Source organism: Castanea sativa, chromosome 11, assembly GCF_040712315.1.
Source record: "Castanea sativa cultivar Marrone di Chiusa Pesio chromosome 11, ASM4071231v1".
In the NCBI taxonomy this organism is placed as follows: Eukaryota; Viridiplantae; Streptophyta; class Magnoliopsida; order Fagales; family Fagaceae; genus Castanea; species Castanea sativa.
The window spans coordinates 3,208,744-3,352,922 of NC_134023.1; the positions used below are offsets into that span (position 1 = coordinate 3,208,744).

General features: G+C 34.1%; 7 protein-coding genes, 1 long non-coding RNA gene and 1 pseudogene across 10 annotated transcripts; 1 reads left to right on the forward strand and 8 right to left on the reverse strand.

Annotated features, from left to right (window-relative positions):
- Nucleotides 1-6,765: 6,765 nt before the first annotated feature.
- Nucleotides 6,766-15,314, reverse strand: LOC142617455 (metal tolerance protein 9-like; annotated as a pseudogene).
- A 12,755-nt stretch (nt 15,315-28,069) lies between these two features.
- Nucleotides 28,070-32,675, reverse strand: LOC142615862 (metal tolerance protein 10-like). The gene is made up of 6 exons (XM_075788772.1): nt 32,354-32,675; nt 30,838-30,950; nt 30,302-30,547; nt 29,474-29,554; nt 28,913-29,143; nt 28,070-28,605 (listed from the first exon to the last, which is right to left on the reverse strand). Exons 1-6 carry the CDS (start codon nt 32,538-32,540, stop codon nt 28,261-28,263), a joined length of 1,203 nt encoding a protein of 400 aa, XP_075644887.1. The 5' UTR covers nt 32,541-32,675; the 3' UTR covers nt 28,070-28,260.
- A 10,301-nt stretch (nt 32,676-42,976) lies between these two features.
- On the reverse strand, nt 42,977-48,102 carry LOC142617707 (metal tolerance protein 9-like). Its single transcript, XM_075790662.1, has 6 exons — nt 47,898-48,102; nt 45,737-45,849; nt 45,173-45,418; nt 44,321-44,401; nt 43,727-43,957; nt 42,977-43,387 (listed from the first exon to the last, which is right to left on the reverse strand). Exons 1-6 carry the CDS (start codon nt 48,100-48,102, stop codon nt 43,043-43,045), a joined length of 1,221 nt encoding a protein of 406 aa, XP_075646777.1. The 3' UTR covers nt 42,977-43,042.
- Nucleotides 48,103-52,529: 4,427 nt separating this feature from the next.
- Nucleotides 52,530-59,959, reverse strand: LOC142615863 (metal tolerance protein 9-like). Its single transcript, XM_075788773.1, has 6 exons — nt 59,445-59,959; nt 57,647-57,759; nt 57,058-57,303; nt 54,091-54,171; nt 53,501-53,731; nt 52,530-53,199 (listed from the first exon to the last, which is right to left on the reverse strand). The coding sequence occupies exons 1-6, from the start codon at nt 59,647-59,649 to the stop codon at nt 52,855-52,857; spliced, it is 1,221 nt and encodes a 406-aa protein (XP_075644888.1). The 5' UTR covers nt 59,650-59,959; the 3' UTR covers nt 52,530-52,854.
- A 7,798-nt stretch (nt 59,960-67,757) lies between these two features.
- LOC142614575 (uncharacterized) lies at nt 67,758-69,258 on the reverse strand. Its single transcript, XM_075787130.1, has 2 exons — nt 68,658-69,258; nt 67,758-68,567 (listed from the first exon to the last, which is right to left on the reverse strand). Exons 1-2 carry the CDS (start codon nt 68,822-68,824, stop codon nt 67,907-67,909), a joined length of 828 nt encoding a protein of 275 aa, XP_075643245.1. The 5' UTR covers nt 68,825-69,258; the 3' UTR covers nt 67,758-67,906.
- Nucleotides 69,259-72,399: 3,141 nt separating this feature from the next.
- On the reverse strand, nt 72,400-77,136 carry LOC142614641 (metal tolerance protein 9-like). Its single transcript, XM_075787200.1, has 6 exons — nt 76,795-77,136; nt 75,396-75,508; nt 74,915-75,160; nt 74,055-74,135; nt 73,465-73,695; nt 72,400-73,130 (listed from the first exon to the last, which is right to left on the reverse strand). The coding sequence occupies exons 1-6, from the start codon at nt 76,997-76,999 to the stop codon at nt 72,792-72,794; spliced, it is 1,215 nt and encodes a 404-aa protein (XP_075643315.1). The 5' UTR covers nt 77,000-77,136; the 3' UTR covers nt 72,400-72,791.
- Nucleotides 77,137-90,928: 13,792 nt separating this feature from the next.
- On the reverse strand, nt 90,929-99,475 carry LOC142617392 (metal tolerance protein 10-like). Of its 2 annotated transcripts, none has more exons than XM_075790218.1 (6): nt 99,074-99,475; nt 94,607-94,719; nt 93,755-94,000; nt 92,624-92,704; nt 92,050-92,280; nt 90,929-91,595 (listed from the first exon to the last, which is right to left on the reverse strand). In XM_075790218.1, exons 1-6 carry the CDS (start codon nt 99,267-99,269, stop codon nt 91,251-91,253), a joined length of 1,212 nt encoding a protein of 403 aa, XP_075646333.1. In that variant the 5' UTR covers nt 99,270-99,475; the 3' UTR covers nt 90,929-91,250. The 2 variants fall into 2 exon arrangements, with proteins under 2 accessions (XP_075646333.1, XP_075646334.1); XM_075790219.1 differs by having other exon boundaries at nt 99,049-99,169.
- A 29,395-nt stretch (nt 99,476-128,870) lies between these two features.
- Nucleotides 128,871-133,125, reverse strand: LOC142615404 (uncharacterized). Of its 2 annotated transcripts, none has more exons than XR_012840738.1 (3): nt 132,728-133,125; nt 131,133-132,495; nt 128,871-129,542 (listed from the first exon to the last, which is right to left on the reverse strand). It is a non-coding gene; the product is annotated as an uncharacterized LOC142615404 (long non-coding RNA). The 2 variants fall into 2 exon arrangements; XR_012840739.1 differs by having other exon boundaries at nt 131,133-132,532.
- A 3,907-nt stretch (nt 133,126-137,032) lies between these two features.
- Nucleotides 137,033-144,108, forward strand: LOC142615107 (metal tolerance protein 4-like). Its single transcript, XM_075787801.1, has 7 exons — nt 137,033-137,310; nt 138,451-138,626; nt 139,840-140,038; nt 142,092-142,270; nt 142,369-142,519; nt 143,231-143,361; nt 143,663-144,108. Exons 1-7 carry the CDS (start codon nt 137,109-137,111, stop codon nt 143,840-143,842), a joined length of 1,218 nt encoding a protein of 405 aa, XP_075643916.1. The 5' UTR covers nt 137,033-137,108; the 3' UTR covers nt 143,843-144,108.
- Nucleotides 144,109-144,179: the final 71 nt, after the last annotated feature.

The following is a 144,179-nucleotide window of genomic DNA, read 5'->3' on the forward strand; positions in this document are numbered from 1 at the left end:
AGAATATAGATGCATCCTCTCATTTTTTTTTTTTTTTGAAATGAAAACATAAGATAGAGAATTTATTTTATTCAATGTTACGATTCACAAAAAGAAAGAGACAGGATGGACCATTCCTCAAATGAAACATTGGTAAAGTTTCTAATAGTTGAATAAGAAATTTGGAGTTCGATCCCCGCTTACACCAAAAACTGATTGATGTCTTTGTCTCATAGTAAAGATCAATCATTAGGAGTGGATACTATAGACTTTCTAAAAAAAAAAGTCCTAATTTCTTCTCAATCAAAAAAAAAAAAAAAAAAAGCTGTAATACATTTACCAGCTAGGAACACTAACAAAATAAATAAGTAGGGACAAAGTTTAGCTAAAGTTTACTAGCTGTAATACATTTATATTTGTTTTGCGTAAGTGGTTGATTCCAGATTTTGTTGCAACATATTTTAAGCATCTTTGAATTTGTATGCTATTAATGTGAAGCTTCCCGCCTCCTTTCTTGCAACTTACATTCCTTTTACTATTGTTTATTTTATGCTTCCTCCGATTGTGTCGATTTTTCATTAGATTTAGTAATGGGTGAAAGTGAAACCTTTGTCTAGGGACCAACATAAGATATTAAAGATTAAAGAAAAGCATCTTTGTATATCATACTCAATTTTGTAGAAGTTTGATTCTGTCATAAAATAATAGCTATAGTTCTTGTATTGTTGGCATCTCACGATCATTTTTATGCAAAATGACCAGGACGTCGGTCAAATGGTGATGAAACCAACAATTACCTAAATAACTTCTGATAAATATTCAAAAACAGGAAAGGTTGATTATATATGTTTGTAATTTCCAATGGGAACAGAGTTCTCACGACTCCAACAATGGCATTATTAGGTTGTTTCTCACAAGTTTCCAATGGCAACCAAATTGCCTTGACTCAAGGATGATGGCATTATTAGCTAGGCTCCTAATCCAGAGCCTGTGTTAATGTAATATTTTAGTGTCATGACTCATGAACCTTAACTCTAATACCATTAATCGTGATTGGAGGATGTGCTACTCACATTTGCGCTTTATTCTAGAAAGGCAAAACAAATATAATTAGATTTCCTCGTAGTCATCTATATAGCTAAGATTGAGCTCAATTTAGACTCAATTCATGTCGATGCAACATCTTCACATCTCCAAATGATTCACAAAATCTAGGCACAATCCGGAGAATTATTGAAGTATTGAATAAGAAAAAACTTCAACAATAGCTAATTATTAGGCATGGTATATGGCACACCTTGTGGTTCAGATGAAGCATAAAATTTACTGTATAAGTTGGAGGCATTTAGATGTGATACAATATAAGCATACATCAAATATACCAATTTTAAGACATAATAGTGAATGGAGCTTTAGTTTTTCTGAGGTATATTCTTACTTCTTAGGCATGCTAACTTTGAATGTTGACTCCATCTCCATTGGAGACGCATGGTTCTTGATCTGAGTCTGAGTGTACAATTTCCTTTTACCAATTCCGCATCTCTGAGGCATGTTTTTATATATAATTTAAGAGCCCAATAGTCTTTTATTTATCGTTTAAAAGTGAAGCGATTAGGTATTAAATGACTTAATGGTCCTAAACCTAAATGAAAGAAACATAGAGAAGATTTCAAGTTTTCAACAGTAAAAACTGGGTCATATGAGAGAGCCAAGTCCTGGAAAATTTTGTTTATTATACGATAATAATTCAAACTTATGGTGTCTATTACATAATAATTGCATTTTGTCGTCAGGACAAACAAAAGATTTTTCCAATTGAACTACTGGAAGTCTGGAACCCACATGACATGGATGAAACTTTAATACCGATAAAGATAGACGTCTAAGCAAAAATGGAAATATCATACAACAGATATTCATAAACAAAGAAATCTTCCACCTTAGGGAAAAGTAGGGATATTTAGTAAAGTGTAGCTAATATACTATACCTTGATCCTTATCTCACCTACACCACTAGACAGGAAAAGCTACTTTTAATCATTCAAACAAGACTAAATTATTGAAATATCAGTTTGTTCACTTATACTTGCTCAAATATGGTCAACCCACAAGTCACCTTGGAGGATATAATAATGTAAATAAGATTCGATGGGGTATGTATTGTGGCATGCAAGGCATCTCTAACCAAATCAAATGTTTTACTCTTTCAGAAACATCCTACAATTAGCTAAACTTTTTAGGAACTTTCCACAATATAAAGTCTTTAAGTCTTATTCATGAAGAAAACTGAGGACGACAAAGGTCCTATCCAGTCAAGGATGGTAGCTTAAGGCAGTCAATTAGGTATCCAAGTAATAAGAAATAAGAAAATAAGTGTTTTGGTGCAAAGGGAAATAAAATATATCAGAAAAGTTACATAATTAAGTAGCTTTTACAAAGGCAACTACGATTTGAATTTAAGCCACTATCTCTAACAAGATATTTGCAAGTGCTTGGGATTAATAAGCTCAAGATATAAGTTCCTAATCACTGCATATGAACCACTATTTCTAATACAATATATGCAAGTGTTTGGGATTAGTAAGCTCAAGATATAAGTTCCTAATCACTACATTAATAGAAAAGAGAATGGAACCCCGGGTTGTAGGGGTTTGAGGGATGCATCAATATATATAAGAAGGAAAAAAAAAAAGAGATTAAAAATATGTCCAGAAATTACCTGATTAGAAATAGTCTTTTTAGTGATACAACAAACATTCACAATAATTCTAAATTAGCCTATTATCTCACACATGAACTATGAAAATATTTTAAATTACAGATTATAGTAACTTCATTATGTGTAAAGTGATAGGCTAATTTAAAAATATTGTGAAATTATTGTTATGTCGAGAATTTTATCGTTAATATAATAATCAGCTATGCAAATATTAATTGCCACACTCAATACACCACCATACCATTTGGATGAGTTGGTACTTCTCCAAGCCTTAGTATTTTGGGGAGCTGGGAAGGGTGTGTGTGTGTGTTTTTTTTAAGGTATTGGAGTTGGAATCCAACTAATTGTGTAAAAATTGATAACAAATCATTATTGTATGAAGGAACAACAAATATTTCCACTCTAAAAAAAAAAAAAAAAAAGCAAAAGCAAAAGCAAAAAACAAAAAACAAATATTGAGGTGTCAATAACATCCCATAGCACCTCAATAATTGTTGAGTTATCACATAAGTACCTTCATCATCATGCCTTTTGCATGTTCCTCAAAAATAGAAAATCATGCCTTTTGCTTTGCTGACGAATTTTAATAGGGAAGACACAAAAAGTCTGCAATTCAACATCTTATTGCGTATCTGAGTCACTATTGATAGAGAAAGCATGCAGCACCAGCTCGATTAGATCATTTGAGGCTTAAGACAACAGCTTTAAAGCAAGTTATTTTTTGTATTTAAGTTTGGCTAACATCTTCCTTTCAATACATAACATTATTAATTCGCTTAATATTTCTTATAGCATACTTTATTTTAATTAGGATTTTATCAATTTTAATTAGATCTTTGTCTCTCTCTCTCTCTCTCTCTCTCTCTCTCTCTCTCTCTTTTATTTTTTTTTATTTTTTATTTTTTTTTATAGAAACAATTGATTGATTGATTTTTTTTTTCATAAAACTTCTTTTAAACTTTTTGATTTTAAAATTAAATGATCAATATTAAAATATAAGAAAAAACCCTTTATGTCTAGGGGTTAATTTATAAAATATCAATCATTTAGCAAAAATCATATGTATATCATGTGATTATATCCATTAAACCCTTTGTTTTTAATCTAATAGAATGGTTAATTTATCACAAACCTTATATCTGAAGGTTCATTTTTTTTTATAAATGAAATAAAGTCACGTCCAAGTTAACTTAGTTAAATGCTTGTATATTTAATTATTGATGGTTCTTCCTGAAGAAATCCAGATTCCAGAGTAAGCAAGTAGTGAGGAGCTTAATTCATGATCACAATGGACGTTGGTAGTAGGTTCTCTAGACTCAATTACTTGGGCAATCAGTGTTTTAGTTGCATTATGGACTTATGAGCAGTTATAGATGATCTTCAATTAGCTTTCTCGCTCATTTGTTTGTTGAACCTATGCTAAACTCGTTATACACTTTTTAACTAATAGTATCAGTCTATTAGGATCCTCTCCGTTTGAAATGGATCCATTTTGTAGTTCAGATTAACTATTGTAAATAGGATGGTGTATTTTGTGTCATATCATTTAAGATTAACATCATTTAAAATTTTAAATGATGTGACATTCGGTATGGTTTCTAATCATTAAAAAAAAAGACTATTTCCATTTCAATTGAAATGGAAAAGGCAACTTGTCTGCTCATGATTTGTATGCTTCTATTGTTATTAGGGGTGTCCAAGTCAACCCGCCAACCGACCCACCTGGCCAATCCGGCCGATCCGATCCAAGAACCAGTCGATCCGACGCCGGTGACGGGTCGGTGGCGGGTCGCTGTCCCCAGAACCCGAGATCGGCAGGTCGGTTGACGGGTCTGTTCATGAAAAATCGAGAAAAACCGATCCGACCACATTACACCGGAAAAAGTCGTCCTTTTCCTTCGATGGGAGCATTTCACCGGTGATTTTAGTCAAGAAATGGCCTGATCTCTGCAAGATTTGTCTAGATCCGGCGAGATCTCGTCGAGATTCAACCAGATCTCGTCGAGATCCGGCCTGATCTCTTCGAGATCCGGTGAGATCTCGTCGAGATTCGGCCATATCTCAGCATTTCCGTCCCGATTTGGTACAGATCCAAGGGATTTCAGTGGAGTTTGGTGTAATTTTGTAAATTTCAACTCCGACCGAGAATCGACCCCTTTCACCGGTCGGCGGCGGGTGCAGAAATTATTGACCCGAAGTAATCTGGTCGGTTCCAAGTTGGGCACAAACCCGATCCGGACCAACCCGTGAACAGGCCTAATTGTTATAGACTGCAAATCTCTCATAAGCTTGATATATTATCTAGAGCTACTTCATTCCTACCATGAAGGAAATCAAACAACTGATTTCCTAGCAAAACTTGGTTACTAATAAGACTTATCTTTTGTTGTTCATAGCACTCCCCCAATACACAATTAAGAACGTAATTTTTGTAACTACAACAAGTCTTTTGTTTAGTTTTTGGTTAAAATTTGATTCACTCCCTTGACTTTTACTTTAATTCTCAAATTAGTTTCAAAATTTTAATTTTTATCAATTTAGCCTCAGTCAAAATGAATTCAATCTGGTTCTTCCATGGAAATCTTGTTATTTGATGAATATTATTTCTATTAAAAAAAAAAGTTGAAACAATTGTACTTGCTAAATGATTTGAAGAACTATATCTACTTAATTTTACAAAGTGAAGGACTAAATTAGCAAAAATCAAACACGAAGGATTAATTTGATAATTGACGTGAAAGTTCAGGGACTAAAGAATAATTCTAAGACGAAATAATTCTAGATATAAAGGTTCAACCACTAGTACTCATAATACACAACACCTACATTTGTTTGAAATGTAGGTAGTAAAGGAACATAATTTGACTTATGCAATCGTGAGTTCTAATTAGCTTAACTAATAAAATCTTAACATTAAAAGAAAAAAAAAGAATAGCGTTTACTTGAATATTTATAGAACAATAGGATTTGATTTGTAACATTTGTTACACCCCCTCATCTGTAGGGTTTCAAATGTAATTCTTCCTTTTTATAACTCTGAATAATTTGCTGGTTATTTTATCAATTTAGATCAGTAGTTGAAATCAAAATGCAATAAAGTTATCCACACGTAGAGCCACAGAGAAAGAGAGTTGGGCAAGTACGCATCCCCTCTATTCATTCATATTTTGTGAGTGAATATTAAGAGTACTCTAGTACTCGAGTATTCATTCATAGTTACAAATATATTAATGGATTTTCAATGAAAATTTGTCAACTTGACTTGTTAAAAGGAAAATACCATGAAATCTATCTTACTTTGAACCTGTTAACTAATACATGGTCAATTGCATGACTCCAGCATATTATAAACACTGCCGTGGCTTTTAAGTTTTAATGGTCCAAGTGTACAATATGGAAGACAATTTAACCTAGTAAAAAAATAACATCATGCTCTTTTTATTTATTATTTACTTAATTAACAACGGAAAAAAAGGAAGTGTTTTGAGACTTTTTATCGTTGTTTTCAACAACACTCTGCTTATTATAACACACAAAACAAGAAGCTCTTTTTTTTTTCCCCCTAGGTTTGGTCACTGGTGGCATGTCTTTGTGGCCTTTGAAGTATATCTTACTTGATTCTCATGTAATCTTTGTGCACTACACGCTCACGGCCCTTTCATTTTCAAACAGAAGGTAGACCCCTTCCAAATTGCATTGATGACTCCTAACCATTTCATTGAAATATCTTTAAGTTAAATGTTAACGGATGCCCTTAGGACAATGGTTAACAATTCATTTCAAGAAAATTTTTATGGGAAAAGTAAAAAAACAATTAATGTTTTGACAGTTTTTTTTTTTCATTTCCTATAAAAGTGGTGTCAAAATTTTCTTAAAATAGATTGTTAACCATTGCCTTAAGGGCACTCGTTATCATAACCTATGTTTTGCAAGTATGCACCACTAGTACTCGTCATACACAACACCTACATATGTAGGAACAAAGAAATGTAAGTAGTAAAGGAACATAATTTGACTTATACAATCGTGAGTTCAAATCAGCTCAATTATTAAAATATTAACGTTGAAAGAAAAAAGAAGAAATAGCGTTTACTTGAATATTTATAGAAAAAGATCACCGTTCACTTGAATTGCCCTTTTGCTCTAGCATGGCTGAGCTCTAATCATTACAATTGTCATCATCATCTTTGTCATCAAACTGTGGTCTTGTGTTCAGGCTTGTGAGTATCTCATAATCTATATGCACAAAAGCTCTCTCAACTTCAGGCAGTTGCTCCAGCTTCACTTGCAGTGTCTCACCAATATCATGCGTTTCTCTGAGAACCATGTCTTGTGGCAAAACTATGTCAACCTCCACAATATAATGATCAGAACCATGTGTGTATGCTTTTACTGTGTCAATGTGCTTGATATCTTTATGGTGGTTCAATATCAGATATGTTAGCTTTGCCAAAAATTCAGGTGGTGCTGTCCTTCCAATTAGTGCAGATAAATTCTCAAAGAACGTCTTCTTCCATGTATTCATTGTATATAATAGTATCTGCATCACAGGTTCAAGAAATCATTGTAATAAGATAACAGTAAGGTTCAATTCCAAGGAGCCAAGAAAAATTCCATCCTCATGCCACTTATAGATCCATGTCAAGGCACAGAGTGGAAGTGGAATATCACTTGAGAGAGAGAGAGAGAGAGTGGAAATACCAAATTTTTTTTATACAAAACACAGTAAGTGGTAATTGAGATGGTTTTAAGAAAGAAAAGATATTAAGAACCAGTAAAGTAGTTGAACCCAATTATCTACAGTACAGTAAAAAGGGGAGGGAAAAAAAAAGTATGTTGCATTTGAACTCACTATAATAGCTCCAGTAGGATCAATCCACCAATAATATCGAATAGCCAGGACAGCTGCTGCCAAACTAATTAAATTAGTTTTAACGTTGGAAGAATGATGTTCTGCGTAGGCTCTAACAATTTTATTTTCAAATCTTCGACAATAGAATGCGAGCATAAACTGCACCATAGTTACAAAGGTCATTACTCCAATCATCCATTTCTCCTTCTGAGGATCCTTTTCAGGTTTGGACTGTAATCAACACATGAAATGAAGATTATATTAATCACTGATATTGTAAACGACTACAATATAGAACTTTAGAACAATCATGCTCAAGTGTATCCACTAACTCAGACTGTGATAGTGTGATCTAACTCCGACCTCATACATTTGGGTAGTAACTCTAAACCTATGCCAACCTTTTTGTAAAGTACCAATGACTAAGGAAACATTGGAGCTCTGAGTTCTGACAAGACATCAAGAAGGGTGCTTTAAAACCTTCTCAAATCAACTTTGGTTATGATGTATCCTAGTCCTTTGCTCACCACCATCTATATCCTTAAATTAGGTTGAAGCCAGGGCCGGACCCAGGTGGGGGCCTAAAGGCCCAGGCCCAAAAACAAAAAATTAGCAGCTTAAATTTTTCTAAAAAAAAAAAAAAAAAACTTGGGCCCCCTCCCAAAATTCATGAGTTCCAACTTCCAAGCCCAGCCGGCCTGAGCCCATGACCCATACCACATAAATCCAAAAAAAAAAAAAAAAAAAAGAAGAAAACTCAGCAGTAAACTCAGCCGAAGGAAAAAAAAGAAAAGAAAGAAAGGAAACAGTACAGAGAGATAGTGAGGCTGAGGTGAGACAGAGAGATAGAGACAAGTGACAGACAAAAATAAAAAATAAAGTTAAGAAAAGTTTTTGTTAGTAGTGCTGTGTAGAATAAATTTAGAGTGTCGGTAGTTAATAAATTTAGAATAAAGTTAATGATTTTTTGACGGACTCTTTGATGTTATACATTGAAAATGATATAGTTTCGACATTTAGTTTGGATTCAATCGTAGATGATTTTGAAGATTTAAAAGAGCGCCGAGTTTTCTTTTCATAGATGATTGTATTAAGAAACAATAGTGTTTCATGTCTTTTGTTTTTGTTGGTAGATGATTGTATCTTAATATATTAAGAAATAATGATTTTTGGATATTTGTCTTGGTTGATAGTTTATTAATACTATATGGATGCGTATTTGAATTATTTTTTTTCGCTTATCTTCGGCCCCCAGCTTGAAATTCTGGGTCCGTCCCTGATTGAAGCTAATATGATCAAAGTTGCATACCTTTGTAATGAATTGTTTAGCTGCCTGAAACAGTAATTGTAATCCAAATGATCCAAAAACAATCATTCCCTGCAAGTTCAATATAAATTAGTAAAATATTTGATGCATTCAAGCAAAAGTGTTGTAAAAAAAGTGTTCAAACAGAGTCTGGGCATATATGATGCGATTATTAGCTTGCCTTGGGTCCACGTCCCAGTGTGGCCGATACCGTATCGGTACCGGCCGGTACATACCGTACCGGCCAGTGCACTGGTACCGGTACACTTTTATATTGTACCGGAAAAAATACCGGCCGTACCGGCCGCGTACCGTCCATACCGGCCAATTTCGGGCAATACCGGCCGGTATAGAAAAAAGCTTTTTTTTTTTTTTTTTTTTTAGTTTTGTAATTTTTGAATTTTTGTAAAGGCATAATGGTAACTTATTTACATTAACTTCTTAGTATTATTTGTTTTCTTAGTATGCAATGAACAACTAAGCTTTCTCTTTTTTATATTGTGTTTTTTTTTTTTCTCTTTTATTTGATACTAAAGTCTAAAACTATAAATAATTTGTTCTGAATTGAGGTAATGTTTTATAATAAACTTTTATATTTACTATAATATAAGTGAAATATTATATGTTTATAAACATGATTCTAGAGATTTTGGTGTGTGTGTGTATATATATATATATATAAAATAGCGGTAAACCCGAAACGGTGCACCGGTATTGACCGGTATCCGAAATATATCGTACCGGTGGCCAAACCGGTACAGCCTCCGGTACGGTATTGACTTCCTTGCCACGTCCCCATAAGTATTTTATTCCAAAGTGTCTAAGCCCAAAACCAATGCGATTTATTACCAAGTGTAGATTGTTTGACCACTTTTCCATTTAATCACAAAAACAAAACAAAAATTTTATTCCAAAGTGTCTATTCCTAGGTTGATATGCAGAAGCAAAAAGCCAATGGTCCCCTGCATTTTCTCAATTAACAAGTTCTGCCAAAAACCTTTATTTTATTTTATTTTTTAGCAAACTCAGACTCTAAGCTCAATATTTCGATCACAAATGAGAGTCTAAAGCATAATCTGATGAATTAGGCATGCATTTATATTAATTTCAACCTTCTTGTAATAAAATAAAAGTATAACTGTACCTTAACGCCATTAATATGTTTCTTTGTTGCTTTTTCCTCTAGCATTTGTGGAATAAGATACAGTTGAGGCAACAACAGTAATGGTGGAAATATTTATTTCCCTCATTGATCACATTAACGATCCGTTTGGTTGGAGGAGTGGAGAAGTGGGAAGATGGAAAATTGTGGGAGAATGAAAAATATTTAATTTTCCCTCTTGTGTGTTCGGTTGGAGGGGTGGAAAAGTGGAAGAGTGGAAAACTCTTTTGTTTGGTTGGAGAGAAAAAGGAAAGGATAAAAAAATGTAATTTATATAAATTAACTATTATATCCTTGTTACATAATATGTAAGAAATAGATTTATTTATACTCATTACATAATATAAAATTTATCACATCATATATACAAATTTATCACGTTGAAAAAAAATAGATCAGGTCACTTTGAAAAAAAAAATGTTGAAATTCAAGTCACGATGAAAAAAAAAAAAAAGACGAGAACGTTTCAGGTCACAATGAAAAAAAAAAAGAAGATGAGAACGTTTCAAGTCACAATGAAAAAAAAAAAAAAAAAGAGTGAGAGAGGAGAACATTGAAAAAAAATAGGTGGAAATAGGATATTTTTGTAAAAGTGCTACCATAACCCTTTTCTCTTCAAATTTTCCTTCCCATATGGAAGGAAAAAAAAAAAAAGTGGACTTGAAGAGAAAACTTTCTTCCGGATCTTCTCTCCTTCCTATTTTCTTTCTCCAAACAAACAGTGAAAAACAATATTTTTCATCCTATTTTTCTTCCTCTATTTTCACCTCAAACGGACAGACCCTAAGGATTGCCGAAATGACAAAAGGAAAGCATGCAACCTTCAGCTACAGTAATGGCCTGACAGAAAAGAGAACGCTACTTTTTACTATGGCAGTAAAACTTATTAAACTGATTGCAGGAAGGGAGAGTCTTAAATTCAAATATACATTAACGTATTTCCAAATGCACCCTCACAATTGTTGGGTTGAATGACTTACCACTGGCTGCAACCGTTTCATTCCAATTGGATACCTATGCTGGTTTGGGTTTTGCATAGCATGAGACGTAAGCCACAATATAAATCCCCACAAGAGATCAAAGAATGGATCCAAGATTGAGGCAATAATTGACAATGATTTGCTCTCAATAGAAGCAAAAACCATTAATGCAAAGAGCACGATGCTAGCTATGTTTGTCACAAGGATAGCCATCCTCTCACGCTTTGGCTTCATCTCATCCTGATAAAGTTTAAATAGATTAACCCAAAAAAAAAATTCAGTTTCTGTTTTCTGTGAAACGAGACAGATTTTACTTGAAAATAGATTTTTTTTTTCTTTTTTTTAGCCGCCCTCCAAAAAATTATTAAGAGGGAAAGACATAGAAAGATTAACAGAGAAGGAAATGAACAAAGCAACAATTTGGTTTATTCATTTAGAGTCTTATTTGTAATTGCAATCATGTATTTATAGGAAACTAACTCTGATCTAATTGGCTTATGTGGCTCAAGATGATTAGCTAACTATTTTAGCATGTGTTTTAAGAACTAGTCATGTGTTAAGTGTGTTACTTGTGCTTAATCCTTAACTAACTAACTAAATAATTGAAAAGATGAAATTACAACAATTATTAGAAGATTACAAGAATCATATCAGTATGCCTATAACATAATTTGGGGTTTCTAAGGTTTCTCTCCCCTTCAAAACACTTTGCCCACAATGTGGTGTTATTGAGTGGCATCTTCATGAGGGGTGGTCGGGATATGGGCACATGTATGAGTACGTATATGACACAGTGACAAGATAATTTTTGAAAAATTAAGACACGGGTACAGCGGGGATATATATATATATATATATATTAATTAATTATTTAATATATTATTATGTTTATTTTTAAATATTGTTAAGCATTTATTTTTTCATATAATGTTAAATATATCAATTCAAGAACAGTAAAGGATAATAAAGTGAATTCATGACTAATATATGATGTTTAGAAATTAGAATACAAACCAAAGAATAAGATCTAAAAGTGTAAATAAAAGATAACTAGATAAATGTTCAAGATCAAAACTAAAAAGAAGTAAAAAATAAGTGTCACTCTTGTGTCCCTCCATGTCCCGCAATTTTTCAAAAAAAAAAAAAAAGGACAAAGCTAAGACACAAGTGCAAAAGTGTCCTAAGTGTGTCCCATGTCCAACTCGAGTATGACACAGGTACAACACCCAAAATGAAGTGTTCGTGGTTTCTAGCTGGCCACTAAATTAATATTCCAATGACATCTTGACATGTAGCCTTTTTTTTTAATAAAATTTGTTGGGTTCTCATATGTTTCTTTTCTCATCAATTTTGGTTGGTTTTTTTTTTCTTTTTTCTTGTTTATTGTAATAAAAAATTGGGTAATTTCTTGTGCTCTTTATTATATTTTTTTTAATGAAGTATCCATCTATACACTTTAATTTTTTTAAAGTATAATGTTTTACTTTTTATTTTATTTAATCGGGACATGATGGTAAATTTATATAAATTCTATTTTCAATCTTCTCATTTTTCTTCTCAACCAAACAAAAAAGTTTTTCATCCTTACACTTTTCCACCCTCCTAACTAAACACAAACAAAAGAAACTAAAATATTTCCTATTCTCCTACTTTTCTATCCTCCCAACAAAATCGACCCTTAGATTAGGCGGTTATGCTTTGTTGTATGTATAAATAGCAGTGTCAATGTATTTATCATGCATGCTCTCATTTTTTGTTAATTAATAACATTGAGCAATTCTATTTTGTTCTTCTTGTGAGAGAGAGAGAGAGATAGATAGAGAGAGAAATTTGTTAGAAACCAATCTTGTAGGCTACATAAAACTCCATCCAATTTGTACAGAATCCCGATACCTCTGCTTCTTGAATTCATTTCTTCGCCTCTCCTTCCATGTGATAAGAAGGACGGCTTGAAATGTGGTTAAGTGTTGTCAAGAGTAAAGAATTCATAGACTTTGAGAAGACAGGTAAAAGGATCCCAACCTTTGATTTTGGTAAATCCATGGAACTTTGATGCAATGCAACAGATTTGGTCATCTCAAGATCAATGGATTTGATCTCACTTGTTAGGAAATCAGTGGTTCCTAATAAGGGGAGCTGGAAACTTTTATCAAACAGGTTCTCGAGGAGACAAATGTGTCATAGAGGAAAAAAATATGATCACAAATAGTAGTCCGTCAATTTATTTTATACAATCAAACTCAGAAATTTCCTTCTTGTTTTATTCCAAAATTTTCCATTTGACACCACTATAATGAACATGCATTTAAAATCATCAAGCTAGGGGGGAATGCAACTAAATCAAAAGAAAGGAGTTGGGCATGATGCCATGACCCCATCTTGGATGAAACTTTATGAATATGTACTATAAACGCAATAATGTTTGACTTTAGAAACCAGCATTAAAAGAATTTTCAATTCCTACAAAATATAAAATATCACAAGAAATATATGAAAGTTTTGGGGGCTAGGGGTGCAGAATAACCAACCTCTGCTGGATTTCCAGGAGCACAACCTGTTTCAATCATGGTATCTATCTCAGTATACCCTTCAAGTTGCCTTTCTTGTTTCTTGTAGTAATCATCAACCTCGCATCGTTTCCATACTGCCAAAGAGTACAACTTTCACACATTCATCACTAATAATGGACAAGGAGGTGAATGGAAGCATCCAAAGTCATCAACTATTGATGTTTCAGTTTCCAAAAGAACTAAACATCAGGTATATTAAAGAATAAGAAAACATTGATACATTATGATTATAACTCCATAACAACTGAAAACAAGAGTAAATATGTGAAGTGCGGCAAGTGCATTGCCAAAACTCCAACAGGAACTTCAAAGCTATCACGTTATCTAAAGTTATTCCCTAAAGCCTTCTGACTCCATCGTTCAGAAATTTTAAGTGCAAGAAGTATGGAATGCCCTCTCTGTTAAATGAAATATCCCAATAGACATCTCATAATCTCATATTTGCGGATGTAATTAATTCATGATCACTTTCCAATAAACTTATATCAATTTCAGCAGTGTTGATTTTTCAAAAATTGGCATATTGATTTTATGGATTTATCCTAGTATCCTACATAACAATTCAATCAGTCTCTTCTCTTGACTTGTATAGTTATGATACTTTATCTTTTATATATATATATATATAAATTAATATTTCAATTTTCCTTCTGATATTTATTTCTTTAATTTAAGATGTTTCAAATTTTTCATATTCTATAGTTCTATTCTGCCAAAAGTTAGTTAAAAAAAACAGTGATCACTTACTTTTAATTTTATTGTATTAAGAAAATTTATCTCCAAATACAATCTACCAAGTGGTTCATTATTCATTATTCAATGCATCTAAGGAATTATATTAAGTTGCGTCCTAAAGCGCAAAAATCAAATAACATCCATAAAAAATTATAAAAAAAAATCAGTAATTGGGCTTAGTGTGGTGAATGTGGGGCTTGAATTTTGCCAAGAAAGAAGCCGAAAAAGGAATAAATAACACAACTTTCATTCTAAAAAAATGACGTACCTTGACTATTATAAAGCACGAGTGCATAATTCTATGCATATGCACATATATAATAAAAAACAATCACATCTATATTTCTGCTTTTCAATTCTCAAACGGAAATCCATCCGATTTTTTTTAATAAAAAAAGAAAAAGAAAGAAGAAGCTGTTTTTGTTCAGGGCGTATCTGACACAATTGTACCCGTATCCGACATGTACACATGACGTGTCGGACACGGTTACGTTGCCAATTTTGTTGTATCCATGCATCATATTACATACATAAGGATTTGTGAAGAGGGCTTACTTGGGGTACGAAGAAGCCGTTGCAGAGTGAAGGAGCCATGTTCAGCATCCCTTCTTTCAGGCAATGGAGGGAACTTTCCCAGATTTATCTTCCATGACTGATCAGACGGCATGTCGTTTTTCTCCACTTCCGGGGGCAATAGAGCCTCCGATTCGCAACAGGACTTAGACGGCATGTCGTTTTTCTCCACTTCTGGTGGCACTAGAGGCTCAAGGTCTCTTAAATGCTTCAATCCCAAATTCCCCACATCTAGTAACCTTAAATTCTTCAGCTTAGAAATGGAATTAGGGAGATTTCGAAAACCATTTCCTATGGCATAGGCCGCCATCTCCATGTTCTTTGAGGTGGAAGAAGGGAGGAGTTACGGTTGCTTGTGACTTTGTTCAATGAGAATGTTGGTCTTACAGTAGTGATACTGGTGTGAAGTACGAACAAATGTTCTTGCAAAAGAAAACTTAAGACGAACAGAGACAATTAATAAGGGAGACGAAAGTGCAACGTTACTTCTTCGCTGTTTTTTTTTTTTTTTTCGGTCAACATCCGCATAATTGATTTTTCCCATTTGCGCTGGTCAACTTTTTATATTTTATTTATAATAAGATTTAACCTTTCCATAAAACATGTTATTTAATTTGTATATTTAAAGATTTAACATTTCCATTGCCTCACTTATATCTCATTGTCTCCAAAACGCGTAAGTATTTTTTTATTAAAGCTTGAAGAGAAAAGATTGAAACGATAATTTATTACAACTTTTTATCATTCTTTTCTCTAAGTCTTCAATCACACTCGTTTTTACATCTATATCTATTATCATATTACATTAATTTAAACAAAACTTATCGTATTTTCTATAGCGTTTACTACTTTACACATTCTTTATACCTACTACCTACTATCACGGGGTTCGATGTTTCCCATTTGTGTTGGTTAATTTTTTTATATTTTATTTATAATAAGATGGAACCTTTCCATCGTTTCTTTTTTAAATATGTTATTTAATTTGTATATTTTTGGATAATTAATACTTTTTACATCCGCATTAATAAGTTTTTTTCAAAATTAAAATTAATAAATATTTTATTTAATATCAACTATATTATAAGAAAGATTCAGTATGTTAGTTATATTCTCAACTAGTCGTTAACCTGTGCAATGTATAGAAAAGTTATTAACACTAGAAAAAAAAATCCAACAATAAGTAAATAGATATTTTGCTAGTATTTAAAAAAAAAAATTGATAAAGGTTCAACAATAAGAGAGAGAGAGAGAGAGGAAAGTGCAACGTTAGAGCATTCATCTCAGTCCGGCCAAATTTTTTTATCTATTTTATACTAAAAACTTACTTTTTCTATTTTACCCTACCACATTTCCAAAACACATATATCAGTTTATCTATTTTACAAATCTATTGTACTTAAATGATATTATTTATTGTTTTTATTATTATTATTATTTATTAATACCCATTCTCTCTTTCCCTCATCCGATGCTCTCTTTCCCTCAAAATCTATTTTACTTTTTTAGCTCTCTCACCCTTTTCTCTCTTTCCCTCGCTCTCTCCCTCACAGCCACCTCACCCAGCTCGCTATCGCCACCGCTCCAGCTTGTCGTTGCCTCAGCCCTCTACCGATTCGGCCTCCCTCTCGCTTTCGCCTTCCCTCTCTCCTTCGTCCCTCCCTCTCTCCTCCACCACCTACCCTTTGCCTCCTACCCCCAACCAACGATAGCAATAGAAGATCTGGCAGTAGCAATGGAAGACCCGACGACAGCAGATCGGGCAGCAGATCCAGCTCCGTTGGGCATTTCACATGAGTTTTCCGTTGAGTATGATTTGGGCTGGGTTTTCTGGTGGGTTTGGACTGTTTTTAGGTTGGGTTTCCTGGTGAGTTTTGATTGATTTTGAGTTGGGTTTTCTAGTGGGTTTGTCTTGATTTTGAGTTGGATTTTCTAATTGCTTTTCCGTTGATTTTGGGATAATTTTATGTTAATTTTGGCTTAATTTTCTATGTTAGGTTGCGGTGTTTGGTGGTGGCGCTAGGTTTGGTAGTTATTTTCTTCTTCCTTCTTCTTATTCTGTCACGCTGGGTTATTGTAGACGTTGGGGAAGATAAGTAGGTTGATAGAGGAGAGAGAAAATAAAAGAATAAAAAAGTTATTTGCACATGAACAGTAACCATGCATATATGCACGGTTACTGTTCATTTGCAAGGCCGTTGTATATATTTAGACATTTTTATGAAGACTGATGTGGGTATTTTTTGGGTTAAAACGTGCAAAATTGAGCACTTTTTGTATTTTGCACATTTTTGCAACAACTGATGTGGTTGATCTTACATCTTTGCTGTTTCCTTTATTTTTTTATTTTTTTTTTCTAGTCAACATCAATGCTTCAAAATTTGATAAAGGTGGGCCCTTTTCTTGTTTGCTTTTTTCCTTTCGATCATAAGGTTGGCCCTTTTCTTGTTTGCTTCTTTAAAAATGATGCCCAAATGAAATTCAAAAGCCTATTAAATTCGTTTAAAAGGCATAACAATTAAGATATTGTAAGTGCACAATTTGTACTCGGACCCAAAACGAGTGATGGGCTTAGGCCCAAAGAGCCTTATACAATGAAATTTGTAGAGTATGGGTTTGAAACCTAGGTTAGGGATATTGGAAAGTTGATAAACAGGCTAGAATGTCGCAGTCTATGCAAGTAACAGATAAATGTGACAAAAACCCTTCCTCGAACGTAAACCGAGGACAATTTGTATAATCTTTCTTTCTCTAAGTAAGAGATTACAATTTTTGGTTTTCAAAAGAGAATCAACACCCCCCCTTTCTTTCCTCTTTCGTCTCCTTATATCCTTCTTCTTCCTCTCTGTTTCATCCACGTGTAACACAGACCTTCCTCTTAGATACTTGTCTCATCCACCACCTTCTTAAAGTCTTCAAATAATAGCTGGAAGGTTGAATACTACTGTTCAGATGTTATTTCCCCATTAATGCGGCCAGGGAGGTAGATGCAGGGCCTTTAATGCAGTGGTAGCAGCTTTTTCCTCAGATATTTCTCTCACGTTCCTGCTTCTAACAGGTGCTTGGATCACGCCTTTACCCAACAGACCTTCCAGAATTCAGTCTCTAAGCCCTTTAGCAAGTCTCATGGCCTTTACTGGGCCTGTCCGAGGAGATACTCCACCTCGGACTACTCCTCGAACCATTATAGTGCGGACTAACCTGTGGGCCTAGAAGACTCTGATTGAATAGACTTATACCAACTAACCAGGCCCAAGGCCCAAACGTGCCTTTAAGCATTTTTACCCCCCACAGATATGTTGTAAAAATTTTATGAATGTAATACTTCTCCTATTTATATAAGTTTTTTTTAATAAAACATTAAGAGAAAATATTGAAGCCGTAATTTATCCCTCTTTTTAATTTTTATCATTCTTTTCTCTAAGTCTTCAATCACACTTGTTTTCATATCTACAACTATTATCATATCACATTATTTTAAACAAAACTATGATCTTCTCCAATTGCATTTAATACTTTACACATTCTTTGTACCTACTATCACAGTTTAGTTTTTTTTTGGGGTGGGGGGGTTTAAAAGAGGAAATTGTATTAAAATTAACTAGACATAAAAAGACGAAATAGTGGTTAAGAGCCTTAAGAACTACATGCCAAAAGCATCAGAGGTTAAAATAATACATAGATTATTAGTAGGAGGAGAATCTAAAACATCAACATTCCCTAACAAGGTGCTGCCTCCTTTAGCAGGGTGATCAGTGCACCTATTCGTCTCTCGAAACACATGACTAATCTTTATTTGGTGGAATTGGCATAGGAGGTACCTGCAATCATTAAGCAACGAGGAATATGAATTGTTAGAGGGTTTTGTAGATAGAACCAGGTCAACAATAACTTTTGCATCCAACTCCACAAGGAGTTGAGTTATACCAAGCTAGGAAGCTAACATCAAACCATTCCTTAAAGCCCAAAATTTTGCAATGATACTGATTGCTACACCAATGTGTCTTATATAGCCCTTGATCCATTTCCCCTGATGATCACAAATTAGGCCTCCCAACACCTGCCTTCCCTGGATTCCCAACTATCACGGGGTTTGATGTTTCCCATTCATGCTGGTCAACTTAATTTTATATTTTATTTATAATAAGATTTAACCTTTCCATTGCTTTTTTAAGGTATGTTATTTAATTTGTATATTTTTGGGTAACTAATACTTCTTACATCCCCCTAAATAAGTTTTTTTTAAAAATAAAATTAATAAATATCATATTTAAGATGAACTATATTTAAAAAAAGATTAAGTGGGATAGTTGTATTATTAATTAAAAAAAGAAATATTTTATGAAAAAACTATGTAGCAAGTTGTTATTTTCCGTTACTAGTGAGTAAGAAAGTAATTTCAGTGATAAATTCAAAGTAAAAACCAGGTAACAACCTGCTAATTTTATTGTAAAAATATAGTGAAAATGTTATGAACGTAATACTTATTCTACCTAAAAGGCCTCACTATATATATATATATATCTCATTGTACCCAAAAGGGCCAAAACGTGTAAGTATTTTTTTTTTTATTAAAACATGAAGTGAAAAGATTAAAGCCGTAATTTATCACACTTTTTATCTTTCTTTTCTCTAAAGGTATGTTTGGTTGGGTGAAAGCAGGGTGGATATAAAATAAGTAGAGAAAAATATGGTGAAAAATGACATTTTCTATTGTTTGGTTGATGAGAGAAAATAGGAGAGAGAAAATAGGGAAGAAAATTTTCCCTCTGAACCTACTTTTTTTTATCCTTCCAAATTGAAAGGAAAACTGAGAGAAAAAAGTGCTAAAAGATGCACTTCACATAAATACTCTCGTTATTGATCTCACCTACCCACTTTTTTCATCTCATCCTTATCATCCTTATATCACTTCTTTTTTTCTTTTTTTTTTTGACTGAAAGGTTAGACATCCTTATATCACTTTACCTTCACAGCACAATTGCTGGCCACGTTGCTGACCACTCTACCTTCACAGCACAGTCATACACTATTGTAACGTTTCCCAGCTGCTGACCACGTTTTTTTTTTTTACATATAATTTTTAATGCAAGTACACTATTGTAATTTTATAATAATAAAAATATAAATATAAATTTATATGCATATTATGATAAATTTTATATTATTTAATGAGTATAAATAAATCTATTTCTTATCTATTATGTAACAAGAGTATAATAGTCCATTTATATAAATTACATTTTCTATCCTCTCATTTTTCTTTTCAACCAAACAAAAAAGTTTTTCACCCTCCCACTTTTTCACCCTTCCAACTAAACACATATGAGGGAAAACTAAATATTTTCTATCCTTTCACTTTTCTATTCTCTCACTAATTTTCCATTCTTTCACTTTTCTACTCTTTCAACCAAACGAATCCCAAAAGTCTTCAATAACACTTTTTCACAATTATATCTATTATCATATCACATTTTTTTAAACAAAACTTATCAACTTTTGTACACTTGTTTATTACTTCACACATTCTTTGTACCTACTGTCACGGGGTTTGATGTTTCCCATTTGTGTTGGTTAATTTTTATATTTTGTTTATAATATGATGGAACCTTTCCTTTATTTTTTTAAAAGATACGTTATTTAGTTCCTCAAAAAAGAAGAAGATATGTTATTTAATTTTTATATTTTTGGGTAACTAATACTTTTTACATCCGCATAAATAAGTTTTTTTCAAAATTAAAATTAATAAATATTTTATTTAATATCAACTATGTATATTATAAGAAAGATTAAGTGTGTTAGTCATATTATCAATTAAAAAAATAAAATCTTATGAAATTTTTCAAAATTAAATTTAGAGATAATTTTAATTGATAATGTTTGTTCTTGATGATTACTTTTTATAATTGAAATAAAACACTAATTGATATTTTAGTGTTTAATAAAAAATTTTAATATATTATTTATTTAATATTTAAATATAAGAAAAAGGTGCTGGCCCTATCCCAAGTATCATTACAAAAGCAAATCTTCTCAAAAAAAAAGTATCATTACAAAACGCGGTCAATGAAATTGAGCAAAGCCGAAGAAATATACTTCGAAGCTTCGTTGCAAAATGGCTGAAAAAAGTTTTGTTTTTCAGCTTTGTATATACACTTTGGACCATCTCCAACACACGTTTTTTGATAAAAATGCAAAGAGTTTGTTGAAAAGAAAACAGAACAACTACGTGATGATCAATTTCCATTTGCTAAGCTCAAAAGAAACCAAAAAGTCTATTCTGAAGCTACCACTTGGCGAACGTATGAGCTGCCAAATGTCATCCCATCATTGTCTGATAACAAAATAGAGATTTTGTGGATTAACACTACACTCCCTTGACTTTCACTAAATTTTTTGTATGAAATAGAACAATGGATTAACAATTGCGAAAAAGATAAGAGTTAATATCTTGAACTTATGAATCTGGCAGGTTATTGCTTTCATAACTTTCATAATTAAATTGACAAGAAGAATAAATGTAGGCTTCTTGCATTAGCATGACTAGAATAATGTTTGTCCTAAAGGGTAAACTAATTACAGATATTTTGAAAGAGGAGACTACTCAAAATATTCAAGTAAAGAAAGACTGACGGCATACTTAAGGTAAGAGCCAAAGAAATCTTATCTTTCGTCAAATCTAAGCTTTATATGAAATTAGAATATTTATTTTGTGGGTATTTTTGGTCAATAGTGAGACTATCTAAATATCCAATAAATTTTATAATATGAACAAAGAAGGGATTAAATTATATTTTTGATACGGGATGTTAAGTCGCTTTTTGTTGATATATATATTACGTGATTGAGTGATTCACGTTTGCTACTTGGCTTTCTTTATTTTTATTTTTTTTCTTTTTGATAGTTTGCAACTTGATTTTGAAGAAGAACTTGTGCCAAGATTTATATTGAGTCCGTTTGGATAGAACTTATTGCTGAAAACTGAAAACTGAAAACTGAAAATACTGTACAAAAATAATTTTTTAATGGGTAAAAATTACTGTTCATCCCAAAAAGTACTGTTCATTGGCCTAAAATCACTGTTCATGGCCAATGAACAGTGACACATGCGCGTGGAAAAAAAAAAAAAAAAAATTGGCCAGACGTGGACGCAGCCTCCTATCCAAACGCATTCATTATATTATAATATAACATACTTTAATAATAATGTGTCGTTTTAAACTTCCATTTTTTAAACCATTTAATGACCAACTCAGTCTCCTCTTTCACTCTTTAAACCATTTAATGAACTTATGCTTGGCTTTTTTTAGTTTTTAACCCATTTTTTAAACTATGTTATTTTAGACTTTTTATTTATTTATTTTTTTAACACTCAACTCAGTCTCCTCCTTCAAGGGAAACGGAGCCGTTCTACTGTGTAAGATATATATTTTTCTCTTTAAAGCACACTACACAATACCAAACTAATCGCACCGAATCGATGGAATGCACCGCATCTTGTGTAGACCGGTTTTTTCCTTCTATAGGAGAGGTGTGGTCAATTATGGGAGGAAACTGAACTTTATAAGTGTGATGCAAAAAACCCTTCAAAACTGATAGAACCAAACTGTGTACATGCCTAGTTTAAACTACCACAGTAAAATAAATCCATGAGTTTTAAAAAATACATGACAAAAGTCAATTTCATAATTAATATGGTCTCTTAAATTACATGGCAAATGTAAGCTTGTCCTTTCTACCCAACTCATACCATAGAGAAAAAGAAAAAAGAAAAAAATGAGGCTTTAGTCATTTTGTACAATGCAGTATTCAAAGCCGGTCTCAACTCATAATTGCGCATTTGGGCTTGGGCTTGGGCAAATACATTGTTCTGAGCCGGTCTCAACTCAAACATCCCACCAGCTAGAGCAGTGAGCTTTTGGGCTTAGGGAGCTGTTGTAATTTTCTTCAACTTCTATGTTTTCAGAAACTTTAAGGGATTGTGGGCTAGACCCAACTATGTGGCCTTTTCTTCACACGGTCCAAGGACATTACGGGTCCAAGCTGGTGGGATCTCTGGATAGTGACGACCACTGTCCATTGGCTTCATGCCCCACAGCTCCTGGAATTGAGGTTGAGGGGTGCCCTGTTCTTTGAGATGCTTAAGGAAATTGCCATGACTAAGGGGTATCTCTTGCACACATATGACATTTCAGGTCCTCCAATGCTTATGAAGATGGCAGATGAAGCTTAAGAGTTCATTAATTTGAATTATTCTGCCTCATTTTGGGATAAACCGTACATCTTAAAGGTAAGTCTTGCACACCAAAAAAATACTATTTTTGACATATCAAAAAGTTAATTAATTTATTTTAATACACCACTTTACAATACACCATATATCACATCTTCTATTTTTTTTTTTTACCATTTTATTTAAATATTCTTTCTTTATTCTTTTTTATTTCTTTATTAATAAAGGAGAGAGAAAGTAATAAAATAATACCTAAATTTTTAGTATATCAGTCTTGCTCTTCTAAAGTAGAACATCACTATAGCATATGCCATTTCTTTTTTGACATTTGGCACATCTCATGAGATATGATTTTGGTGTTTGGTGTGCTCAATGCAAATTCTTTACCTAATTAAATGTTTTTTTTATTTTTTTTAAATTTCGAAGGTTGAAGTGTTAAATTTGCATTAGGTTGAAGCGGCATGGTATGTGACAAAATAATCTGTTTGATATAAAATGATTGAAATCACATTAAGTTCACCAAGTGAAACCACTACCAAAAGAGAGAGAGAATTCAATGAAAACGGTTCCTGTCACACACAATTATCTCTCTATTAAGTATTAACAATCCCTGAGATAAGTTTCAAAGTAGCATGATAGTCTCTACAAACATGAAGAATCTTCATGATCCTGATTAGTAATTGGCATTCCAGGTGGTATTTTCATCAACCCAAAAGCCAATGCTAATTTTTCACTATAGTGATATAGAAATTTCTCCTCCTTGTTTTCTTCTACATCCAGAAGTACAATTGAAGTGTTTGGGACATATCCTTTTAGCTTTAATATTTGAAGTAATTTTCCCCACATCTAAAATATTTCCTCTGCTTGAGGGTGGGACTCATCCCCAGCAACAAACTCATGAACCACTCCATCTACTGTGATTAAACTCCACCCCAGGTTCTTTCTTCACACCTTGATCTCTCATCAACCTTCTCATCTTTGCTGTGTCTTCCCACCGTTCTGCTTCTGCATAATTGTTTGATAAAAACCACGTTGCATCCACCTTATAATGGATCCAGTTCCAAAAGGTGCTGGGTTGCTTCTTCAGCTAGTTCAACATTTTTGTGAACTCCGCATCCACCAAGAAAACTCCCCACACAACCCCATTGGGTTTGATATAATTCAAAGGCCTCTTGGAGAAGGCTTGCCCAACTAAATAGATCAACCATACAACCAAAATGATTGAACAATCCCATAAACTCGAGTAACGTTAGGACCGCAATTTTTACTACAATTTTTGCCACAACTTGCTCACGTGACAAGTCGTGAGTGATGGAATAAAAGTGGTGGGTTCATATAGGTTCACAACTCCACCACTCACAATTCAAAAGCTTCTTGGAGAAGGCCTCCCAACTAAATAGATCAACCATACAACCAAAATGATTGAGCAATCCCATAATCTCAAATAATGTTAGGATCATAACTTTTGCTACAACTTTTCCCACAACTTGCTCACGTGACAAGTCATGAGTAATGGAGTAAAAGTAGTGGGTCCATATGGGTTCACAACTCCACCACTCATGACTTATCACGTGAGTAAATTGTAGCAAAAGTTGTGTTCCTAGAATTATTATTCCATAATGACTATTGAAAAATTGACACCCCTTATCTATCATTCCCATGTGGCAAGGTAACAAGCATGCAATAGTCCAATTAAGTTTACATCATTCGACTTCATGCCTAACTGAACCATCTTAGGAAAGAGTCTCAAAGCTTCCTCGGCTTGTCCAAGTATTGTAAGAAATCATGGCTGACCATGATACAATTGTCCGTTCTTTCATCTCATCAAAAACTCTACAAGCATCCTTCAAGCATCCACATTTGAGGTTTGTATGAAAATAAAGAGAATTGGAGATGCCTTAGTTTTTTATATCTTAGCAATTTTTAGGTTTGTATCAAAATAAAGAGAATTAGCACAATTGTATTAGGAAAATATTGTTACTTTCAATTGGGTTTTCTGCATTAGCATGACTAGAATGAAGTTTATCCTGCATTATCCAAATTTTATCATCTTGCATTAAAAGAAAAATGGTTGCATATCAAAGATTGCTACAAAATCAATCGTCTAATGAAGCATCATCAACTAAATAATAAGAGGGATACTTATGATTAGCGGCGTTAAGCTACCACATGGTAAATTCTATAATCTGACATCAATATAATATTAAAAAAATGAAAGCGAAATATTTAGTGTTGCTAAGTGCTAACATCATCTTTTTTTTATTCTTTTTTTTTTATTTATTCTTTTTGCCTTTTCCAATTAATTCAACCCTTCTCTTATTGTATCACAAAAAAAAAAAAAAAAACCCCTTCTCTTATTCTATTTCTTTCTTTCTTTCTTTCTTTCTTCCTTCTTCTCCTTTTTTTTTTTTTTTTTTTTTTCCTCTCCCAGAAATTAAAACCAACTAATTGAATTCAACCATGAACCATCCTCACGTTTTCTTTTTCTTCTTAGCAACGTTTAACTCTTTCCCATTTCTTCCTTCCCCATTCTTATCTCAAGAGCAACAAGCTCTTTTACCTTCTTCAATTTTCTGAGCTAAGCTTGTAAGGTGTTTGTCAAAATGTCTGATTATAACTATCTCGTGACATGAGGGCTCTGAAAGTGTATTTCTGGGATTAAACTTGCAATATCTTTTCTGGTTTAGTTGGAGAGGCTTATTAAGTTTTCGCTTTTGTACCTCTTAGTTGAGTAACATGAAGGAAAAATTCTGGTTTTGTATCTCATACAAAACCCACAGCGGAAGCGACGAATTAGGGTCTATTTCATTCATGATTGATAACATGCACTACATAAATTTCAGAATTTAAGAACAAGATGGCGTACCTTGGTGTGGAGAAATCCAAAACAAAGATTAGAAGCACTTGGGAACACTTTTAATCTTCACTCCAATTCCACTTTACGCCCAAGATGTGTGGTCTCTCAATCAGTTTTTCAAAGGGAGAATGAAAGTGTGTCTCACACTCTCTCACACACCGTTTTTTTTTTATTTCTAATCTCTTCTAATAAAAATTTTGTATGTTTCTCCCTTTATAAATAACTGATTATCTAATTGGGTTGGCCTATTGGGCCTTTCCAATTGGGCTTTAGTGTGTGGCTTGAAGTGGGACCAAAAGGGATCAATAAGACACTAGCTCCAATGGGCTTTGGGCTTTTCCGTCAACTCTTGACAAGTCCAAAGTTACCATTAACTATATTTAATACCACTATATAAATATAATTGCACTCTAGGTCTTATTAATAAATTATATCCCAAGACTTTATTAAACACGTAACCCCTTCATAAAATATTCGTAGTAACACAAAGTCTTAAACGTAGACTGCCACTTTGTAAATTACTACATCTTATCCTTGAGTACCCGGTTTAATTCTTTAAAATTATTCATTATATATTTATGAAATCCAATTTCATAAATATATACTTTAGTAATTTCTTACTAAAGTGGTTAGGCCTAACTCTCTGAATAACTGAAACCATTAAACTTATCTCAAGGGAATATTTTATATCTCCATCAAGAGACTATGAATTCCATATTGAGAATATATGTTCCATTAACACTAAATATGGCTGCCCAACATACTGAGGTTTTGACCGTCACTTCAGGTCTCACTCCTGATATATCAAAGCAACCTACACTTCATGATCAGGTCCATTATTCTCTCAGGATTAAGAGTTCATGCAAATAGAAGTCGTGAGATTTATTATTCATTTGACAGTCGTTAGGAGAATAATAAACCTCACAGCGGTCCAGTTCAATATGTTTTAACTCTTAAAACATATCAACATATCAACTAGAAGTTTCCACTTCCATGATCAAGACAAATCATCTTAGTTGACACGTTATAGTCTTTGCAGATGAAATGCCCAATTTCATCACCGACTATGAACTATATATTCTGAGTTTACAAAGAACTTGTAATTTACCTCTTCTGTGACTTTTCACATAAATCACATACAATGCCTCCCATGGACTATATGATAATGTCCCATATTCATGTTACCATTATTTTAGATAATAATAAAATAACTTTATCAAACACAATATTAAGTCATACATCATGTCATACAATACACAATGTCATACATAATATCATACATAGCATCATACAATAGGATTTAAGGGCACTAATCCTAACATAACATTCTTCAATGGTGTCATCGTTCACGTTATTCTTCCTCTATCCTCACACTATCTACTTCAGAAGCCTCATGCTTTCCCGCTGCTTCCATCACCCTTGAATTGAATTGATATATATATATATATATATATATATATATATATGTATGTATGTATGTATATTGAATTGTCAACCTTGAGAATTTGTTCTTGATGCTCAAGGATATGTTCTTGATTCTCTGGAAAAAGAAGATAATCATGATTTGATTCTCAATGTTTCGAACTTGAAGTTACCTATAAATAATAAATAAATAAATGTTTCGAAACTTGAAGTTTCTTTATCTAGGGGGTTCTATTGCATCATCAAGTTTTAGTCTGTTGATACGTCGAATATAATGTCAGCATTGTGACCTTGAACATACTTTGATGCTTATTCAGGTCACAAATACCCATTAGATATTGGATTCAAACCAATTGCATATAGTAAGAAGAGCATCCACTCGAATGGTACTTAACAAGAAGAGGATAGAATAATTAGTTACGAAGTTATGTATCTGCCGATTCTTGAAATTTCTTTTAGAAAGAAGAAACCAATAATGATACTTGTAGGCATGTTTCATCTAAAAACAGCAAGGAGTGTTTTTGGAAGTGAATTTTGGGAAATATTCACTTATTGGTTGAATGTGCTTATGTCATCACAATTGAACATGTATTTGATGAAATGTCTCATTTGTAAAACTTGAGAGTAAAAAGATTACCTTTTGTTTTTGTTTTAATACAGGAGTCTCACTAACACAACTGGTAAGATAATGAAAACTTCAAAAGATAAAATTTGTTAAAATATATTGTATAAGTTGGAACATACTCGCACATTGCGCAGGTTCGCAACTGGTTACAATAGAATCACATCACATATTAACTAAATCAGCAACGCACTTTTACTCTGGAAAGGCTTAGCTCTGATCATTACTACTATCATCATCATCAATGTCATCAAACCCCAATCTTGTGTTCAGGCCTATGAGAATACTCAAAATCTATATGTACAAAAGCTCGCTCAATTTCAGGGAGTTGCTCAAGTTTTTCTTGCAGTGACTCACCAATATCATGAGCTTTGTTCAAAAGCATGTCTTGTGGCAAAACTATATCAACCTCTACAAAATAATTTGAACCAAAAGTGTATGCTCTTACTGTGTCAATTTGCTTGATATCTTCATGGTGGTTCCATATCAAATATGTTAGCTTTGCCAAAAATTCAGGCGGTGCTGTCCTTCCAATCAGTGCCCAGACATTCTCAATGACTATCTTCGTCCATGTATTCATTGTATATAGTGCTATCTGCATCACAGGTTCAACAAATCATTATGAAAAGATAGATTAAGATCAACTCCAAGAAGTCAATCACAAATAGTGGGCATTTCACTTAAAACATGAGAGATATAGAGTGAATGCCAATATTTGGACACGCAAAACATGGCTGCTAGTTATTTTGATAATTTTAGGAAAAGAAAGGAAACTAATGACTTGCAAAGTAGCTGAATTCAATTATCATTATTACTTTTGGATGAATAAAAACAACAAATGAACCCAATTATCGTCAGTATAGTAAACAAGAAGAAGAAAAAAGAGCTGCATATGAACTCACCATAACAGCTCCAGTAGGATCAATCCACCAATAATATCGAATGGCCAAGATGGCTGCTGCCAAACCAATTGAATTAGTAATAACGTCGAAAAAATGATCTTGAGCATAGGCTCTAATAATATCATTTTTAAACCTTCGACAATAGACCACAAGCATAAACTTCACAATGGTTACAGAGACCATTATCCCAATCATCCATTTCTCCTTCTCAGGATCCTTTTCAGGCTGGGTCTGTAATCAGCACAAAAAACGAAAAACAATATTAAAGGACTCACTGATACAGTAAATGACTACAGAAAATGAAAATTTAGAATAGTCATGTTCAAATTTTGCATCCACCAACTCAGAATGTGATCTAACAAGGATGTCATACATTTAGGCAGTAGCTTTTCATTAAGTACCAAGAACCAAGGTCACACTGAACCTCAGACATTAAGAAGGGAGCTGATTTCAAATCCTTCTCAAAGCCAACTTTGATTAGCATATGTCTGTGTCTAGCCATGCTCACTGCCATCTACATCCTTAACTTAGATTGGAGCATGTGAAATAAAAGCTGCATACCTTTTCCATGAATTGTCGACCAGACTCAAGCAGAATTTGTAATCCAAGAGTTGCCATTACTGAAGCAAAAACAATGATTCCCTGCAATCTCAAGCTAAATTAGTAAAACATTTGTTGCATTAAAGCATAAGTTGGGTCCACATCCCTGTAAGTCATAATCACTCTTGAAACTACACTCAAAATTCTATGCTCAAGAGTCAAAACCAACACTATTTATTCCCAAGAGTAGATTGTTTGACTACTTTTCCATTTGATCCCTGGAGTTTTTTATTCCTAAGACTAGATTGTGTCTATTCAATGCAGTTTCTAATTAAACAAATTTTCCCAAAACCAATGCTATTTGTTTATAAACTCAGTAGACCCTAAGCTCAACATTTCAATAACAAAATGAGAGCCTAAAGCATGGACCTGATGAAATATTTAGTCTTGTATTGCATTAATCTCAAACTTCTTGTAATCGAATAAACTGTGGCATGACATCATGAAATGTCTATCTATTGCCTTTGCCTCTAGCATTTGTGGAGTAAGACATAGCTGAGCCAATAGTAGCAATGATGAATAGCATTTCAGCTTATTTCTCTCATTGATTGCAGAAAGGATAGATGAAATCATGAAATGGAAAATAAAAACATAAAATCTTGACTTCTTTGGGGTTAACTTTTTTAATTAGTATAAGATGAATAATTTTCACTCCACCAACTTCTGAGCAACCAAATGATCCACAGATGCAACACAAACCAAGTGTACATGAATGTTGATTATCAGCTTCAATAACTTCAATCCATCAGAATCAGAGTTTTCAAAGAATTATTTGATTAGATGACTTACCACTGGCTGCATCCGGTTTTTTCCAATTGGATAACGATACTGGTTTGGGTTTCTCATGGCATGGGCCGTGAACCACAATATAAACCCTGACAAGAGATCTAAAAGTGAATCCAATGTTGAGGCAATAACTGCCAATGATCTGCTCTGAATAGAAACAAAGAGTTTTGCCGCAAAGAGCACAATGTTAGCCATGTTTGACAAATAGATAGCCATCCTCTCACTCTTCGCAAGCTGCTGCATCTCATCCTGAGAATAATAATTTGCAAAACGATTAACAATGAAAAAATATTGGTTTTTGATTTCTAGGAAACAAGAAAGATTTTAAACTGACATGAGATAGTATGGGTTTTTCTTTTTCTTTTTGGTTTGTGTGTATGTTGGGGGGGAGGGGGGGGGGGGGGTGTTGTTCACTAGGTGGTATATAATGGAAGTTTGAACTTTTCATTAACTATTTCATATGGTCAAAAATGAGAAATTATTCTCCTACTTTGTTCCACAAGTTGTCATTCAAAATCATCAAGTTGAACACAACCAACCTCTGTTAGACTTCCCGGCATACCACCATTTTCAGCCATGGTCTCCATCTCAGTAAACCCTTCAAGGAGTCTTTCTTGTTTCTCATAATAATCAGAAACCTTACTTCGTCTCCCTACAGTCAAAAGTACCAAGTTTCGCATTATGTTCATCACTACTAATGAATAAGGTGGCAATTGAAAGCATTCAAAGTCATCAAATATTGATGTTTCATTTTCCAAAAGAACCTAACATCATTCAAGTATGTTAAAGAGTAACAATCCATTGAATAATTATGCTATTAGAATTCCAAGCATAACATCAAAGGCATATGTGAAGTCTATAGTTACACTCTTTATGTATCATCTCCAAAGAATGTGAAAGGAGTTATTCCCTAAAGCCCTATGACTCCATCATTCACAAATTTTAAGTGCAAGAATTATAGAATGTCCCTTGCTGGTAAATGAAAGTTTCCAAAAAGCATCTAACAAGAATAAATTCTCTTCAAAATTCAAGGCCAAACGATCAATGTTTTATATTTTTTTCTCCATCTATTTATTTTCTTGTGTGGTTGTCGTGGTAACAAAATTGGGATGTCAAAATTCAACAATCAATTTATATGCATCAATAATTTCTGAAAATTTTCCTAGTGCAAGTTTTGTATTTGATGGCAATCATGCCCCACTTCACCTATTGTAAAAGTCCATAGATTGTTCACCTTAAAGATCCCCTCCCAATATGATCATTGAATCCTGATCACTCTCTAGAAGGGATGCAAAACTTACCATCGGATCAATAAACCCAATTGCCCCCCTTTTTTTCACAAAACAAAGTAACAAACCATTGGATCAAGAACTCGGTTGAGTCAACTTAGTTGTTAAGCCCAAAATCATTATAAGCTTGAAAAAATAAAAATAATTAAAAAAAGCTTTGAAATTTGTAGAAAGAAATCAGTAACTTGGCCATGTCAACTCAGTTACCAAGCTAAAAATCAATTTATACACCGAAAATAAAAGCACATCTTTGAAGTTTGTACTTTGTACAAAGAAATTAGTAACTCGTCTTGAGTCAACTCAGTTATCAAGCCAACATCTGTGAGTGACTCGGCTGAGTGAGTCAACTCAGATATGAAACGCAAAATCAGATTACATATTTTACATTAACAAAGAACATCTGTGTCCTTTTTATTTTTATGGTAAATAGTTCTTGAATCTTGCTAAGAAAAGAAAGATTTATGGTTAAAAAAAAAAAACAGAACAAAAAAAATAACTGTCATTCTAGTATTGGCATGTCCTGGTCATAACTTTAACATAATATCATCTTATATAATATAATTCATGCTAACATCCGTACATACATATATATTGATAGATAAGGTTTTATCTTATCTTTATCTTCTTCTTTTTTTTCTTTTTTTTTTCAAGTGCATTTAAATTCAATTATATGGCTAATTGCTCAAAACAACCACATGATTGAGCCAAATTATGAGTAAAGAATTGTGTATATGCAATATATGTATGTTCATGAAAGAATACTTACTTGGGGCAGGAAGAAAGCTGCTGAGAGTGAAGAAACCATGCTGATGATCACCACCTCTACTTTCACCAAGTGCTGGAAACTCTTGCACACTTAGCCTCCAAGACCCAGATGACATTTCACTTCTCGATGCTGATTCAACATCTTGTGGCACCAAATTCTCTCTTCTGCTCTCATGGGTCACTTCCATGATGAGCTTTCTCTCTCTCTCTCTCTCTCACAAACAAGACTGTGTGGCCTTCTATGTTGAGCTTGAGCTTTTGTTAATGCAAAACAGTGTACCCTTGAGCTTGAGCTTCTGCTAATGAAAAGTTGAAAACATAAACATGGCAAAGTCTTTGATAAATAATATATTATATATAACAAGTCTAGTACTTTTCTGTACCACTAATAAGTCTTCGCTGCGAAGACTAAGAATTTCTAAAGAAATGGACTGGATGGATCATTATAAAAGAAAAGAATAGCATAAAAGAGAGAGGAATAAGACTATAAAGTTAAAGTTATCAGTGTTTATCAAAAAAAGTTAAAGTTATCACAGTTGTTTGTTGACATCTTCGAACTTGCAAAGAAATTTCCTAAAACAATTAATGCAAAGCTAAAAGCAACTTCCAGGAATAAAGGTTTGGGTGCATAACAAAGTTTTTTCTTTCGGTAGGTCGAGTTCATATCTTGACTCGTGTACATATTAATACTGCTATCATAGCTTCCTAGGGGCGAAGAAAATCCGGATCCTTAGGGGTGATGGAAGTTTATACGAAGCATAGCGGGAAAGGTGGATCAATGAAAACGTGTATTTTATTTTTCAACAAATTTACTGACATCTTCCATCAGTTTCAATTTGTTTATCCTATTTAAAAAATCATACATTTTAAAAGAACATTATTTAGTATTTTGTCTGTCTTATCAAAATGTATAAGTTTATAAAACTACTTTTAAATAAGTTTATCAACTTTTTTTTAAAAAGAGTTATTCTTAATGAAGCAACTAAGAAGGTGGCCCAATTAGATTGATTTTTAAAATATTTATTAGTTTTCTTTTCAAATAGTTTTGAAAATAAAATAAGAGTATAATAGAAATATTAGTAAATTAATTAATTTTATTTTTAGAAACTGAACAATATTTTGGGACATCCTAAAATGGAATAGAGGACAAACAAATTGGGACTAAGGTAGTACTTTTTAATATACTTCGATAATTTTATACATTTGATATACCATTTTTTTTATAAAAATAAAAACAAAAATTAACTTTAAGAACCATAAAAAAAAATGAGAAATTAATAATATGACTATAAGAAAAAAAAAAACTAACTTTTGAGAAGATGAAAAAAAAAGACGATTTACAAAACATAATATGTTCTTTATTCTCTTTGTTATATCAACACCCATAATGTATAAACATGATTAGTCTTTTTTTTAAGTCCTAAAGTTTAAGCGTTTTCAATCAAATCAAGAAAACTAAGGTTGATCCAAAAATATTCTTCATTCTTTTAAAAAACTAATTTCAAAAAGAGAGAGAGGAGGAGGAACCAATATTATTGATAACATTAAGAATCTCGAGGTATAGTGGTTTAAGAATGAGTTGACTATACTTCTTGAGATGCTTAACACTAAGGGTGTCCACAGGTTAAGTTTGTGCCCAACCTATAACCAACCTGACCAAATAGGGGTGGAGAACTTCAAACCTATCATTGACCGGTGAGAGAATCAAATCAGATTGGTCGAAACCATCAACAACGAAAAAACAACTAAAAATATCTTCAGATCCAGTAGACGTTTCACTTAATCTTGTGAAATCTCGTCAAATCTGGTGAAATCTCTACCAAATTTTTAACATACCTACTTAAACTTTAAAGTTTAATTAGGTAGGCTAAAAATAATTATTTCAGTTTCTATTTTAAAATAATAATAATAATAATTAATTAAAAAAAAACCTTTCTAGTATATGTATTATTAAGGAAAAAAAAAATTGGTGGGGGTGTCTCATAGTGGCTTTGTCTTTACATGTTGGCACAATAAATAAATAAATATATATATATATATATATATATATATATATATATATATATTTTAAGTTTACAAATTGATATGATGTGGGGACGAGAGAATCCTAAAAGTACCTTCAATTTTATTTTATTAGTAAAAGTTAATATTAATTAAGTTTTATATGACAATTGTTTTTTTTTGTTATGACAATTGTTGGCCTTTGCAGGAGGAACCAACCGCAACCTACCTCGTCAAGCCTAGCTGACCAACAGTAGATACTAACTCATGACGTGGTTGACCGTTGATGTCGTTTGTTAAACTTAAAGACCAACTCAAAAGGCATCAATTCCCTCCTTAAAACATAAATAAATAAATAAATAACCCTCAAAAGGCATCAATGCTTTTTTTTTTTAAGAGTAATTGTAGGCCTACATTAATAGTCTATTTTAATAAATTGTTAATGAAAAACTGAAAAAATTATTTAAAAAGTTATTTTTTCTTTTTTCATAATAAATTTCTTAAAATTTTTACTAACATATTTTCCAAGACATACATTAATAAAATCTTTTTTTAAATGCCAATATATACCAAACAAAGAGGCCGATTATTTTACGATTTATTTTATATATTTACAATATAAAATTAAAAAAAAATAAAAAGAATGAAAAGTTAACTACGCCTTTTCACTCAAAAAGTAACTGATTCTATGCCCAAATTGGCCTAACCCACTCGCAAGATTGATCTCGGTAAAAACAGCATATTGAACGGCTTTTATAGCTCTAATTGTTGGAGTGAATATCATGTCAATAACTAAATAAGTAAATTTGATATATATATATATATATATATATATATATATATATATATATATATGTGTGTGTGTGTGTGTGTGTGTGTGTGTGTGACTGTGTGTATATCTTTTAACTATATAAAAAGCGGCAATGCCGCTACAGTGCACGTTTGGTTTGGTTGTCACTTTTTTTTTTCCAAAGTTTTGAACAGTTGCTACAGTGTCACTTTGGTTTGATCAAGTGGCACTGTAGTTACTGTAACTAGAGCGTTTTTTTTCTCAGTCTTCCATTTGTACTTTTTTTCCCTTTTAAATATTTATAAGAACCCGCATATATATTATTATATTTGTAAGTGCACAATTGCGCCTGGCCCCAAAAACACACGTGGGCTCAGGCCCAATGAGCCTTAAACAATGAAATTTGTAGAGTGTGGGCTCGCAATTTAGTTCAAGGATACTCGAAGCTTGACGAACAGGCTAGCTTGTAACAGTATTTGCGAACAACGGATGAATAAGGCAAATGAGCCTCCTCGGACGTAAACCGATGACGATTTATGTATTATTTCTCTTTGTTTTCTCTCAAAGGTTACAGTTCTTAGGATTTGTTTTTCCACCCTCTTTCTTTGCTCTCTTCCCTCCTTAAATACCTCTCCTTCCTCCCTCTTTTTCCACGTGTAATGCAAATCACCCTCTTAGACACCTGTCCCATCCACCACCCTCTGGAAGTCTTCAAATGATAGCAAGAATGCTGACTTCTACTATTCAGGGGTCACTTCCCCATTAATGCGGCCAGGGAGGTAGGTGCAGGGCCTTTAATGTGGAGGTAGCAGCATTTTTCTAAGATATTTCCCTCACACTGTTGCGTATGGAGGGTGCTTAAATCCCTCTCTTAACCAACAGTTTTTCCAAAACTTTGCCTTGATCTTTTTGGCGAATCCCAGGGTCATCGTGGGCCTTTCCGAGGAGGTATTCGTCCTCGGACGAATCCTCGGACTCTCAGCTCATGGGCCGAGCTACAGTTCTAAAAGGCTTTTAGTCTAAAACAAACTAGTGCCCATCAACAAAGCCCAAGACCCAAATACTTACTTAGGTCCTTTTAGTCCCCACAATAGCCCCTCAAAACTTTATTTTTCCTCATCCAAGGAGAAAAATAGGGTTTTGATCCGACCAGAGCTCCCTCCACACGTTTCATACATCACCATGCGTGTGGGGGTCGTTACATTCCTAAAAAAAAAATGTCGTTTGGCGTTTCGATTTCTAGAACGCGCGCATTTATGACTGCAAGTTACACCATGTTCCTCACGTTAAACGGTGAGATGAACATCCAACGGTCCTCATCACCTCCTGAAAATTTGGGCGGGAAAAATCCAACTTCGAGGCCGCCTCCCGCACGTCATGACGTTTGGAAAACTACGCCCTCATTCATTTCTTCAGAATTCAATCACATCAAAGCATCAATCATCATCTTTTCTCTTCAGAAACCCGTGGAAACTCGCATAACTGCAAACTCGTAAGTCCTTACTTTTCTCTACCTTTTTCTCCTCGGATTCTTTCCTCGGCTTCCTTCTTAACCATATTTCTTCTTGAAACTTGCCTTTTCATTTCTTTTAGATGGGTAGATCTAAGTGTTTAGTTGATACCGCCGCTGGGATGGAAGGCTTTAGGGCCAAATACCACATTCCCAGCGACGTGGGTTTGAAATATTGTCCGGCAGAAGCCGTAGGTGACTCTAGGAAAATGGGAGAGGTCATTATCCCCATGATTGCCTTCATAGAAGGTGGGATGACTCTCCCTATGAGAAGTGTAACTAGGGAATACCTTCGCAATCACAGGTTGTGCCCAGATCAGTGCGCACCCAATGTATTTAGGGTTTTAGGAAGTGTCGACGCTCTAAATAAGCAGATGGGCTTAAACCTCACCTAGCATGACGTCGTCTTCATGTATGAGTGTCACAAACTTACAAAAGTAGGTTACTACATTAAATCACGATCTAGTGTAGTTAGGCTGATTTCCTGTCTGCCCAAGTCTAATAAAGGCATGAAGGACGACTACCTCATCGCCTTAGGCAACTGGCATGATGGCCCTCACTACCCGGTCGTATGGGGAGATCCAGGTGTGACTCTTTAGGAGTTAATTTCTCTACCCCGTACTTCAATCTCAAAATTTTCTATTTGTTCATTTCTTTTTACCCATCATCCAATTCGATTTCTCATATGCATTGCAGATCTAACCATTCTTGGCTTTGTTGGTATTTTTTCTTACAGATAAACAACTCATGCGCCCTAGTTTGAGCCACTGCAACGTTGCTGATCTGAATCGCGTCCTGCGCTCAGAAGTATTTGTGAGTGAAGACTTGCAACTTAGAGCGGCCCACTTAATACTCGGCTACGACCCAATATCCTCGGATTTCCAGGAGATAGAGAACGCGATTATCGCGGGGGATAGGAGGCGTAAGAGGATAAACGTAGCAAGACCGCACTTTCTTTCCGACCACGACATCCCCGACGATCCCAACACCATCCTCTACACGCGACCTATCGCTGCGATCCCTCTCTCTACGCACTCTCAAGCAACTACAGTTCCGGAGGAGCAAGTATCCTCTTCGCACACGTTGGACGACGAGATAGACCGGTTTCAACTCGAGGACATTGATAGACCCCGAGGGAACCAGTTTGTCGTGCTATCTGACGAGGAAGAAGAGCCTGCCGAGGCGTCCGGAGTTGCAGGCTTAATAGTTGCCCATCCCGAAGACGATTCCGAGGAGGAAGAGATGGACGTGCTCAGCGGCCTTCTAACCAAGAGGGGCGAGAGAGTCGCCCAAAAAAGAGCGGGGAGGTCCCAAGCTCTTCCGACCTTGCCACCTCCCCCTCCTCCAGCCGATCCTAAACCTCTAGTTGAGGAGCCAAAGAAGAAAAGGAAGGGGGAGGCCGAGGGGGCTGGCGGCAAAAAATAGAAGAAGCCCAAACAGCAGCCACAACAAGCCCCGTAGCAGAAACTGGACAAGGGCAAAGGACGTGCCCGTTTAGTTGAGAGTGGGGAGATCAGGGATATGGCCGAGGTGCGCCGAGCACCGGCTACCTGGTCTCCTAACTTGAGACTGGACGGAGCACCAATCTCTTGCCAGTCCAGCATTAGGGCACTCCAGCAAGGCCACACCCACCATCTAGCCGAGGCGTTGGAGCGTTCCCTTTTGCTACCCAAGGATATGGATGCCTTGGAGAAGATGAGCCAGCCTCAGCTGTTCCTTTCTTTGAAAAGGGACTTAGCCCTGGTATGTTTCTCTCCGTGCACATACTCTATTCTTTATAATATCTGGCTATTTGTAAATATTTTACTACTCCTAACCCTCTGACACTTTGTCACAGGCCGTTCAAGAGGTCTTTGCTGCTGAGAAGTTCGTGGAGGATTCTCAGAAGAGGGCCAGAATGGAGCAGGAAATTTTTCTGGAGACGGAGAAGTCTTTAGGCCAGGCCCTAGCTGAAAACGAGAGACTCTCCTCTCAGTTGGCCAACTTAAAAAGAGAAATAGACGGCGCCGATGCCAATCTGAGAACGATGAGGACCCAAGTAGAAGGGCAGCGCAACCTTCTTCATCAAAAGGATGATGAGCTCTCCCAAGCCTAGAAGGAACGCTCGGACTTAGAGAAGGAGCTTGCGCGACTAAAGGAGGAAGCTAGCACCTTCAAGCATTCTCTAGAGGCTGCAAAGCAGGTAAGTTACAAGGAAGGGGTAGCTGCAACGGAAGAACAGCTGACAGAGGCTTTCGCGGCTGTATGCCGAGAATACTGTCAGCAAGTCTAGGGGGAAGCCCTAAACGTAGCAGGAGTTCCTTCAGCCTCCGAGCTGAGGAAGTCCGAGAACATTTGGCTTCCCCTAGACATACAGGAGATAGAAGAGGCTCCTGCTGCTGCTTCTACCCCTGAGAAAATTCCTCCTGCTCTTCCTCCTATGATTCCAGAGCTCATTCCGGTTCCTACAGAACCTTCAGGTTCCAACAAAGAGAAGGAAGGGAGTGGCGGTGCCGAGAAGGGCTTAAGCCAAAGTGTAGAACCTGTGATCCCTCCAACCAATACAACAGACAAGGGAAAACAAGTTCTGTCTTCATTTGAGCTGGAATTAAAAGACACGGAGGCTACCAGCACTTCTCAGCAAGACCCTCCTCTAAAAGCTTAGGGTCATGCATAGGACTTCTTTTTTCTTCCTGTACTTAGAATTTTCCATGCAGTGATATATGTATCAACACAATTAATAAAAGACAGTTTTATTTTATTTTGATCTGTATTGTGTTTATTTCATCTTTTCCTCTTTATGCTTACCACAAAAGTTCTCATTAGCACACAGCAAAAGAAAGAATGAGATAAATAAGTCCACTTTCAGCAGTTGAACCATTAAAACTTTAAACAGCAATACACATATTCGCCTTGTAAAGTAAAGCGTTCAAGAACCTAACAAAGACTAACCTGGTTTAGTTAGTAAGCTGTACCTCGTTTTGCAAACCCATGTGATACTTAGGACTTGTAATCTGAAATGCTAATTCTAGTAAAGTGTGGGGTCCGAGGATCCTACCTTATCAAATTTCCGCCTGACACTTAAAGATATATAACTTAAGACTCCATTTAACCACGATTTTATTCAACAAACAATCAGACATCAATTTTAACAAGGTATGGGGTCCAAGGACCATACCTAACCAAGTTTATGTTTGGTATTTAGAACAGTAACTTAAGATGTTAATTTCTCCAAAGTAGAAGGCCCGATGACCGGGCATAACTAAGGTTCTGTTTAACAAATAATAAGATATCAATTTCCACTAGGTATGTAGTCCGAGGACCATGCATGACCAAGTTTCTGTTTGACATTTAGAACAGTAACTTAAGATGTTAATTTCCCCAAAGTAGAAGGCTCGAGGACTCGGCATAACTAAGGTTCTGTTTAACAAATAATAAGATATCAATTTCCACTAGGTATGTAGTCCGAGGACCATACATGACCAAGTTCCTGTTTGACATTTAGAACAGTAACTTAAGATGTTAATTTCTCCAAAGTAGAAGGCCCGAGGATCCGGCATAACTAAGGTTCTGTTTAACAAACAATAAGATATCAATTTTCACTAGGTATGTAGTCCGAGGACCATACATGACCAAGTTTCTGTTTGACATTTCAAGAGTTGTAATTGATAAGTCCAAATACATTTATAATTTAAACCACAAATGACAAAAGTGCATTTTATTAATAATAATACATTTGAAGGTTGTTTACATTTCACGGACGTTGTACAACTCTTTCATCTCGATCAGCTAGTCGATATGACCCTACACCTGCTACAGAAATAATCCGATATGGTCCTTCCCAGTTTGGTCCTAATTTACCCCAGGCTAGGTTTCTAGCAGTACCTACAACCTTTCTCAGGACCAGATCCCCAGGCGCGAGTGGTCTAAGCTTCACATGGGCATCATACCTTCGTTTAAGTTTTTGCTGATAATAAGCCATTTGAACCATAGCTGTCTCTCTCCGTTCCTCAACTAAATCTAGGCTCTTCTCCAGGAGGCTGTTGTTATTTTCTGGGCTAAAAGTACTCGTCCTCAACGTGGGGAAGCCAAACTCTAAAGGTATCACTGCCTCTGCCCCATATGTCATAGAAAATGGCGTTTCTACTGTGGATCTACGCGGCGTAGTTCGATACGTCCATAGAACGTGTGGTAGTTCCTCTACCCATTTGCCCTTTGCATCGTCCAGCCTTTTCTTGAGTCCGCTAACTATCACTTTGTTAACGGCCTCGGCCTGCCCGTTTCCTTGAGGATAAGCTGGAGTGGAGTATCTATTTATGATGCCCATGTCACCACAGTATTTCCTAAAAGCTCTACTATCAAATTGAACGCCATTGTTCGAAATGAGTGTATGTGGTACCCCAAATCTGGTGATGATGTTTTTCTAGACGAACTTCTTGGAACCGACATCCCTAATATTTGCCAAGGGCTCAGCCTCTACCCATTTGGTGAAGTAATTGGTCCCCACAAGCAACCACCTTTTGTTTCCCACAGCCCTCGGGAATGGTCCTACTATGTCTAATCCCCATTGGGCAAAAGGCCAAGGACTAGAGAGAGGGTTAAGTACTCCTTCAGGTTGATGGATGTTAGGAGCGAACCTCTGGCATTGGTCACACTTCCTTGCATAGTCCTGAGATTCCCTTTGCATATTGGGCCACCAATATCCTTGTGTCAGTGCCCTATGAGCTAGGGGCCTTCCCCCAGTATGGCTCCCACAAATTCCCTCATGCAGTTCTTCCAAAAGCGCCTCTGTTGATTCAGGGTGCACGCATAACAAATATGGTTCGGAGAAGGACCGTTTATACAATTTCTGATCCTCGGACAACTAGAAACGCGGGGCCTTTCGATGGATCTTGTTTGCTTCAGACTTGTCATCGGGAAGAATGTCGTTTTTCAGAAAAGATATCATATAATTGACCCAATTAGGTCCAGGCCTTATCAAATGGACCCGGGCTGCCCCCACAGTGGTAAGAGCTGGCGTTAGCAAATCTTCGACAAGGATAATCCTAGGCAAACCCTGAGCCGAGGACGTCGCTAAGGTAGCCAAAGAGTCTGCATATGTATTCCCACTTCTAGAAACGTGAGACAAAGTAAAGGAATTAAATTCGGATTGTAAATGTTTAACCTTGGTCAAGTATTCTTGCATCTTGGGGGTCCCTAGCCTCCATGGTTCCCGTCACCTAGCCGACCACTAATTGAGAATCCGAGAGCATGTGAACTTCCTTTGCGCCCATCCTATGTACCATGTTCATGCCGACCAAGACCGCCTCGTACTCGGCCTCATTATTAGTAGCCGAGAACGCCAACCTTAAGGATTTTTCGAAAATAATCCCTTCGGGGGATACCAGGACGAGTCCGATGCCAGACCCTCTCTGGTTAGCAGCCCCATCAACGGATACGTTCCAAGTCAAAGGTCTCTCGTTCATAACCATGCCAACCGATTTCTCATCCATGTGTGATTCCTTCAAAGTTTCTTCCAACAATGGTTCAGCAAACTCTGCCACCAAATCTGCAAGAATCTGGCCCTTTACCAAGGCACGTGGCCTGTATTTGATGTCAAAGGCTCCCAAAATAGTTCCCCATTTAGCCACCCTTCTAGAGTAGTCGGCACTACGCAACACCGACTTGAGAGGCAGTTGGGTTAAAACTACAACGGTGTGGGATTGAAAATAATGAGGAAGCCTCCGCGTGGCATGAACTACGGCTAGAAGTGCTTTCTCCAAAAGCAGATAACGCACCTCGGCATCATTCAGCGTCTTGCTGACGTAGTAGACCGGTCTTTGCACCCCACCGTCGTTCCTTATGAGGACCAGGCTGACCGCATGGAAGGCCACTGCCAGATACGCAAATAGGACCTCATCTACCTCAGGCCGAGACATAATGGGTGGCCGAGAAATATATTCCTTAAGTTGCTGGAAGGCTACAACGCACTCCTCGGACCATTGGAACCCCTTCCACTTATTCAACAGTTGGAAGAAAGGCCTGCATCGATCAGCTGACCGAGAGATGACCGACTGAGAGCGGCGATCATTCCGGTTAATTTTTGAACTTCCTTTGGATTCCGAGGTGGCTGTAAGGTTTGAATGGCTCTGACCTGTGCCGGATTCACCTCTATCCCTCTATGAGTGACCATATAACCTAGGAACTTCCCAGAACTCACACCAAAAGAACACTTCGAGGCATTAAGACGCAACCTGTAAGAGGGATACCTCATGATTAGTGGCATTAAGCCATCAGATAGTAAATTATATAATCTGGCATCACAATAAAATTGCATCACATATTAACTAAATCAGCAACTCATTCAAATACCCTTGTGCTCTGGAAACGCTGAGCTCTGATCATTACAACTGTCATCATCATCATTTTCATTAAATCGCAATCTTATGTTCTGGCCTATGAGTATACTCAAAATCTATATGAACAAAAGCTCGCTCAATTTCTGGGAGTTGCTCAAGATTCACTTGCAGTGACTCACCAATATTATGAGCTTTGTTCAAAAGCATGTCTTGTGGCAAAACTATGTCAACCGCCACAAAATAATTTGAACCAAAAGTGTACGCTCTTACTGTGTCAATGTGCTTGATATCTTCATGGTGGTTCCATATCAGATAAGTTAGCTTTGCCAAAAATTCAGGTGGTACTGTCCTTCCAATTAGTGACCAGACATTCTCAATGACTGTCTTCGTCCATGTATTTATTGTATATAATGCTATCTGCATCACAGGTTCAACAAATCATTATAAAAAAGGATACCTTTAAGGTTTTAACTCTAGGGAGCCAATGAAAGTTCTATCCTCAAGCCACAAATAGCGGGCAATTCACTTTTAAAAACAAGAGATATGAGTGAATGCCAATATTTTGTCATGCCAAACATGGCTGCTGGTGATTTTGATACTTTTAGGAAAAGAATGGAAACTAATAACTTGTAAGGTAGCTGAATCCAATTATCATTATTATTTTTGGATGAATAAAAACAACAAATGAACCCAATCATCGAAAGTATAGTAAAATAAGGAGAGGGGGGCGGGTGGAAGAGATGCATATGAACTCACTATAACAGCTCCAGTGGGATCAATCCACCAATAATATCGAATGGCCAGGACAGCTGCTCCCAAACCAATTGAATTAGTAATAACATCGAAACAATGATCTTGACCATAGGCTCTAATAATTTCATTTTTAAATCTTCGACAATAGACCACGAGCAGAAACTTCACTATGGTTACAGAGACCATTATCCCAATCATCCATTTCTCCTTCTCAGGATCCTTTTCAGGCTGGGTCTGTAATCAGCACAGGAATTGAAAATTAATATTAAATGGCAAACTGATACGGTAAATGACTACAGAAAATGAAATTTTAGAATGGTCATGTTCAAATGTTGCATCCACCAACTCAGAATGTGATCTAACTAGGATCTCATACATTTAGGAAGCCGCTCAAGACCTATGTCATCCTTTTCATGAAGTACCAAGAACCAAGGTCACACTTGACCTCAGAGTTCTGACAAGACATCAAGAAGGGAGCTAATTTCAATCTCTTCTCAAAGCCAACTTTGATTAAAATATGTCCGAGTCTAGCCATGCTCATTGCTGCCTTCTGCATCCTTAACTTAGATTAGGACACGTGAGATAAAAGTTGCATACCTGTGCAATTAATTGCCGAACAGACTCAAGCAGAATTTGTAACCCAAGAGTTGCCATTACTGAAGCAAAAACAATGATTCCCTGCAATTGCAAGCTAAATTACTAAAAAAATTTTTTCATTAAAGCACGTGTTGTAAGTTATAACGAAAAGTTGAAACACAGTCTGGCTGTATATGATGTGATTATTGGCATGACTTGAGTCTGTCTACATCCTTGTAAGTCATAATCACTCTTGAACCTACATTCAAACTCTATGCACAAAACCAATACTATTTCTTCCAAAGAGTAGATTATTTGACTACTTTTCCATTTGATTCCGGAACTTTTTATTCCTAAGACTAGATTGTGTCTATTCACTGCAGTTTCTAATTAACCAATTGCCCCAAACCAATGGTAATTGTTTATAAAATCAGAAGATCCTAAGCTCAACATTTAGATAACAAAATGAGAGCCTAAACCATGGACCTGATGAAATAATTAGTCTTGCAATATATAAATCTCAGACTTCTTGTAATAGAATAAACTGTAGCATGACATCATGAAATGTCTATTTGTTGCTTTTGCCTCTAGCATTTGTGGAATAAGACATAGCTGAGCCAATAGTAGTAATGATGGAATAGCATTTAAGTTTATTTCCCTCTTTGATGGAATAGCATAAAATCTCAACTTCTTTGGGGTTAACTTGTTTAATTAGTTTAAGATGCTTAATTTTCACTTCAGCAACTTCTGACCAACCAAATGATCCACAGATACAACACTAACCAAGTACACATGAATGCTCATTATCAGCTTCAACAAGTTAAATCCATCAGAATCTGAATTTTCAAAGAATTATTCGATTGGATGGCTTACCACTGGCTGCATCCGGTTCTTTCCAATTGGATAACGATACAGGTTTGGGTTTCTCATGGCATGGGCTGTGAACCACAATATAAACCCTGACAAGAGATCTAAGAGTGAATCCAATGTTGAGGCAATAACCGCCAATGATCTGCTCTGAATAGAAGCATAGAGTTTTGCCACAAAGAGCACAATGTTAGCTATGTTTGATATATAGATCGCCATCCTCTCTCTCTTCGCAAGCTCCTGCATCTCAGCCTGAGAATAATAATGTGCAAAAAGATGAACAATGAAAAAATATCCGTTTCTTATTTCTAGGAAACAAGAAAGATGTTAGCTGAGATGATATAGTATGGTTTTTCTTTTTTGGGCGGGGGGGCACAAGGTGGCATATGATGGGAGATTGAAATTTTCATTAAACATTTCATATAATTAAAAACGTGTCATAGAGAAAAAAAAAACATGAACACAAATAGTGGTCATTTGATATTATTTATGCAACCAAACTCAGAAAATTATTCTCCCATTTTGTTCCACAAGTTGTCATTCAAAATCATCAAGTTGAACACAACCAACCTCTGTTAGACTTCCAGGCATATAACCATTCTCAGCCATGGTCTCCATCTCAGTAAACCCTTCAAGGAGTCTTTCTTGTTTCTTATAATAATCAGCAACCTTGCTTCGTTTCCCAGCAGTCAAGAGTAACAAGTTTTACATTATGTTCAGCACTAGTCAAATTGAATTATTGAAAGCATTCAAAGTCATCCTATTTTGATATTTCATGTTCCAAAAGACCCCAACATCAAGTATGTTAAAGAGTAACAATCCATTGAATTATTATGACATTATTGAAGTCCATTAATTCTATAGTTTCTCTCTTTATGTATCATCTCCAAAGAATGTGAAAGGAGTTATTCCCGAAAGCCGTATGACTCCATCATTCGCAAATTTTAAGTGCAGGAATTATAGAATGTCCCTTGCTGGTGAATTGAAATTCCCAAAAAACATATAACAAGAATAATTTGCTTCAAACAGTAAGGGAAAAAGATCATAAATTTATATATTTTCTTTCTTAACGTATTAGTTTCAATTGTGGTTGTTATCCTAACACAGTTGGGAATAGGGATGTGAACACTCAACATTCAACAATCATCCTTTTCAAAATTTCAGAATCATATTGCTGGAAATTTCCTAGTGAGTTTTGGATTTGATGGCAATCATGCTCCATTTCAGCTATTGTGAAAGTCCATAGATTGGGCACCTAAAAGATCCCTGCCCAATATTAATAAGTTAATCCTGACCACTCCCTTGAACTTTGAAGGGATACAAAACTTATCATTGGGTCAATAGACTTTTTTGGATAATTCGATAATTGGAGAAAGATGATTTGAAAGGATTGTCTGTTAAGGACACCAAAAAGAGCCAATTGAATTATAATGTTCTTAGCCATTGGGACAATAGTCCCTTTTTCACAAAACTTACCTATGTATCAGTAACTCTGTTGAGTCAACTCAGTTGTCAAGCCAAAATCAAATTATAAGCTGAACCCAAAAAAAAGAAAAAAAAAAAAAAGGAACATCTTTGAAGTCACCAAGCCAAAAATCAGATCATACACTGAAACAAAAACATCTTTGAAATTTGTACTTTGTACAAAGAAATTAGTAACTCGTCTGGTTTATAATTATTGAAAATAAAAGTAGAAACTCGTCCGAGTAATCCTAGTTATCAAGCCAAAAATCAGATTTACACCGAACAAAGAAACCAATGAGTCAGATGAGTCAACTCAGTTACGAAGCCAAAAATTAAATTACATATTTTACATTAAACAAGAACATTTATGTTATTTTATTTTATTTTATTTTTGCTAAATAGTTCTTAAATCGGGATTAGGATCCAGTGCACCACGTGCAATTACCCCTCACTTCTCACAAATTTTTTTTTTTTAAACTTTTTCACTTTTAACTTTTTTTTATATTCAAAGGTTAAGATTGAAAGTTACTTTTTTAAATCTCAATCTTAAACATTGAATCTTCCTAAAAAAGAATATGAAATTCCAAAATTAAAATAACTTTCATTCTAATATTGGCATGTCTTGGCCAAACACTAAAATGCTTAAAGTGCTTGAGTTAAGTCATGCTTACTAAAAATATATATTGCTAGTAGTCTAGTAAATTTCAATTTTTTTGATAAAATAAAAAAAATTAATTTTTAGACATTTTTTTATATTAAAAGATAAAAAAAAAACCATTTAAAACATTAATAAAATAGAAGTAAATAGATGTTGAAAAAAAAACATTTAATAGCTCTTTGATTCTTTCCTTAAAAAAAAAAATCTCTCCATGTAGTAATGCAATTATTATCACCATAATATATTCATGAATACATTAATATACTTATTTATTCCAATCAATACAAGTTATTCAATGGTTTTCTTTTAGTATATTTAATTTGATAATTTATGTTTTGTAATATAATATAATTATAACTTTAAAAAAAAAAATTATAAGCCCATCAAAGACCCATTAAAAAAGTTCTTAAACATCCCATTAGGCCCAACTTAGTAGCTCAACTCTCCAAAAACAAAATAGACATTACTCCACAGTGCACGAAATCCAGCCCAGCAAGCCTATGGGCCAAGAAAAAAAGGGGCCGGCCCGGCCCATTTCCGACCCTTAATCAATTATATCTCTGTTTTAAAACACAGATCATGATTCATGAAAAAATGGTTACTGCTTACTTGGGGAATGAAGAAGAGTGCGGAGAGTGAAGAAACCATGCTCCCTATCTCTTCTTTCAGCCAGTGCTGGGAACTCATGCACGCTGAGCCTCCAAGACCCAGATGACATTTCACTTCTCGATGCCGATTCAACATTTTGTGGCACAAAGTTCTCTCTTCTGCTGCTCTCATGGCTCACATTCATGCCATTCCCACCCTCTTCCATGATGAGCTCTCTCTCTCTGACACAAAGAATAACAAGACTTTGTAGCTTTCTATGTTTAGCTTGGGATTTTGTTATTGTGTCACAAAAACCTGGGAAAGTTACTTCAAAACACACACTCAAAGAAGTACAGGACTGAACCCTTCTGTGTAGAGCTTTTGTTAATGACACAAAAACATGGGAAAGTGTTCCACTTTCATAGATAGCAAGTTTAGTATTATCTCTATCCCACTTTCCAAAGATTAAGAATTTGTAAAGAAATGGGCTAGACATGAATCGTAATAAAAGAATAGAATTCCATAAAATATAGAGGAAAGGAATAAGTTAAAGTTATCGATCACAGAACAGTTGACATCTTCGAACTTACAAAATGATGAGTGTAAAGTAAAAGCAGCCTCCACCGTCATAAATTGTTTCTTTCCAGGGGAGTGCAAAACGTGATAAACTTTACTACTATATTTATCATCATATTTTTTTATTTTAAGAAACAAGTATATACTACAAGAAAAAATTAATGTAATTCCGACATAAAGATACGACATAAACTACACTTAAAAGTCATAAGCTAAATGTTTTATAATTGAATTGACACCTCCCTATACACAAAGTGTTTGAAAGTTTAAGGGAAAAAAGTTCGAATTACGAAGTTAGCTACATGTTTTAATTATTTTTCAAAAAAAAAAGAAGAAAAAGCCATAGATCCTTTTATTTTTTAGGAAATTGGGAAGTCATCATTTCATGTGCTAATTACAAACCCAGCCTAAGCACTTTGCATCCGAGGATGAATACGTCTCTATTTTATACTTTTAAGAACTTATTTTATCTATTTTGACATCTTATTTTATAACTCACCTAACATCTCAGTTTCTATTTTTACATACAACTTATTAAAATAATATAAATTACAACATTAAATAATGTAAACAATTCAATTATCCCAAAAAGAGAGATTGAATAAATTATATTATTTTGTGCTTACGAACTCGTGAATAGTAGGTTGTAGATATAAGTACTTAAAGCACTAGTATCCAGGTTTCTAACTCAACCTCTTATACCAACTTATTTTGCAATACAACCTACATCTTAGTTTCTATTCTTTAATCACTTCAGTTAAATATTATTTTTTATACTTTATTTATCATTTCTTTATTTTTATTTATTCTTTCTCTTTCATTTTTTTCTGTACAAGAACCACCACAAATCCAAAAAAAAAAAAACACCACAAATCTACTACACCATTACTGAGTCCAAATCTTCTATCTCACTCTATATTTTACAAATAAAAACTAGATACATGTACATCTATTTTATTAATTGCTAATTTTCAGCCTTTGTTATTTCAGTTACCTTAATTAGTTGAAAATTAAAAAAGACACAACAGCCAACACATCCCCACCACCGGCACCACTACCATCTTTCTCCGATGCCCACTTATCACCAACAACAGGTCACCAGCAACATTTTTCTTCCTTTGTTCTCTTGTTTCTTCTTTATTCTTTCTTTCCTAAGTCTTTAGCCGTTCTTAACCAATAGTTTGTATGCCATCTACTACCAACGGAAAAAACATTGGAGCAGAAAATATTGACATCATATTCTAAGAAACAAGTTTCTTCTTCAAATCTATGATGGGTACCTACTGCTACCTTATCTTCTTCAGATCTGTAAAAAAAAGTTTTAATAGCTTAGATGATGGCATCCGCCAATGATAACAAGTACCAATACCCAGTAATGGCAACAGTGGATTGTTGTGTCTGGCGGCATTGACCGCATCTACAATTGCTAATGGGGCTGGCGATGGTTGTTGTTGGTGGTTGTGGGGCATGTGGCGTCGGAGAAAGATGGTGGTGGTGCCGGTGGTGGGGATGTGTTGCCCCTTCAATCCACTGCCAAAAAATCGAGAGAGAGTGTCTAAGAAAGAATTGAGAAGAACAAAGACAGAGAGAAGAAAGAGTGAAGAGTCAGACGAAGATGTAGAAAAGAAGAAAAGAATAAGAGAAAAGATGGAGCGGAGATAGAAAATAATATTATTTTATTTATACATACTAGTTACAGTAAGTTCTAACTACGAGCAACCACATCAGTTCGTTTATTTTATACATCCATTTTTACACTAAAAATCTACTTTTTTTATTTATTTTACACATCCATTTTTACAAGACACCTACATCAATTCATCTATTCTATCACCTCTTTTAATTAAATAATCAATTTTCTTAAATTTTTTATTATTTCTCTTAACGACCCCTATACATACGTGCGCGCTCTCTCTCTCTCTCTCCCCATATTTTTTTGATTTTGCTCTCTCTCTCTCTCTATACCTATCTCTACCCATTTTTCAGATCAACTCTCCCGACAGCTTCGATCCACAACACCGATCAGACAAGACTCGGCAAGCACCGATCTCCCTAACTCCAATCCACAAGCACCGATCAGATCCGAGATCTCTCTAGCTCTAATCAGGCTCCGATCAAGCACCGATCTGTCTTTTTGTTGTTTGTCCATGTGGGTTTGTTTGTGTGTGAGTGTGTTTGTGTATCTTTGTGTGTGTGTGTGTGTTTTTTTTTTTTTTTTTTGAGCAAGTGTATCTCTGTGTTGATTTGTGTGTGAATGTTACTGAGTTTGTTGAGCACGGAGAAGAGAGAGAAAAAAAGGAGTGTGCGGGAAATGAATAAAATAATAAATGGACGAGCTACAGTAGCCGTGTATATTTACACGGTTACTGTAGCTCGTGAATGAATTTGCACAATTTTACACAGCTTTACACCTACTGATGTGAGTGTTTTTTTGGCCAAAATGTGTAAAATGAAGGAGTTTTTGTATTATAGAAGAGTATCCACCAACTGATGTGAATGCTTACTGTAGCTAGATGGAACAAAAATATAAGTTTACATTCCCAGATAGACGTGGATGGTTTTTAAGGTTTTAGTGTGCAAAATAGCAACTCGGAGTTTTTATACCCCAATTGCTAAAATAGCAATTGGGAGAAGGGGGGGTTTATACTCCCGTTGCTAGTGCTCCCGAGAAGCCATCATTATTTAGCATGAGATTAACACAAAAACACGCCATAAGCTCCAAATTAAAATATGTCCGAGTCCAGCTCCAGCCATGCATGCTCACTGCCATCTATATATATCCTTAACTTAGTTCGGAGCACACGAGATTAAAGTTGAATACCTTTGAAATGAATTGTCGACCAGACTAGAGCAGATTATTATTTAGCATGCCTTTGGTACAAAGTCATAGTCATTCTACAACATACATTCAAAATCAATTCTATTTACTCCCAAGAGTAGTTTATTTGACCGCTTCTCCAACTTAATTTTTATTTTTATTCCTAACACTAGATTGTGTCTATTCGTAGCTTGATACAAGAAAAAAGTCAATGGTCCCTTGCATTTTCTAATATAATTTAACAAACTTGCCCCAAAACCAATGCTATTTGTTCATAAACTCAATGGACCCTGAGCCCAATATATTTCGATAACAAAGTAAGTGTGCACTTGGGAGAATCTTCGATAACAAAATGAGAATGTAAGTGTGCATTTCAACATTTGGGAGAATCTAAATGTGCATTTGTAATTAAATCATTTGGAAATAGATTATAAGCCAACTTTTAGCTTCTTTTCTTTTTTCTACAGTTTGTGGGTCTCACGTGATTCCCACAATAAATGAACTTTTTTTTTTTCCCTTTGTAGGTTATTTTTGCAGTTTCCACCTTATGTTTTTTCCTTAAAATGCACTTTTTGCTAATGGTGGCTTTGTGAGTTTCACTCTACATTTTTTTTTTTGTTACAGTACTTTCAGCAATCAATCATCTTATTTTATTTTTTTTAGCCTGTTTTTATCTACAACATTTTTAACAAAAAGCTAAGGGTCCAAATAGATGATCTATGTGCTGCCCAAATTCCGTTTCACTGTTAACATGAATACCTACTGCCTAATCATAAAATGCTTCATACACTTCAGGCCCAAAAAAAAATACCCTTATTTTCTCATTTCTTTGCTCAAAGTACCATTTTAGGAGTCCAAATCTTCTGTCTCACTTTTCCTGCTCCACTCTATACTCCACCAATAAAAACTTGCCACGTGTTCACTTAAGTAATTAAATACTATCATTATTGACTTATTAATGCTACTGTTATTGATTAATAGTAGTATTTAATTACTTAGGTGAACACGTGACAAGTTTTTATTGGTGGAGTATAAAGTGGAGCAGGAAAAGTGAGACAGAAGATTTGGACTCCCCTTTTGGTGTGTGCATGTGAGAGTACCATAAGCTATACGTGCTCCATCACTCATTTCCCCAAATACTCATTCAATGTGAAATCTGAATTATGGTTTTACTAAATTTTTGGAATGAATTAACTCAAATAAAGTTATTGCTTTCATAACTTCCTTAAAGAAATTGACAAGAACAATAAAATGAAGGCTTGTGCATTAGCATGACCAGAATAAAGTTTGTCCTGAACGGTGAACTCATATTATCCAAATTATTAGCATCTTGCATTAAAAGAAAAATGGTTGCATATCAAAGGACTAGTACAAGATCAACTGTCTAATGAAGCTCCATCTACTAAATTATAAGAGGGATACCTCACGATTAGTGGCATTAAGTCATCAGATGGTAAATTCCATAATCTGGCATTACAATAAAAGTGCATCACATAATAACTAAATCAGCAACTCATTCAAATACCGTTTTGCTCTGGAAAGGCTGAGTTCTGATCATTACTATTGTCATCATCATCATTTTCATCAAACCGCAATGTTGTGTTCTGGTCTATGAGAATACTCAAAATCTATATGTACAAAAGCTCGCTCAATTTCTGGGAATTGCTCAAGCTTCACTTGAAGTGACTCACCGATATTATGAGCTTTGTCCAAAAGCATGTCTTGTCGCAAAACTATGTCAACCTCCACAAAATAATTTGAACCAAAAGTGTATGCTCTTACTGTGTCAATGTGCTTGATATCTTCATGGTGGTTCCATATCAGATATGTTAGCTTTGCCAAAAATTCAGGTGGTGCTGTCCTTCCAATTAGTGCCCGGACATTCTCAATGACTGTCTTCGTCCATATCTTCATTGTATATAATGCTATCTGCATCACAGGTTCAACAAATCATTATAAAAAGATAGATTAAGATCAACACCAAGGAGCCAATCACAAATAGTGAGAGATATAGAGTGAATACCCATATTTTTGTCATGGCTGCAAGTGATTTTGATAATTTTAGGAAAAAAAAGGAAATTGATAACTTGTATGGTAGCTGAATTCAATTATCTTTATTATTTTTGGATAAATAAAAACAACAAATGCACCCAATTATCAAAAGTATGGTAGTAAAAAAAAAGGAGCGAAGAAGAAAGAAAAAAAGAAGAAGAGCTGCATATGAACTTACTATAACAGCTCCAGTAGGATCAATCCACCAATAATATCGAATGGCTAGGACGGCTGCTGCCAAACCAATTGAATTAGTAATAACGTCGAAAAAGTGATCTTGAGCATAGGCTCTAATAATTTTATTTTTAAATCTTCGACAATAGACCATGAGTATAAACTTCACTACGGTCACAGAGACCATTATTCCAATCATCCATTTCTCCTTCTGAGGATCCCTTTCAGGCTGGGTCTGTAATCAGAACAGGAAATCAAATTAATATTAAAGGAATCACTGATACAGTGAATGACTACAAAAAACGAAACTTAGAACAGTCATGTTTAAATGTTACATCCACCAACTCAGAATATGATCTAACAAGGATCTCATACATTTAGGTAGTAGCTCAAAACCTATGTCATCCTTTTCATGAAGTACCAAGAACCAAAGTCACATTGGACCTTAGAGTTCAGACAAGACATAAAGAAGGGAGTTAATTTTCAAACCCTTCTCAAAGCCAACTTTGATTAAAATATGTCTGAGTCTAGCAATGCTCACAGTCATCCACATCCTTAACATAGATCGGAGCATGTGAGATAAAAGTTGCATACCTGTGCAATGAATTGTCGACCAGACTCGAGCAGAATTTGTAATCCAAGAGTTGCCATTATTGAAGCAAAAACAATGATTCCCTGCAATCTCAAGCTAAATTAGTAAAATATTTGTTGCATTAAAGCATAAGTGTTGTAACAAAAAGTTGAAACACAGTCTGGCTGAATATGATGTGATTATTAGCAAGCCTTGGGTCTACATCCCTGTAACTCATAATCACTCATCAACCTACACTCAAATTTATGCTCAAAACCAATGCTATTTATTCCCAAGAGTAGATTGTTCGACCACTTTTCCATTTGATCCCTGAAATTTTTTATTCCTAAGACTAGATTGTGTATATTCACTGTAGTTTCTAATTAAACAAATTTGCCCAAAACCAATGCTATTTGTTTTTAAACACAGTAACAGACCCCAAGCTCAAAATTTCGGTAACAACATGAGAGCCTAAAGCATGGACCTGATGAAATATTTAGTCTTGAAATAAACTGTGGCATGACATCATGAAATGTCAATCTATTGCTTTTGCCTCTAGAATTTGTGGAATAAGACATAGCTGAGCCAATAGTACTAATGGTGGAATAGCATTTCAGTTTATTTCCACTATTGATTACAGAAAGGTTTGATGAAATCATGAAATGGAGAAATAAAAACATAAAATCTTGATTTCTTCGGGGTAAAATTTTTTTAAATAAAGTTTAAGATGCATAATTTTCACTCCACCAACTTCTGAGCAACCAAATGATCTACAGAAGCCACACTAACCAAGTACATGTTGGGAAATTGCCTCAAATTCCATTTGTGACTTGGAAAGTCAATTAAGTTTCTTAGTTGAAGAAGAAAAATTAATTTGGGTTTCCTTGTTGTAGATGGAAAGACTATTCCTTATTAAAGAGGTAATATATTCTTAGTTCAAGAGGGAATAGCGAAAGAGTCTTATAAATAGACAATGCTACAAAGAATTTGATGTCTTTGGCCCAAGGGTCCTCCCTATGAGGAGAGGGAAAATAAAGCGTGAAACCAAGAAAGAGAAAAGGGATTTTCGCTTTGGAGGAACACAAGAGGAAGGAGAGAGTAAGGTATTGTCGCCTTTGAGAAGACACAAAGAGAGTACGTGTAAGAGCAAAGAAAGAGGAAGCCGTATAAGAAAGAAAAAGAAGAGAGAGTAGCCAAGAGGGAGCCACTTAAAGAAAATGAAGACAGCCAAGAGAGAGCTGTGCGTGAAGAATAAAATAAAAATGAGAGAGCAAAGTGTTGCTGCGTAAAGAAAAACAAAAGAGATTTTTCTTTAGCCGAGAGACATACACACAAAAATTATTGTAATTGATTTGATAATAGCGGAATTATTCGGAGTTTGTCCCGTGGTTTTTTTCCCTTCAAAGAGAAAGGGTTTTCCACGTAAATTTTGTGTTCTTGTGTGTGATTGCTATTTTGGATTGCTAATATTGTTAATAATATTATTTGAAACCCAAAAAATGGTATCAGAGCTAAGGTTAGTGTAGAAGCAATGGCCAGAAAAAAAAAAAAAAAAAAAAAAAAAAAAAAAAAAAAAGGGCAAGGCTTCAGGAATTGAGAAGTTTGATGGAATAGGCTTCGGGTATTGGAATATGCAGATTGAAGATTATCTATATAAGAAGAAGTTGCATCTACCTCTTTTGGAGACGAAACCTGAAACTATGAAGGATGAAGACTAGAACCTTTTATTGGGAGTTATTCGATTAACTTTGTCAAGATCAGTTGCGCACGGTGCTGTGAACAAAAAGACCAACAACGGTTGATTTAGTGGATGATTCTTTGTATGAATTATGAAGGAAGAGAACGAATTGCTTTGATTAAGTGGAACAATTCCAAGAGGAAAAGAGGACTACCTGATTAAGGTAGGAGCTATCCCAAGAGAAAAGAAGATAGTTGAGGACAATTGATGGAATTTGAGTCAAGGTGAAGATTGTTGAAAAATGGCCTCAAATTCTAATTGTGATTTGAAAAGTCAATTAGGTTTCCTAGTTGAAGAAACAAAAATTAATTTGGATTTCCTTGTTGTAGAAGTTGATTCCTTGTTAATAAGGTAATGTATTTCTAGTTCAATAGGGAATATCGAAAAAGTCTTATAAATAGACAATGCTACAAAGAATTTAATGGCTTTGGCCCAAAGATCCTCCCTATGAGGAAAGGAAAAATAGAGTGTGAAACCAAGAGAGAGAAAATGGATTTTCTCTTGAGAGGAATGCAAAAGGAAGGAGAGCGTAAGGTACTACCGCCTTCAAGAAGACACAAAGAGATTATGTGCAAGAGCAAAGAAAGAGGAAGCTGCACAAGAAAGAAAAAGAAGAGAGTAGTTAAGAGGGAGCCGCTTAGTATAAATAGACAATGCTACAAAGAATTTAATGGCTTTGGCCCAAAGATCCTCCCTATGAGGAAAGGAAAAATAGAGTGTGAAACCAAGAGAGAGAAAATGGATTTTCTCTTGAGAGGAATGCAAAAGGAAGGAGAGAGTAAGGTACTGCCGCCTTCAATAAGACACAAAGAGATTATGTGCAAGAGCAAAGAAAGAGGAAGTTGCACAAGAAAGAAAAAGAAGAGAGTAGTTAAGAGGGAGCCGCTTAGTGAAAATGAAGACAGCCAATAGAGAGCTATGCGTGGGAAATGAAATAAAAATGAAAGAGCAAAGTGTTGCCGCCTTGAAAGAAATAAGTAATGAGTGTGTGAGAATAAAGAAAAACAAAAGAAATTGATTTGATAATAGTGGAATTATTCGAAGTTTGTCCTATGATTTTTTTCCGTTCAAAGAGAAAGGGTTTTCCATGTAAATTTTGTGTTCTTGTGTGTGATTGCTATTTTGGATTGCTAATATTGTTGATAATATTATTTGGGACCTAACAGTACACATGAATGCTCATTGTCAGCTTCAACAACCTAAATCTATCAGAATCTGAATTTTCAAAGAATTATTCAATTGGATGACTTACCACTGGCTGCATCCGGTTCTTTCCGATTGGATAACGATACTGGTTTGGATTTCTCATGGCATGGGCCGTGAACCACAATATAAAGCCTGACAAGAGATCTAAAAGTGAATCCAATGTTGAGGCAATAACCGCTAATGATCTGCTCTGAATAGAAACATAGAGTTTTGCTGCAAAGAGCACGACATTAGCCGTGTTTGATATATGGATAGCCATCCTCTCATTCTTTGCAAGCTGCTGCAACTCACCCTGAGAATAATAATGTGCAAAAAGATTAACAATGAAAAAATATTGGTTTTTCATTTCTAGGAAACAAGAAAGATTTTAGCTGTGATGAGATAGTATGGTTTTTTTTTTCTTGTGTTTGTTGGGGGGGGGGGGGGGGGTGTTCACTTGGTGGTATAGATGGAAGATTGAACTTTTCATTAACCATTTCAGATGATCGAAAATGTGACAATAGAGAAACAGAACATGAACACAAATAGTAGTCATTTTTGATATTATTTAGCACCCAAACTTAGAAATTAAAATTATTCTCCCATTTTGTTCCACAAAGTTGTCATTCGAAATCATCAAGTTGAACACAACCAACCTCTGTTAGACTTCCAGGCATATAACCATTTTCAGCCATGGTCTCCATCTCCGTATACCCTTCAAGGAGTCTTTCTTGTTTCTCATAATAATCAGCAACCTTGCTTCGTTTCCCTATAGTCAAAAGTACCAAGTTTCACATCATGTTCATTATTAGTCATGAATAAGGAGGTAGCATTCAAAATCATCAAATACTGATGTTCCATTTTCCAAAATAATCCAACATAAATTATGTTAATAACAATACATTGAATTATTATGATATTAGAACTCCAAGCATAACACAAAAGGCCATATGTGAAGTCTATAGTTACTCTCTTTATGTATCGTCTACAAAGAATGTGAAAGGATTTACAGAATTATAGAATGTCCCCTGCTGGTAAATGAAAGTTCCCAAAAAGCATCTAACTAGAATAAATTCTCTTCAAAATTCAAGGCCAAAAGATCAAAGGTTTATATTTTTTCTCCATCTATTTATTTTCTTGTGTGGTTGTTGTGGTAACAAAATTGGGATGTCAAAATTCAACAATCAATTTATATGCATCAATAATTTCAGAAAATTTTCTTAGTGAAAGTTTTGGATTTGATGGCAATCATGCTCCACTTCAGCTATTGTGAAAGTCCATAGATTTTTCACCTAAAAGATTTCTTCCCAATATGAAAATTGAATCCTGACCAATCTCTAGAAGGGATGCAAAATTTACCACGGGGTCTATAAACCCAATTGCCCCTTTTTTTTTGGTTGAAATCAGACACAAGCTTGAAGCTCCTACAATGGTGGAATCACAGAGAGAGAGAGAGAAAAGAGAGGGAAATTGTTGTGAATGATTTCGTATATATAAATATCTGACTCTGCTTCCTTATATATCAGAAACAGAGTAACCAGCTGACTAACAATCAAGTCAACTAATACAAACTTGACAAGCGGTAGATATCTAACTAAGTAATTGTGCTCTGTAAACGACACCCGTTTAATGCACTACAACTCTATGCTACTGTAGCTTAGCACTACAATATACAAACTAGCACTTCGATGTACAAAACTACAATACAGAACTACTAAACTAATATCTACAAATTTTATGCTTTAACAAATATCTACAAAGACTCAAATATCTACAAGATATTTAACATTTTTCACTGAACAAAGTTAAGTCAAGTTCTAGTTGTCAAGCCGAAAATCAGTAACTTGGCCGAGTCAACTCAGTTACCAAGCCAAAAAAATCAGATCATCAAACAAAAGGAACATCTTTGAAGTTTGTACTTTGTACAAAAAAATTTACTAACTCGTCTGAGTCAACTCAGTTATCAAGCCAAAAATCAGATTTGGACTGAACCAAGAAACCAGTGACTCGGCTGTGTGAACTCAGATATGAAGCCCAAAATCAGATTACATATTTTACATTAACAGAGAACATCTGTGTCCTTTTTTTATATTTACTTTTTGGTAAATTGTTCATGCATCTTGCTAAGAAAAGAAAGAATATGGAATTTGAAGAAAAAAACAAAAAATGTAACTTTCATTCTAGTAGTGGCATGTCCTGGTCATTATAAAATTGTTGGTCATTCTAGTATTGGCATGTTCTTTAGGATAATATCATTATATTATTATCAGTACATAAATATATTGATAAAAAAAAGTTTTATCTTCATTTTTTTTTCAAGTACAATTAAATTCAATTATATGGTTAGTCACTCCAAACAACCACACTTTTTAACTCTATTATATGTGGCAAAAGGAATTGTCATTGCACCTTAGCGTAACCATAATGACACTATACATATAAAAGAAGATTTACTTGGGAAATGAAGAAGGCTGCGGAGAGTGAAGAAACCATGTTCACCACCATCTCTTCTTTCAACCAGTGTAGGAAACTCTTGCACACTGAGCTTCCAAGACCCAGATGACATGTCACTTGTGGTTGCCGATTCAACATCCTGTGGCACAAAATTCTCTCTTCTGCTCTCATGGGTTACCTCCATGTTATTCTCACCCTCTTCCATGATCACCTCCTCTCTCTCTCTCTCTCTCTCTCACTCACTCTCAGACACGAAAGAAAAACAAGACTGCGTACCCCTCTATGTTTGTTGAGCTCGAGCCTTTTGTTAATGAATCACAAAAACACAAACACACAAAGAAACAGTACAAGACTGCACTGTAGTACCCTTCTATGTTGAGCTTGAACTTTTGTTATTTGATACACAAAAACATGGGGAAGTGTTACATAAATAGCAAAGTTTTAGTACTGAGTCTTCACTGTAAAGAATGAGAATTTCTAAAGAGATGGGCTAGATGGATTATGATAAAGGAATAGAATAGTGGCATAAAATAGAAAGCAAAGGAATAAATAAATTGAAGATATCGATCACAATTGACGTGTTTTTCGAACTTCAAACAAATATCCTACCGACTAACGTAGTGCGGTATCATAAAGATTGCGTGTATAAAGTGTCGCTTTGTTCGACTTCGGCCCCTTTTAATATCGTTTATTTTGCTAAAAATTAAAAATTAAAATTAAAAATATTATAACAAAATAATTTTTAAATGTATAAATAATACCGTAAGACTCATTTTTATTAAAAAAGTTGCTAAAAAGTAAGATTTTTGGGTTCCATAAATAGTAAATAAGACCCATTAGTGTACACTGTCTACCACTTATTTTGCTGGTGCGAAAATTGCACAGACAGAAAAGTTAAAAATCACGGCTCAAAAAAAAAAAAAAAAGGCGTGAAACGCTAGAAACGTAGACGCAACGTAGAATAATTTCTACCCAGCACACTTCATATCATGACTCGGATGTTACTGCTACACAGGCGGTGCATTTGGCGTGGAGGAAATTTAGGCAAGGCATAGGGGGAAAGGTGGGTCAAGCATAACGTGTATTTTTCAATAAATTTTGTCACATTCATTAAATGAACATTTATAATTTTAAGTATGATATCTATATTTCTCAAATAATGTTCACATTTAAATCATGAAGGTGATAGTGTGCATGGATTAATGAGTATTTGACAGTTAGGAGTAGGGGTATTTGCAGTATGGTGCGGTGCGGTGCGGTTTTTGGTCATTTTTAACACTGTATTTTGTGGTACGATTTAGCCAAAACTATAACCGCTCAACACCTCAACTCATTTTTGCAATCACATTTGTAGTGCAGTGTAATGCGGTTTAGAGTTTAGTCAAAACCATAACCGCCCAACAGCTCACCTCATTTTTGCGGTCACGTGTGCTATGCGGTGTATAAGATGCTATTTGAATGGTTTAAAAGTAGTATATTTTTCAAATTTTGAGTTTTTTTTGCCCAGCCTAAAACTGATTTTTTTTCCCCTTTTTTGGGCCAAGTTTTAAACTATTGAATTAGTTTTTCTTTATTTTGGATTGGCTTTCCTTATCAACATTTGCTAGGGTTATTAAACTTTTTTTTTTGAGTAAACTAGGGCTATTAAACTATTAATAATATATTTAATATTAAAAAAAATATATATTAATATATAGAAAGGATACGGTGCAGTGCAGTGCGGTTTGCGTGGTTTTTTAATTACAAAACCGCAAACTGCACTACACCATGCAGTACAATGCATTGTTACTTGCAATGCGATGCTGTTATGCCATTTTGCATGCAGTTTTAGTGCAGTTTTTGTAGTTTGTGTAGTTTGGTGAACACCCCTAATTAGAGGTGTCCATAGATCTACCAAACCTAACCCACCCAAGGGATGTTCGACCACACTTGAACCAAAATCGATCCAATTGGTGATTGCAGGTCTCCACATTCAAAATCTAACCATGGTGAGTCAAATGACGGATTTTCTCTTCCCAAAATTCAACCCACTCGATTCAACCAATGAACCTAGTCAAATCCAATGGAGATCCACTGGATCCAACAAGATCTTTGCTAAATCTAGTGAGATTTCCACCAAATCTTTGCCATTCTAAGTAGTTCTCTACCTTTCTCAGCCATTAATCGATGTCGACTAGCTTGCCACCCTTGAAATTCTCAATCCATTTGACTCGTTGTTCCATATTAGTCGACAGCAAGTTGAGTTTCCCTCCACCTCATCTAATTAGGTCAGGGTGGGTTGAGCACAAACTTGACTTGATTCAACACATGGACACCCGTAGTGATCATCGTTACTTCTTCTTCTTCTTCTTTTTTTTTTTTTTTTGGTTGTTGTTATTCTGGTTCTAGCTATAGTTAGGCTCCATTCGGTTAAAAGGATGAAAATGGTAAAATCCATTATATGTGTTTGGTAATAGGATACAAAAGTTTTTTTTTTTTTTGAGAAACAAATAAGATAGAAAAGTAAAACGGTGGAAAATAAATATGTTGAAAAATAATATAAGAAGTAATTTTTTAATTATTAGATAAGAAAAATATTATTTATCATCAATTAAATTAGTAAAAATGATATCTTATAGAAGTTTATACGGCACTATTTTTTTAAATAAACGTTTTTTAAAATAAATGTTTATACATTGCATTTCCTATATTTTATATCCTTCCTTTTATATTTCTTTTGGTTACAATTTTCCATGTAATTCAACAAGAGCATCCTAAGGAAACAAACTTCTCAATTTACTAGTCCTATGTACTCAAACATAAGAGTCTCTCTTATGAGAAATTATTGAACTCCGTTCAGTACTAATACTAATTAGTACACATTAAAATAAAATAACATACTAGTTAGTGCACATTAAAAAAAAAAAAAACTAATTCCAAGAGTCAGTGTAATTCCTGGCCCCACCGTAGCTGCTTTCTTTCTTGGCATAAATGAACTTTTAGTCCCTACATTTTAACTTTTTTTCATTTTAGTCTCTAAATTTTATTTTTACCACTTTTAGTCCCTAAGTCAATTAACGCGTGTTATTTTCGTCCTTTTCGTCAGTCAGCTGACGAAAATTGCTGAGGTGGCAGCTGGAGGCAATAAATATTATTAAAAGTGCCATGTCAGCATTTTAAAAAATAATAATAATAATAATTTATCAATTTTAATTAAATAAAAAACAAAAATAAAACAAAAAATCACTAAAATTAAGATAAAAAATATCTTGAATCTCTCTGGTGTTTTCTCTTCCATCTCATTTTCTTAAATTAGTTTTTCTTCACTCTCTCTCTAATCCATGTCTCACTCTCTCAAATTTTCTCATTCTCTTCTCTCTCTCTCTCTCTCACATTCGTGTTTCTCACTCATGTAACTGGTGGTGTAGTGGCTCGTGGTGGGTTGAGATCGGGGTGGGAAGGGTTGAGATCGTGATGTGATGGGGTGGGTTGAGATCAGGGTGGGGTGGGTTGAGGTTGGTCTGGGGTGGGTGGGTTGAGATCGGGGTGGGGTGGGTTAAGGTTGGTCTCGGGTGGGTGGATTGAGACCGAGGTGGGGTGGGGTGGGTTGAGTCTGGGTGGCTAGGGTTGAGTTTGAGGCAGCTGGGTTTAAGGTTGGGGTGAGGTGGGTGGGTTGTGAGCCGGCTGGGTCGGGATCTGGCCAGTGAAATACTTATCACCAAGATGCAAATGGCGGAGATTAGGTATTTCAATGACAGTTAAGAGGCAACTCACCGGTCATGTTGTTGTTGTAGAGATCGAGGACTTGGAGATTCTTGAGAGAAGCGAGTTGGGTTGGGAAAGTGCCGTTGAAAATGTTGTTAAGGTCGGCTTGGGTTTAGGTCAGGCTGGGTGGGTGGGTTGAGACCGGCCGGTGGAGGTTGAGATCTGGGTTTCGTTTGTGTTCGATCTCTATTTATGATCTAGGTATGTGTTTGTGTTTGGTCTCCATTTGTGATCTGGGTATGTGTTTCTGTTTGGTCTCTGTTTCTTTTCTTTTTTTCTTTTTTTTCGTTTGTGTTGTGATCTAGGTTTAAGTTTTTGGTTGCTGGATTTGTGTTCTTGGTTGCTGGGTTTGATCTAGGATGAACACGAAGAATATTTTGCTGGGTTTCGATTCTTTTGTTTGTTTTTTTTTTTTTAATTAAAATTGAGTAATTATTATCATTTTTTTAAATTCTGGCATTTAAAAAATGTCAAATAATTTTTTTAATAATATTTTATTGCCCCTAGCTGCCACCTCAGCAATTTTTGTCGACTGACTGACGAAAAAGACGAAAATAACATGTGTTAATTGGTTTAGGGACTAAAAATGGTAAAAATAAAATGTATGGACTAAAATGAAAAAATGTCAAAATATAGGGACTAAAAATGTATTTACGCCTTCTTTGTTTCTGCTTTTTATATACAGATAATTAGTTGATAGATTACAATAAAGTAGAAGGATATTTAAGTAATTTGACCTAAAAGACCCATTTTCCTCCCTTCCTTTTTTGGTGGGCTCATGTGAGAAATACCCAGCTCATCCATTTTCTTCCCATTTTTCCTTTTGAATCAAACAAAGGAAAACCTACGTGTTCCCTCCGCATTTTTTTAAGCTTTTCATCCATCAACTTTTCAACCCCAATAATGTAAGCTACTTTAATTAGGATTTAGTTAATTTATTGAGACAAAAGAAAGTTAGGACTCAGGTTATCTACCATCTTTATCTCCAAAACGTGGATAGAAAATTTGGAAATAGAAAAGGACCCCAATAGTCCAATGCCGACAAGAGAATACTTTTAGTTTTTTTTTTTCTTTTTTTTTTATAGTGATTTTTTTTATAGTAATTTTATTTTATGGGCAAAGTTTAGCTACAAAATTAGTTATAACTTTAAGATACAACCTTACTTAATATATTTTTCTTTGAGGTAAATTTTGACAAACCCACCATTGGATTACATCTTCTTCTTATTTCCTCCATGTTTGCAAAATTTTTAGAAAATTGAAGATCAATAGTTATGTCATCAATAAATATTTTAAATTGCAAATTTTTATAATTTAAAATTATGCATAAAATATAAACTTATAGATCATATAGTAAATAATATCTGACTGACACAAAATTCAACATGTGTATTAAGAACATAAAGAATATGCAATTTAACAATTAGATTTTCAAAATATATAGTAATACTTATTTTAATGTGTAAGATTATAACTTTAAGTTATAATCAATTTTGTAGCAAAGTTTTATCCTTATTTTATTTTTTAAAAGTTTACAAAAATGATATGATATTGGCACGAGAGAATAAATGTAGCAACAATTTTATTAGAAAAAGTCTATAAGTTATTATAACAATTGTTGCGATGTAGGAACCAACCACAGCCGATATAGTGTCAGCCGAAGTCTAACCGACCTACAAGAGAATATATACTTATGACGTGGTTGATGTCGATCGTTAGTGGAAAACCAAATTATGCTACGTTTTATATAGATTTACTAAGTCAATCGATGCCCAAATTGGCCAAACCCAATAGAATAGTCGAGCTGAGCTAATACACCAACCATGGCTCGAGAATGCATTGCAGTGCAGTTTAGTAAGCAGAGAATCGAAAAATGGACCATGTCGGCTCTGCAGGAACAACATATTGCACACCTCTAAATTTGTTGGGATGAATGCCACGTCAATAATAACATAAATACAATTTCTTAAAAGTTATTTTTTGTTTTGTATTTAAAAGTCAGTACACTAGGTCATTTGTTAATAGACTTTAAAAAACAAATTGATAACAATTTTATGAGAAATATAAAAAATTGTCAAAAACACTAGTTAATCCTTTCTTTTCCTATAAAAAAATTTAAAAATATTTTCTAAATTAATGCTTTTTGGGCTTTGGTTAAAGGTTATGTACAAAAATTTATGTATTTTTTCTAAAATCAAAACAGGTTTAGTTAACATGTATCTTATGTCAAATAAAAATTAGTTTTTTGTGACAATATTTATATGAGAATGCTAAAATTTAAAATTTTGATTTTGAAAGGGATGTAGTTAAATTTTTGTGACAATATGAATTTTATTGTTGTCTAACATGATTTTGTGGTTTACCACTCACAGTTAACCACATATGATAATTGTAACAAATGGTGTGAAAAATGCTATGGTCCTAGAATTTGTGGGATAAATATAATAGTTTCTCATCTCGTAACAGTAAGATAGATTGATTAATTTAGATGAATAGGACTTCAAATGCTGTTTTATGAATAATGACTATTTATCATTAAAACAAGACAACAATTAATCCCCTACTCTACAAGTTATTTTACCAGTCGAATTTGAGCTAACTCAAACCCACAAGATTGTTTGGATTCAAATTCTATTAGATGTGTATTAAAAAAATTTTAAAAAAAAATCTATCCATAGCATGCAAGGTTGTACAAGGACGATTTTTCTTTCTTGAAAAATAATTAAACCAACTACTCATCATGGGTAATAAATATTGTTGAAATAATATTCCTAAGGACCAAACTTTCTGTACCATGATGACTGGTGGTATATGTTGCTGCCAACTAAGATGTTGGCTGTAACACCCCATAATTTTATTACTAATTTACTTCATATATATGTATTAAAGAGGAGGCACACAATTAAATAGATTTAATTGATTTGAGTCTAAAATATTTAAATAAGATAATTATTATGGTATAAGAGGCCTATGAGAGATGGCATAAGTAAATTGATGGGCCTTGATAAGCTTAAAAACCTTACCCTTTTATCCTTGAGCTTTGCGTATATACAAATAAGGGCTTTCCCCTCTTTTAGTGGCACCACACAATTTTCTTGATTGAATCAGGTCAGCCCTCCCCTCCTCATTTCTTGGGTTATTTTATTTACGTGACACCTATCAAGCTTCTATATGGTTTGAGGGTTAGTGATATCTCCCACATCTAGGAGAGAGAATGTTTATGTATATTTAGTCTTTATGCCCACAAATCAAAGGTTGGTAGACGTGAACTAAGAGGGCGGTTGGATTCAACTGAAAAGGGCTGCGTTTTGCGTTTCAGCGTTTTCAGCCTCTTTTTTTTTTTTTTTTCCCAGCCGCAGTTGTTGACAAGTCTTCCGTAAACAGTGCATCTGTGCACTGTTTATAGACTCACAAATTTCACTTTTCAGAAACTTTTTCATTAAAAATAGGTCCCGCAGTACTATTCACACATTTTAAAATTATTTTGCTACAGTATTTTCAGTTTTCAATTTTTAACAATAAGTTCTATCCCAAACAGAACCTAATTTTGTCACCATGCTAATGGGAAAAAGGTGCTTTATGGTTCTATATAATTATACTTATCTAACTGAGTTGACCTCCAATCTGTCATCTACGCATATATCAATATATCATTGTTCAAATATTTTGTCCAGCCTAATAGACTGTGAAAATAAACATTACTCTCCCCAGTAGGAGTTCTCTCCCTATCGCTGTATACGACTATCTACCTCCCTAGCTTCTCTTTCTAATGGCTTTCTTTTGGCCGCCTAATCCTCCTTAGGCAGTAGCCAATATCTTAAGGGTAATGGATCAGAGTATTCTCCATATCTTACAGAACTTGCAGCTTACAAAAGAAGAAGAAGAAGAAGCCATTCCTATCACAGTCACAAACAGCTCTGATCTTCTAGAAGAATGTTCCTTAAGTCCCTTTGGGCAGCTTCTCTCTGACCGGCAACAGAACCAGTGAGCTCTGAAGAACACCCTAAGATCAGCATGGAAGATGGGTTCAGACATGAGAATAGTGGGAGTTGGGAATAATATACTCCAATTCAAATTCAGTTCTAGGTACCGACTCGAATAGGTTGAGAAGTGTGGGCCTTGGTGCTTTGACAATAACCTTCTCCTGCTTTGCAGATGGAAAAAACGGCTTACATCCACAAATATCAATTTCACCCACTCACCATTTTGGGTCCAAATTTGGGGCCTTCCTTTTGAGCACATGTCGCAGGGAGCAGGGAAAGATATGGGAAGTAAAACAGGCAGATTTATAGAGGTAGATAAGCGTTCATGGCAATCTGATCAGGCAAAATTTATGAGAGTCCGTGTTGATTTGGAGATTGATAAGCCACTCAGAAGGGGTGGCCTATGAAGCACGGGTGCGGGTGCGGGTGTGGGTGCGGGTGCGGGACTCGGCAATTTTTGAAAAAGGTGGGTGCGGGTGCGGCGGGACTCGGCGATTAAAAAATTATTAAAAATATATTTATTTATATTTTTAATATATTACTAAGCATACTTTTTCACATTATATAAACATATACCAAATTTAAGAACAACAGTAGATAATAACTAAAACATGATGTTCATAAATTAAATACAACCCACAAGATTGAAACTAAAACATTCCAAGATGTTCAGAAATTAGAATACAACTCATAAGTTTGAAACTAAAACTAAATAAAAGACAATCAACAAGACAATCAAATCCCAACATCTTCATCATCAAGATCAATAGATTCACTTCGAACTTCACTTCGAACTTCACTTTCACTAGTAGTAGCACTAGTGCTAACATTCCCAATAACTATGGCCTCCAACTCTGGCTCATCAAGAGTAAGGGTTGCACTCTCAAGAATTCCAGCTCCTCCATGTATGTCGCTCTCATTCCAAGAGTCTCCTCCAATGTCCCACATCTTTGTTGCGGTATGTATGTACTCCGCATTGCGCCTTGACAAGAGTCGAAGATTAGAATGCACATATACCAAATCATCAGCACGTGCAGGAGCCATTTTGTTTCTTTTTAAGGAATGAATGAATTTGTATGTGCTCCAATTCCTCTCAGCACATGAGGATGAACAAGGTTGTCCAAGAAGCTTAAGGGCAAGGGTTTGAAGAGTTGGAAATGCGGTACCATGGTATTGCCACCAATCCAAAGGTTGTAAGATCCACCTATCTGTCAAGGCAGCTGGTGAAGGAAACCTCCCTCCTGAAAATGCTGCAAACTCAAACTTCACCACACTTAATTCATTCCCATCTTCAAAGTATCGATCTAAACACTTGCTCCTTTCCATAGAAATTTCATAATCTCGATGTGGAGCAACGCGTTTTGGATTTTCCAAAAGCCATTCAATGGAGTAATACCTAGAGTTAAAGATTAAAAAACAAATATAAATAAAAGGTGTGTTTTACTAGAAAGGGGAACTAAAGAAAATAAAAAATAAATGTACTTACTTAGGATTTAAGGAATGAGCTAAGCAATGTAGTGGTGTACAGTTTTTAGTCCATCGATCAATGAGTATATCATACACCACACTCCAAAATGAGCAATGCTGATCATCTTCCAAGCCTTCGTGCCGATATATTGCTGCTTTCACCTTCTCTATCATTGAATCCCACATTTCATCACACTAGCATTATCAGTGATGACTTGGACAACTTTTTCATGTCCAATCTCTTTTATAGCATCCTTCAACACCCCAGCAATATAATGTTTGTCTTTGAATTCACCTGACCCATCAATTGCCTTTATAAACACTGGACCCCCATCTGATACAGCCATAATATTAATAAGAGGCCTCCTTTGTGGATCAGACCATCCATCAGAAACTATACTTACACCATGTTCAAGCCAAAAATCCTTAATTGGTTTCAAAAGTCCTTCAACATGAGCTCTTTCTTTTTGCAAAAGTGTTGTTCTCAAAGCATTGTATCCAGGAGGAACATAACCCGGAATGCTATGAGTAGCAGCATATGCATAGGAATTACGATAATATGGGTTCCTTGCAAAGTTAAACGGAAGCCCAGCAGTGTAAAACATCCTAGCAATTGTACTATCCAACTCATGTCTAGCATTATTCTGGTATGCTTTCTCCAAAGTATTATTTACAGCCACCTTCCTCCTCTTACCATCAATCGGATTTGTACTATCACTCCTTTCATGTCTCCGAAATTGGGAAATAGGTATAGGCCCACGGCCTGGGGGAGGTGGGGGTAAGGGAATTTGACTTCTCCGTTCCCTCTCTAACTTTTCATTCTCAACTTTATCATACATTTGCATTTCCAGCCTATGACTCGGTGTCACCTTAGGGCACGGTTTAATTCCTTTATTAGGAATTTTTAACAAATGAGCCTTAACCCTAGAATAAGATCCCATATAAACTACACCACAATAATTGCACTTAAAGTATGTGTTTCCCCCTGATTTAACAGATGCACCAGCTGGTTTTTCTACTTTAGTCACATACTGCCAAAGAGAAAATTCATCATTTGGCACTTCTTGATTAGACGAAGGTGAAGTTTCTGTGCTAGTAACTTCGTCCATTGCAAATTCAATAGATTGAATTTAACCTACAAATAATAACTATTAACTAAATAAATTTAGAATAAATCAAACCAAGTTCACAAATTCACAGAGTCACAAATTCATAGATTCACAGTTCATGATATTAACCAAGTTTACAGATTCACAAACTATTATTCTCAACTCAAACTATTATTTGATAACTATTAACTAAGATTCACAAGTTCACAAGTTCACATATTCACAAGTTCACGTATTAACAGATTCACAAGTTCACATATTCACAAACTAAGATTCACAAATCACATTCACAAATCACAAATCAAACTAAATCAAACTAAGAGTCTAAGATTGAAAGTGAAAGCTTTATTAATACCTGAGAGAATGCGTGAGAGAGAGTTGAGAATGCGTGAGAGAGATTGAAAGTTTGAAACTTGAAAGTGAAGGCCGAAGGGTTGAAGCTTGAAGGCAAAGATGGAGGGCTGAAGCTTGAAGGCAAAGACCAAGATGGAGGGCAGAGCACAGCTGAGAGGCAGAGCACACAGCTGAGAGCAGAGAGGCAGAGAGGCAGAGAGGCAGAGAGCTATGAAATAATGAAGTGCACGGATGATATTTTTTTTAATTTGGTGAAGTGAGAATGTAGTGTTCTGTTTTGGCTGAAGTAGGGTTAGGTTTAGTTAATACGGTGCGTTTCGCACCTTTCTATTTTTTTTTTTTTTTGAATTTCGGCCTGAATCGGCCGTATCGGGCTGAACCGGAAATTTCGGCGGTTTCGCCCGATACGGCCGATACGGCCGATTCCGGCCGATTCGGCGCGATTCCGCCCGAGTCAGCGCGAATCGAGCCGAGTCCACGCCGCGTCGGCGCGAGTCGGCGCGATTACCCATCTGCCACGTGGCCGACGCGGCCGGACGCCGCACCGACGCGCGAGCAGCGGCGTCCCTCGCGCGTCGGCGAGTCCCGCCGCGTCGGACGCGGGTGCGGCACCTCCGGTGCCGCGTCCGTGCATCCCAGGGGGTGGCTATATCACAAGCACTGATGGTGAACGCCTCTGGCTCTCCTTCCAAGTATGAAAGACTCCCTACAATTTGTTTCATTTGTGGGAAGCTTGGGCATGACAATAAGCATTGTCCAACAGCCATTGACTGGCAAAGTGCTGTCCACCAATCTCATAGAAGTTCTGCTACACTAAAAAAAACGATGCAAGAAGAACTAGGAACAGCGGGTAGCTTAGGTTTATCCACGCCGGCAAGAAAGGGATGATCCAAAAGCATCTCAACCGTGACCGTGAACCTGAACATGGGTTTCCTCTCAGCCGTAACCGTGACCATGGCCGTGATTGTGAATCTAAAAGCACACCCATCATCGATTTAGTCAAGGCAGAGCAACGACGGTGGTGGTGGTTTACACAGCAAATTTTACAGTGGGTGGTGGTGGTGAACTCACTCTCTCTCTCTCTCTCTCTCAGCTTACTCTCTCTCTCTCTCAAATCAGCTCACTCTCTCTCTTTCTCAAGGTTTCACAGGTTAGGAATTTGGGTACATGGGTTAGATTTTTTGATCTTTTTGGCAAAATTTGCTCAACAGTACATTTTTTGGAAAAAAAATTTTGTGGCTAGCACGCGTTTAAAGTTATTTCATAAGTTGGACTGTTTTTTGAAAATCGAGTTTATGAAACTCAAGTTCCAACCCAAAATCGAGTTTCTCAAACTCAATTTACATCCAACCTTGATTTTTTTTTTTTTTTTTTTTAAAGGTAGAATTCAAGTATAACAAACTCGAGTTCCATGCTTTTTAAAAAAATAACCCAAATGGAACTCGAGGGTAGAAAACACGAGTTCTGTTATTTTTTTTTAAATGGAACTCGAGTTTACTAAACTCAAGTTCCACCTTTATTATTATTTTTTTTTAAATCAAGATCGGGCATAAATCGAGTTTGAGAAACTCGATTTTGGGTTGGAACTCAAGTTTCACAAACTCGATTTTCAAAAAGCAGTCCAACTTACTAAATAACTTCGAACGCGTGCTGTCTATCTAATATTTTTTTGAAAAAATGCTATTTAGCAAATTTTGCCGATTTTTTTCCTGATTTTTCTTATTTTAATTCCGAATTAAAAAAGAAAAAGAAAAACTCAACCAAAACGGCGTCGTTTTAGTGGGTCTGACGGCAACAATGATAGAACAGTAACGGAGCCTTGAATTGACAAAAAATTGAAAGTTAGAGGACTAAATTGACAAAAATGAAAGTTAGAAGACTGAAATGAAAAACGGTGAAAGTTAGAAGGTCAGTTTTACATTTTTGCCTATAAGTTATAACCATGAAAAGTAATCAGGTTTGACAAAGAGAGTGAGTTGAAAAGGCTTTGGGTGTAGACTTAGACTTTATAGTGGATTTAAATGTATAAGAAGTGGACTTTAAAGTAGAGATAGGGCTGGAAATTGAATTAAAAATTGGCAAAAACTGGTTTCAAATTGAATTTAAAATTCAGAAAAGAGGATGAGAATGACATGGCTGTTGAAATGGCTCAATGTGAGCGTAGCAATATTAAATGCTACTCTTCAACTTTTAGTAATATATAGATATAGAATATAGATGAGATTAACACAAAGACACGCCACCCCTGCACTGTCTAAAAACACAGGGAGGCTTTAATAAATTTTTGGAATGAATTAACTCGAATAAAGTTATTGCTTTCATAACTTCCTTAAAGAAATTAACAAGAACAATAAAATGAAGGCTCATTGCATTAGCATGACCAGAATGAAGTTTGTCTTGACCGGTGAACTCATATTATCGAAATTATTAGCATCTTGCATTAAAAGAAAAATGGTTGCATATCAAACGTCTACTACAAAATCAACTGTCTAATGAAGCTCCATCTACTAAATAAATAAGAGGGATACCTCACGATTAGTGGCATTAAGCCATCAGATGGTAAATTCCATAATCTGGCATTACAATAGAAGTGCATCACATATTAACTAAATCAGCAACTCATTCAAATACCCTTGTGCTCTGACAAGGCTGAGCTCTGATCATTATTATTGTCGTCATCATCATTTGCATCAAACTTTGTGTTCTGGTCTATGAGTATACTCAAAATCTATATGTACAAAAGCTCGCTCAATTTCTGGGAGTTGCTCAAGTTTCACTTGAAGTGACTCACCGATATTATGAGCTTTGTTCAAAAGCATGTCTTGTGGCAAAATTATGTCAACCTCCACAAAATAATTTGAACCAAAAGTGTATGCTCTTACTGTGTCAATGTGCTTGATATCTTCATGGTGGTTCCATATCAGATATGTTAGCTTTGCCAAAAATTCAGGTGGTGCTGTCCTTCCAATTAGTGCCCAGACATTCTCAATGACTGTCTTCGTCCATGTATTCATTGTATATAATGCTATCTGCATCACAGGTTCAACAAATCATTATAAAAAGATAGATTAAAATCACACCAAGGAGCCAATCACAAATAGTGTCCATTTCACTTTGAAAATGAGACATATAGAGTGAATACCCATATTTTGTCATGGCTGCAAGTGATTTTGATAATTTTAGGAAATAAAAGGAAATTGATAACTTGTATTGTAGCTGAATTCAATTATCTTTATTATTTTTGGATAAATAAAAACAACAAATGCACCCAATTATCAAAAATATAGTAGTAAAAACAAAAGAGTGAAGAAGAAAGAAAGAAAGAAAGAAGAAAGAAGAAGAGCTGCATATATATGAACTTACTATAACAGCTCCAGTAGGATCAATCCACCAATAATATCGAATGGCCAGGACGGCTGCTGCCAAACCAATTGAATTAGTAATAACGTCGAAAAAATGATCTTGAGCATAGGCTCTAATAATTTCATTTTTAAATCTTCGACAATAGACCATGAGCATAAACTTCACTATGGTCACACAGACCATTATTCCAATCATCCATTTCTCCTTTTGAGGATCCCTTTCAGGCTGGGTCTGTAATCAGCACAGGAAATGAAATTAATATTAAAGGAATCACTGATACAGTAAACGACTACAGAAAACGAAACTTAGAACAGTCATGTTTAAATGTTACATCCACCAACTCAGAATATGATCTAACAAGGATCTCATACATTTAGGTAGTAGCTCAAAACCTACGTCATCCTTTTCATGAAGTACCAAGAACCAAAGTCACATTGGACCTCAGAGTTCAGACAAGACATAAAGAAGGGAGTTAATTTTCAAACCCTTCTCAAAGCCAACTTTGATAAAAATATGTCTGAGTCTAGCCATGCTCACAGTCATCTACATCCTCAACATAGATCGGAGCATGTGAGATAAAAGTTGCATACCTGTGCAATGAATTGTCGACCAGACTCGAGCAGAATTTGTAATCCAAGAGTTGCCATTACTGAAGCAAAAACAATGATTCCCTGCAATCTCAAGCTAAATTAGTAAAATATTTGTTGCAGTAAAGCAAAGTGTTGTAACAAAAAGTTGAAACACAGTCTGGCTGTATATGATGTGATTATTAGCATGCCTTGGGTCTACATCCCTGTAACTCATAATCACTCTTGAACCTACACTCAAATTTATGCTCAAAACCAATGCTATATATTCCCATGAGAGTAGATTGTTCAACCACTTTTTCATTTAATCCCTTAAATTTTTATTCCTAAGACTAGATTGTGTATATTCACTGCAGTTTCTAATTAAACAAATTTGCCCAAAACCAATGCTATTTGTTTTTAAACACAGTAATAGACCCCAAGCTCAACATTTCGGTAACAACATGAGAGCCTAAAGCATGGACCTGATGAAATATTTAATCTTGAAATAAACTGTGGCATGACATCATGCAATGTCTATCTATTGCTTTTGCCACTAGAATGTGTGGAATAAGACATAGCTGAGCCAATAGTACTAATGATGGAATAGCATTTCAGTTTATTTCCATCATTGATTACAGAAAGGTTTAATGAAATCATGAAAATGATGAAATGGAGAAATAAAAAAATAAAATCCTGACTTCTTTGGGGTAAATTTTTTAAAAATAAAGTTTAAGATGCATAATTTTCACTCCAACTTCTGAGCAACCAAATGATCTACAGAAGTAACACTAACCAAGTACACATGAATGCTCATTATCAGCTTCAACAACCTAAATCCATCAGAATCTGAATTTTCAAAGAATTATTCTTGGATGACTTACCACCGGCTGCATCCGGTTCTTTCCGATTGGATAACGATACTGGTTTGGATTTCTCATGGCATGGGCCGTGAACCACAATATAAAGCCTGACAAGAGATCTAAAAGTGAATCCAATGTTGAGGCAATAACCGCTAATGATCTGCTCTGAATAGAAACATAGAGTTTTGCCGCAAAGAGCACAACGTTAGCCATGTTTGATACATAGATAGCCATCCTCTCATTCTTTGCAAGCTGCTGCAACTCATCCTGAGAATAATAATAAGCAAAAAGATTAACAATGAAAAAGTATTGGTTTTTCATTTCTAGGAAACAAGAAAGAGTTTAGCTGTGATGAGATAGTATGGTTTTTTTCTTCCCTTTACATGAACATTAATTGTAGTCATTTGACATTATTTATGCAACCAAACTCAGAAATTAAAATTATTCTCCCATTTTGTTCCACAAGTTGTCATTCAAAATCATCAAGTTGAACACAACCAACCTCTGTTAGACTTCCAGGCATACAACCATTTTCAGCCATGGTCTCCATCTCCGTAAACCCTTCAAGGAGTCTTTCTTGTTTCTCATAATAATCAGCAACCTTGCTTCGTTTCCCTACAGTCAAAAGTACCAAGTTTCACATCATGTTCATTACTAGTCATGAATAAGGAGGTAGCATTCGAAGTCATCAAATATTGATGTTCCATTTTCCAAAGTAACTCAACATAAATTATGTAAATGAGTAACAATACATTGAATTATTATGATATTAGAACTCCAAGCATAACACAAAAGGCCATATGTGAAGTCTATAGTTACTCTCTTTATGTATCATCTCCAAAGAATGTGAAAGGATTTACAGAATTATAGAATGTCCCTTGCTGGTAAATGAAAGTTCCCAAAAAGCATCTAACTAGAATAAATTCTCTTCAAAATTCAAGGCCAAAAGATCAATGGTTTATATTTTTTCTCCATCTATTTATTTTCTTGTGTGGTTGTTGTGGTAACAAAATTGGAGTGTCAAAATTCAAAAATCAATTCATATGCATCAATAATTTCAGAAAATTTTCCTAGTGAAAGTTTTGGGTTTGACGGCAATGATGCTCCACTTCAGCTATTGTGAAAGTCCATAGATTTTTCACCTAAAAGATTTCTTCCCAATATGAAAATTGATCCTGACCAATGTCTAGAAGGGATGCAAAATTTACCATGGGGTCTTTAAACCCAATTGCCCCTTTTTTTTCACTAAACAAAGTTAAGAAACCATTGGATCGGTAACTCGGTTAAGTCAACTTCTAGTTGTCAAGCCCAAAATCAGTAACTTGGCTGAGTCAACTCAGTTACCAAGCCAAAAAAAAATCAGATCATCAAACAAAAGGAACATATTTGAAGTTTGCACTTTGTACAAAAAACTTAGTAACTCGTCTGAGTCAACTGAGTTATCAAGCCAAAAATCAGATTTAGACTGAACCAAGAAACCAGTGACTCGAAGCCCAAAATCAGATTACATATTTTACATTAACAGAGAACATCTGTGTCCTTTTTTTATTTTTATTTTTTTGGTAAATTGTTCATGAATCTTGCTAAGAAAAGAAAGAATATGGAATTTGAAGAAAAAAACAAAAAATGTAACTTAATTTCATTCTAGTATTGGCATGTCCTGGCCATTATAAAATTGTTGGTCATTCTAGTATTGGCATGTTCTTTAGGATAATATCATTTTTTTTTTATAGCATCAAAAAAATATATATCATTTTTTTTATATGTACATAAATATATTGATAAAAAAAAAGTTTTATCTTCCTTTTTTTTTTTTCAAGTACAATTAAATTCAATTATATGGCTAAAGATTTGTTAATATGTTCTCTCTCTCTCTTATATATATATGAAGGAAGACTTACTTGGGACATGAAGAAGGCTGCTGAGAGCGAAGAAACCATGTTCACCACCATCTCTTCTTTCAACCAGTGTAGGAAACTCTTGCACACTGAGCCTCCAAGACCCAGATGACATGTCACTTCTGGTTGCCGATTCAACATCCTGTGCCACAAAATTCTCTCTTCTGCTCTCATGGGTCACCTCCATGTTATTCCCACCCTCTTCCATGATCAACTCTCTCTCTCAGACACAAAAGAAAAACAAGACTGCGTACCCCTCTATGTTTGTTGAGCTCGAGCCTTTTGTTTATGAATCACAAAATAACCCACACACAAAGAAATAGTACAAGACTGCATTGCAGTGTTACGTAAATAACAAGTTTTAGTACTGAGTCTTCACTGCAAAGAATGAGAATTTCTAAAGAAACGGGCTGGATGGATTATAATAAAGGAATAGAGTGATAGCACAATTGACATCTTTTTCGAACTTGCAAAGAAATTTCCTACCGACTAACAACGAAAAGTTTAAAGCAGCTTCCACGTAGTGCGGTATCAAGATTGCGTCTACGTATATAGTGTCGCTTTGGTCGAGTTCATATCATGACTCGGATGTTACTGCTACACAGGCGGTGCCTTCGGCGTGGAGGAAATTTGGGCAAGGCATAGCGGGAAAGGCGGGTCAAGCCAAACGTGTATTTTTCGGATAATGTTCACATTTCAATCGTGAAGTGACAACGTACACGGATTAATGAGTATTTGATAATTAGGGGTGTCCATAGCCCGCCAAACCTAACCCACCCGTGAGATCCGACCACACTTGAGCTAAACTCAATCCAATTAATTTGGTGACTGCCGGTCTCCACATTCAAAATCTGACCCACCCGATTCAACCAATGAACCTAGTCAAATCCAATGGAGATCCACCAATTACAATGAGATATTTGCTAAATTTCATGTTTTATATGCTCTTAATACATATGATAAATTTTGTGTCGATCAGATTTTATTTATTATAAGATCTATAAACTTATATTTTATGCATAATTTCAAATTAAAAAAAAATTATTGATGACATAACTATTAATATTTAATTTTTTAGAAATTTTGTAAGTATAGAAGATATAAGAAAGAAATGTAATCTAATGATAGATTTGTCAAAATTCACCTTTAATTAAAAAAAATATTAAGTAAGGCTATAGCTTAGGTTATAACAAATTTTATAACTAGACTTTGTCTTTTTTTAAATAAACGTTAATACATCACATTTCCTATATGAGTAAACATTCGGTCAGGCTTGGCGTAAAACCAGTGTTTTACGCCAGCCAATACGAGGCTGACACGTCATCAATTAAAATATATTTTCTCTTTCTCTCTCTCTTGTCTTCTCCGTTTCACAAGTCTCTCTCTCCTCTCTCTTTTTTTGTTTCTTTCTCACTTGTTCTCTTCCTGTCTCCAGGCCTCTCACCCATACCTTTCTTCTCAATCTAAAATCAAATCCAATTAAAAGCTTCAAGGCCATCAGCCCCTCCCCTTCTCCCTCTCACCCATGCCTCTCTTCTCCATTTGAATTCAACTCCCCTTCATCTCCATTGAATCAACTACGTCTTCTTCCACCATTCTCTGATCAAAATCTCTCACTCTTTCTCTTACAAAGATCATGAAAATAACAAGTCTTACTCTGTTTTTAACATACCCTTTTCCTTTTTCACACTCACTCAACAACCAAAATGAAAATCAGCAAACATATCTAAGCAATTTTTTTTTCTTTTCTTTTGAAGCCTCACCATTGGGCTTCACTAACTGGAAATTAGAAAAGTTCATACTTTTTTAATTTAAAAAAATCCAACACTGAAATTGTCATAACATTTTCCTTTACCACACTTTCTCATCTACCAAACAGGAAATCAGACCTAGCAAAGGAAATAATAATTAAAAAAAATTATAACCAGACAAGACCAAACAAAAAAAAAAATACTAGCTACTCAAATTAACACACATGCCCATTATCTTTTCCACACTTTCTGAGCTACCAAACAGAAAATCAGACATATCTTAGCAAAAAAAAGAAGTAAACAATTTTAACAACAAAAAGATTTACTTGAAGATTTTGGAGCCATAAAGAAATAAGGGGCTAAAATCAAAAAGGGGTTTAGGGTTGGGATCGAGAATCAGAGAAAGCACACATTTTAAATTTAATTTAATTGAAATTAAAATAAAATAAAATCTGAGGTGGATCAGATTTTGGGGAAAAATGGGTAAAAAAAATAAAATAAATGATAAGATAAAAGAAAACCCAAAAAATTGGAACTGGGTTTCACTCATACAAGTCCCTCTATAACTATAACAAGTGTGAAAGTGTCTCACTCTCTCTGTGTCTCTCTGTCTCTCTATGTGTCTGAGTCTCTACTTTTTCTTTTTTTCTTTTTTTTGGTTTTTTTAGTGAAGGGTTTGTGTAGTGAAATCTCTGGCTTTGCTGAGAGGGAGAAGGGAAGGGGCTGATGGCCTTGAAGTTTTTAATTGGATTTGATTTTAGATGGAAAAGAACGGTATGGGTGAGAGGGCTGGAGAAAGGAAGAGAACAAGTGAGAAAGAAAGAAAAAAAGAGAGAAGAGAGAGACCTGTGAAACGGAGAGGACGAGAGAGAGAGAGAAATTATATTTTAATTGATGACGTGGCAGTCTCCTATTGGCTGGCGTAAAACACTGGTTTTACGCCAAGCCTGACCGAATGTTTACTCTTCCTATATTTTATATCCTTCCTTTTACTTTTCTTTTGGTTACAATTTTCCATGTAAATCAACAAGAGCATCCTAAGGAAACAAATTTCTCAATTTGCTGATCCTATGTACTCAAACATAAAAGTTTCTCTTATGAGAAAATTATTGAGCCCCATTCAGTATTAATAGTCTAGTACTAAGTGATCCTTTGGGAACAGTTTATTTAGTTGAAATTGAAAACTTTTTACTAAAAGTACTGTAGATAAAAATAAAAGTTAGCTGAAATAGTACAATAAAACCCATGAATAATATCAAAAAGTGCAGTATGACCCATAAATAGTAGTAAAAATAAATTTGAATAGTAAAATAAACTAACTTTCAACAATGTCAAACACACCCTCATTAGTAAGTATATGTTAAAATAAAGTAAAATACTAATTAGTACACATTAAAAAAAAAAAAATACTCCAAATCAAAAATAATAATAATAATAATAATAATAATAATAAAATACTAATTCCAAGAGTCAGTGTAATTCCTGGCCCCACCGTAGCTGCTTTCTTTTTTTTTTTTTTTTTAAGACAGATAAGTAGTTTGGCAAATAACTATAAAGTGGAAGGGCATTTAAGTAATTTGACCTAAAAGACCCATTTTCCTCCCTTCCTTTTTTGGTGGACTCATGTGAGAAACACCCAACTCATCCATTTTCTTCCCCATTTTTCCTTGTGAACCAAACAGAGGAAAACCTACGTGTTCCCTCCACATTTTTTTAAGCTTTTCATCCATCAACTTTTCAACCCCAATAATGTAAGCTACTTTAATTAGGATTTGGTTAATTTATTGAGACCAAAGAAAGTTAGGACTCAGATTATCTACCATCTTTATCTCCAAAACGTGGATAGAAAATTTGGAAATAGAAAAGGACCCCAATAGTCCAATACCCACAAGAGAATACTTTTAGTTTTTTTTTTTTTTATATTGATTTTATTTTATGGACAAAGTTTAATTACAAAATTGGTTGTAGTTTTAGGCTACAATTTTACTCAATATTTTTTTTTTAATGTGAATTTTGACAAATCTACCATTGGATTACATCTTTTTCTTATTTCTTCTATGTTTGCAAAATTTCTAGAAAATTAAAGATCAATAGTTATGTCATCAATAAATTTTTTAAATTACAAGTTTATTATAATTTAAAATTATGCATAAAATATAAACTTATAGTTCATATAGTAAATAATATTTTTTTTTTTTAGAAAGATATAGTAAATAATATTTAACCGTTGAATTTCATATTCTTTACGTTCTTAATAAAAATGTTAAATTTTGTATTAATCAGATATTAATTTTTGTATGGAATTCAACGATTAAATTTTCAAAATATATAGTAATATTTATTTTATTAAGTAAGATTGTAAATTTAGGCTATAACCAATTTTATTGCAAAACTTTGTCCTTATTTTATTTTCAAAAAAAGTTTACAAAATGATAACGAGAGAATAAATGTAGCATCAATTTTATTAGAAAAAGTCTATAAGTTGATATAACAATTGTTGCGATGTGTTGGAACCAACCACAACCGATCTGGTCGAAGTCTAACTTATGACGTGGTTGATGTCGATCGTTAGTGGGAACACAAATTATACTACGTTTTATATAGATTGACTAAGTCAATCGATGCCCAAATTGGCCAAACCCAATAGAATAGTCGAGCTGAGCTGATATCACCGACCATGGCTCGAGAATGTATTGCAGTGCAGCTTGGTAAGCAAAGAATCGAAAAATGGACCATGTCGGCTCTGCAGGAACAACATATTGCACACCTGTAACTGTTGGATGAATGCCACGTCAATAATAACATAAATAAATACAATTTCTTAAAAGTTATTGTTTGTCTTGTATTTAAAAGTCAATACACAGGCCATTTGAACTTAATGGAGTTTCCATCACAAGCTCATTTTTTATAATTTAAAAAAAAAAAAAAATCAAATCTGGAAAACCACTCCACTAACTAATAGTCCATCTCCCCCACCACAAATTCGTTGAGCTTGTGTGTTATCAATTTAGCCAAGACTTACTCTTAAGTGATTCTACCCTCTCTCAGACGTTACTCTTTCTTTCTTTCTCCCTCTCTCTCAGATCAACAGAAAATGTTTGCTTCCCATACGTTTTGATTTTTTTCATTTTTTGTGAAACAAATGGGTATTGCATCTGCAAACGTTCTCCCTTTCTCTCAAATCGGCAGTGTTGTGGATTCGGTGGTTTGCTCTCTTTCTCCCTCTCTATTAGATCGGTGGCTTGGTTTTGTTCCATGGAGATCGATGGTGCTATGGTGGTGGGTTTGGTGTGGGTATTTTGCATGGTGGGTCTATGGTGGTCTGTGGTAGTGCTGGTTTATTGGGTCTATGATTTTTTTTTGGCGGTGGGTTTACTAGTGGTGGTGGTGTGTAGTGTAGCAGTGGTGGAGTGGGGTTGCTGGGGTTTCCTTTTTTGCTTTGATTTTTTGTTGTGGGCATTGTGGCTGATTTGTGAGTAGCCAATGGTAGTTGCTTTTGATTTGTGGTTGATTTTTTGTTGTGGGATGTGTGGGTTTGATGGTGGTGGTGGTGGGGATTGGGATGGGTTTGTTGTGGTGGAGGTGGCTATGGTTTTTGGTCGAATTTGGGGTCTATAGGTCGGATTTGGGTGGTTTGGATCGGATTTGGTGGCGTTTGGGTGGCTGAGTGTGGCTGAGTTTTGGTGGAAGGTCTTGACTGTTGATAGGAATTGAAAATATCAAATTTGTTTTTAATCCAATCAATATGATTTTTCAATTTCATCTAACGTGAAAACTTTTTTTTTTAATTTTTAATTAAAAACATGCCACATCATTTAAAAAAAATGTCAAGTCATTGTTTCGTTAACCACGTAAGTAACACCGTTAACAACAGTTAATAAAAGGACCAATACAACTCAATTTTAAAACTTAAGAAACTGACTGTGCTCGCTTCAAACTTAAGAGACTCATTACGCACACAAAGTAAAGTTTAAACACCAATAGTGTAGTTTAGCCATTTTATTAGAAATAGTCTATAAGTTGATATAACAATTGTTGCGATGTGTAGGGGGTCCACAACCGATATGGTCGAAGTCTAACTTATGACGTGGTTGATGTCGATCGTTAGTGGAAAAACCAAATTATACTACGTTTTATATAGATTGACTTAGTCAATCGATGCCCAAATTGGCCAAACCCAATAGAATAGTCGAGCTGAGCTGATATCACCGACCATGGCTCGAGAATGTATTGCAGTGCAGCTTGGTAAGCAAAGAATCGAAAAATGGACCATGTCGGCTCTGCAGGAACAACATATTGCACACCTGTAACTGTTGGGATGAATGCCACGTCAATAATAACATAAATAAATTTCTTAAAAGTTATTGTTTGTCTTGTATTTAAAAGTCAATACACAGGCCATTTGTTAATAGACTTTTTTAATAAAATAAATATATTTTAATAACAATTTTATGAGGAATATAAAAAGTTGTCATAAAAACCAGTTGGTTCTTTCTTTTGTATTCATTAACTTTTTCTTAAGTGTATAAAGGTTATGCAAAAAAATTTTATGTATTTTTTCTAAAATCAAAACAGTTTTAGTTAACATGTATTTTATGTCAAATAATTAAAAACTACTTTGTTGTGACAATATGTATATGAGAATGCTAAAATTTAAAATTTTGATTTTGAAAGGGATGTAGTTAAATTGTTGTGACAATATGTATTTTATTGTTGTCTAACATGATTTTGTGGTTTACCACTCACACTTAGCCACATATGATAATTGTAGCAAATGGTGTGAAAAATGCTATGGCCCTAGAATTTGTGAGATAAATATAAAAGTTTTTTATCTTGTAACAATAAGATAGATTGATTAATTTAGATGGATATGACTTCAAATGTTGTTTTACGAATAATTGCTCTTTATCATTAAAACAAAACAACAATTAGTCCCCTACTCTACAAGTTATTTTACTAGTTGAACTTGAGCTAACTCAAACTCACAAGATTGTTTGGATTCAAATTCTATTAGATGTGTATTAAAAAAAATCTATCCAGAGCATGCAAAGTTGTACAAGGATGATTTTTCTTTCTTGAAAAATAATAAAACCAACTACTCATCAAAGGTAATACATATTGTGGAAATAATACTCCTAAGCACCAAACTTTCTATACCATGATGTCTGGTGGTATATGTTGCTGCCAACTGAGATCTTGGGTGTAACACTCCATAATTTTATTACTGATTTATTTCATATAAATGTATTTATAAAGAGGAGGCATAAAATAAAATGGATTTAATTGATTTTGGTCTAAGATATTTAAATAAGATAATTAATATGGTATAAGAAGCCCAAAAGAGATGTCATAAGTAAATAGATGGGCATTGATAAACTTAAAAACCCTAGCCTTTTATCCTTGAGCTTTACATGCAAGGACGGAACTACACTTGGACTGCCCCCCCTAAATTTTTTTTTTTAAAATGTTATTATTATTATTTTATATATATATGTGTGTGTGTACTAATTTTAGCAATTTTGTTCTATAAAATTAGATTTTGTGTACTCACAAACTTTTTTATAACACTTTTACAAATGGTTACGGTAACAAATTCTTATTGGTTCACATATAGACACACCACTCATATCATTTTTTTACTTACCAGAAACTACTTATCACATCAATAATTTATAATAAAAAACTTGTACCTCTAGCATTTTCCTCATTTCAGTGATCATAAAAAAAATTTATAGATTTAAAATCTAAAACAAAATATACAAACCAAAAAAAAAAACCTCAACAACAAAAATTACTAGTAAAACAAAAAAAAAGTTCAATTAACTAATTTCATTCAAAATAAATAACCCTGCCCTTTAAAAAATTCTAAACAAAAATAATTTTGTTCTTATCTACAAAAAAAAAATCTCAACTAAATAGCAGAATTAAAGGTTGGAACCGCCACACATAGCTAATAGTAAAACAGCCCCCTAACTCAAAATTCTAGCTCCATTACTGTTTACATGTGTGTATATAAATAGGAGATTTCCCCTTTTTAGTGGCACCACACCATTTTCTTGATTATCTTCTCTATAGCTGTGTGTGTGAGAATTAGGTTAGCCCTCCCCTCCTCATTACTTGGGCCCTTTTATTTACGTGACACCTATCAAGCTTCTATATAGTTTAAGGGTGAGGGATATCTCCCACATCTAGGAGAGAGAATGTTTATGTATTATTTAGTCTTTATGCCCACAGATTATAGGTTGGTAGGTGTGGACTTGGGCAATCTAATTTTGTCACCATGCTAATGGGAAAAAGGTGCTTTATGGTTACTATATAATTATACTTATCTAAGTTCACCTCCAATCTATCATCTACGCACATATCATTGTTCAAATATTTTGTCCAGCCTTTATCATTTATGTTTTGCGGCATCAAGGGAATAATAGACTGTGATGGCTAGACCTATAATGACATGTTAGAGTTCCCTAGAGTTGCTGTACATTCATGGGGATTAATCGATAGTGAAAATCTGTGGAATAGAACAATCTGATCAAAGGTGAAAGTGAATTGGATAGTTAAGTAAATGAATGGAAAATTTTGGAAAAATCAGTGTAGTCCAGAATTATACTGTTAAGCATGAAAACAGATTTTTAAGTGGAACATTTGTGTAAATTGATGGACCTATATGTTGTACGAAAATTTTATGTATTTTATCTAAAATCAAAACAGTTTTAGTTAACATGTATTTTATGTCAAATTAAAACTAGTTTGTTGTGACAATATGTATATGAGAATACTAAAATTTTAAATTTTGATTTTGGAAGGAATATAGTTTGTTGTGCCAATATGTATTCTATTGTTGCCTAACAAGATTTTGTGATTTGTTAACCTTATATGATAATTATAGCAAATGGTGTGGAAAATGTTATGATCCTAGAATTTGTGAGTTAAATATGATAGTTTTTCATCTTGTATCAATAAGATAGATTTAAGATAGATTGATTAATTTAGATGGATAAGACTTCAAATACTATTCTACAAATAATTTTTCTTTATCATTAGGACAAGATAACAATTAGTCCCCCTACTCTACGGCCCCGTCCGTTTGGAGAGAAAATAGGAAGATGTAAAACAAAGGGAGAAAAATAGACATTTTTCTCTGTTCGTTTGAGGAGAAAATAAAGGAAGGATAGAAAATCGGGAGGAAAATTTTCCTCCCGGGCCCACAAATATTTTCCTCCCAAATTGGGAGGAAAACTGTGGGGGAGAAAAGTGGTCCTCTGATGGGGACCAGTCTTGACCATGCATTTTACAAAAAAAGCCCTTCCCACCAACCATTCTTCTTCTTCTTCTTCTTCTTCTTTTTTTTTTTTTTTTTCAAGCACCTAAACGTTGTTCTTTTTTTTTTTTTTTTTTTTTTGACCTGAACGTTTTCTTTTTTTCAACGAACGTTCTCTCTTTTTTTTTATTTTTAATGTAACTTAATCTAATCTTTACATTATAATAATAAAAATTTAAATTTAAATCTATATATATAATGTGATAAATTTTATATTATGTAATGAGTACAAATAAATCTATTTCTTACATATTATATAACAATGTATAATAGTCAATTTATATAAATTACATTTTCCATCCTCCCACTTTTCTCTCCAACCGAACAAAAGAGTTTTCCACCCTCCCACTTTTCCACCCCTCCAACCGAACACATAAGAGGGAAAACTAAAATATTTTCCAACCTCCCACAATTTTCCATTCTCCCACCATTTTCCATGCTTCCACTTTTCCACTCCTCCAACCGAACAGACCCTACAAAATATTTTATCAGTTGGACTTGGACTGACTCAAACCCACGAGATTGCTTGGATTCAAAATCTATTAGATGTGTACTAAAAACAAAAACAAAAATCTACCATAACCATGCAAAGTTGTACATGGACGATTTTTCTTTCTTGAAAAATGATAAAACCAATTTATCAACAAAAATAATAATAATAATAATAAAACCAACTACTTATCGAAGGTAATAATAATTGTTGAAATAATACTCCTAAGCACCAAACTTTCTTGAACCATGATGTCTGGTGGTATATGTTTCTGTCACCAAGGTCAAACATTGTGTTAGAACTCCTTTCTTTCTCTTTCTCCTTTATACGTGTCTTTGTTTTTAATAAATAAATAAGGTCAAACATTGGATGGCATGATATGAGTGCTCAACTACAATTTAATTATCTTTGACTTGATCCTTCAACAAAAAAAAATGTTTCTTAGACTTAGCGTGAGTTTGGATACCGCTAAAATCTAACCATGTCTACGTCTGTGTTTTAAACAGTGGGTCTCATGCACTGTTCACTGGACCTGCAAGCATGGTTGTTAAAATCACGATCCGAATCATAAAATCGCACGATTTTACGATCCTACTTCACCAAAAAGTTTAAAATCGTAGGAAGATCGCAAAAATGTTAGGATCGTAGGTAGGATCGTATAGGATCATATGGGATCCTACCGATCCTACCATTTGGCTTGAATTTTTTTTTTAAGTGGGATTCATTTGGGTAAACCTAAACCCACAAGCCCAACGGATTTTAGAAGCCCAATAATGAATTGAAGTCTTAAATTTACCCCTATGTCAACATAAAATCTCAACAAAAAAAAACCTGTGATATAAGTTTAACGTTTTCAAAAACAAAACCTAAACTATTTAGAAACACAAAGCTCCAGCACACACCTCTGTCCCGCGCCTCCTCAACCCTCTGTCAAAAACTTAGCACCTCTTAGCCCTCTCAATGATGTTACCGTGAGCCATCGCTGCCTTTAAGCTTTCTAGTAATTTGTTTTGGCAGTTAGTACTTAGTAGTTTATCATTTATCTGTACTTTAATAGCTTGATTCCATATTGTTGTGTTGTGTATATAATTTTGACAAAACTTTTAAGGTTTTTATTTTCCTTTTTTGTCAACTAAATTAAGTAAAATTTAAAAAAATATGAAACAGGATCTTTAGTATTTGAATCTTTGAGAAATATTAGTAAATACAATTACTAGTTTAGAATTGCACACAACTTGTTTGATGAATTCTCTGTGTGATTTTTTGAGCATGCTCTATATCTTGGTGTCTTTTTTTTTGCAGCTCTAGTACAAATATACAATGTCTACTTTGGCTATAAAGAAAATTAAGCGAACTTTCCATATGTGTAGATAATATTTTGGTACTTAGTTGATAATTAAACATGTACTGAACTTTTTAGATACATTATGTCAAAAGTTAAATATATTTTGCTTCGTTAGAATGACATAAGAACGATGTAGTGCGTGCTAATTACATTTTATGATGCAATTTTTTTTTAATGAATGGATTCATATTTTAAGTGATTATATAACATACAAAGTCACTCTAAATAGGTTTTTTTCTTAAAATCTGAAAGTAGGTAGGATCTTACGATCCACGATCCGATCCTACGATCTCCGATCCTACCTACCTCTCACGATCCTACGTAGGATCCGATTTTGACAATCTTGCCTGCAAGTATAGAATTTGACAAAATCAACTTTAAAACTGGCCCCACGATACTTTTCATACATTTAAAAATTATTTTGCTACATTGTTTTTAGTTTTTAATTTTCAACAATCAGCGGTATTCAAACATACCTTTAAAAATGCCGATTCTTGTTTGTTTTGAATCATATAAATTTATAGGAGAAGATATATAAAAGTAAAACTATAGAAAAATCTAAGATAAAATTAATTTTACGAACTCCAACAAAAGGTGTTTGTATATCTGTGCTGGAACTGATTTGGGTCAAATTGTATATAAAATCGTCAACCAAACCGAATAGAGTAGGTCATGGGTTCTTGACTTTGAAACCAAATATATTATGCTTCTTTGTATGACCATTGGAACTTTAAGGTGACAGTAAGATTTGCACCATTTGTAAAGAAATTAGGAATTTTTGGCTTGGTGGACAGGTGAGGACTTTGCTTGGTATCTCGGTTATGTTTGGCCCCACCTGATAATGAATGGTGGCCATTTGGACCTTGTCTACAATGGTGATGGAGATACTTCAACTTTTTTGGCGTATATATCTTGGTAAAGATATTTAGACCAATTTCAAGATTGTTATTAAGACCTCTGTACAGCTTCTTCAATATGTTAGAAGTTGTTACTTTAGTCTTGCATATGTTAGATCAATGTCTCTCAACTTTATAACTTACTCCGTTAGATGCAGTTTTGGTAATAGCGTGTGAGTTTAATGAAAAAAAAAATCATGAGCTTATCCCACCTTAGTGAAGTGTGTGTTTGGGTTTAACTTGCTTCACGTTACCAACTGTTACATGAAGTTTTAGTAATAGCGTGTGAGTTTAACGGAAAAAAAAAAATGTCTCTCAACTCTGAAGTTCTAGAGTTTCTTTTAAAAAAAATTATAAAGGCCCTTCTTAAAAAAATTTTAAAAAAAATCAGGTCTTCAGTGTATATTAATTAAATCCCATGTCATGTGACCATAAGGGTAATACCATATATACCATCGGGCCTTAATAAGACTATCATTATGAGCACAATACATTTACTGAAGTGTCACTATTCGAATTTCTCACCTCCTAGAAGCATCATATGAATTGGTATAAGGATTCCTACCACCCAAGCCATACCCAGAAATGGGGAGATAGTCATGCCTTGGGTATGCTCCCCAGAAGTCCTGCATTTCACTCCTCATTGCTATCACTTTCTAAGTGGATATATGGGACATCTCACACGAACCATTAGAGGATAAGATCATACCCTAACCAACCTTCGAAAAAATCTATAACCACAAGTCCACAACTTTTTGGACCACAACTCTAATGTGGTATAAGTGACGGAGAAAAAATAGGAAATTTATGTGAACTTACAAATTGATGTGTCACCAATTGTAAAAAGACAATTTAAATTCAAATATTTATTATTCTAAAAAAATAAAATATTTATTTCTAAAATGATTGAAACCCACTAATTACGTTCATTACTACGTTAATTTGTAAATTTTATTTGATACGTTTTTTTAGTATTTTCCTTTCACTTTAATTAATCCCGTTAAACTAAAATTAAATGACAAAAGGAAAGAAGTCAAAGAATCCAAAAAAAAAAATCCCTATCTCCACTATTCTACGGCCAGTCTCCGGCTTCATAATCATAATTACCACCGGAAGGAAGGAAAAAAGACAATTCCCACTGTAGAAAAAAAAAATAGTTAATCTTATGCATTTAAATCAATACCCTCCTGGAATTTCTTTTTTTTTTTTTTTGAGAAGATCCTGGAAAATTTTCAGAATATGAAATACCCACCTGGAATATTATTTGCACCAAAGCTCAATCCGAGGCTATTGTTTATTAATCAAACTCATTTCTTTTGGTCCTGTTTGCTTTATTATTCAATCGACATAGGTTTAGTTTGACATTTTATTATTTATTTGGGCAAGTGACTTCCATAGTTTGCTCTCTCTCTCTCTCTCTCTCTCTCTCTGTCTCTCTCTCTCTCTCTCTCTCTCTCTCTCCATTTTTATCTTCTCTATCATGAATTACAGACTCTCTCACTTCCTTATTCTCATCTAAACATTCTCCGTTCCCACTTTATCTCTTATCAGTCCATTTTTACTTTTTTATTTTGTCAATAGAAGAAAATTGTAAAATTTCATGTATTTGCCTTTTTTTTTGTGGTATTAATATATTCAAGTTCTTTTTTATTATATTTTTGTACCGTTTAGGTTTCTTAATAACTGACCTAGAAAAAATACAGTTCAATTTTTTTTTATTCTTTAAAAATAATTTTTTTTATGATTATGCAAGAAGGTGAAAATTTAAAGAACTAGAATTCCCAAAAAAAAAAACCTCTAGAAGATCTCTAGATATTAAAACACACCAAGCAAATAATAGGATTTAACAAACGAATTGTAGCAATAGGCGCACACACAAAGCCACTTGCTGCTTCTTTCTTGGCTCTACTTTTGATGGCAGAAACCATAATTTCGTCTCACATTTGAAGTGGAGAGAAGACCTAGCCTTAATATATATAAGTAAACCAATTTAAGAAACACCCTTCACTCTACCTCATATCAAAGTAGGATATAGACCCAATTAACAAAGGTGAACTGAGGCTTGCTCTTGAATACACAAAAAGATATTTCTGACAAAACAAAGCTTAAAAGAGCCAACATCTTGAACCTTACTAATATGGCCATAGAATAATTTAGGAGCAGTTACATTGCAGCCTAAACGGCTGTTGCAATACTGACTAATTGGAAGAAGATTTAACATACCTGAGAATAGAAAAGTCTTACACACTCCTTTCAAGTCATGTGGCAGAATAACAATTTTAGCAGCCACAAAATGGAGAATCAATAGTGTGGCTGTACTAAAGAAGTTCCCAAGTAAAATTAAAGGTCAATGCTTCCATAGCTCCCATATAATTAAATCGACAAAAACAATAAAATGAGGGCTTGCAGCACAAGTTTTTCTCATAAAATATCCAACTCTAATCACCTTACATAAAAAGGAAAATGGTTGGGTATTAAAAATTAGCTGAAGATCAACGGTCTAATGATACTAGACCGTAAGATGTTAAAATTCTATTCAGTCTGTTTGGCAAAATACATAAAATTGAAGCACACATTAACTGAATCAGCACCTCTTTTGAAAGCCCTTGTGCATTGGAAAGGCTGAGGTCTGACCATACTACTGCCGTCATTGTCATCAAGCCATGGTCTTGTGTTCAGGCCTGTGAGTATACTCAAAATCTATATGCACAAAAGCTCTCTCAACTTCAGGGAGTTGCTCCAGCTTCTCTTGCAATGTCTCACCAATATTATGTGCTTTGTTCAGAATCATGTCATGTGGCAAAACTACATCAACCTCCACAAAATAATGAGTACCAATAGTGTATGCTCGTACTGTGTCAATGTGCTTGATATCTTCATGGTGGTTCCATATCAGATATGTTAGCTTTGCCAAATATTCAGGTGGAGCTGTCCTTCCAATTAGTGCATATACATTCTCAAAGACAGTCTTTGTCCATGTATTCATTGTATATAATGCTATCTGCAAAACAGGTTCAAGAAATCATCATAATTAATATAGTAATGTTCAACTCCAAGAAGCCTACAAAAATTCCACCCAAATGCCACTTGTATCTGTTTTGAAAACAGCACTTTTCCAACATTTATCTTTTTAAAAGTTCACCTTTTTGTAGGTATATCTTTTTCAAACACCCCATTTTCAAAATGCAGAAAAAGAAGATTTACCAAAAAGGAATTCCACCATGTCAAGGCAAAGAGTGGCATTTTACCCTTTTTTTTTTTCTTTTTAAATGAGAGACATAATAGACAAAAAAATCAACATTTTGTTATGAAAAACATGGTTGCTCATAATTATGATAATTTTAAGAAAAGAAAGAAAATTAAAAACTTGTAGAGTAGCTGAACCCAATTATATAACATACAGTGAAAAAGGGGAAAGGGAAAAGGGGAAAAAAATCAGTTGCATATGAACTCACTATAACAGCTCCAGTAGGATCAATCCACCAATAATATCGAATGGCCAGGACAGCTGCTGCCAAACCAACTGAATTGGTAACAACGTCGAAGAAATGATCTTGTGCATAGGCTTTAACAATTTTATTTTTAAATCTTCGACAATAGACCATGAGTGCAAACTTCACTATAGTTACTGAACACATTATTCCAATCATCCATCTCTCCTTCACAGGATCCTTTTCAGGCTCAGACTGTAATCAGCACATGAAATGAAGAATATATTAATCACTGATATTGTAAAAGATTACAAAACTAGAACTGTAGAACAACCATGCAAAAGTGTTGCAGCCACCAACTAAGACTGTGATCTAACTAGGATCTCATACATTTGGATAGTACCTCAAAACCTATGTCATCCTAAAGCACTAATAATAAAGGAAGTCTTGGAGCTCTGAGTTCTGACAAGACATCAAGAAGGGTGCTAATCTACAAACCCTTCTCAAATCCAACTTTGGTTAACATGTATACGAGCCCAACTGTGCTCACCACCATATATACCCTTAAGTCGAAGAAAATAGTATTAAAGCTGCATACCTTATTAACGTATTGTCGACCAGACTCAAGCAGTATTTGTAATCCAAGAGTTGCCATTACTGATGCAAAAACAATGATTCCCTGCATGCTCAATATAAGTTAGTAAAATATTTGTTGTGTTATAGCGTAAGTGTTGTAACAAAAAGTTCAAACACAATCTGGGCATATCTGATGTGATTATTAGCATGCCTTAGGTCCACATCCCCATAAGTCATAGTCACCCATGAACCTACATTCAAAAACTATGCGCGAAATCAATGCCATTTATTCCCCTTAGAATAGATTGTTTGACTGCTTTTCCATTTTATCAAAAAAAAAAAAAACAAAAAAAAAACAAAAGGCTTCTATTCTAGAATGTCTTTTCATTTTGCCTGATATGCAGAAGCAAAAAGGCTATGGTCACTTGCATTTTCTCATTAAACAAAGTAGCAAAATCTGTCAAAAACCACTTCTCTTTTTTGGCAAACACACTAAGCTCAATATTTCAATAACATAATGAGAGTCTAAAGCATGACCTAATGAAATCTCTGGACGTCTATTACATTAATTTCAAGCTTCTAGTAATAGAATAAAACTAGCCTAAGTGCCTATCACCTTTAGGTGTCTCTTTCTTGCTTCTCCCACCAGCATTTGTGGAATAAAATATAGCTGAGGCAACAGCAGTAATGGTGGGAACAGCATTGCAATCTATTTCCCTCGTTCATCACAAGAAATATTGGGGAAATGGAAAAAAGAGAAGCATATAACCTTGAATTATTTGGGACTAACTTGTTAATCAGTTTAAGATGCAAACTTTCTCTACAACAAATTCTGAGAAACCAAATGAGGCAAAGGTGCAACACTAACCCAAGTACAGATGACTTCTCATTATCAGCTTTAACAACTTAAATCTATCAGAATATTCATTTTAATAGAATATGAAATACAAAACATTGAGGCAGCTAAAACAGTAGCCTTTTCTGTTGTACTCAATTGAAGTTATGGTAATGGCCTGACAGAAAAGAGAAGATTATTTTTTATTGTGGCAGTAAAACTTATTAAACTGATTGCAGGAAGGGAGAGTTTAAAGTTTAAATATGCATTATGGTATTTCCAAATGCACCCTCACAATTGTTGGATTAGATGACTTACCACTGGCTGCATCCGTTTCTTTCCAATCGGATAACTATACTGGTTTGGGTTTCGCATGGCATGAGAAGTAAACCACAATATGAAACCCGACAAGAGATCTAAGAGTGAATCCAAGGTTGAGGCAATAACCGACAATGATCTGCTCATAACAGAAGCAAAGATCTTCGCTGCAAAGAGCACAACATTGGCTGTGTTTGATATATGGATGGCCATCCTTTCACTCTTTGCAAGCTGCTTCATCTCATCCTGAGAAAGTGTAAATAGATCAACAAAGAAAATCAATTTCTGTTTCCCAGGACACTAGACAGATTTAGTTGAGAAGATCTTTTTCTTTTGGGTGGTGGGGGGTGGGTGAGCAGGGGAAGGAGCTTGAAACTTTTATTACACAAGGTGATATATGTGTCATAGAGAAAGAAAACACGAACACAAATTGTAGTCATTGATTTCCGCAATCAAGCTGAGAAATTTCCTTCTTGTTTTGTTCCGCAAGTAACAATTTAACACCACTAAAATAAACATGCATTTGATAAATAATTTAAAAAGGGGAAAAAAAAAACAAAAACAAAAACAAAAACAAAAGAAAGAAGTTGGGCATGGCCTCTGTCTTGGATGAAACTTGTGAATATGTCCTCTAGACTTGATGATGTTTGACTTTAGAAACAAGCATTAAAAGAATGTTTATCAATAAAATCTTTTTGATAAAAATATTCCCGTGTACTTGGGTTTCTCCCTTTTCCATTTCAATGAAATCTTGTTGCAAATAAAAAAAAAAAAAAATAGAACATTAAAGAGTTATCAAATCCCATAAAATATCACAAGAAATACATGAAAGTTTTTTGCAGAACGACCAACCTCTGTTAGACTTCCAGGAGCAAAACCTATTTCACTCATAGCCTCCATCTCAGTATACTCTTCAAGGAGCCTTTCTTGTTTCTTGTAGTAGTCAGCAACCTTGCTTTGTTTTTCTGCAGTCAAGAGTACAACATTCATATTACATTCATCACTAATACAAACAACAGGGAAAATTAAAGCATCCAAATTCATCAAATTTTTATGTTTCATTTTCCAAAAGAACTAAACATCACATACATTAAATATTAAGAAAACGTTTTTTTTTATAAGCGTTTGTTAAAGATTAAGAAAACATTGATTGATTATGATTATAACCTAGGAAGCACAGACACTTCATTTAGGATGTCGCATCAATGTTGTACTGGCTGTTTTATGTTATAATTTTTCAAAAATTGCTCATGTTGCTGTGTCATACCAGTGTCTATATCCAAGCTTCCTAGATCATAACCCTAAGCATAACAACTGAAAACAAAAGGCAATATGTGAAGTGCCTTATCATAACTCCTATAGGAAGTTCAAAGCTGTCAGGTTATCCATCGTTACTCTTGCTCAAACTCATCTCTAAAGAATGTGAAAGGGGCTATTCCCAAAATCCTTCTAACTCCACCGTTCAGAAATTTAAGTGCAGGAAGTAAGGAATGTCCTTGCTGTGAAATTGAAGATCCAAAGATCCCAATTTATATCTAACAAGAATAAGATATCTTCAAACTGCAAACACAAAAATTTCAATGGTTTTATGTTTTTTCCAATTTATTTATTCAAGTGTAGTTTAACCATAACTAAGTCAGGATAGTCCAACATTGAGTAAACATTCAAATATCAATTTATTAGAATCAATAGTTTCAGGATCATATTTGCACAAAAATTCCCTAGTTAAGTTTTGGATTTGATGCTCCATGTCAGCTATTTTGAAGGACACAACATCACAAAGTTGCTTTATCAAAGACTAGTATAATTTCAGCAAATATGGGACATCATGACAACCACAGACTATTTTCTGCTTTTAGAACAGCTGGAACATAAATGAAAATTCCATATAAATGCTTGTTTGCGACATATAAATGCCTAAGCAAGATTCGATGCCATCAGCATAAGGACCATTAAATTTCTTTGCTACAAACAGCTTACATTTGACGATCTAAAATCATGATGGGAGGAATAAATTACACCAATTTTTACTCAAAACTGGAAAAACCACTCCATTAATGAAAACCGATTAAAGGACTAAGATACACCAATTTTGAACCAATTCAAGTCATCCACAGATGACTGAGGGATTCTAATAATTTTTTTAAAATGAAAAAAAAAAAAAATAAATAAAGCAATCAACAAGGTCAACCTCCCTATAAGAGTCATCACTAACTATAGCAATAGGATGGTGCTTTTTTTTTTTTTTTTTTAATTGGTAATTTACTTATGCAATGGATGGTCCTAAACCCACAACCTCCCCCTCCACCTAAGCTTATAAAGGGAGAGGGTGCCAGTTAAGCTAGAGCTCATTGGCGGCCAGTGGTTTTTTCTTAAAAACTTGTTGAATATTCTTTCACTGAACAAAACCAATTCAAGTAGAATTGCACATGCTCTATCTAGTGTGTTCAGCTTGTCTTTTCTAGCTTAGGTTAGGACAGCAGATTACAACTAATGAAGAGACAACTTCTCACTTTAGTACATGAGTTGTTGTCTTTGACATTTCAAACTTTTAGGAACAGATAGAGCAACGTTGGCATGACAGTGTAGATAAGAAAGAGTTTCTTTTGTTGAATGGGCCTTTGTCTTTTCTGTGTTCAACCTTTTGTAATGTTATGTTAGCAGTTTAGATAAGGAAGTTAAGAAAGCATATCTTTTTTTTGATAAGTAGAAGTTAAGAAAGCATCTCTTTGGTATTCTATATAAAACTTCACCACCGAATGCAAAGGCCAAAGTGTGGAAGAGAAAGAGTGGTGAGTTTTCTGAAATGAGAAGCAAAGTGTGTGTGACTATTCCAAGTACCAATAAAAAAATTCTCTCTTTCCCCAGAACTCCTTTGTTTGTTTGTGCTGAAACCAATTGCAATATATTTGTAAAGATATTCTCAACCTGAGTGTGAAATTTATTATTGTGACAAAACATCTTCAGTGCAAAACTCAACACAAACAACCATGCATAGGCATAATTTATATTACAGCCTAAAACAATCACCATTTTTTTTTTAATTGGTAAGTTACACATGCACTCAATGGGTCTTGAACCCATGGCCATACCTTCCACCCAGAACTTATAAGGTGAGGAGGTTTTACTTGAGCTAAAACCGTTGCCAAATTCTGATAGAATAGGACAAAAAACTTCTTCTAAGATTTAATTTTTTCCCCCTAAATTGAATGAATAAAAATGCCTTTCTATTTTCCTTCCAATAATATTGAGTTAAATATTAATATATATTTTTTGCTTCTTCTTTTTTACGACTATTTTATGCAGTTTGCCAATTCATAAACTAGAGTCATACTTCTTAAGAATTCCTAAGTGATTCCAAATTTTTTTCAAGATGTTGTAACAACCTTATTTAACCATCTTACATCTTTTAAAACCTTTAGCCAATAATTTATAAATGAATAACATATATCAATCAATAACTGAACAAACAAAACACATGGCTTAAAAGTGTATTAGGCTTTAATGACATTTAATAGGGACCATTACCTGATTAAAGAGCCAGGGAATTTTTCTTAATGTGTAAAGAGAGCATTAGTTTCTTGTCAATATTTTCTGCTGGACTAATTGTTCCAAATTCCTAAGCTATTGGGAAAGAGTGAATGCATCACATATGTGATACCTACATGCATCATGAATCTTATAAATACATAGTGCATGAATTAATATCTTTATAAAGCTACAGATAGAAGAATGCATCACATGCATAGATAAAGCCCTTTTTATAGAATGCTTTGATATAACAAATAAATATATTATGTAGTACCTGTGTGCATGTATCTTGTTTTTTATTAGCAATCCTCGTCATAGTATTCCATTTCACAAATGGGTTCCATGTCATAATTAAAATACTATACATGCATTTATTGTGTTTGAAGAAAATTGTGCCACACAATGAGCCCAAAACTCAAGCTACAGAAACTTCCACATAATTAAAAAAAAATACAAACACATTCATTTGGTACAGAGATTACCATATCCTCACCTAAGTCCATACACTGGGCACCTAAAAGATCCCTCTCCCAAAATGAATGACACTCTATTTATCAAAAAAAAAAATGAATGACACACTCAGAATGTGAAGCCTGACCACTCCCTTGAAGGGTTAAAGAGTGTGCCATTTGGCCCCTAGGCCAGTGGCAGAAAAACACAACTATGAAAAAGAAATGTCCAAGTAATATGGATCAGTGACTCGGCTGAGCCAACTCAGTTCTAAGCCAAATGTAAAATTTAGTGATAGTTTATTCAGTTCTTCTGGGTCCACTGAATTTCCTACAACAATTTGCAACAACTTGGTGACATGTGCAACTATGATAGTGAATTATACATTCACATGGAGCCAATACTTTTTCTCCATCACTCTGTGTCAAAGACTTTCTCTAGTTCATTAGCTCTATAGTCTCTATAGTCTGCTTTTTCTTTAGTAGCAATTTTCAAAGTACAACTTTTTTAACCAACACTATTTCAAAAAAGTTGGAAAAATGGGTACTAGGTGCTGGTGCCATATATTAAGTTCACCAATTAAATTGGTTGACTATTCTAACTTCCCTAATTAAATTCAAACATGTGGTTGTATAGAAGGACTATATAGCACAAAGTGTTAACTTTCAATAGAAAATCAATTTGGTTCATTGTTCAATGCATTGAAGAAAATGTATCCCCAAATAAAATGAACCATGCGATTCATTGTTAAAATGCATCTAGGTAATTGCATCTAAGTTGGGCCCTGAAGCCAAAAATTAGATAAGATTCATCAAAGAAATCCATAACTCAGCTGAGTCAACTCAGTTAAAAAAAAACCCAAATACCAGCTTTCATTGGACAAAGAGCATCTCTTTTATATATATATATATATATATATATATATAGAAATTGAAAAAATAACATCTTAGGAAAAAAAAAAAAAACTGGGTCTATAATCTTTCCCAGAAAGAAGCAAAAAAAAAAAGAATAAAGAGCACAACTTTCATTCTTTATTGACATGGGCCACATGGTCTGGCTATTAGAAAACTCTCTTGGCGCCAGACTTTTAAAAGTTGAACAAATGAAATCTTTGAGATAAAATAAATTCTGGGTCTTGAATCTTTACCACTAAGAATCTAAGAATCAAAAAAAAAAGTTAAAAAAAAAAACACAGCTTTCCCTTCATTCTATATTGATATGCCATGGCCGTTAAAAACTCGCAACAAAAACAAGAAAAGCAAATACCTTATTGCACATAAGGTCAATAATATCATACATACATACATACATACATAAAGATTTGTGAAGATGGTTTACTTGGGGTTCGAAGAAGGCGGCGCAGATTAAAGGAGCTATGATCACCATCCATTCTTGGAGGCAGTGCAGGAAAGTCAAGCACATTGAGCCTCCATGTAGTAGACGACATGTCGTCTCTCTCCACCTCTGGTGGCAATAGAGGCTCCGTTTTGCTCTTAAGGTTTGCCTTAGCTATGGCTTTCGTTCCATCTTCCATGACCACGACTCTCTCTCTCTCTCTGTCTCTTTCACAAACACACAAAAAAAAAAAACAAAAACAACAACAACAAGGCTGTTGGGGTTGTTGTTCTATGCTTTTATGTACAGCTTTTGGTTTTGGTTTCAATGAGAATCACGAAAACATATAAGTTTCCCAAGTTCTATTTATAGCAAGCCTCCTGGATTGCTGCACAAGTGTATAACGGTGTTGAGAAATACATGGTCTGTTTATATATTTTATAAATTATTTTTGGTAATTATAGTTATTAGTATTTTGTAATATTTATTGCTCTAAGATGTATCTATGCATACCTTTAGATTAGATTAGGATAAAGTATAATTTTTATTTTGTATAAAAAAAAAAATAAAACTTAAAATTTGTTTTGGCCTAATATGCCTATGACCCTATATTTTCAACAAAAAATAAATAAATAAATATATTACTGTGGTCTATTTAAACAATGTATATATTCTCAGAATTTATTTTTGGTAATTATATTTATTAGTATTTTGTAATATTTACTGTGGTCTATTTAAACAATGTATATATTCTCATAATTTATTTTTGGTAATTATATTTATTAGTATTTTGTAATATTTATTGCTCTAAGATATATCTAGATATACATTTAAATAAGGTTAAAGTAGAATTTATATCTTGTATTTTAAAAAAAATAAAAAACTTAAAATCTGTTTTGACCTAATATGGATATGACTCTATATTCTCAACAATAAATAAATAAATATATTACGGTGGTCTATTTAAACAATGTATATATTCTCATTAAATTTTTTAGATCCATTATAAGTTTAGTTTAGAAAAGTGTTATGTATAATATTTTCACATCAAATCATAAGTGATTAGTTGTTATTGGTTCTAATTTAAACCTACCACTAAAATTACTTTTTTACTCTATTAATAACAACCTGTCACGTAGGATTTGTTATGAAAATATTGTGGACATAGCGTTTCTCTTAATGTTAAGAGGTGTTTTAACTTAATTTTACTGATTGGTTTATTAGTATCAAGATATTTATTTTTTAATTTTTTTCTTCTCAAAAAAATATATTTATTTTTCAGTAAAATAAATTATGTCTACATCTATGTCATCAAATTTTTGGATCCTTTACATCTAAGGAAGTTTATGAGATTTATTTATTTATTTTTATTTACTAATTGGGTTATTTAGTATCAAAGATGTATATATATTTTTTCTTTTCTTCTAAAAAAAGAGATTTATCTTTTACTAAATAAGTTATGTGATATGTCCATATTTATAATCTATAATTTATATTAGCCTCATCACACATCTGTCGAGAGACTTTTTATTAATATTATAATTATTTAATTTCACAAATTTTCATTCATCCAACTTTGAGATTTTTTTTATAGAATTTCAACTTATAGCATCCACCTATGATGATTAAGCTCTTTATCATTAGACTAAAACATTAATCAGTTTTTTGTATAAGTGAGGATTGAACCCTTTATTCATCCAAGTTTGAGATTTACATTCGTGAAACACATAAAATCTCATCATATATCTATATATTTAAAGCCAAAGCTGAGAGAAAATCAAAAATTAGATTTCAATTTGAATTTCAATTGTGGGCTAATGTCATGACATGTGTCCCAAAAATTTTCTTAATTTTTTTTTGGAGAAATTTTTTTTCTTAATTTTGGTGCAACACAATAATTATATAGCTTCAATCTCAATTTAATATTTATTACTCAAATATTCTTGAAATGGGAACCCCCTACATCTCATTCATTGTTCATATAAACGAAAAGGCAATGATCTCCATTAACAAAAAAGCACATGCTCCTAAGAAAAGGTGAGTAAAAATTTTTCCTTTCTTTTTGAGAAAATTTTGTTCTTGAATTATATATATATATATATATATATATATATATATATATATATGATTAATGTTGCAATTTTATTCATCTATGATTCATGTTGCATGTTAATTATTTTTTGCATGATAAGTGTTTATAGATCAGTTTGATTGTTACTGTCAGTAATTTTGTTCGAAAAATGGGGTTTTCTGATGCGTTATATGTTGTTTTTCTTTTAATAGAAAAACCAATCTCTCTCTCTCTCTCTCTCTCTCTCTCTCTCTCTCTCTCTCTCTCTCTCTCTCTCTCTCTCTCTCTCTCTCTCCCCACACATTAGGAAGAAAACCAAAAAGAAAGAATAAAAAAAAAGAAGAGAGAAAGAATTAAAAACTGAATATTTAAATAAAGTGGTAAAAGAATAGAAGATGTGATGTATGGTATATTATAAAATAATATGTTAAAATAGATAAAATAATTTTTTGATGTGTCAAAATAACTTTTTTTTTTTTTTTTAGATTACTTGATGCTAGTGGTCTAAAGCACCCATATATCAATTTTATTACAAATGTTTTTTCTTTTTAAATGAGAACTTTATTCAATTAACTAGTCACTAACTCGTGCGATGCACGGAAAATGTATTAAGTATGATATATGATTTAATTTTTTTTGATGAACATATATGATTTAATCTTGATTTATTTTAATACAATCAAATAAATTGGATTTGTAAATAACACTATATAGCTAAAATATAAATTAACAATTATATGTTATAGAACGAAGAAAACATAAAAGTGTCTTGTTCAATTATTATTATTTACAATGAATAAAAAAACTTATGAAACATAAAAACAAATGTCATTATAAATTAAGAGAATTTGTTAACTCCTTTGAAATTGAATATGTTCCCCTGCTTTTGATTTTTTTTTTAAATGATAAGTGCATATCTAACTTTAAAATAAAATATACAAAATAAGAATTTAATACATTAAAAAAATTTATAGCCCTAAACTTATTGTTTAACGGGTGTCTATGGTACGAACCTATTACAACACTTGTCGATAAAACCACAAACCCCTTAATCCCACATCATCATTTGATCTGAGAAATTTGATTAAAATCCATAATTCATAAACCATATCCATAAATTCCTAGTTTAAAAAAATAATACCTACTTAAGCTGCATGTTGCATCCAAACAAATTCTATATCTATTTAACAAAATGTGCTTCACATTAAATATTCTCTAATTATTTAACAAATAGATAATCCTCTTCTATAATATCCAACAACAAAAACTTAAAATAACCAAACTTAAAATTTGGAATGGTGAATAGTGAATATTATTAGTGGATAGCAATAACCACAAAAATTATATCTTTTGATAGCCTACAATAGCAAGCCAAATTGCTATAGTAGAATAGCAATAACCACAAAGATTATTCCTTCTAATTGCCTACAATACCAGCTAAATTGCTATAGTAGATTTTCGTAAATAGATGATATCCCTTATTGTCTAGATATGGAAAATTTCATGTTTTTGAATAGTTTAGTCTCATTTGCAAGTCTTTGAAATTTTCATATGTATATGAAACTCAAAATCAAATAAGGTGGTCCTGCAATATGAACAACTTGGATTTCATCTTCTTCTTCTTCTTCTTCTTTTTCTTTTTTTTTTTCTTTTTTTATGAATAGATGGGATTTGCTCTTCTTACACTCTAGAAGAAAGAATTGAATTAGTCATAAAAATAAACTAATTATGAAAATCAATACCAAAGTAGGAGTGGAAAAATTAATAAGCAATTGGAATCTTACGAAGGAATTGAAGGTTGATGGTAGGGGATTTGGGAAGCTCACGCTAATTTGTTTTTCCCCAATAGTCCTCTCTGATCTTTTGTGTTTGCGTTTAGAGAAGGAAAAAAAAACACAATTTTTATAAACTCTATTATGCAAGAGCTTGGAAAACCCATCAAAAATAAAAAAATAAAATTCTGCCCAGACTCCTTTCATACCCAACAAAAGCTAACACACACAGAAGCCTTGGAATAACGTTGCTCTCTAAGAAGCTTGGCTCACTCCCTTGGGCCATAATCATGTGCAACAACCCCGCTATCAAATTACGATGAAATATTTTATTACCTTCAACCTTGGAATAACGTTGCTCTCTAAGAAACTCTTAGGGTTTTGTTCTTCTCTTCCTAAACGTAGGATTATAAGTCAGAGATAAAATAAGAGGTTGCGAGAGATCAGCTGAATTGGTAAGATTGGAGAGTGGAGTGGAGATGGAGCCATGGAGAAGAGAATGAATCGGGTATAAATTCCTTCTTTTTTTTTTTTCAGAGAATTTAGTCGGCTATAAAATCGTAATATAATATTTATTTAAGTAATGCAGACGTGGAAAATTGTGGAGAGGTTAGAGACTTCGGTTTTATATATACTAGTATTATGCCCGTGCGTTGCACGGTTTTAGTTATAAACTTTTAGTATAATTTTATTGAGAAATAATAAATTAATAATCACTTGAATTTGGATTATATAAATTGCATATAAATTATTGTTGTTAAAAGTATTGAGCAATAACACAACATATTTATATAAAAAAAATTCCTAAATTTAATAATTAAAAACCCATGGAATCTTAACCAAAGGTATTTCATTTGCCAAAAAAATAAATATAATTCTCTTCTAACCTATCAGTTGTCTTATAATGACATTTTTGTAGCGCACACATATAATATTACTAACAACAAAAATAAAAATGAGAAATAGTAACATACAAATTTTACTATTCAAGAAAATTAATTTAATCCAATAATGCACATATAATCTTAAATCAAATACAACCTAGAAATTTTTTAAAAAAAAAAAAGAAAGATGAAACCCTTGTTGTAGGAGGAAACACAAAATTTGATAATTCTTAAATAATAAATGGATAAAGCCTATGAGGAAAAAAAAATGAGTAAAAATAATTCATAAATGCAAAACCAAACAAAAGAAGAGGAAAAAAAATAAACATATTTTTGTAGAATAAAAAAGGAAGAATATTCTAGAGATAGAAGGATAAATCTCCATACATTTAAGTTTAGCTCAAGTATTAATTGATGCATACAAATCATGAAGGTGAAATATTTATAGAGGTTTATATAGTAAATTTCATGGATTTAAAATTAACTTTTAATGATTTATAAGCAAAACCATAAATAAAAAAAGCACACACATAGTTCATCAAAAAAAAAAAAGCACACACACAGAAATAATAAAGAAGAGAAACATACTTGTAATAATATGGATGGTGGCTTTGATAAAGCATTCTACTACAAACAAAACCAACTCAAATAATAACTAATGCCGGACAGATCATAAATGTGAAATATTTATATAGCCTTATATATGAATTTTATGGATTTAAAATTGACTTTATGACTCATAAACAGAACCATAGAAAACAAAAACAAAGAGAAGAAACATTACTTTAATAGTGTGGATGTTGGCTTTGATAAAACATTCTACTACAAACAAAGCAAACTCAAATTATAATTGATGCAGGACAAGTCATAAAGGTGAAATATTTATAGAGGTTCAGATAATTGATTTCATGGATTTAAAATTGCATTTATGACTCATAAACAAAACCATAGAAACAAAAACAAAGAGAGATACAAACTTATTATTAATAATGGGGAGAGAAAAAATTGATGAAAACAATAAGTAGTGTTTCTATCTCCAAAAAATTAAAAAGAAAAAGAAAGAAGCCGTAAATGAAGAAGTTGTGCATATAAATATATAAGAATACACTAAAAAAACAGTATATATAGAGAATTTTCAATTGCGAAGATGTTAGATTTCTAATCAATTTAGGATTTATAAGAGAAATAGAATTATTAGGAAATATATATGTATTAAAAAATTATCACAATTAACGTTTAAAAAAAAAAAAAACATAAAACACTAAAACTCATCACTTAGGATGCATGTTTATCCAAAAAAAACTTGGAAGTTAGGACTTGGGAGAGTTCTATTAGACATGGAAATCAAATTATATTGAAGTTAAATTATAAGAGAAATTATTAGATGGTTTAGAATTAAAGAAACACCTGTCCTATGTGAAATTTTAATCAATTACATATTGTTAAAAAATGTTTCTATTTAAAAACATAGCGTGTTTTTTTTTTTTTTTTTCTAACTTTAGATAGTTGGTGGCATACAACTACTCTATCTAAGAGAGACCAAATCAGTTTGAATAACAAAAACTAAAACTGTTTATCTATATCTTTTCTAATTTAACGTCTCCAATGACTGCAAGTTTTTTTTTTAAGGGGTCAAGAAAGGGAACGATACGGGTTGTCTTGGAGTCCAACTAAGAAGGGATACCTTTTGAGTGGCTCCAATGACTGCAAGATTTGTACGTGGGATGTGTCTGCTAATCCCAAAAAGAAGGTGCTTGATGCATTGCATGTTTATACTTTATGGAGTAATTTTCCTGACTCAAATTTTACATATTGTTAGTTGATAAGTTCCTTCTAACTTATCATTTTCTCCTTGGTGTTTTAACAAAAAATGCAACTTTTTTTTTGTCATATCAAAATTTTTTTTCTTCACTTTTTTATTCTTTGGATAAACTCCAAAATTTAATATAGAGTTATGTTTAACGTTAATATAGGTATAGATTTCTAAATACATGAGGCCTAAGTTAATTGATATACATGAGGCTTTTTAATCTAAAATTTTTCGGATTAAGTGCCTGAAATACAATTATTTTGTTTTTATCTACAAAAGAGTTCTGATTAATTGATATACATGAGGCCTGCGTTAATTACTATAGAGCATTTTTATCTAAAACTTTTCAGATTAGGTGTCTAAAATACAATTTTTGTTTTTTCTTTGTTTTTTTTTTGTTTTTTTTTTTTTATCTACAAATTTTATGTTAGACATTAGTTTAGATTTTGCTATTTCCTCTCATCACATGGCACAAATTTTTGTTCACATTAACTTCTTCAATGTGGAGACTTTTTGTTCATATAACTTCTTCAATTATACTGTTGTTAAAAAATGTTTCTATCCAAAAAAATAACATCTATTTTTTTTTCTAAAATTATTTTTTATCCATAATTTTAAAGTTTAAATAAAATACTAATGGTTATACGATCCTAATCTAAGTAAATTAGCTATCTTATCCATGTTTCTAAGGTTTTTTTTTTATACGTGTCTTATCATTTTTTAGTAGAAAAAAATTTTGCAATATTGATTAGACTTTTATTAGTAATATATAACCTTTTTTATATAAAAAGAATAGAAAAAAAAATTCTGCAATGTTGATTAGACTTTTATTAATAATATATAAACTTTTTTTTATATAAAATTTTTCTTTCTTTATACATTACACTTAAAAAAAAAAAAATAAGGATGACATGGATAAGATGAAGAGTTTGGATTTGTAATCAAATTAAGATTTTTATCAACTTAGAAATTATAGGAGTATCTATTATTTTAAATTTTAAATAAAATACTAATGGTTACACGATCCTAATCTAAGTAAATTAGAACTGTCATAATTAAATAAAATACAATGTGAAGAAATATTTAACTTCTATGTTTTTCTATAATTTAGAAGTGTTGTCTAGCATAGAATGTTATTGGGTTGTAAGAGAGATTTTTATAAAATGTTCATATCATATATATATGCTTATGTTGTCAACATCTCACTATAGGTGCATAGTTATTGAAACCTACAAAGTAATTTACAATTCTTAAATTAATAAAGTAAAATTCCCAAAAGTTATATATATACACACACTCAAAAACTAATATAAACTACAAAGATATAAACAGAGCATGATATGAGGAAGACATATCAAGCTTCAAATTTGAGCAGCAATATCACTTTCTCAATCTTACTTAGTCGTAGTAATAACAATATAAACAATTCAAAACATAGAACAATATTAAAATCATAACACGTAATTCCATTATCTTTTATGTTGAATCCAAACAAATAATTAATTGAAATTAATCCAAACAAATAATTAATCAACCAAAAATCATAGCTTTAATTAAGAAAACAAAAAATCACATGAACTCAAATAAAAATTCTCAATAAAGCAAAAACATATAAGGTAAATAATTAAGATCAACCTACTGAGACGCAAATACCAAAAACCCCAAGACTTAAAGCTTCCAAATTTTATAGAATCCCCAAATTCTACTTCAAAACCAAACAAAACCCTTCAAATTAAAAAAAAAAAATCATATATAATATATCAAATAAAAATTTCCCATTCCCTAGGCTAGAAGACATAGGTTGTAGCTTTGATTTTTCTCCAAAAAATAGAGATGTTTTATCTGTCATATACAACATAAAATAATTATTAAAAATTTAAACCCAAAAACCAAACCCAAACAAGCACTGTCAAAATATGGAGATTAACCCGAATACTCAAAAGAAAATCAATTCTAAACATAACAAAAGAATAAGACAGAAAGAAAATCTAAGGCACATATGAAAGCAAAAAAAAAAACCTACGTTTTTTTTATGTGAGTCTCTCTTCTTCTTTTTTTTTCTTTTTTTTTAATCCTAAACTGAAGTTAAGTTTAGGATTTTGAGATGGTAAGTGCTAGGGTTTTAAGGAGAGAAGAGAGAGTCCTACTAGGAGTCTTTTTTTTTTCCTTAATCCTAATTTTTTTTTCTGATGTGAATCTTTTTTTATTTTTTTGAAACCTAAAGTGAGTTCTTTTTTTTTTAAATCTAACGTGCGGTCTAATTAAAACAAATTATAATTATTTTCTTAATCTTCGGTTTTATATTATATATAGATAATAATAATGATGTGGGAAGCAAAGTCCTAACAAGAGTCTCTCTCTTTTTAGTTTTTATTTTTTATATATTTTTATGTGAGTCTTTTTTTTTTTGAAACCTAAAGTAGTCCCTTTTTTTTAATTCTAATGTGAGGTATCTTAAAAAATTCTAATTAATTTTTAATCTTCGATTTTATATTATATATCGATGATAATAATAATGTCGTAAGCTCTAGAGATATCAACAAAATATATCTAATAGAGTTTTACTTAAACTAAACTATTGTAACATTGATAAGATATAAAACCTAGAATAAAAAGAATCTAAAATAAAAAGAAAAAAAATAGTGGTGACGTGAAAAATTGTGGGAGTTTCAGAGGCTTCGGTTTTATATATATGTTAGTTAAAGGCCCATGCGTTGCACGGTTTTATCATAAATTTATATAATATATATTTTATTTGATAAACAATAATGAAATAAATAACTATTATAATAACAAAAGTAATAAAATGTATTGGCATAATAATTATCAAATATAAAATGATAACTAAAAAAAAAAAAATTATTTTTGTAACATACCAATTGTGTTCTAAAGAGTATTTTGTATTCTTGGGAGATTATTGAACACCTCTTTATACACTATATTTTTAGTGTATCCTTGTTCTTGTTTGTCATTATTCTTTATTGAAATCTTTAGTCCTTTGGGTCTCGTTACTTGAGACAAAGCAACATACAGTTGGCCATGGCTGAACACTGGACTATATTGATCTTGATTGTCACACATTCATAATTGATCTTCGTCTTAATCTTGCAACTATTGTTATTTTAGCATTGTTCAACTATTTTAAAAAAAAAAAAAAGACTTCCTTAGTAGCCTTGTTCATTGGAATATTCATAATCTACGTGGATAGGTTTTACTTGAAGTCAAAAAATTAGTGTATAACTATATTGGTTACCTTTAATTGTTCATTGTTGGTATAGTCTGTTGCAAAAATAGTTGATGATTCTTGAATAGTGATTCTTTGTCTTTTGTTGGCTGAATCTACAGATCTTGATCGTCGTAAATTCATATTAGATCTTCATTTTAATCTTATAACTCTTGTTATTTTAGCATTGTTCAACTATTTAACCAAAAATAAATAAATAAACAACTATAATATACACAACCAAATTAACATTTTGTATATTTATAAGACAAATCAAGTCAATGTAAACTATAAAGTGAAAAAAATACTTGCCTGTAGGTCAGTAGTGGTGGTGATTTCTTCTATGTGAGTAATCTTTTGTTGTAATTTAGGGACAACTATGAATCATCTTTTTCTTTTGAGAGAGAGAGAGAGAGGAACTTTTTGAGAGATTTTTTTTTTTTTTGATAAACAAAATGAGAGATCTCGTTTGAAGAATACATAGTAGTTGTTTTTTTTGGGGACATATTTGATGCGGATTCTAGTATTCCAATTGTGATCAAATTCTTTATTTATTTATTTATTTATTTGTCTTAGTATTATCTATTTGAAATTGGTATTTAAGAATCAACGCATGACATGCTTAATTAGTAATATAATTATTTCACAAACAGATGGTGACTATGAAAGCAATTAGTAATTTAAACATGAGGACAGAATTATGTGCCATCTCATTTGGGATTACTTGACGAATTGACCCATGAGTCTGTTCTGTTTAGAGTTCTCGCTTTTTCTCCTGGCCATAGATTCCATACTAACGGGGAAACTCGATCGATTGTGTTCAACTTCGAGCTAAAACTTCCCTTTTTCAAAGAAATTTCTTTAGCATGGTCCAATGGGATAAAAAAGAGCTTAGAAAAAAAAAAGGGATAAAGAGGAGAAAAAAAGTTACAATGATTTATAGGTCAATTATTGTATATTGTATAATATGCATGGTTCGGATATTTGGTTATTAGTAAAACAATTTTTAAAAAAATGTTTGCTTGATAAGTGGTAGAATTATTTATTTATTTATTTGTCTTAGTATTATCTATTTGAAATTGGTATTTGAGAATCAACGCATGACATTTTTTTTTTTTTGGTTATATATATAAACGTGTAGTATAGTAATTAAAAAATAAGAAAGTTGCATAATTCTTTATCTCTTGAAACCTTGCTTCTGATAAAGAAACCTCAGCAAGAAGTCTGGTTTAGTATTCATCAAAATCCTTCCTTCTTTTTAGCACTATTTGTCTGCTGGTCTCCCAATACTGCTGGGTTAAGTATTCCAATTGTGATCAAATTCTTCTTCTTATTTATTTATTTATTTTTCATAGGATTATCTATTTAGTTTTATGCAGTTATCTTTAATCTAATTAAAAATTTTACCCACTAAGAAATTATAGTTGAAAAAAAACTATATCCACTTAGAAATTATAGTTGAAGAAAACTTATATTTTTTTTTTCTTAAATCTAAAAATTTAAGAAAATTTCTGCAATTTGGTGCCGTCACTTGGCGCAACCACGGTATCTAAACCCAACTTTTATTATATGTAATATGATATATATATATATATATATATTTGATCATTATCTTTAATATTTAACATGTTAAATTTGTTCTTTAAATGACTAGGTTTTTGTTTGCAATCTAAACTGTAGTGTCCTAGTTTTCCACAGCTAAAGCATTTGCCTTTACCAGATTTTTGTTTATCATGTTTTTTGAAAGTACTTTTCTTTTTAGCATAAAAATCATTGGGTTTAACAAAATTTTTACTGTATTTCTTATAACCTTCGTGAATTTTGACATGTTTATTTTTTCTTTTTTCCCTAGAATGAGCAATAGGGGGTAAACCATATTATTCACATAAATTACCCATTTCATATTTAGTTCTTTTCTTGTTTTTTAATTGTTGTCTTAACGATTTTTCATCATTACACATACTAATACTAAGTTTTTTAATATTGCTAAAAATATTACCATAAGTTAAGTTATCATAATCAATAGAATCATTTTTTCCAGTAATTCTTGTTATACCTTATGAGCAAAGATAGGAGGCAGACCATCAATAAACTTCTCTTTCCAATAAAGCTTTAAGCAATCTTTTCGGAGCATGACTTTGGAAATAAAAACATCTTGATACCATCTATATATATATATATATATATATATATATATATATATATATATATATATATATATATATATATATATATCAATTACAAAGTTTGTAAAACCCGCAAAGGCCACGGCAGAAAGACACACCTATAGAAAAAGAGGCCCATATCTTGAAATACATGTGACTCCAAATAGATATTCGGACAAACACTTGACAGACTTCTCATAAATATCGCCAAAGTTGATATGGTGGGCTGAATCTTTAGTTTCCCTGCTTAAGCACAACATCAAGTGCACGTCATATACTATACTACATAGATAAATTAGGCTGTGGCTTAAGGTGACTCAACCACTAGGCAAACCCCAAATGGAAGAAGGTTCCTCTATTAATTAAGAAAATATATTATATTCATTTTTCCTACACAATGGCATTTTAATTAAGGCCCCTTCACCTAGAAAAAAAAAAAAAAAAGGTCCCATCTATTAGCCAATAGAATGCATTTTCTTAATTTTTAAAATATGAACCCAAAATGCAAGTTGAAGAAACAAACTTAAAATACAAATCCAAGGTTCCTATCAAAATTAATCTGAATTAATAGTTCTACAAACAAATTTATTGATAATATCAAACGTTCAAGACTTGAAAATTTTGCCAAGAGATCGAGAGACAGTGTTTATCTCAAATAACAAAAGGGAAATTATAAAATAAAAAATAATAAAAGGATCTAGATTGATGTCAAGAGCTTAGTGATCAATTCAGTTGCAAATTCAAGAACTTAAAGATATACAAGCAGGAGTGCTTGTGCTGGCTGGGAATCCAAAAAAGAAGTAGTCCGTGGACTCAGAGCTGTCAGGTGGTCGTGGTAGTAAGTTTCCTACTCGAGGTAGTAATAGAATGTTAATAATCTAAGTCGCTATTGTGTAAACTTCAATTCTTTCATTATGGATTCATTTTACCTTGAGGATAGCTAGGTTAAGTCTTTCCCAGGTTTTTTACCGGTTTGGTTTTCTTGGGTTATCATATCGTTGTGTTACTTATTTTCCACACTTGTCAATGATATGATTTATATGTGCTAACCTAGATTTGCATAATTTACCTAAGTTAATCACTTGGCTATATAACTAGGTTAAGATCTAAAAACTGTACAAACCCAATCGATTATGTATATATAAGGATCAAGTTACACTACTCAAAAACTTTTCATTTAACTAATATTTTGAAAACTCAACCTTTAGATTAATTATATGTTTTCATTCATTCATAAAATTAAAAAAAAAAAATTATATGTTCTCATTCTTGTGCATAAAATTTTGCGTTAATCATATATTATTTACTATTTTTTTATAAACTCATCTTTTATGCATAATTTTAAAATTAAAAATTTTGAATATGTTAGAGATGAGATATATTTATATGATATATCATCCTTAAATTTTATAGACACAAAAGGTATAAGAATAAAATGTAATTCAATCTTGAATATTTCAAAAATACACATTGAATAAAAATTTATTGAGTTTCTACAAAAAAAAAAAAAAAGAAAAAAGAAAAAAAAAGCTTAACTGCAAAGGAGAAACGCAAAACTACTCACATTTAGCACCAAAAAAAAACAAAAAAACAAAAAAAAAACCTTGATCATAACATGTAAAACCCATTACACATAGTGTGCGTTTGGCATGGATTAATTTTGCTACTTATTTTACTATTCAGCTTATTTTTGCTACTATTTATGAGTTTCACTGCACTTTTTGGTACTATTCATGAGTTTCGCTATATTATTTCAACTAACTTTTACATTTATCTACTATACTTTTTTCAGTTTTAGCAAAATAAAGAGATTCTAAATAGACCCATAGTATAAGGATTATGCACAACATGAAGAATAAAAAATAAAAAATAAATAAAAACTATTTTTCCTTAAACTGCGCTTTTGTAATTCCAATTGTATCTTCTTTTTTTTAGGTTACATAATGTAATTTGGAGAGCACAAAAAATCACTGAATGAGATTAAAGACACCCATATTTTTTTTTTTTTTATGAAAAAGATTGAAGAAGAAGTTTTACATGAGTTTTCAATAGAATTAGAGGAAGTAGTATCTGTGTATTGGAATCAACTAAGAAAGTATTCCTTGCACACCATAAGTCATAGGAGTTTATACTTTATATTGCTTTAAAGTATGAGCTTCATCATGATTATACCCTATTATTTTTATTATCTATTTGTACATTATGTATAATATATGTTTCAAAAATTCATGAGTTGTGCCTTTTGAATTAATTTTTAGGCCCTCTAACTCTAAACGTGATGGATTATTTACAAAGAGTTAATTATGTCATCTAACATTGTGGAGGCAATACTTTAATTTCATTACATGTATTATGAAAATATGATATACTTTTTTAATTACTATATAGATTAATTTTATATTTAATCATATTGTTATGCTTTACTAAATTTTCTTTGGTTGTAGGAATCTCTTTTATCTAATTACATGACCATTTTTAAAATCATCTACTTGTATCAAATCACATACTCATTAAACCATTTAAACAAGTCACATGTGTGGGGAGTAAAAGGACCCAAGCAGGCATTTGGGCATTTGGGCTCTAGCAAGGAGGTCCGACCTGTCTTCAAATTAAGAACTTGTCAGTACTGCCAATCGGCCCATACGCCGAGGGTCCGAGCACACGTCCGAAGGTAAATTTCTCCTCGGATAGACCCAAGAGAATTCGGAGATTCACTATGAAGGTCAAGGCAAAAAGCCGGAAAGACTGTTGATTAAGAGGGGGAACCCCTGAACCTTTTAGATACACCAGTGTTAGAAAAATATCATAAGCAAAGGCTGCCACCTCCACATTAAAGACTCTGCACCTACCTCCCTGGCCGCATTAATGGGGAAGTGACCCCTGAACAGTAGGACCGAAACTTCTGGTTGCTATTCAAAGTACTAAGAGAAGAAATATCTATGGGGGAGGAGATGGGAACAACACGTGGATAAAGCACTAAGGCAAGGAGTATTTAAAGGGGGTGAAGGCCAAAGAATAGGAAGGACCACGCAGTAACCAAAAAAGAAATTAAGAATTGTAAACCTTTAAGAAAGAAAGAGAAATAATACAGAAGTGGTCCTCGGCTTACGTCCGAGAAGGCCAATTTGCCATTATCATCTTCTATTTACAAGTATCTTTACACCGTAGCCTGTTATCAAGTTCTCAGTACCTCTAACTTAGATTTCAAACCCACGCTCTACAAATTTCATTGTTTAAGGCTCGTTGGGCCTGAGCCCATAATTGTCTTTGGGTCCAGGTGCAATTGTGCACTTACAATTGGCGCCGTCTGTGGGGATCTAGTCTGGAAGGAGCTGGGATACTATGGCAGGCCTAGGTTCACACCATGTAGAATCTCAAGGATCACAACCGGAGGATCTTTTCGAGCGTCTTGAGCGTCGAATGGATCGAGAGGGAAGCGTCCATACAGAATACCCTAGGGCTAGCCATACTCATGGCAGGGGCAGCACCACCCACGAGGATGGTGCTAAAGCCATGCAGAAGGAGATTAATCGTTTGAAAAGAAAACTGCGCCGCGCCAGACATAAACCTTCACCGTCCTCATCTAATCCTTCTTCAGTGGAGGTCTAGGGAGGTAGTTACAGCTCGAGGTCATGCTCACCCCCCAGCGCAATGTCCTCTTATGAGGAGGACGACCCGCCAGCTCGCAGACATAAGAAACTTCCTTCCAGGGGCTTGGGGAACGATGCTATGAGTTGGGCGTTGCACCAACTCTCCAAATCTCCATTCTCACGGAGGATTGAGAAGGGGAGGCTCCCCAGGAGGTTCACCCAGCCCACCTTTACCATCTACAATGGCCGGACTGATCCGGTGGAGCACGTGAGTCACTTGAACCAGAGGATGGCAGTGCACTCTCATAACGAGACCCTGATGTGTAAATTTTTCCCCTCTAGCTTGGGACCTGTTGCTATGAGGTGGTTCAACGGCCTTAAATCGGGGTCTGTAGGTTCGTTTGGGGAGCTTACTAGAGCATTCGCTTCGCGATTTATTACGTGTAGTAGAGTGCCTCGGCCATTGGACTCGCTGTTATCCATAACCATGAGGGAAGGGGAGACGTTGAAAGCATACTCCGACCGGTACTGGGAGATGTTTAACGAGATAGATAGTGATTTTGATGAGGTGGCGCTCAATACCTTTAAGGTAGGCCTTCCTACTGATCACGACTTAAGGAAGTCCTTGACCAAAAAGCCCGTCCGCAGCGTACGTCGCCTCATGGATCGTATTGATGAATACAAAAGGGTAGAGGAAGACCAGCAGCAAGGAAAGGGTAAAGAGAAGGTTATCCCGCAAGAGAGAAGGGATTTCAGGTCGAACAGATACCACAACAACAAGCCGAGGAGAGATTACATCGGGCAGTCCGGCTCGACAGCACCTCAGACCGTGAACACTGTGTTCCGAGAACCAGTACACCAATTACTGGAGAAAGTTCGTAAGGAGCCCTTCTTCAGGTGGCCTAGTAAGATGGCAGGAGACCCCGCGAAGAGGAATCAAAACCTCTTTTGTCAGTACCATCAGGACGTGGGCCACACTACCGAGAACTGTCGGACCCTTTGGAACCACTTGGAGCAGCTTGTCAATGAAGGAAAACTGAAGCAGCACCTGTGTCAACCTAATGGGCAGGGCAGTCAATCCGGCTCAAACAATCAGAAGAATAATCCATCTCGGCCGGCATTGGGAACAATTAACGTTATCTTCGCTGCACCTGGCAGGACCGGCTCAAGTCCCACTAAGGTGATGGCGGTTTCCCATTCTCAGGCCGAAGAGGCAGGTTGCAAGCCGAAGAGGATAGTGAATTATGACATGAAGAGGGTGATGATTGATCAGGGCAGTGGTGCAGATATCATGTACCCTGATTTATTTAAGGGGCTAAGGTTGAAGTTGGAAGATCTTACTTCTTATGACTCGCCACTCATAAGCTTTAAAGGAAAGGCCGTTGTGCCGAAGGGACAGATTCGTTTGCCCGTTCAATCCGGCTCAGAAACGGTTGAGGTGGATTTCATTGTGGTTGACGCGTACTCCCCATATACAGCCATCCTCGCCAGGCCATGGCTGCACGCTCTGGGAGCCGTCTCCTCTACCTTGCATGTTAAGGTTAAGTTCCCATCTGGGGAATATGTTGAAGAGATCCTCGGCAGCCAATCGATGGCCAGGTAATGCATATCGGCCGTAATGCTTCATCAAACAGAAGCCGAGTCATCGGCTTTGCTCATCAAAGACTCATAGCAATTAATAACTCCGGATGCACCTGGAGCAGTGACAGGAGAGGAGGCTCTTTGTGAGGAGTTAGAGAAGTTTTTGATAGCGGATGACCCAGAGAGGTTCTTCCAAGTCGGCATACGTTTGCCACACCAGGAGAAGATGGAGTTGTTGGAATTTCTGAAAGGCAACATTGATGTTTTTGCGTGGGACCCTTATGAGGCTCCAGGCGTAGATCCAAGCTTCATTTGTCATCATTTAAATGTCAACCCCGCCATTGTTCCGAGAAGGCAGCCACCTCAGCGTTCTTCCAAGGAACATTTTGAGGCTGTCAAGGAGGAGGTGCTCAAACTCAAGAGGGCTGGGGCTATTAAAGAAGTTTTCTACCCCGAATGGTTGGCGCATACGGTTGTGGTAAAAAAGAAGAATGGAACATGGAGAGTATGTGTGAACTTCACAAATTTGAACAAGGTCTGCCCCAAGGATTCGTTCCCAATGCCGCGTATTGATCAGTTTGTGGACGCCTCTGTCAGACATCCTCATATGAGTTTTTTGGATGCCTTCCAAGGTTACCATCAGATCCCATTGGCATTAGAGGATCAAGAGAAGACTGCTTTCATTACTCCAACAGGAAACTACCACTATAAGGTCATGCTGTTTGGATTGAAGAATGCTGGGGCTACCTATTAAAGAATGATGACCAGAATGTTCGAACAGCAACTTGGGAAGACCATTGAGGTGTATGTGGATGATATGGTGGTAAAGAGTAAAACAATACCTTCGCACGTTAAAGATTTGGCCGACATCTTCCAGGTGCTTAGGAGGCACAAGTTGCGCCTTAACGCCTCAAAGTGCTCCTTTGGCGTGGGTTTTGGAAAGTTCTTGGGTTATATGATTACTCATAGAGGTATAGAGGTAAACCCAATGCAGGTCAAGGCTATTTAGGACTTACAGCCGCCTCGGAACCCAAAAGAGATTCAAAAATTGACCGGGATGATCGCTGCACTGAGTAGATTTATCTCTCGGTCAGCTAACCGATGCCATCCTTTCTTCCAATTGTTGAATAAATGGAAAGAGTTTCAATGGACCGACGACTACGTGTTAGCCTTCCAACAGCTTAAGCAGTATCTTTCTCGGCCACCCATTTTGTCTTGCCCCGAGGCGAACGAGGTCCTGTTTGCATATCTGGCAGTGGCCGTCCACGCGGTCAGCCTGGTCCTCATAAGGAATGAAAGCGGGGTGCAGAGACCGATCTACTACATTAGTAAGTCCTTGAATGAGGCCGAGATGCGCTATCTACTCTTGAAGAAAGCACTTCTGGCCATAGTTCATGCCACACGGAAGCTTCCTCATTATTTCCAGTCGCACCTTTGTGGTAGTGCGCGACCCGGTGCCCCTCAAGGCGGTATTACGCAGCGCCGATTACTCTGGCAGGGTGGCAAAGTGGGGAACCATTTTGGGGGCCTTTGACGTTAAGTACATGCCTCGCACCTCGGTGAAGGGCCAGGTCCTTGTTGATTTGGTGGCAGAGTTTGCCAAACCATTGTTAGAAGAAACTCTGAAGGAAGCTCACATGGGCGAAAAATCAGTTGGTGTGATCATAGCCGCAGCAGCCTCCTACTTGGAATGTGTATGTGGATGGGGCAGCTAATCAGAGAGGGTCTGGTGTTGGACTTGTCCTGATATCCCCTGAGGGAATTGTCTTCGAAAAATCTCTGAGATTGGCGTTCTCGACTACTAATAATAAGGCCGAGTACGAAGCAGTCTTGGTGGGCATGAGCATGGTATATAGGATGGGTGGAAAGGAAGTTCATGTGTTCTCGGATTCTCAATTAGTGGTCGGCCAGGTCACGGGGACCATGGAGGCTAGGGACCTAAGAATGCAAGAATACTTGGCCCAGGTCAAACGTCAGCAAGCTAAATTCGATTCCTTCATCTTGTCTCACATCTCTAGGAGTGGAAACACCCATGCAGATTCTTTGGCCACGTTAGCAACGTCTTTGGCTCAAGGTTTGCCCAGGATTATCCTCGTGGAGGATTTGCTAGAGCCAACTCTTACCGCTATCAACGCAGCTCGCATCCATCTGATAAGGCTTGGACCTAGTTGGATTGACCCGGTCATATCTTTTCTTAAGAACGACATCCTTCCTAAGGACAAGTTTGAAGCAGATAAGATACGTCGAAAGGCGTCACGTTTCTGGTTGTCCGAGGATCAGAAACTGTATAAACGATCCTTCTCGGGACCGTACTTGTTATATGTACACCCAGAATCAATGGAAGCGCTTTTGGAAGAACTGCATGAAGGGATTTGTGGAAGCCACACTGGGGGAAGGTCCTTAGCCCATAAAGCTCTGACTCAGAGTTATTGGTGGCCCAATATGCAAAGGGAGGCTCAGGACTATGCCAAAAAATGCGACCAATGCTAGAGGTTCGCCCCTAATATTCATCAACCTGGAAGGGTTCTTAATCCTCTCTCCAATCCTTGGCCTTTTGCACAATGGGGATTGGACATCGTGGGGCCATTTTCGAGGGCTGCAGGAAACAAAAGATGGCTGATCGTGGGGACGGACTACTTCACTAAATGGGTCGAGGCCGAGCCCTTAGCAAATATCAGGGATGTTGATTCCAAGAAGTTTTTCTGGAAAAACATCGTCACTAGATTCGGTATACCACACACGCTTATTTTGGACAATGGCGTTCAATTCGACAGTAAGGCTTTTAGGAAATATTGTGGTGATATGGGCATCATAAATAGATACTCCACCCTGGCTTATCCTCAGGGAAATGAGCAAGCCGATGCCGTTAACAAGGTCATAATCAATGGGCTGAAGAAAAGGTTGGACGATGCGAAAGGTAGATGGGTAGAAGAACTACCACATATTCTGTGGACGTATCGGACTACACTGCGCAGGTCCACTAGAGAAACTCCATTCTCTATGACTTATGGAGTCGAGGCGGTGATACCTCTGGAATATGGTTTTTCCACCCTAAAGACGAGTTCTTTTAGCCCAGAGAATAACGACGGTCTCTTGGAGAAAGGCCTGAATTTAGTTGAGGAACGGTGCGAGGCAGCTATGGTCCAAATGGCTTATTATCAACAGAAGCTGAAGCGGGGATATGATGCCCACGTGAAGCTAAGGCCACTCACACCTGGGGATCTTGTACTAAGAAAAGTTGTGGGCACTACTAAGAACCCAGCTTGGGGTAAACTAGGACCAAATTGGGAAGGTCCCTATCGCATTGTTTCAGTAGCTGGCATAGGGTCGTATCGGCTAGCCGACCTAGATAAAAGAATTGTACCACGCCCATGGAATGTAAATAACCTTCGAAGGTATTATTATTAATAAGAGGTGCCTTTGTTAGTTAGCAGTTCAAAGTTATGAATACACATTAGGGATGTGAAGTTACTATTCTTAAGTGTCAAACAGAAACTTGGTTAAGTATGGTCCTCGGACCACAAACCTTGTGGAAATTGATATCTTATCATTTGTTAAACAGAACCTTAGTTATGCCGGGTCCTCGGACCTCCTACTTTGAGAAAATTAACATTTGAAGTTACTATTCTTAAGTGTCAAATAGAAACTTGGTTAAGTATGGTCCTCGGACCACAAACCTTGTGGAAATTGATATCTTATCATTTGTTAAATAGAACCTTAGTTATGCCGGGTTCTCGGACCTCCTACTTTGGGAAAATTAACATTTGAAGTTACTATTCTTAAGTGTCAAACAGAAACTTGGTTAAGTATGGTCCTCGGACCACAAACCTTGTGGAAATTGATATCTTATCATTTGTTAAACAGAACCTTAGTTATGCCGGGTCCTCGGACCTCCTACTTTGGGGAAATTAACATTTGAAGTTACTATTCTTAAGTATCAAACAGAAACTTGGTTAAGTATGGTCCTCGGACCACAAACCTTGTGGAAATTGATATCTTATCATTTGTTAAACAGAACCTTAGTTATGCCGGGTCCTCGGACCTCCTACTTTGGGGAAATTAACATTTGAAGTTACTATTCTTAAGTGTCAAATAGAAACTTGGTTAAGTATGGTCCTCAGACCACAAACCTTGTGAAAATTGATATCTTATCATTTGTTAAACAGAACCTTGATATCTTATTATTTAGACATTGTTCTTATTCTTATCACATACTTTGTGGAAGTCAAATGCCTTACCATCTGTTAAATTGGATCTTAAGGTAAGCAGTTGTAAATATCGAAACAAAGATTCTGTAAGGTATGATCTTCGAACCTTACACTCTACTAAAATTGATATTTCGGATTACAAAGTTTAACTATCATGTGGGCTTTCTAAGTAAGGCACTGCATACCATCCAAGCTAAGTTAGTTTTTGCCAGATTCTTGAATGATATACTTTGCAAAGCAAGTATGCATACGGGTGTTTAAAAGTTATAATTGTTTAACTGAGTGGAGTTAGACTTATTTATTCCATTCTTTCTTTAGCTACGTGCTAGTAAGAACTTTCATGACAAGCATAAATAGGATAAAGTAAAGTAAATACAACTTGAATGAAATTTGAATAAAAATTGTTCTTCATTAATTATAAGCAGAATACATCATTATGTAAAGAAACTGCAAGTACAGAAAAAATCCTATGCTAGGCCCTAAGTTTTGGGAGGGGGGTCTTGAAGGGAAGTGCTGCCAGCCTCGGTGCTCTTCAACTCCAACTCAAAGGTAGACAAGACTTGTTTCCCTTTATCTGGTGGAGGAAGGATAGGCTCCATATTCTGGCTTTGCTCCTTCTCGGCAGCTTCACACCCGTCCTTCTCTTTATGGGAACCTTCAGGTTCTGTAGGATCAGGAACGAGTTCTGGCACCACGGGAGGAAGGACAGGAGAGGCAACAACAGGAGGGTCTTCTATCTCCTGTATGTCTAAGGGAAGCCAAACGTTCTCGGGCTTCCTCAGCTCGGAAGCTTGAGGAACCCCTGCTGCGTTCTAGGCCTCCCCCCAGACCTGTTGACAGTACTCTCGGCACAAGGCCGCGAAAGCTTCTGTCAACAGTTCCTGTGTTGCAGTTACTCCCTCCTGATTGCTGACCTGCTTCGCGGCCTCCAGTGAGTGCTTATGGGTGCGAGCCTCCTCCTTCATCTATGTAAGCTCCTTCTCCAAGTCAGAGCGTGCCCGTTGGGCTTGGGAGAGCTCGTCGTCCTTTTGATGAAGGAGCTTACATTACCCCTCCACTTGATTCTTCATCGTCTTTAAGCTGGCTTCGGCACCATCCTTCTCTCTTTTTAGATCGGCCAGCTGCGATGTAAGCTTCCCCTTTTCTGCTAGGGCCTGGCCTAGGGACTTTTCTGTCTCTTGCCGCATCTCCTGCTCTATTCCAACTCGCTTCCGAGAGTCCTCCACGACCTTCTCGGCAGCGAAAACTTCTTGGATGGCCTGTGCAAAATCTTAGGGGGTTAAATGCGGTAAAGTACTTACAAATGAAATTAGAGCATAAGTGCAAGGTGTAACTTACGGTCATAAATGCGCGCGTTTTTGAAATTGAAACCGCCAAGTGGCATCCTCCGGAACACGAAACGATCTCCACACGCGTAGTTATTTACAAAACGTGTGGGGAAAGTGCTCGTTGGATCAAAACCCTATTTTTCTCCTCGGGTGCTGAAAAATAGAGTTTTGAGGGGCTATTGTGGGGAGTAAAAGGACCCAAGCAGGCATTTGGGCCTTTGGGCTCTAGCAAGGAGGTCGATTGTCTTTAAATTAAGAACTTGTCGATCTTGCCAATCGGCCCATACGCCGAGGGTCCGAGCACACGTCCGAGGGTGAATTCCTCCTCGGATAGACCCAAGAGAATTCGGAGATTCACTATGAAGGTCAAGGCAGAAAGCCGGAAAGACTGTTGGTTAAGAGGGGGAACCCCTGAACCTTTTAGATACACCAGTGTTAGAAAAATATCATAAGCAAAGGCTGCTACCTCCACATTAAAGACTCTGCACCTACCTCCCTGGCCGCATTAATGGGGAAGTGACCCGAACAAATAGGGACCGAAACTTCTAGTTGCTATTCAAAGTACTAAGAGAAGAAATATCTATGGGGGAGGAGATGAGAGCAACACGTGGATAAAGCACTAAGGCAAGGAGTATTTAAAGGGGGTGAAGGCCAAAGAATAGGAGGGACCAGGCAGTAACCAAGAAAGAAATTAAGAATTGTAAACCTTTAAGAAAGAAAGAGAAATAATACAGAAGTGGTCCTCGGCTCACGTCCGAGGAGGCCAATTTGCCATTATCATCTTCTATTTACAAGTATCTTTACACCGTAGCTTGTTATCAAGTTCTTAGTACCTCTAACTTAGATTTCAAACCCACGCTCTACAAATTTCATTGTTTAAGGCTCGTTGGGCTTGAGCCCATAATTGTCTTTGGGTCCAGGTGCAATTGTGCACTTAAAACATGATTATTAAATATATAATGTGATTAAAAGTATAAATAAAAATATATTTGAGTTGTCACCTAGTTGGTTCAAAAGAAAAAGTAATGTTACTAACAATAATTTTCGCAACAGTTGAGTTGACAAGTTTTTATTGATTTTTATTTGAGTCCACAATGAGTATCACTTAATTATTTTCCATTAATATTTTTCATTAATAACTTCTTGTTCTTTGTGATTTTTTTTTCCATTAACAACATGTCACATAAGCAATTGTGAAATATTTGATGTAATTTTTATGGTTCTAGAATTATTTATTTATTTTAAATATTCAAACCGATTCAAAAAAATTCTGTCCTTTTTTCTTAATTATCACTTCTAATAATAAGCTTTTATAATTGGGGGTTAGAATTGGAGTCACCCTTCAACCTTAACCCCACATGGACCACATCCCTTGTAATTTTCAATCATTTTATTAAAAAAATGGTAAAATATCATTTTCGTTCCTAAATTTTTCGTAAAAGTTCATTTTTTGTCCTAAAACTTTCAAAAGTTTGTTTTTCGTCCCTAAAATTTGCAACATGTTCTACTTTTCATCCTTCCATTTATATCCGTTAATTTATGTTCTAAGTAGACTAACGGAGTACTTACGTGGCATTGACTTGAACTAAACCATTTCACTTTAAATAATACTATGGCTCACAATGATCTGCACACATGGAAACAATTTTTTAAAAGGATGAAACCCCAGTTGAAACCCCAAGCCTCAGCTGTGAAGTCCCCAATGGTCACCGGCAGCCCAAACCTAACACCACTCTCCACAACCAAACCATGCTCCAAACCCACCACCCCACCAAGAAACCCAAAACCATAAACCCAAACACAACAAACCCAGATTTCACTTGTAATCAAGGTTTTCAGACCCGGACCGGACTGAGAGGTCGGACAGTGAAAACCGGGAACCTAATGGAAATCTAGTTTTTTAAGCATAGAGAACCGGGCATATGTGGCAATTCCGTAAACCCCTAAAACCGGGATTGAACCCCTAAAACCGGGGTTGGACCGCACGGTCCAACCCCTTAGCAACTTTTTTTTTTAATAAAAACAACTTAACACAATTTTATTCTACTTAATTAAATTATCCATCTCTTACAAGGAATAAAAAAAAAATTATAATTAAAATCCTTCAAAGATATTCAACTTTACTTCAAAAATTAATAATAAATTTTAATGTTTTCATGGTTATTATTTTATTTTATTAACTTTCTTATTTAATATATGCTTGAAAATCATTATATTTCCCTCACATATATAGATATTAGTCAAACTTGCTAGTTTTATAAATTTAATAGCTATATTTAGACTTTAATTAATTATTAAATTAATTATGACGTCATCACGATTCGACCTTGGTTCGACCTCAAAAACCTTGAACCTCTCCCTTTTACGGTTCAATGAACGGTCCGAGTCTGAAAACATTGCTTGTAATTATATTCAAATTCACCTCATACAAAAGTAGATCCCACTAGTAACTAATCACAAATTAATTAAGGTCGACATGGTTAGTTCCTCCCACCAACACTTTATTACCTTATGGTGAACGAAACTAGTGTAACTCTTTTACATATTTAACCTATAGCTGGTATGGATCTTATATATTTGATAGGCCAAAAACGTATTGACTCCTTATAATGAATTAAGTTGATTAATTAGCCAAGTTATTAATTAATCAAATTAACATGCAAATGCATGGTAGCACAAACAAATCACCAATAATCTAAAATATCCAGCGAAAAATAAATGACATGGTGATTTGTTTACGAATGGGAAAAACCTACATGGCAAAAACCTCACCGGGTGATTTTAAGGTCACCACTCTCGAAATTCCACTATTATCACAACAAGCGGTTACAAGTAAAGGAATCCCAAGTACCTTACTAACCTACAGTTGAACCCTTACCCCAATACCTAATTGGACTTGTTCTGTAGTGACAATTTCTCCTTTCAATGCACGGCTCCCAAGTACGTGACTAACCAATTGCGTGGATCCCAATACGCGACTTCAATCACCAACTAGAGAAGATTGTTGATTGTAAAGTTCTTCAATTCATCCACACAATGAAGATCAAGAAGATGCTTGGTTACAAAACCCTACGGTGCAAAAACACAGTAACTTCTTCACAAGAGAGATGAACTATGGCAAGAACTTCGTCTCAAGTCACAATTTGCATGAATAAGGATTTTTCAATGCTTGTGCAACTTGCATCTATTTGACGGCCCTTAAAATAATCATTTTATATGTCTAGGGTTAGAAGAAAGAAAGCCCAAAGACATATCCACGGATTGGAATCAAAACAGAACTCAAAATCTGTCTTTCTTAAACCTCGACAGATAGAGGTATCAAAATGTTGTCGAGCAGCTGTCGAGCTTTAACGAACTTACACTTTTCAGCTTGTTTCTTAGACAGACTTGATAACTTCAACACTTGATCCTGAAACACAATTTCTTGAAGTATAAAAGTCATCCTAATTCTACCCAATTACAAGTAAAGTGCATTTTGTTAAAGGATTAGCCAATTACATAAATGAATGACATATATTCTAAAGAAGTGAAACATATATGTCCTAACAATATTGACTTGGTTACTTCAACTTTCTGTACAATAGTTCAACTAGGTCTTTCAAGAGTTCTTAGTTCATTTATTCAGTAGGTTGCATTAATAATCACCAATGATTTTATTGAGAGAAATACCCATGTTGATAAAATCAAGAAGGCTGACTTGACATTAGTCTTTGAAGTTGTAGTGTGGTGGAGGCAGTATGAAACATCACCGTTTTGGAGGTGGGTTAGTGAAATCTATGGTTGTTGTGTTTGGATTTATAGGTTTGGGTATTTTGCGTGGTGGTGAGTTTTTGAGCGTGGTGTTGTTAGTGGTGGGTTGGGATTGGTTTGGGTCGCGGGTAATTGTTGGTGGTGCTGACGGGGATTTCACGATTAGGTCTTTGGGGTTTCAATTGAGGTTTGGGAATTTTGTTTATTGTAGACCAGAGATTTCTATTAGGCTCTATGTTAAGTGCTACTTGAGGGACTAAGGGATACTTTTGTTATTTTTGAAAGCTTGTATTTGTGATAAATCACAAGAGCTTGTTCATACCCCCAAATAAAAAGTACAGCTAGATAGTTTTTACTCTAACTTATACTAAGTGTGGACCAAGAGCAACTAAGCGTAAAGAACTGTTATCATTATCCTAAGCCATATTCATCTATTATAAGCAATAAAAGGAAAGCATAAGAGTAGGGAAGAGAGATGTAAATATAAGATTTCATCGAGACGAGTTATCAAAGAGGAAACCAAAGAACTCGGTGAAAAACCTCTCCGCGACCCTCCAAGTCGAAATTGATCCACTAGAGAATAAAGTTGAAGTACACGAATAACAAAATACCATCCAAACCTAGTCTACACCATGTACTTGAGCCCTCCAAACTCCTGCTACCAACTGATTTCTCAGAGCCTTGTCTTCTCTAGCTTTTTGAATCCCGCAATTCAGCCCGATTGCATCCGCCAATGAGTAGTTCCTTCCAATACTTCCCAGTAGCACCAAATTCTCACTTTACACTCAGGATAGGTGTGGTAAATGTTTGGGCTAGCAACCTCTCAAGAATATAGAGATAGAGAGATAAGAGTTGAGGAAAACCACAAGGAAATGTGTAAATGATTGTGGGTATGACAACCTCTAACTCTCAAGTGTATATTCTAGGGTTTTTACTCTGAAAAGTACCCTATACAATTTGTGGGTAATGAGGGTATATATAGTGTGAGTAAAAACTTGGTAAAGCAAAACACAACTTTTTGCCAAACAGAAAGTTTCGCGAGTTCTTCGCGGGCTGGCCTTACTTGCAAAACACTTGTGAAATATCCATCCTGGCACGACTCTTCGTCTTCCAATCTTGTGCTCTACACGTGGCTCTTTTCGCGGGTAATCTTCTCACGAGCCAGTCGCAAAATCCACTTGTTCATCCGTTGAAGCTTGAGTCTTCACCAATCTCTCACACTCATCCCTTACATTTAAAGCCACATACATACAGAAAAAATGATTGAAGAAATTACAATCAAATTTAATACAGAATTAAAGCCAACACAATATAGTTGGTAATCACAACTTTACAATTTTGAAAAATAGTTTCTATGTGTGCCAATCAAAGCCATGTGTCTATTTTTATTTAAAAGTAAAATAGTTTAGTCAAATCAGATTCTATGTCAACACTCCATTAAGCCACATAGGATATAAAATAATAGACATAGATGAAAGGAAGAAAAATAAAACATCTTGCAAAGTTCAAGGACGAAAAACAAATTTTTAAAAGTTTAGGGATGAAAAATAAACTTTTGTGAAAGTTTAGAGATGAAAATGATATTTTACCCAAAAAAGTTTAAAAAGTTTTGCTATTATCAATCAACCTGTGGCGGAGCCACTTAAGGACCAAGGGGGCCTTCCCCCCCCCCCCCCCCCCAAATTTTTGAAAAATATAATTTTTTTTTGGAAATATCTAAATAATTTGAAAATTCTTAAATAATCTTATCATTTTAGCTCCCCATACTTGATAATATACATACATACATACATACATACATACATACATACATACATACATACATACATACATATATATATATATATATATATATATATATATATATATATATATATATTTAAGAAAGTCTAAAAATAAACACAATTTTCATTTAAATAAAATTCAATCCACAAATACATTTCAACAAATTACAATAATTACACATTCAACATCTTTAAAATGAACACATAGGTATTTTAACAATTACTTCAACAAATAAAAGGGGAAAAAATTCTAATTTTCATCCCAATATATCTAGAGCTTACTTGTACACAGTAGAAAAATTGAAAAGTTTGAAACTTTGTCTCTCCCACACAGCCACACAGTTGCAATCTTGTAGAAACAATCTTTCTTACATAGGTGACTCTGTGTGTGTGTGTGTGTGTGTTGAGGACTTGGCCTTTGCATTTTTCTAATTACTTTTCAAGCAAAATTTGCTTGATTTTGTGGTGAGGTTGTTAAGCACAAAATTTCTTCTTGTTGTGGCATATAGCCAAGAGATTCGAGGACGTGGTGTTCACATCCTGATCTTTGGAAGTCATTTTGGGGATGGTGGCACTGTTGGTGGTTGAATTGAGGAAGGGGATGGTGGCTGGCGCACAGGGGTTTTGGGACTCTTTAGGTAACTGGTTAGTTCTACTGAGTTGGCTATTTGTTGGGATATGCATTCAATTTTTTAATATTAAAAAACTGCCATGTCACTCAAATAATGTCACTTCTTTACTCCATTAGCCACATAAGTAAGAATACTAATAAAAGTTAATAAAAATGATCAATAATACTCGTTTTTTAAACTTCAGGAACAATAGTATTCACTTAAAACTTAAGGGATCAAAAATGCTCACTAGGTAAACTTAAGGGACTGACATTGTGGTTTTGCCTTTTTTTTTTATTATTAGAATTATAAAAATTGTGATATATAAATAGGGTTAATATACTGCACAAGCCATTATTTAGGACAAAACTTCCCATCAAATTGGATTTAAGTCAACTTTCTTTCAACTGTGTATTTAAATCATTAGTTTTATTAAATTATTTTCACAAATTATAAAACTATTAAACACATGCATATTTGTTTACTTGAAACTTGAGGGATCAAAAGTGCTCACTAGGTAAACTTAAGGGACTGACATTATGGTTTTGCCTTCTTTTTATAAGAATTATATATATACATATATATATATATATATATATGTATATGTATATAAAAGAACTGTGATATATAAATAGGGCTAATATACTGCACAAGCCATTATTTAGGACAAAACTTCCCATCAAATTGGATTTAAGTCAAATTTCTTTCAACTGTGTATTTAAATCATTAGTTTTATTAAATTATTTTAACAAATTACAAAACTATTAAACACATGCATATTTGTTTGAGTTGTCACGTAATAAATTGGAAGACTTTCCTTAAAATTGATTCAGTTTATTAAAAATAAACTAACATTTTTTCCCCTTATGATGGTCTGATGAACATTTTTTGTGATTGCAATTTGTAGGTTAGGTCATGCTAATGCTCCCACACTATATTATGCTTTGAGGTTGTGTCATGTCTTAATGCATTCGATCCTAGTTGGATTATGAGATGGTTTTCACAAGTAATTTTTTTTGAGGTAAAAGATAGAAGTGTTATTGATAAAAGCCAATATATATATATATAAAACGTCTATACCCTGTTCAAGCAGTTCGAAAACAAGGGAAAAAAGTAAAATTAATACAAGTTTTAAAACTCCAATTTCTTCAAAGACTCCCTATACCTCGTGTTGTTGTGCTGCCATCAACGTCTGGTACTCCTGCTGGAAGCCGAGAGCCCCACTAAAAATTCCTTTTGGATGGGTTTGGATTTTTTCAAAGTAGTATTTGTTCCTTGCATTCCAGATTGCCCAAGTCGTCACTGCCCACCTTTCCAACTCCACCAGAGGTAGCTTTTCCACCAACACCTGAAAAAGTAGGAAGAAGTCGCAGCAACTGTTTGCACATTTTTGGAGTCCACCTTGGCAAAGTGCCCACACGTTTCTTGCAAGAGCACATTCCCACAACAGATGGCCTACTAATTCTGGTTGCTGGCAGCAAATTGCACAATCAGGATCCACTTGCACTCTTCGCTTGTGGAGGTTTTCCCTGGTTGGCAATACATTTGAACATGCGTGCCAAAGAAACATGCGGACTTTGGGGGGGACATTTAGTCGCCATATCTTCCTCCATAGGGGTTGTTCTGTGCTTGCTGTGGAGTGTTCAGTTTGTGTGTTTGCCTTCATCCTAAGGGCCACTCGATGGGCAGATTTTACTATGAATGATTGCTGTGGAGTGTTCAATTAATTAGTTGGCATTATTTTGGTTACCTTAGATTCTCTTAACATGTATTAGAGAATAGAATACATAAAAATAATGAATTATTAAATTTTGGACAAAATTTTCCTCAAAACGGATTTGTATAAATGTCTTCTAACCCATTACATTTTTTTTATTTTTATGAAATCTTCTAACCCATTACATTACAATCAAATGTTCATGCATGTATATTTTAGTTGTATGACTTATTAAGTAATTTAAACAAGTTAGATATCTTGAAATAGACCATGCAATTAAAATTATACATGGATTAATATTATAATTGTCATGGTTTTTTTTTATAAATTAGTTTAAAGGAGAATTATGTAATTAAAATAGCTGAAGACAATGTAACTTTATATGCAACTAGTGTGTAACCCATGTGAATGATGAATTGTAATGGTACTATTGATGTTAGCTTGAGTTATAGAACATATAGATATTAGTTCGACCAAGCATACAAAATATCTGAATAGAAACAGTATAAAAAATATACTCATTAGTTCAGAAAAAACATAACAGCAAAAATCTAAACAATTTAATTTGTATGGAAAGCTGACAAATGCAAAATTCAATTTTGATTCTAATTAAAATTTCTCTAAGCATTGCTTTTATATATATATATATATATATATAAACTATTTAAAATTTCATTTTGTTTAAAGTTATGATCACTTGGGAAAAAGAAAAAGAAAATATATATAAGAGATTACTACTATACTAACAAAGCAAACATGTTGTTTCTTTCAATCTTATGCTTGCAAATACTTGAATTAACTGCTTACTAATAAAGAAAATATATTTAGTGAGACCATGGACCTTATCCACCTACCCTAAAAGTTCTTATATAGAAATCTCACAAAAATAGATTAAGTGAAGGGAACACTCAAAATTTATAAAGTAACAGATGAACTATATCAACGGATATACCAACATAGTATCACATTTAACGTCCCAAGTCTCAAGTGCAACAAGTTCATCATTGGTTTTTCAATCAAATTAGCAAAATGCAAACACGTCATTTGTGTTTCTTGGATATTTATTAAAATTAAAAAATAAAATCAATCTTAAAATTTTTAGACAATATCATTTTCTTTCTACATCAAATTAAAACTAACAAATAAGAAGTATAATAAGGGATGATTACATAAATAGTCATCTTTGGCTACGGTCCTTCATCAATTGCCTTGGAAGCAACAACTTCTCAATTTATGTCTTTAGCATCCGCTTCAATTAAAAAAAAAAAAAAAAAAATTGCTATGTACCTTCGACAACATGGGCATCACATCCCTGCCCTGGGATCCAATGTCAAAAAAGTTTTGCCTAAGGTCAAATGTAGTCATAGCATAACTTGCAATAGTCAATTAGTTTTGAATGTTAGGTATACCTTCCATTCATCCATATTGAAGGAGGAATTTCCATTTGATTAAGAATTTCTTTTGGATTGAGAAAATGATATATATCTGTCAAAAGTGAAAATCCAACGAAAAATAAAAAATGAAATTGCTAGTCTTCCAATGAGAGTAAGAATGAGAAAAGAAGGTACCCATATATATTGGTGGTGATTGTTGGGCAGGCCTTGAAATTACTTCATTTCATCGTGTCAACATTAAGCTCAGGTATCCAAAACCACAAACACAATCAAAATTGAAAGTAAAATTGGTCTTCCAAATTAGAACCCAACAAATAAAAATAAAGCTATGAATTGCAAAATTATAAAACAAAGAGGTGTGAGTTACTGACAATTATTGGGTGAACAAAAGCATAATTAGAATAAACATTATATATTAGAACAAAAGGCATAATTAGAATAAATATAACAACCCATCCTTATGTGCTTTTATTTCTTAAGCATAATTAGAATATACATAACAGCAAATTGTATGATTTCATTCCTTTTGGTTAGCAAAAGCTGGCTGCTCCCTTAAACAAATACAAATCCATCTTACAATTATTTGTGCATAAGAAAAATTCTATACATACAAATCAAAAAGTGATGCTCTTCTCAGCTATATCATAAAATTGTTCATTACAAGTTCAAGTATGCAATTTTAGGATTTAATGGAACTCACTACAATATAATATAGGCTGAATCTTGTTACTTCGTTGCCACAGTACCCATGATAGCATGGTAGTGAGTTTGCATGTTTTTTAGTCCCTATCCCAAGCCCAATCCATGAGATCAGCAAAAGAAGGCTAGCTGTTGAACGCACATTCCATCATGTCATGCTACCAGACCGACTAAATTTTGGAACAGCCCTAGACGACAGGAGGAGCATCTTCCACCTCGAACCCACAGAATCAGCTACCCCTACAACCTTCTGCTTGAAAAAAGTTGAGCAAGTTGTCTACAATCCATTCATAGCCCTCAAAACAATTTGGGTGCAAGTTACCACTACCTTGGTTGGGATTTCAAATGGTGTTATTTGGTAAGTTTCAATGTTTGAGTGAGACTTTTTGTCAAACATGTGGTGTGCATGTTCTAAATGGGAATGAAAAGAACATTTTACAGCATGAATACACCCAAAAAAATGCCACACTACAATTGAACATTGACAAAAGTGAAGAAAAAACTTCAAAATGATCTTTAACGAAAATTGAAGTGGTTTCAAATTTTACTGTACCATTTAGTTTGGGTTGACCATGCAATATCTCGCTAAAAATCGAAATCCATTTGCGTTCCAAAAGCAATTAAATGTCTTCAAAAAACAATGGTGGAAAAAAAAAGGGGGCCAGCTTTTTCAAATTACACTATATCATATCCAGAAAATTTAATCAACCAATTAACAGGAACATAAATTTATAATATGAAGAGGAAAGAAAACCTTGAATTTGTTGTGCGACTGCTGGTCATTGGAGGACTCGTACTCAGCCTTGCAGAAAATTAGAAGAATCCCATCTTGTAGTTTCTGAATTGTTCAAAATGGTTATTCAAAATATCTATTTCTATCACCAACAAAACCCATCATCAGAATTCCTCTACCTACCCAAATAAATAATAAAACTAGCAATAGAAATTCTGTTTGTTTCAAAGTTTTTTACTTTGCCTCTATAGTTTTGATCAAAATTAAATCTTTTTTATCATGGTAAAAACAATTAGAAAATACCTAAAAAAAATCAAAGAAAAACTGACATCCTTACATAGATAAGCAGTGTTCACGCCATTGTCTCTGTAATTGGGTCATAGCAGAACAAATACTTGAGATTATATTATAATATCACAGATTAGAGAGGGTTTTGACTAAATAGTTAAAGTATTGGAGAGGTTTGTAATCTTTAAGAGTCATAAGGAATATAAGGAAGACATGGGTTGCAATCTTGCAGTTTAAGGTCTAATGTGATGGTTTATTGTGGACTTTTCTTGTCGTAATAAGAGAAGGAATTGCTTGCCCCCTGAGTAATTCATATTGCAAATCCGTAAAGAAAAGGAATTAGTTCCTAAATAATTCTTATTGCAAATATGACTAAACAGTCTAAACTTGTAGTGGGATTTGTTTCAGGGTTGTCACAGGAAATAGAAAATAAGGCTTATAGAGAGAGAGAGAGAGAGAGAGAGAGAAGGTAGAAGAAAAAGAGGAGGAAGAATGAATAAATAACTTTTACGGAACAGTGCAAAATTGGTAACTACCTAGTGGAACGGTGCAATGAACACCGACCGTCGTAAAAATTGTACTCAAACGGTTTGCTTAGACAGCCAAATGAATAGACACATTTTTATGTGTTTTTAAATATAGAGGGGACACAAATTTATATAGTCACGTAGCACAAGAAAGAAAAGTTAATAAAAAGTCAAAGGTTTTAACTATTAGTTATTATTTATTCGTTTGGATACAGATTAAATTTGTTGTGTTTAGCGTTTTCACATTTTCTTCCTTCTTCTTCTTCTTCTTTTTTTATTTATTTATTTTATTTTTTTATCTTCTTTGCTGCTGCAGGCGTCAAGGACAAATGCTACTATTCATGCTACAGTAGCATGAACAGTAGCCACATATGTTGACTTTTCAACCCTTTTAAGCTCCTTTTCACTTTTTTTTTCCAGGATTTTCAGTTTTTAATCGACAAATGGCACTGTATATTACTGTTAATACTGTTCATGTACTATTCATAGAACCCACAAACACTTTATTTAGAAAAAAAAATTTAAAAATAGGACCCACAATACTATTCACACATTTAAAAATTATTTTGTTACAGTGTTTTCAATTTTCAATTTTCAGTTTTCAGCAATAAGTTCTATCCAAACGGATCCTCTATATATATATATATATATATATATATATATATATTACTTAATTAGTAATGGACGGTATATGGTCATGCTGTGTGTGTATATATATAAATATATATTTGGTTTATTTATATTTAACTCATCGTTTTCTACATTAAATTTATTCACTTGACATAAAAATTAAAAAAACTTATATTAGATGAGACATGTGATGCAAAATTAAACGCTAATTGAATTCCAATTTTTACACTGAATTAACTAACTAACTTGGCACACAAATTTAAAAATTTTAGATTAAATAAGACATGTAGGGCAAAATTAGACTCTAATTAAATTCTATTATGAATTCTAATTAAATTTTCTCTTAGTTTTACCTATTAATATATATATATATATATATATATATATATATATATATACACACCCCCACATTTTACAATTTTACAACTTGTACAGAAAATAAAGAAAACACCCCTGAACTTCCATTTGGATATTGAAAAGAAAGAGGGAAAATAAAATTACTATTTTGCATTTATTTGAGTAGAAGTATTAATAAACTATGCCCAATGCATTATGCTCCCATTTGTAGGCTGCCCACCCTATCATGTTGTTTATATTCCACCATTAATGACATTTATGAACTGAACCAAGTAATGCTTGTGGTTGGTCTCATTTCTTTTATTTCGTTGAAAACAATGAAGGGGACCATTCATTAGGAAGATCAGTCAACCAATAATAATTGGGACATAACTTTCTCCCAAAAAAAAAAAAAGTGGGACATAAGATCTTATGGTGGATGTGCAATTCATCTTGATTTTTAATATAAGATATAATTGTTCTCATTTATTACTATACAGAATTGAGATGAAATTTTTTTTATAAACACAGTGTAGACAAAATTCACGCACATACTCCATACAAAATGGGTTAATTGGAGTCCAAATCTTCTGTCCCACTTTTCCTGCTCCACTCTATACTCTACCAATAAAAACTTGCCACGTATTCACCTAATTAATTAAATACTACTATTAATTAATAACGGTAGCATTAATAAGTCAATAATGATAGTATTTAATTAATTAGGTGAACACGTGTCAAGTTTTTATTGGTGCAGTATAGAGTGGAGTAGGAAAAGTGGGACAGAAGATTTGGACTCGGTTAATTGTAAATTATAAATCTTTACAATCAACTCCTTAATTATAACTCTAGTCTATAGTTACAAAAGTTAGACCCTTTTGTAGTTGTACTCTAGTTATATAATATATTATAAACCCAATTTAAAACATTAATATTACTATTTTTATGTGTGTTCTAATAAATATTACTTTTTACTAAAAAAAAAAAACTCCTTAATTAATCTTCTCAAATAAAAAAAAAAAAAAAAACCTCCTTAATTAAGATTACTTGGTGCCAATCTGGTATTAAAAAAAATTACTTATTGCCAACAAAAATTTCAAGTTTACGTTATAATATTCATCTCAGCATTTAAAATCATTAATATAATCAACAAATTTGTAAACTAATGGGAATAAACATATTGCTTCTTCTTCATTTTTGATTTGTTTTCTTTGTAAAGAAGTGGTGTTTTAGCCTTTGGTCAAACCCTTAAATTTATTAAACAAATGAGCACTTCTCATACAAACCATATCTCTTAGAGCATCCACAATGTATAGGCCAAATGGCAAATGCAAACCCAATTTCCCATTTAACTCCAAAAACCTCACTCCATTGAATATTGTAAAAGCCAAGAATTGTAAATTTTTTTACAATCCGGCTACAGTGTCATTCTAAATGTAGAATGCACTGTAGCTTAATGGTAAATCAAAATAATATTATTTAATTCTTTCTCTCCTCCTTTTTATTAAAAAATTCCAACACTTTCTCTCTCCTCTATTGAGAAATATTTTTATATTGTTATTTTTATATTATTTTAATGTGTAGTATGGTAAAATAGAAGTTTGGATGTTGGTGAATTGAAAAATGGTATTGTATAATTGATAAAGTGGTTTTTAAGATGGTAAAATAGAATAGAATTAGAAAAAATAAATGTAAATACTCTTAGTAGAGAGAAAAATATATACTGCATCTGTCTTATATTTTATGAAGCGCGTCTATCACAAACATAAGGGCTTATGCTTGTAAGAGATGCGATCATAGTACGGATGCACAAAAGACCGTTCTGTAAAGAGATCTTGACTTTGGTACCAAACAAGATACTTTTTTTTTATTTTTTTTTATACCGATAACCATTACTATTTCTATTATTAATATTATACTTTGTTAGATACAAAGGTTGTACCTTCTCAACAAAAAATATAAATAAATAAATACAAAAGTTGTAAGCTTTTAAAAAAAAAAAAATTAAAACATAATTTTATAATAATCAGGTAGACTCTGGCAGTACAAGTACTTGTCATCATTCGAGTAAAAAACAAAAAAAGAAAGTACTTGCCATCATTACCTACTTACCTACTTCTAGTATTATTTTTTACCTCTCCTTTCCAAGGAATAGAAAAGTTAAAATTTGGTAAGTTTAGCTAGTATTTAATTACTAAAAGTACTTTTTGGAATTATTTTTATATTTACTTATAAATGAGTACGTATTAGAGGACTAACAAATTAAAATTTAGAGACATTAATTATAGTCCGTACTAAGTCTCTGTTTTCATACACGTTGCGTTTTATAATTGGCGTTTTTTTCTTTTTTTACATGACAACTCTGACACTGATGGCCACTGTTTATAAACAGTAGCAGTAGTTGTTGATTTTGTTAACAGTGCACTTATGTACTGTTTACAGGACTACAATTTCACTTTTTAATAATTTTTTATTATTAAAAATGAGATTTACGATATTATTTATATATTTAAAAATTATTTTGCTATAATATTTTTAATTTTTAATAATAAGTTTTATCCAAATGGACTCTAAATCTGATTTAAAATCTAAGTTTACAACTATAAATTCTAGTTAGTTTAACCATATCTAATGATTAAATAAGAGTTTTAAGAATGAATCTTTACCTATCTTAAAAATCAATTGGTATACCCATCTAATAACCGATTGACATCGTCATCTAACGATGAAGATTTATTATCATAAAAGCAAACCGCATAAATAAACGTGGCATACAACTGGTTTCATACAAAAAAAAGCAAACAAGAAGTGATGTGCTACAGATAATATATGGCAAGACATGTCAGTGAAGTGAAGACACATGAACACAGAGACAAAGACAAAGCAAAAACAAGAACACAGAGAGTCAGAGATAGAGAGAGAGAGAGAGAGAGAGATATGGAGGATAAGGATCTGAAAATGCCGATTCTGGGGGCGAGTAGAAGTGGTGGAAGAGGGGGTAGACTGAGTCGGACGTACTCGGTGAACTCGCTAAGGAGCGAGTTCGTGTCAAGGTTGCCTGATAAGCTTCGTTCTGTTATTGACCATGAGTCTGGTCCATTCGACCTTGACCTTTCCAAAGCCTCCGGCTTAACCAAAGGTCTCTGTCTCTGTCTCGCTCTGTGTTTGGTTTATCAGAAAAAATGCAGGAAAATAAATGGGTTCATATAATATATACAGACAAGTACATTGGATAAAACAAACATAACTGATTGCTTTTAACTTGAAAACGTGAGAATATGTCTTGTTTTGTTTGTACACTTTTACACAACATTTCACTTTTTTTTTTCTCTCTCAACTTGCTAAGGTGTATGCTGTGATTGGTGTCAATGTTAGGCCTATTTGAATGTGAAAAAACGGTGATGTTTTGGATCAATCATAGCTTGTTAACTCAATCAATTGTGTATATATATGGATCAAGCTACCCAACTCAATAACTTTTCATTTAAGTAACATTTAAAAAAATTCATCGTTTAGATTATCTGTTTTCATTATGTGTAACAAATTTTGTGTTAGTTAGATGTTATTTACTATTTCTTTATAAACTCATCTTTTATCATAATTTTAGAAATTTAAACCATGTTATAGATGAGAAATATTGATATACGATCATTGTGAGATTTTGCAGACATGAATAAAAAATTATTCAAAAATACACAATGAATAAAAAATTATTGAGTTTCTACCCCAAAAAAAAAAAACATAAAACTAATCAAATGTAAAACCCATTACACATAGAAGGGATTATGCAGAACAGCAGAAGAATAACAATTAAAAAAAAAAAAAACTCTTTTTCTTTAAACTGCCCTTTCTGCACTTTTTTACATCTGTTTTATACAATTAAGGTCCTAGTGTCGCGACTTGTAAGTTGCGTTGCATTTTGATACTGTAGGAATACTGTAAATGTTATGCCGTTATGGGGACCATGGTTTTGTGTAATAGCATGAGCTACTAAATATAACTGAATATTGGACTTGGGTTTTCTTCTTTCCTTAGTGCTAGATGTACATTATGCCTACATATGTTTTTAAATTCACACACACACACACACATATATATATATATGTATGTATGTATGTATGTATTGTACTGTAGGCCTAGGAAGTAGCTGGGAGAAGAATTTAAAGTTTCATTTAAATTGGGGAACAAGAAGAAATGAGATTATGAATATAAAGTCATGAGTGAAGTTAAAAATTTCTTCCTTTTCTTACAATGAATGAATGCATTGTCTTCATTATAGGAGAAAGGGACTACTATGAAAGACAAATCAATACCATGAAATCCTTTGAAGAAGTCGATTCTTTGGTGACAGCTAACGGTATTGATGATGAGGATGGACAGGCTAAAGAAGATGCTCGACATGAAAGAGCAATGATGATATCTAATTATGCAAATATAATACTTCTGGCATTTAAGGTGACGCAGATATATAACTTTTTTATTTTCATGGTCTACCAGACTCCAAGAAGGTGTCTCTGACCTGGATTGTGTGTTTTAAAACTTTGTGAGGCATATATAAAGAAGACTGGCTTTCATTTTTGTTCATGTTTTACAGGATGTATGTTTTCAGTTGAGTTTGATGAAGAAAAAACCCCTATTTTTTTAAAACTGTTAAAGCTTTGGGAAATCCAAGTTTTGTTTCTGATAAAGCTCAAAGGTGGAACTTGTAAAATAATGTAATCTAACCAAACAATATTCTGGAAAAATATATATACTTTGAGTTAAAAAGCATTTAAAATAAATCATTTTATTTGACAAAAGTATTAAATTGATTAACATCTATCCAGGCACCCCTAAATCACCATTTTTTGTAGTATGTTACTGGCTAGAGGCAAGTCAAAAGGGATGTTCTTTAGTAAGGTTCCCTATGTTATATATATATATATATTCATACATGTATATTCTTCGTACATGTTTTATATGTTCTTAACATACATGCCAATTTTCATATCAATCAGATGCTATTTACCATTTGATTTATAAACTCATCTTTTATGCATTATTTTAAATTACAAAAATTTGAATTTTAACAATTGATTAATGACATGTCTATTAATCTTTAATCACCTCGAAATTTTGCAAGTACGAAAAATATACGATAATAATGTAATCTAATGGTGGATTTGTCAATATTCGCATCCAATTAAAAAATATTGAGTAGTGTAACATTGTTTAGAGTTACACCTAGTGTAACTCTAAGCAATGTTACACCACCTAATAACTTATTATTAAATTAATATTTTGAAAATCCAACCATTGAATTATATGTTCTATATGTTCTTAACATACATGCCAATTTTCATATCAATCAGATACTATTTACCTTTTGATCTATAAACTCATCTTTTATGCATTATTTTAAATTACAAAAATTTAAATTTTAACAATTGATTGATGACATGGCTATTAATCTTTGATCACCTCAAAATTTTGCAAGTATGAAGAATATACGAAAATAATGTAATCTAATGGTGGATTTGTCAATATTCACATCCAATTAAAATATATTGAGTAGTGTAACATTGTTTAGAGTTACACCAGGTGTAACTTGAACCCAACCCTATATATATATATAACCCATTGCTCATATAAAAACTCCCAGAATAACAATATGCATTACAATGTGCAGGTCTATGCCACAATAAAGAGTGGATCTTTGGCCATTGCTGCATCAACACTAGATTCTTTACTTGATCTCATGGCCGGTGGCATTCTTTGGTTCACTCACCTGGCAATGAAGAACATAAATATCTACAAATATCCTATTGGAAAGTTGAGGGTGCAGCCAGTAGGCATAATTATCTTTGCTGCTGTCATGGCTACACTTGGTATGTTGCAGTACCTTCACCTGCCTTAGGTTTCCATTGGTTTTCTGTCATTTCATTGTTGACTACCTTTTTCTATGGTGAACTTGTTTGTTAATTGAACCTATCCAATTATCGAATTACATTTCATTGAAGACATATAAAGCGAAGTAAATGCAATGTAATTGATTTTTAACAATTGAATTTTCTTGTTAATAGTTTAAAAATATAGGAACTTGATCGTATGTTATATAAATGACCAAAATTTTTTACGAATACTCCTAATTTAGTGAAATATTGTATACAAAGTAAAAGAAAAAACAGGGAACTAGTTTTCGTATTATTCTAATGAATAGTTTCTGGATAGTTGGACCAGATCACATCAGCTTTCTAGCATAGGCATCATAATCGATGTTTAATAATTGGCTTTTCTTGTTAAGAATAAAGAAATAGGAACTTGAAATATTGTACTTCTAATTGGTGAATTATAAAAAAATGTTTACGAATACTCCTAATTGGTGAAATTTTTTACACAAAAGTAAAAGAAAATACAGGGACTTTTTTTTGGTATTCTTCTAATGAATGGTTTCTGGATAGTTAATTAGACTACATAAAGCTTTCTAAAGCAACCCGTATCAATAATTACTGCTGTGGTTGATATAATGAACTGTCTTCTTTCTTGTCACAACAATATTGAAGTACCTAAACAGTTAGAAACCAAATACATTATTTAATACTAGCAAGCTTGTTGATACATTTTTGAATACATGTGAAGCACGACTTAGATAAGGACTTATGAAAGACACATTAGGAACTTATTCCTGAAAAGTGTGGCTTACTCATACTTCCTTAGTGATTGATTAAGAATAAGAGCTTCCTCCTGCAGTTTAAACATGCATAAAACTTTCAATGTTCACTTGAAGTTTGAGGTAGGCAGAGAGCTTTTAAAATGCTCTGATATTTGTTCTTGTTTGGACACATGATCTGACATGTTGTTGTAATTTACATCTAAGTGCCTGGGGATATAATGGCTGAGCAATTAGGCATCCAGAAAAGGTTATATTGGTCATTCTTGTCATTTTTCTGGGGACTGCTTGAGGCTTGAGCTTAATATAATTCCAGATGGGTTTAACTAGAACTTTCATATAGTTAGTGGATGTACCTGTCACATTTCCCTGCTGCTTATGAAGAAGCTCTGTGAATTGCTATGTTTAGGGACAGCACCTGCTTCAAGTTTCAGTGCGTAACTGCCCTTAAGCAAAGGATAATTTAGAAGTTCCCTTCTCATAATAAAGGAAGTAGAGACCATTGCTTTATGACCAATACTTTGTGTTGGAAAAAGCGTGCACTGGCCTCTCAGAAACTAAGGGTAAAGCGCAAAGCTCAGGTGCTGGCTAGATTGAAGTAAAGCGCTCATCTATCATATACAATAAATAATAATCTCTAATAACAAGATTTATAACATATAGATTTTTTATTGGCTTTTCACTTTGTTAATAAATCTGTGTGCCTTTTTACTGTTTTTTATTATTACTGTCTTTAGATTTGGTGATTGATTATTGTGGCTGAATTGCATGTTGGATTATCTGTTGGGAATACACTTAACTTGTTGAACTAATCAGATTAATACATTGTATAAGTGTTTGGGGTTGAAATCAGATTTTTTTTTCTATAGGTATCAGACCTTTTAGAACACATAAGGGTCTAAATCAGATTTTTCAAGGAATAATTAATTGCAACTACTATGCTCTATTGATTAATTACTTGCTAGACTACGTAGTATCAAGAAGAATTATGTATTCAGTTGTGTTCATGACCTCAGAATATTGCTTAATTTCTTTGCAGAAGATAATCTGACCGTTGGGTTTCTCACAGGCTTCTTCTTACATTCAACAATTGTAACTTGCAAAAGATTTGCATCTAATGTTATAATATTCTGTCTCAACTTATTCAAAAGTCTTGATGCTTTTCAAAAATAAAAACCCTGATGAAACTATTAGGGGTTTTCTTCTCTGAATGTGGAATAGATTCCTTTTGATAAGGTTGGGATTGTTACACCCTTCCATTTTTCTTACAGGCTTTCAGGTGTGGCTTCAGGCTGCAGAAGAACTAATTAAAGATGAACCTTCTGAAAAACTGTCCAAAAGTAAATTGATATGGATGTGCGCAATCATGATATCTGCTACTGTAGTAAAACTTGCCCTCTGGATATACTGTAAAAGCTCAGCAAATGATATCGTCCGTGCATATGCAAAGGTTTCCTATCTCTACTTTTATATTTTTAAGCTTCTGTCATATGTATTATCCTTCTAGCTATCAGCTGTATAACTTCTTGAAATGATGCCAATGTGCAGGATCACTTTTTCGATGTGGTAACTAATGTGGTTGGATTAGCTGCAGCTCTTCTTGCCGATAAATTTTTATGGTGGATTGACCCCACTGGTGCCATCATCCTTGCATTGTACACAATTTTAAATTGGTCTCAAACTGTATTTGAAAATGCAGGTACTCCTTCAACCTCATTTTTATTCTGTTTGATCTCACAATCTTTTGCATGATTCTGACAAACAAACAAAAAGAATAAAAACGAAGTTCATCTCTAAAATCTTGTAAGTTTTCTGTCAAAGTTTTACTTCTGTGTCCACTACTATTCACCCACCACTTCCTTTCATATTATCCCTACAAGATTAAAGGTTATGCTTCCTTTGGATGTTTGTTCTTTTACTATTCATCACAATAGTTGTTGAAGTTGGAGGCTTTTTAAATTCCAGTGCTTTCAGAGATTGCTATTTGGGCTCTTTATGTTGATTGATTTCTGTTAATTTTATTTTTATCTGTGCTTTTATTTATATATTAGTTTGGTTTAAGAAGGATATTCTTTTATCTGAATCATTGATGCTTCAAAAGGTTTTAGTTTTACCTCCCAGAAAAATGAAGAAACGAAGAGAAGAATATCAAAATAAATTCTGGTTTCATATTTAATTTATCAAGGACGTAGCATTCAGGATACTGGTAGGTTGGAAAAGAAGGAAAAATATCTATTTTTTTGCAGAAATTGAAGTTATAGATACAGTGCCTACTTCCTTATCCCAATGCATGTGTCCTACAAAATTTACTATAGATAAATTCTAATTTGTGCTTGGCTATGCTTTATGTACTTTACATGGCTGTAATATTCATATTTAGAACTATTTTAAGCTGTGTTTCTTGATGCAGTTTCTCTTGTGGGACAGTCTGCACCTCCTGAAGTCTTGCAGAAACTAACATATCTTGTCATGAGGCACCCTCAAGTCAAGCGTATTGACACTGTCCGTGCCTATACCTTTGGTGTTCTCTATTTTGTAGAGGTGAGTCATGTAAATTTCTGAGTAAAAATAAATAGTGGCGAGCTTTTGATCACAACTTCAATCTTTTATTTCATTTTAAAAAGAAGTTCTGAGTCTACAATAAGACATCAAAACTGTGATCCTCCCTTCCCTTTGAGATGCCATTGAAGAAATTGCGAATGAAATATTTTGTGGGAGATTTTCCTTTAAATTTTATTATGCTATGCAGATGAAATTTTTGCAAAGTTACATTAGACTCTTCTAAGCATCCTAGTTTTGAATATCTAGCAAAGTAATGATCTTTATTCTATTGTTGAAACAGGTTGACATTGAACTCCCAGAAGAGCTACCCCTAAAAGAAGCACATACCATCGGAGAGACCTTGCAGGAGAAGCTAGAGAGACTTCCGGAAGTTGAGCGGGCATTTGTTCACCTTGATTATGAATGTGATCACAAGCCAGAGCACTCTGTACTCAGCAGACTACCCAACAATTCGACTTGAATTTTGAATAGCTCAGACAAGTCTGACATGGAAGATGTGTTATAATTTTTTGACATTGTGGAATTAAATCGTTCACCTTGATTATTTTTAGTTTATTTTATTTTATGAGTTGAGTTTGGCCCCTAAGGTAAGGGAGGGTCATGATTCATGAGATGTGGTCCAGCTGAATTGTGTTAGCCCTTGAGAAAATAGTTGTCTCTTCGCCTAAGCTGCTCACTTTTCTTGCTCATTCCCTATCAATAATTCTTTAATAGTTCCCCTTGTGACATGCTAGTGCAATTATGATTTATTGTCTCCATTGGGTTTCAAATGCTTTTTCTTTATGTTGAAGCACAGA

Excerpts from the sequence above, each read along its gene's own strand:
- LOC142614641 (XM_075787200.1), bottom strand. The coding sequence starts at position 76,999 with ATGGAAGAGGGTGGGAATAACATGGAGGTGACCCATGAGAGCAGAAGA. Across the intron at positions 74,136-74,914 it reads AGAACCGGATGCAGCCGGTG|GGAATCATTGTTTTTGCTTC; the intron begins GTAAGTCATCCA and ends TTGAGATTGCAG. Across the intron at positions 73,696-74,054 it reads GTCGACAATTCATTGCACAG|ACCCAGCCTGAAAGGGATCC; the intron begins GTATGCAACTTT and ends TGCTGATTACAG.
- LOC142615862 (XM_075788772.1), bottom strand. The coding sequence starts at position 32,540 with ATGGAAGTGACCCATGAGAGCAGAAGAGAGAATTTGGTGCCACAAGAT. Across the intron at positions 30,548-30,837 it reads TGCCGGGAAGTCTAACAGAG|GATGAGATGCAGCAGCTTGC; the intron begins GTTGGTTGTGTT and ends TATTATTCTCAG. Across the intron at positions 29,555-30,301 it reads AAAACCGGATGCAGCCAGTG|GGAATCATTGTTTTTGCTTC; the intron begins GTAAGTCATCTA and ends TTGAGATTGCAG.
- LOC142615863 (XM_075788773.1), bottom strand. The coding sequence starts at position 59,649 with ATGGAAGAGGGTGAGAATAACATGGAGGTAACCCATGAGAGCAGAAGA. Across the intron at positions 57,760-59,444 it reads CAGCCTTCTTCATTTCCCAA|GGAAACGAAGCAAGGTTGCT; the intron begins GTAAATCTTCTT and ends TTTTGACTATAG. Across the intron at positions 57,304-57,646 it reads TGCCTGGAAGTCTAACAGAG|GGTGAGTTGCAGCAGCTTGC; the intron begins GTTGGTTGTGTT and ends TATTATTCTCAG.
- LOC142617707 (XM_075790662.1), bottom strand. The coding sequence starts at position 48,102 with ATGGAAGAGGGTGGGAATGGCATGAATGTGAGCCATGAGAGCAGCAGA. Across the intron at positions 43,958-44,320 it reads TTCGGCAATTAATTGCACAG|ACCCAGCCTGAAAAGGATCC; the intron begins GTATGCAACTTT and ends TGCTGATTACAG. Across the intron at positions 43,388-43,726 it reads ATCCCACTGGAGCTGTTATA|ATAGCATTATATACAATAAA; the intron begins GTGAGTTCATAT and ends CCTGTGATGCAG.
- LOC142614575 (XM_075787130.1), bottom strand. The coding sequence starts at position 68,824 with ATGTGGGATTCAATGATAGAGAAGGTGAAAGCAGCAATATATCGGCAC. Across the intron at positions 68,568-68,657 it reads GCTCATTCCTTAAATCCTAA|GTATTACTCCATTGAATGGC; the intron begins GTAAGTACATTT and ends CTTTAACTCTAG.
- LOC142617392 (XM_075790218.1), bottom strand. The coding sequence starts at position 99,269 with ATGGAAGATGGAACGAAAGCCATAGCTAAGGCAAACCTTAAGAGCAAA. Across the intron at positions 94,001-94,606 it reads CTCCTGGAAGTCTAACAGAG|GATGAGATGAAGCAGCTTGC; the intron begins GTTGGTCGTTCT and ends ACACTTTCTCAG. Across the intron at positions 92,705-93,754 it reads AGAAACGGATGCAGCCAGTG|GGAATCATTGTTTTTGCATC; the intron begins GTAAGTCATCTA and ends TTGAGCATGCAG.
- LOC142615107 (XM_075787801.1), top strand. The coding sequence starts at position 137,109 with ATGGAGGATAAGGATCTGAAAATGCCGATTCTGGGGGCGAGTAGAAGT. Across the intron at positions 138,627-139,839 it reads TAATACTTCTGGCATTTAAG|GTCTATGCCACAATAAAGAG; the intron begins GTGACGCAGATA and ends TACAATGTGCAG. Across the intron at positions 142,271-142,368 it reads TCGTCCGTGCATATGCAAAG|GATCACTTTTTCGATGTGGT; the intron begins GTTTCCTATCTC and ends GCCAATGTGCAG.